Genomic DNA, 144,179 nt, shown 5'->3' with positions numbered 1-144,179 from the left:
CTATTTCTTATTTCATTCTCATCTCTCTTTCGAGTTCCAATTTATGATAACATCGCTACCTACAAATGACCTGTCAAACGCTTCTTCATATTTTGTGCATCTTTGGATGTGCAGTCAAATTTTCTCTACTTTTGGGATGCACAAAGGTCTATAAGACCCCATAAATGAAATTCTCTAGTCTCACTCACCCATTTGATTTTCTAAACAACCACTTACAATTCTATTGTGTTTGGCGGATACAAGTGTTATAGACATATTTGGGAACTGCAACCCCAATCACATATGTCCATAAACCAAGGGCTTTTGAACCCCTAAAGGTGTTGTTTCATACCCTAAAGGAACAAGGTCAGCTGATTACAACATCTCCCAGAAGTTCTCCATGAAAAACTACTCAAAAATGGTCAAAACAGGACCATACAGACTTCTACATGCATAGGGTGCGATGCATACTGGAAAACCCTTCTGTGGGGTGCGATGAGAGAGAGCAAACAAATGTTAAAATCATTTTGCTAGGTGGAAACCCAGAGAATCTTCTAGAAACTGCTCATATGACACTTGCCTCTCTGAATTCGCCCAGAGATGAGTAAGAGATCTAAAATCTCCAAGTGGAACCAAGAACTATCAGTGAAATGACACTAATCAAAATCCCAAAAGCTGACTCACTCTCCTGTAAACATCTATATATGGATCCCTCATCCTAGAGATCCAAAGGCTGGAATTTTGTAATTTGCAAGGAAGTGTTGTTGGTTTCTCTTTGAAGACATTGTTGGGTGATCTTGCTTTGTATGAGGTGAACAGGGCTTTCATGTTGGGAGGATGATGTTGGATCAGACAGCCTAGTTGTAATCCTCTCTTCTACTACTTCTATCAATAAAGCTATTTGAGTTTTCCTCCATATGCTTTTATATCTCTGAATCTTGTTTGTGTATGCATTTATATGGTTAATGTACATCTGATCCTACATTATTTATGGTTATAGATCTCTATGCCTTGATGGTATTTTGCTACCTTGACTCTATAGGTGTTCTTCGAAGCTAGACAAGTGAGAAAAGAGTGGCAAAATCTCTATCAAATGAGAGAGGAAACAAGCAAGGAGACTAGTGAAAGATTGAGGTTGGTGCTCTCTGCTTCTCTCTCATCTATCTCTCATAAAGGAAAACACAAGTAACTTTAATCTATTTGTTTCTAAGATAGCTACCCGTCTTAGTGGTACTAGCAACTCGAAATGGACTCTAGTTTTCCTGATAACAAAATGGCGACTCCACTAGGGAACGAATAGTTTGTTTGTTTTGTTACTGATGTTTTCTTTATAAACCACAGACAGAGCTTGAAGTCAAGCTAGCTAGCCTTCTAGCTGCTTTTTCTATGCAACTGCAAAGTATATTAATGTTGCTTTAGTCAATCTCCGGGTTGGTTTATGAACTAAACATATAGCTTGCAAACATCCTAAGTGCCCTGGTGGTAGCTCAAATAACCTCATTAGATCATCACCTATACTTTGTGTTTACTGACTATCATTAGCTAAGCTTAAACCCTGAACTTAGCTGAAAACTGTAAGTGAAAACCAAGTACAGTCTCATCCATGGTCCATCGCACTATCTCATCTTGGCAACCTGGATGCATCGCACCTCCCATGTGTTGCAAGTGAGATGCATCCATGTTTCCCTGTGTTACAGGTGCGATGATTGACTAAGACTATTTCTGCCTCCAGATTTTGGTTTTTTCTTCATTGTCTTCAGCTTTATTCAATAGTTTTGCTGTCTATGATCAGTATATCTCTGTTGAAACCATCTTCCTCTGCATTATTCAGCCTCCATCAGAAGGAATTGTGAATGTTTTTTTATGTATTTTTCATCATTTACAGTTCTCCTTTGCAAATAGTAGCTTAATCGAATTGTCGTCTTTTGATTTGAAAGTGTCGCAAGTGTCGTTTTTAGTCAAGAAAAAGAGTGTCACAAAGCATTCCTCTTTTAGATAGTCGATTACACTTTTGCCATTGTATTTGATTTGAATTAATAGTATTTCAAGTGTCGAAAGCAGTTTAAATTCAAAATCACAAAGTGTCATCTTGACCTTACTTTCATTTTTTGAAAAGAAAATTGTTAGTACTGTCGCTTTGGAAAAAGATAGTTCAAATATATACTTTGTTTTCTTTTTGTCATTCTCACATTAAGGAAACTAAAAAACAATACATGCATGAGCATTTGCATTAAGACTACATGCTGAAGTTGATTTAGGAAAAGTGCATCTAGTGTGTGCTCTCTGCTCTATGTTGAAAGAATTTCATTTCTCTTTCCTTAGTAGCTAGGATTTTCATTGCAAAAAGAAAATAAACGACTGTTTATCATCTTTGATTGCATATTTAGGAATTTTTTATCTACATCACATGGTGAACCTTAAAGGCAAACTTCTTAAGAAAGATCAACTGTAAAATAAACTTCAATGAACATAAAAACGCTTTGGAACCTAATGCACAACATTTAGAAATCTAGGCTGGACACGTATTTCGGCGTTGTAAAGCCTGGTAACTATCGCTTTCATCATAGGTTGGTTGATTCCTCCTCTTTGAGACAACAAGTGCCAGTACGGACTTGTGCCCCCACGTATCGTCGAGTATATATTGGGAGACCACAATAGGCTACATCCTTTATCCTTAGGAAGCTGTGTCCGCCGCCCTATCGATTGCAATGCACTGAACACAGCATTTGGGAAGATTGACTGCCGTACTGTAAAAAGTATTCTGTAGTTTTGTGATTGGTTTGGTAATCCCTCTGTCTGGATTTCCAGAGTAGTCACTTTTGTTCCTTTTCAAACTCCCTAAAAGAAAAGGTCCATCTGAGCACTTGTCACTTCAGGCTCAGTAAAAATCGAAGGTGACTAGAGTCATCTTTAGCTTTTTCTCGACTCTTAAAAATTGAAAAAGCAAGTTGTGTCAAAGCATCATAAAAATTATTTTAATCGGTCTTTAGGTTGAGAAATAGAGTTTGCCAATCAAGGATTTCCCCCAAGGGGAAATCCTAGTCCCTTCTCCTCTTGGGCGGATGTTGGTGCTCCACACATGGCCACATTATCCCTTACAGGACTCACAATTGGCCTACCTATATGGCTTTTCTCGACCTCTGTCGTTTGAAACACTGCAATTCCTCAGCAGTCCAATTAGCAATTAGATGAAGTTATTCCCCCACCTTCTAATTCATTTGTTTCTCCCTCTCCTTCTTCCTCTTTGCTTGGTGAAGCTAGTAATGCTAAAAAGCAAGTGACTAAAAAGAAGAAGAAAGGGAAGGAGAAGAAGAAGAAGAATCCAACCACGAAAGGGGGCAGTCGTGCATCATCTGGCAAAAATCCACACACTACACCTTCCAAACCTAAGTATCCATGTGTCATTTGCAAGGGATACCACTATCATCGAGATTGTCCCTACATCCCACGGATCCTGAGGGATTGGTCCCCCTGCTTGCATAATCTGGTGTCTTCAACCTCTAACGATCATGTTGAGAGCACACCATCAACTAGTGAAAACGAAGCCAATGGAAAGAAAGGAAAATCTAAATTTCCTTGTAGACTGTGTGAAGGTGATCACATCCTCCACCATTTTCCTTTCTTAGATGAAGCTAAAAGATTCTTGGATAACCGTCTTGTATCACCGCAGCGACTTCCTCCTAGATACAAGAAACTCTTGCCGAGTCCATCGCTAGTTGAAAATCTGACTAACACACCATTGTTGTCGGTCGAAGCACATATCATTGAAGATAAACCCCCTGAGTCCACACCGGACCAAAGTCAACAGGTCGAGACGGTAGTCGACCCAATCTTGTCTTCAAAGGGTCCACCTTCAAATGATACTATCACCAAAGAGAATGAGAATGACACCATTCAAGTTCTTTTCGTAAACACAGACTTCGATGAACATGGGGGCAATCTACCCATTCCTTTACTGTAGGAAGGAAGTTCGTCAGAGATTTATTTAGTTGTTTATTTGGTCCCCTCCGAGCAATCTAGTTGTTTCCTTTGATTGGAATCTACTAGGCAGACCCCGCCTACCATCTAATGTACCATCCAGAATCATAGTACAAGCTTACAGAATGATCATGGTTGGTACTATCATAGATGAAGAGGCTTCTGTGAGTATCTTTTTCTCAACAGCTTGGAAAGCACTTGGTTCGCCATCGCTTCTGCCTGAGATTCGAAATCTGACAGGCTTCAACAAAAGAACCAGTCGACCATTAGGGATCCTTCCGAATTTGCCTATAACTTTGAGAAGGAAAACCATTCATCTAAATGTGATGGTAGTCTAAGGACCTCTAGATTACAATCTACTCCTTGGGCGTGACTACATTTATAGCGTGGGAGCTATTGTTTCCTCGCTCTTTCGAGTAATGTGTTTTCCGCATGAAGGTAGAGTGGTCCACCTAGTTGACTAGCTTTCATTCCCTGGTTCAAACACAACTATTAGTCAAATGCCATCCCTAACTGGTCTTTTTGCACAAGGAATGTCTCATCAATCTCTAGTCCGTCCACCTGATGATCACAAGTGATTCGGCGATTGTGACTAAAACCTAGGAGGCATGTGCCCTGGTCTGCTTCGGTAGGAAAACCCCGGATATAAAGTAGGTTTCCACGTAGGAATATGACTAGCTTGATAATCTTGTCCGTTTAGGAAAATGGATCAGACTGGAAAAGGATTCCCCCGTCAAAGGTTATGTGATTGGCACTGACAACAGTCACCTTTGTTCATTTCGATGGACATTGCGAAGGAAGTTTTTGGTCTACGACGTAGATGGAACAATCTTACTAATGTAAGAACTTCCATATGGTGACCTGGAAATTCTATTTTATACCTGGGGGCATGCAAACATTTTTGCATGCAAGTGAAAATCGACCATTTATTTTCTTAGTTCATAGGCTCTTAACCCTTTAAACTCATAGGTTGGTCGTTCCTAACTTGCATAATGAAAGGCTCCAGAGAAAAGTTTTGAATGGTGCAAGCTCCCTAAAAAATTAACCTATCAATGAGACATCCTTATTATACTACTGGCACGAGTCGTTTTACGCGAAGTTCAAGCTTGTTAAAAAATAAACCTAGGCATGAGCAGTTTTACGCGAAGTTCAAGCTCGCTAAAAAATAAACCTAGCGATGAGCAAGTGTTCCCATAGAATTTAAGCTCATTAAAAAATGAACCCCAGCTTCAATAAATAATCTTTGCGATCACATAATTATCAGCTTTTGAACCTTGATTGTGTTCTTACCATCACCTCCACTCTTTTTTAGTCGATCATATGCCTACATTTGATTGTTTACCCTTTTTAGGAACAACTGTGACAAGTGATTCTATTAGCCACCTTCTTTACACTGCCATGATTGAAAAGTTCCAAACCATACCTGGAACTAGTTGCTATCCAAAAACATCACTCGTTCCTCAAGAAACGAGTCTCCTTTAAGCTCTTTTCATCTGACTCGTAAAATATGAAAATATTTCCAAGCACTTGGCCTCTCCAGCTCGTTAAAGCGATCGGAAGTGCCATCCCTCCTCTATATTTTAATATTTTTGGACTTGAGGGATTATTACACAAAACGATCGAGTGCTTGTCTTGTTTGGCTCGTTAAAACTATCGAAAAATGTCATCCCTTTCATATTATTTTATACTTTTTCGGACTTAAGGGATTACATTATGAAAAAGGACCACTAGAGTTTCCTTTCCATCCCTTTTTAGACTCTCTAAAATTGAAAAGGACCGAGTTATATTTGTCATTAAATTCGTTAAAACAATAGCGACAAACTTGTCCATGCAAACAACAGCGAGTTTCACTATCGCTAGGCTCGTTAAAAGATAGTGACGGGTTTTCCCGAAGGGAAAATTATAGAACAAGCATATGTTATCCTCCTCAAGCTTGACATAAATAAAGAGGTATTAGTCAGCAATGACTGGGCAAAAATGGAAGAAAACATGAATAGCTTCATTGGTAGCAGGTCGCTCTTGAACATGACACTTTCACTCCGTCACCATGATTGAGTAGGGTTGGGTTATTCCATTCACCGGCCATATCACCATTGGTCCACTGTACCATCCACCTTGGGGTTAACACTACCAATCCATTTCAGTGTTGCCGGTATGTTCAAGAGAAGTCGCTCAGAGAATTCACCAACCTAGCTAATGCCTCATCCACTGCAATACCTTCACTCCATTTTTCATGACTGCCACCCTAAACCTTATATCATCAAATCTTTTTCACCTCCACAAAATCATTTGCTCCATTCCATGTCGTAGATGTGGGATTCATTAAGGCCCTCCTACGACGGGTCACTTCTTGTTGACATCAGCTCATTATCCAAGAAGTCAACTTAGGAACAACCCTTTCAGTACTTTGAAGCTTGCATGCCTCAATGGCAAGTTTCTCACTTCCGGCGACAGGTTTACATCAATGGCCTTCGACCGAAAGATTTTACGTGGTGTTCGACATCAGCTCATGTACTCACACCACGTGAATTTTACTGTAGTACCTTGAGGATCATCATCATTATTGGTGATTCCTCTCGTCCCTGTTAACAACTTACATCATTGGCTAGTAATCAGGCGATGTATTTCCATGTTCAACATCAGAACATATTTTCACATGGATCAACTTGTACTTCGGGTGAGGATTGAACGAGTTTGAAGACCCTGGATCTAGTTTCATCCATCCGGGCTACAATATATTCAGGAAAATAAAGACATCAAATGGACATCACAACTACACAGATAATCATCCAAACTAAAGGATGATAGCTCTACTAGAATCATCAGTCTGCCAAACAGACGATTGTCTGTCTTATGTACATGAATATGAATTTATAAAGCTGAGCATGGGAATTCTTGCCTTAGCTAGATCATGAAAATATTATGAAGATAATGTATTTTATTGTATCTTATTACAGGTCACCTTCCAGTTCGAAAAACCTTAGATCCTCATTATAAAGCATTTCACCCGACATCAAAAGATTTACAACCTCATGCTTTAGGGGGCAATTGTTATAGACATATTTTGGCAGTGCAACCCTAATCACATATGTCCATAAACCAAGGGCTTCTAAATCCCTAAAAGTTTTTTTTCATACCCTAAAGGAACAAGGTCAACTGATTACATCATCTACCAGAAGTTCTCCATGAAAAACTACTCCGAAATGGTCAAAACAGGACCATACGGACTGCTCCATGCATAGGGTGCGATGCATCTCACCTATTACACACAGGGGGGTGTGATGCATACTGGAAAAACTTTTCTCTGGGGTGTGATGAGCGAGAGCAGACAAATGGAAAAAGCAGTTTGCTAGGTGGAAAACCAGAGAATCTTCTAGAAACTACTCATATGACACTTGCCTCTCTGAATTTGCCCAGGGATGAGTAAGAGATCTAAAATCTCCAAGTGGAACCAAGAACTATTAGTGAAATGACACTAATCAAAATCCCAGAAGCTGCCTCACTCTCCTGTAAACATCTATATATGGATCCCTCATCCTAGAGATCTAAAGGTTGGAATTTTGTAATTTGCAAGGAAGTGTTGCTGGTTTCTCTTTGAAGACATTATTGGGTGATCTTGCTTTGTATGAGTTGAAGAGGGCTTTCATGCTGGGAGGATGATGCTGGATCAGACAGCCTGGTTGTAATCCTCTCTTCTCCTACTTCTATCAATAAAGCTATTTGAGTTTTCCTCCATATGCTTGTATATCTCTGAATATTGTTTGTGTATGCATTTATATGGTTAATGTACATCTGATCGTACATTATTTATGCTTATAGATCTCTATGCTTTGATGGTATTTTGTTGCCTTGACTCTACAGGTGTTCTTTGAAGCGAGAAAAGCGAGAAAGGAGTGGCGAAAGCTCTATCAAAGGAGAGAGGAAACAAGCAAGGAGACTAGCAAAAGACTGAGGTTGGTGCTCTCTACTTCTCTCTCATCTATCTCTCATAAAGGAAAACACAAGTAACTTTAATCTATTTGTTTCCAAGATAGCTGCCCATCTTAGTGGGACTAACAACTCTGAATGGACACTAGTTTTCCCGATAACAACAGGGGTGCCCTGCTAATGCTAAATGTTGTATGAAAATTTTGCAAGCCTTTCTAGAAGAAGGTTTCACTTGATTATTGGCATTTGACTACTTTTGGCCAAATAAATTTCCTTAGTGTCAGAGACTTCCATGACATATGGTGACTTAGTAAATATGATCTCTCATCCAACTCTACATTTCATCATCTTTGTTTCAACTTCGTATTTCATCATCTCTGCTATTATTTATAAAAAAAAGGATTTTCCTTACTTGGAAACTGGGGCATAGGCTGGACATTCCCATTGTTTGCAGTACATAATATTTAAAACTATGTAATTCTTGAAATTATGAATTTATTTAGGATTCAAAGTCATTGAGAAGTAGCATTTTATCTCCTTGGTGTTATTACAAAATTTCTATAAAAGCATATTATAATCATTATCCAAATAAATCGACACAAACATGATTTATGGATTGGAGTCACCCACTTGCCTAAATGTCCACTTTAATAGTCCAAAATATCTTGGATTTGAGATGCTTACATTTCCTGAATCGTCATTCCCATTGCTGAGACCTCACGGGTCTTCTGGTACAATAGTGTCAATGATTAACTCTCATTGTTCTTTATTTTAGGATGGGGTCCTTTCCATAGGTTCAGAAGTGGGAGTGCTCTTTCATTAGCATGTAAGCTAGTTTTATTCCACCAGAACTATTCGTTCAACATCTAATTTGATCTCTTCTTATAGAAAATTTTGAGTATGGCCTAATGAAATTTCCTTAAAGTTGTTTCCGATTTATAAGAAACTTTCATGCAATAACTTAGAAATGAATTTTTAGTTTCTAGTAGTGATACATTTTTTATCTAGAGTTATTTACAATCTGAGTGAGGTGGGAATATCCTTCAATATATGGTTCTTGCGTATAAAGGATTGTTTATGTATAATAGTGATGAATTAAATCTAAATGGCCAATTGGATGCAATTTAAAACATGGACACTAGAGGTAAAATATTGAAATTAAAAATTATGAAACCTAAAGCTTGGTGACTACACTTTAGCTTGGCAACCTTGGGGTGCATATCAGAACTCGATTCATATTGTTCTATTATAGTATTAATTTAGCCACCTTTTCTCTATTTTTGCGAAACAAGAGTGCAAGCATAAAAGCCTGTCTTATTTAAGATGAGGATGGTGGATGGATTTATCTTAGGTTGTGTCTGTTGTGATGCTACAAAGTTTTCCAAAAGCCTCACTAGATATTTAGTGTATTAGTTACAGGTGCTTATTGTTACTTTGGCATTCATGTTTGTGAAATAATAGCTAATATGAAGATATTGTAATTCTCTATTCAAAATAAGGGAAGATGGCCTATGTTATGGGTAGTATGACAGCAGTTGCCACTTTTGTCTCCCTAGGTAACATTGGAAAGGAGAGGAAGTTGGGTGCAACATATGACAAAAATGCTAGGCAATTCTCTTCTCTTGTTGCTTTTTGACCCATCTCCTTTAATTTCTTAAGCAGAAGGCAGACCATAATATTACATAGCACAGATCAAGTAGTCAACCCAAGATCTATGGCAAAGGAGTTGTACTTCAACCATGATGGATCAACAACAAAAAAATTGTAGGTCAGAGAAAAAAACTCCATGTAAAGGAATGTTACTTTCACATGAAACTTTACTGTGGTAGATATTTCTTGTCCATATACATTTGATGTTAATGTGTGGTTTGTATGTAGCTTTAGTATGACATATATTCTAGCATTTTATTGTGCATCTATAGAAATTATTTTCAAATTGTCTTGCAGGCAGGTGTCAACAATCTTGCTATCTTGTCAGAGTCACCCTTGGACCGAAGGGCAGAAATTCTTTTTTGGAGAGAAATTATGGTTCTCCGAAGATCGTCAATGATGGCATGACAATAGCTAAGGACGTAAATTATAGATGTGGGTTGTAAATTTTTTATATTCTATATTATTTTTCCTTGCCTAAATGTCTTACTATCTTATACCTTGGAAGAAAAATTCTCAGAGGTCATAGACAACATATTGCTCCTTTGATGATCTACCTGGTCTATGAAGTAGCCATAGTAGAGTAATGAATCAAGCTTTAAACAATTGAAAATCAGGACTTGTGTGCTATATGTTGATGAGCCAAGGTAAATTGTTATTACCAGTCTAGTTAATGCATTTCAATGCTGCACTATGATTTTGACAGGTTGAATTAAAGGACCCAGTTGAAAATAGTTTGGCAAAGTTGGTAAGATAGTATGCAACAAACATAAATGATTTAGCTAGTGATTGAACTACCACATATGTTGTACTTGTGCAAGGTTTAATATATAAAGGTGTAAAAGTAATTTATTTATCCCTACTACTCGATTAAGTATTTATTCATTTTTATAGGTCCTTATGGTGGTTGTTGTTTATTTATTTTTGTTTCTCAATTTTCAATGCTTCAGTAGGATCAAGATAGTATCTGAGTTGGAAAATAGCCTTGTTGAAGATGATATTGTGATCGTGTTGTCAATTGGTATGAGCTAGTTCGTAAAAAACCCAACATATAAAGCTTGTTGGTATTTTTAAGATTTGTGAATAAGAATCTGAATGATAAACCTATTCAGGTTGTTGTAGCTAGAGAAAATCCTATTCAAATTACTAGAGACCTTGACAAGACAATAAACACTTTTTCTTTTGAACTCAAAAATTTGTCAAAGGAGGTAAATGCTCATAATTTGAGTAAGTTTTTTCTTTTTAGTCTTGTTTCTTCTTGACTTAGTCTATGGTTGAGGTGCACTTTCATTAGGGGAATAGTTGATTCAAAAATGTTAGCTAGATTTTCTTAAAGACTCCAGGGTAGAACATTGAGGAGTTATTTGTGAAACATCTAGGATAGATGTTATCTGTAAGGGAGTGTATATGCTAAAACTTAAGACCCTATAATCGACATTATTCCCAGGTTCAAGATAGTGAATTAGCATATGTTACTAGTAAGTGTTGGGAATAATTATGAAATAGGAAACATGATAGTAGAGGCTGTGAGTAAAGTTGGAAGGAAAGGTGTTGTGACACTTGTAGAGGGGAAAGTGTAGAAAAAAATTCATATGTCGTTGAGGGAATTCAATTTGATCGTGGACATATTTTTGTGTACTTTGTGACAGGCAGTGAGAAGATGTCCATGGAGTATGAAAATTGCAAGGTAATTGATTTGAATTGAAAGCTTCTTGTTTCTTTTTGTGTTGTTATTTGTTAGTGTTCCTTGTAATGAAAAGAGAGTGGATAGAAATCATGTGTAACATTTTTAGAATAAACTCTCATCTGAGTTGTGGAATTTTTTCCCAAGTGCCTCCATCCATCATATATTCATGGTACATCCTCTTGGTTCAATTTGAGTTGGTGTTGGTTAAATACGGAATTTTAAAATTTCTGGCTTATGAACCTTCTGTTATTTCTCGAATTTGCACAATATTGGATTTAGAATATTGATCAGAAAGAAATATGACCACTACTAAGCATGGGAAGAGGGTTGCTAAATTTCTATTTATTTACACTTTATTTTTAAAATTCACTGATCAGGAATTTGGAAATGTATTAGTTGATAAAAATATGACAACTACAAGAGACTTTATCACAATATTGGAAGAGGCCATCCATGGGGGGTATCCTACATTGATAATTGTTGAGTGAATTGAACAAGAAGCCTTGGCTACTCTTGTTGTGAACAACTTCCGTGGTGCATTGAAGGTTAGCACTTTGAAAGCTCCTAGATTTGGAGAGAGGAAAAGCCAATATTTGGATGACATTGCTATATTAACTCAAGGTATTTTTCAAGTTTAGCTACATTAAGGACTTACATGCACTAAGAGCTTAAGTACAAAAGTCGATGTGTATATAAGTAGTCTTATATCATTTTTCATGGAAACAATCTTTATTTGGTATGGGTTTTTCTCTACAAGTTCAACTTTTCATGTTAATAGGATAAATCACACTGAGTGAGAGATATTGAGAATAAAATCTCTCCATTGTTTCTATATTCATGAGTTTCTAATATATTATGTAGATACTATTTTGTTTATTCTTTCTATGTGCAGCTGCTATTATCAGGGATGAAGTTGCATTTACCCTTGGATAAAGTTGGAATTCAGGTTTTGGGTACTACTTCCAAGGTGGTACTTACCGAGGATTCAACAATTATAGTTGGTGATGGGAGCACTCAGGATGTTGTTAAGAAAAGAGTGTTTCAAATTAGAAGCTTGATTGAGGTGTGTTATTTCTCTATAACTTAGAAATAGGTTGGTTTATCCAAATGGAGGCTTGAAATTATTGTCTTGTTTTCTATGTATAGCCACCATATATTTTAAAGTGGCCATCACCTTATGGGGAGGGATCTTCTCATTAATATCATTCATGATGATGGTATTAATCTCAAATCTGACTTGTGAGTTGTCAAGGCAGGAGTGTGGAAAACAACAATTTTGATGCATTGTTTATAATTTGAATATATGTGCCTCTAAAAGAACATGAAACAATAATTACAGACATTAAATTTAAATAACTTAAGCTTTCTTTAATATCATAATATGTGACTTGATAGTTAACTTCCCTATCAACTTGTTTTATTAAGGATTTTCACCAATGATATCATTCTCACTTTCTTTGCAGGTTACAAAACAAGACTACAAGAAAGAAAAATTGAATGAAAGAATTACCAAGATTTCTAGTGGAGTTGTTGTTATCCAGGTAAGGTTTGGCATGGTTGAATTAATGGTAGCTATTTGTAACAATTCCTTGTTATTGGAATTATAGCAATCTGAATCTAGTTGATGGATGTTGGTGATTGCATTTCAATGTATATTTGTCTAAAGTAAGAATGGAGGGTATATGATAGTGTTCATAATTGTTGATATGTGGGAGCACAAACAAAGACACAGTTGAAGGAAAATAATTTAAGAGTGTAAGATGCATTGAATGCAACAAAGATATGCATGCAGAACATTATGCATAATCAATTACAGAATTCGATTCATATTTGCAAAAACATGTTGTGATCTAAAATAAATGTGAATAATAAATGTGAATTGAATCTTATCATGAATGGAGCTGCTATTATATCATAGGGGTGTAGGAAACAAGTTCTTGTAGCTTGGACTTATTTGGAGTGAGGAATTCAATTGTTGCTATGTGGGATTGGTGTTTGCAACAATTTCAAGCTAATAATCATGTCCAACAACATAAGGATCTATGTTTTTAGTAATTAATAGTGATCGGGAGGATGTATTATGTTTCATGTTAGCTTTCCAAGCTAAGCACAGTGTTGGTCTTTCGAATAGATCTCACATTCCCATTTATGGTCAAAGTATGGTGGAGAGAGGGTTGATTGCCCAAGAATGAGAGAGAGATTGGTTTGATTGATTTGGATACTTGGAACTTGGAAGTGTATCCTTGTGATGAAATTGTTTAAAGGGGAATTCCCTTGTAGGGGCTATTACAACATTGACTTTCTTTAGTGTACCATGTTGTCAAGGTGTTGGTAGTCTTTTTTCTTCCCACCCATTCCAGCTCTCTTGTTGTTTATCTTCAAAAGTGTTTGGATGATAGTCAACTTGTTTAGATAGAACATGGATGTGAATAGAGAAGGTTGTGATTTGGTGAGATTCCTTATTTGGAGTTGGAGGACAGGGTAGTTGTATCTCTTTTGGGCTCATCATATAAGTAGACAGGGCATTTAGTGGTTTGATTTTCTCTCGAGTATAAATTGAGAGAAGGATAATAAAAATAGATTAAAGATGTTAATTATAGATGAAACACTATGTAATGTACCCTAATATTGGTAGAAAGATCATTGTTTTGGTTTGTGTCCTCATGTGATAGAAACTTTCATTCTCTACCCACTATCTATATTTGACTCCCTATTATCTTTCCTCTATGCTCCTCCTTTATCTAATCTCTATATATCTATAGAATTTGGAGGCAATTTTATAATTATCATTGGGGGCTTTGTTGGGAAGTTAGGGCCAATGCGATATTTCATTTTCTTTTTCTTAATTTTATTATCAAATCCAATTACAGATCAATTAATGGGTGGCTTGAATTGCTTGATTGGCCATTTGAGTCTATGTATCGTTTGTTTTGAGGATGTGATTGGCCTCCAAACTGTCGAATGACATGAACAATATCTTTCGCTCTACTCACATTTATTTCAATTTGGATACTGGAAGCTTGAGAGATACTAGTGAGATGGTAGATTATAATTTGAGGAGTCCCAAACATTGCAATGTTTTTTGCAGTAATATTTCTCAATAATGGCACTCCTTTTAGAAGGGTTGATGATTTTTCCATATTATTTTTTGTTTCACTAATATTCCATGAATATTTCAACAATGTTTGTACCTTTGCAATATATATGACTCTTTGCGAGCTTGAGAGGCCCTAGTTACCTTTTGAGTCCAATGAATGATAATGCATGCATCCTTTGACTATAGATCCACTTGCTAATATCACTACTTTATGGGTTATTTTGGGAGGATTGGTTCTCTTGAGTTGTTCTTGATTTATGATGCCTTGATTTTGAGATATTGGTTTAATATTCCAAGTTGATATCCACTTTTTGTCGCTTTGAGTTAGATTTCTGCTACAAATTTATCTGTGCAATTTGTAATGATAGTTTATGTTGTCAAATTAATAGTATATTTTTATATGCTTTTCAATGAGACTTCAAATTTTACAAAGTATTTTAACAAATTTGAACCCTAGTGGCTCTTAGGAAGGTTTTCCATTGTCTCCTTAGCAACTCTTCCACTTACTTTAGGCCAATGCTTTTCTTACTTTGAATTATTATGTGAAATGGGCATTTTAAATCAATGTCTAGATGGACTATGTTAGATCTATTTTTCTACATATACTTCATTCTAAATGGGTTGAAAATTGAGTTGCAATTATTATGTAAGATTGGCAATTTAAATCAATATCTTGGGTGATTAGGAAAATTTCATTCACCTGCAGCATATAGTATGTTGGCAATATGGAAACAAGGTTGTTAGTAGGTTTTGTGGATGATTGATATTATTGGTCCTTTCGTGCTCAAATTCATTCTTGTGCTAATAATATGGCATTGTAGAAATACATTGAATGGACTCCACAAGTTGTGACATTCAGGTAACTCCCTTTAGTTATTTTAGTAAGTTAAAAATAGGGTCTGCATGATTATAGTTTTTATAAAGATTATAAATCATGTGTTAAGAATTTTTTTTTTTTTTAATCAATGCCTATAAAGGTAATTTTAAGGATTGCCATAACTCTTCACATAATTCTTTAAAGTGCGCTACCGAGCAGCTACCTTACAAGAAGGAGGTTGGTGGTTCGATTCCATTGTGCCCTAACATGAATTAATCAACGATTTTGCAGTTTGTTTTTAATTAAATAATTTTTATGTTGATTTATTTCAATGGTGAGATATTTTTGGATTCATTGTTTTATATTGTGTCTAGAGAGACAAAAGTGATCTTTAAATAAAATTTGTATTGTCTCTAGAGAGACAATAGCTAGTATTAAAAACATATTGTTTCTAATCTCGAGTGTTGTCATTAGAGAGACAAAAATGAAATTGTCTCCTAAGAGACAATAATACTTGTGTTATATATTGTCTTTATAGAAACACGTTTTTAAGACAATAATGTTTTAGAAACCCCCTTAAAGACAATATTTAAAACAATATACAAGTTTTTTTTGTCTCAAATTAACACAATTTACTCAAAATTATCTCAAATATTGTTTTAAAACCCCCTTATATAGTAGTGAATTATAAACATGTAGAAAGCGTTATGGATAGGAAGAGATTTCTCGTTCTTTATGGCTGTATTTAATTTCTTCATGCAAGATGTCAGGGGCAGCCAATACAACGTAAAATCAGGCCAAGAGGGCTCAAATACGATGTAAGAGGGTGGTCAAACTAGAGTGACCGCATCATTCTTGTTTATTTCAGACCTGCTTGTGCTCTCTTTTATGCATATGGTTTTTGTCCATCCTCTACACTTATGTTTTGTCGAGAGCCATGAGAATTACGAGAGTGCGGAGAGTTCGTAGGGACGTTGTCGTCATGGCTGTAAGGGATGTTGCCAACGGTTGCTAACAACCGTCGCCGGGAGGACGAGGATGTCGGCATATAAAGAAAGGAGGACACAACTGAGACCAAGTCAAAGGCGGCTGGAAAAGAAAATAGTTTGACCCTCGAGTAGAGCCACGAGCCGACGCCAACTCAGGTGGGGTCCAGTCGGCTTAGTCGGGCCTCAAAGTAGATGGGCCAACTGTAGAGAAAGATAAGGGGTGGATAGGAGCCATAGTGCCCATCCCTCCCAGCCCAAACATACTTGAACCAGACCAACCTGGAATGTAGTTGGGAAAAAATCACCGATGGGTCCCAAAATCATCAGTGTTGTGGGTCTGAGTTTTGACTACCACCGAGTTGAGTGGATGTTGGATTGGAGGACTGCCATGGACATGAAGCCAAGTAGGGATTGAAATACTATTGAGAAATTCGTTGCCATCAAAAATTGGGAGAGTTTCTTATGCATCGCGGTTATGCATAAGTGAATGAAGGGTTCACGCATGAATGTGATTCCTGCAATGTTCTGGTAGTGCCGACATGGTGAATATTTTGGGATTCATAGGTTTGTGAGTTTGTTGCTGCAAATAAAAGGCATCAAAAATTGGGAGAGTTTCTTATGCATCGCGGTTATGCATAAGTGAATGAAGGGTTCACGCATGAATGTGATTCCTGCAATGTTCTGGTAGTGCAGACATGGTGAATATTTTGGGATTCATAGGTTTGTGAGTTTGTTGCTGCAAATAAAAGGCCGAGAGAGCTAAGATCATGGGCCCTTAACCCACAGGCTTCCAAAGTTGAACAGCCTAGGGATCAAATTTGACAGACGCCAGAATCAATATCCAATCACTTTAAAAGGCATAAAAAGTACTTTCAAACATAGTTGAATTATTGGACGGTTACTAGTGTAGTAACATGACCTTTGCTACAAGTACCTTTAGAATTTCAGAAGCTAAGCAACATTTTGCTCATTTATTATTCCATTCCTTTCATAAAATGGGGAGCTTAGAGGGTCAGTTAAAGAAGTAACGCTTGACAAAATGTATGTTGCTACCCAAACGGCTAGATATTCTCATTTTAAATTTAAGTAATTACTAAACTATTGGGTTTGATTTTTCTGATTTGCCACTTAAAATGTTTTAAAAGAATTGAAGAATGATATATTTTTTTAAATACGAACGATTACATTATTAAACTTGAGGTTTTTTTATACGATTCGTAGCTTTAAGATATTATATTTCAAAAATAAAATAGTTCAAAAAAATTAGGAATGTTAGTTTTTAAAATAATTAAAAAAAAAATTGCGCTCTACAGGTCTCCGTCACGGCTAGGGATTTTTCTTACTCATCTTTGTGTTGTGCAGATCTTCTCATAGACCTTCACTCAATGATGAATTTCTGTGAACCTACGGTGAAATCAGTCTCTCCTAAAATAATGGCGATTGGATCTACAATTTCTTCCGTTCAGACAACTCAAGCCAAGGAGAAGTCAGTTACTCCTGAAGGAATGGCAGGTGGTTCTGATACCTCTTCTTTTCAGGGTTTTCAAGCTAGGGTTTCTTACAGTGACATATTGAAAGCTAGATTTGTTCTCCTAATAGTTCAAGAAGCTCATGTTGTTGATGTTCCCATGGGGATAAAGCTTTTAGTTGTGCAAAATAAAAATCAGAATAAGGTTTAGTTTGTAGGTTTAATGGGTTTTGGCCATAGTTGGTTGATCTCTATAAGTGGAATTTTGATTCATGGAAACCTCTATTGTTTGATGATCTAAATATTTACCCTTTGCCTCAAGATTTTATTGTTGTTTCCTTCAATAATATTGAGTATAAGAATACTATTTGGCCTTTTGGGCCCTAGTTTGGGGGTAGTGTTGGTCTCTCCTTGCAGCCCTAGTCCCCATCTTTTGAGTTGGTTATTGTTTTAGTCTCCTCGGCTCTAGCTTGGGTAAGCCTCTTGAAGCTTCCCTTGCATCTTTGGAATCTCCCTTTGTTAACTTTTATTGGAAATTCAATAGGGAAATTTTATTGCAGTAGTTTAGAAATTGAGCATTTCCTCAAGACCTGTGCTCGAATATGCATGGAGAAGGATTTTAATAAAGGTTTTCCTAGTGAGAGAAACTTAACCACTAGAGATTATGTATGGGTTCAAAATATTGACTATGAAAATTTTTCGTTTCAATGTTAAGTGTGCTATAAAATAGAGCATGTTATCAAGAATTGCCCGAAGCAATTGCATAATAATAGTCCGAACAAATAGTCAGAGGCCCAAATGGTGGGAGGGTGCTCAGACAGAGCACTACACTATATTCAAGGAAGAAGAGACCCATTACAAGGTGGAACTAAAAAGAAATCAAGAGGAATTACATGTCAAATAATAATCACCAAAGGAAGAACAAGGTAGGAAACACATGTCATAGAAGATGCACCAAATTCAGAAATAGAGGAGGACCAAGCCCAACAAAACCTTGTAAATTTTGGATCATGCATTGATCTCTCATGAAACAGGAATAGAAGTGCAATTTCTTGGGCTAATAGGACATATGGAAAAAGTGATAAAAATGATAAAGACCACTCTCATAAGAGAAAATCAGTTCCACCAGAAAGCACACGATGGATTCATGTTGGGAAAAGCGTAAAACCGTCTCACCAAGAAAGATAAGAAGTTAGCCAAAGTCAAATAAATAAGAAGTAAGAACTGAAAAGCAAATGTCTTTGGATCTTAGGAGTATTTTAGAAAAACTATAGTTGGAAAGGGAATAAATTTTTTGTATTATGGAGTTCTCGCTTGAGGGTTTGGATTGAGTCACCATGCTCAATACCAAACCCACAAAGGATATTGGCAACTCAGAAGAAATGTAATGGTTATGGGTTGGATCCCAACCTTCTTTTTGATAAAACTATTCTATTTGTTTCATTAAAAAATTTAAATAAATAAATAAAAATTATGAAAACTTGAAGTCTTTCTTTTCTCAGTTAAATTTCTATTGTTAATTCATAAAATTACAAGTGTCATGTGCTCTTATTGTCTCTAGGATGCCACATGGAAAATTGGACCATAGATAGAATAATTGTTTGACATTCAGACACCAAAAATGGGTTGCAAAAAGGAGCACCTTACAAACATAAAGATTAGTTGTCCCTTTGTGGGGAGCTAGCCAAAAGAAAACCAAAAACATGGTTGGGAGTTTGAAAATATATTCCAAGAACTAATAACAATGGCTTAAAAAATAATGATGTTGTTCCATGAGTGGGAATCCAGTGTATAGAACTCCCATAAAAATAACCAAGATTCTCGATATATTCAACAAAGAAATTATTGAGAAGAACATGAATCATGAAGATAAAAATGTGTTAAGATCTATGGGATGGTATGCATCCTTACAATGTGGTGTCACTGTCGGACTAGGAGGGGAGCCTAATTCAAGGCACTCCATAAGTCCTTCCATGCCCATCAACATCATCTTCAACGCTTCCAACTTGTGCATGGCGTTGTCCTAAGCATCCCTTTGATTGAACAAAACCTTCCCCAATAGAAATTTACATGCCAATGAAAATAAATAGTATAAATAATGTTTCTGACAGCATCTGATATTCCCAATATTCAAGATCCAAGTCACAATGTTGTCCACCATCTTGGATTCCTATATACCATGATATTTGTGGCATACTTCTTCTTTAGTTGCATTGATTTCTACTTGGATTTCTGAAGGAATGGGAATCTAATAACTATGAGCAAAGGACTCAACTCCAAATCCAGCCCAAGTGCCCCAATACTCCCACAACCTCCACCACCCCTTTGATTGCAAGCATGCTAGTGTGTCATGTTCGCTAGCAGAAGAAAAAACTTGCCAGGATTGAGTACAATTAGTGCTGAAGGGAAAATGAAGTGCATGCTAAAGAAGAGAACATAAGCTAAGTCTGTAATCACATGTGTATGTCCTCCATCATTAATTTATGTTGATGATGGTAGGAGAGAAGCTAGGGAGAAACAACATGATAGAGAACTAGGGAAGAGAGAATTACAATCAAAAGTCATGGCGAGAGGAGGAAATAGGTGGGAGGAGACAAACATGTCAAGAATGGGAAACATAGTTGGCAACTTTGAGATAGTGCTCTCAGTGAAGGCTCTAAAGAAATTAACACAAGTCGAGTTACTGAAGTTCATCATGCAAGAAGGGTGGCAGTTCAACCAATGTTATGTTAATTGCTTATGCCAAGATATTTTCATATTCAGAGGGAGAGAGGCCGGGAACTGTAGCCCAACATTTGAAATACACTCTACACCCAATAATCAACACCCCGTCAGGGAAAACAAAATCTTATCCTTAAAAAAAATAATTCTTTAGAAAATATATTTTGTTTGCACAAAATAAATAAACTACTACTAAGCACGATTAATTAAATAAAAATGATTACTAACTACTACAACCAAGTTTCATTCCAATATGATTGAAAAATATTCGATGTGAGTTTCATTCTTATGTGATTTAAAAATATTGCTTTAAATATATTTTTAAACAATACTTTTATTAATACTTTTTTGATTATAAACACTATAAAATATACATTCAATCAATAAAATCTTTTATACTTTTAAACACTATAATATACATTCAACCAGTTGAATCTTTTATACTTTTAATTATAAACACTATAAAATATGCATTCAACAAGTTAAATTATAGTGCAACAATTAAAAAAAATTTACACTTTTAATTGTAAGTGTTAAAAATCCATTCATTCAACGAGTAGAATTATATTTAAACAGAAAGTGAGACATAATTTTGTGATAATGAAACAACATGACTTCCAATAATGCACAAGAAGTTAAATTATAATGCAACAATAAAAATATTTTTACACTTCTAATTATGTGTTAAAAGGTCATGCATTCAACGAGTCGAATTATACTTAATCAGAACGTGAGACATATAATTTTGTGATAATGAAACAACACGACTTCCAATGATGCACATATATAAGTATTGCATATGGTTTTAGTTGAATTATATTTAATTAGAAAATAAGACATATAATTTTGTGATAATGAAACAATATAATTCCCATATACATATATATATATATATATATATATATATATATATAGATATATATATATATTTATATTTATTTTGTGGTTCTAATAAACTTATAGTATGGCATATGTTCTTAATAAAATTATAATATGAGATTTATAGCAACTTAATAATTCATTTGCTTCTTAATAAAATTATAATATGACATTCATAACAACTTGATAATTCATTTGCAGTCTTGTTTTGCAATGATATGTGGATTAATTGGTGGTCTCAACATTATTATAAAACCAACTCTCTGCTCCATCTCACGCGAGCTCTCGCTGGGGACGAAGAGTTGTGATTTTGTGGGAGGAAAGTGCATTTTATTTATTTCATCCATTGCGAGATTGATTATGCTTTCATCTCATTCAATTGGTTAGCACTTAGCAGTATGATCCTCATTTTGGTTGGGTTCAATCCTGGGAACATGAGTAGAAACAACGAGCAATCAGCGGTTGTTTCCCTTTCCCCGAGCTTCTAATTTTCACAGTTGTTTCACTTATTTCTTATCTAAGTTTGTCATGTTCTAGGAAAGTTTTCTTTCTAGTCGTGAGCAGTCTGAGAGGTTTCATTTTGACGAGACTATTGCCTAGAAAACACATGGTCGGGGTAACAAATGGGGCAAGCTTGTTATATGGTTCACAATGCTTTCTTTTATTTTGTTACTCGCTTCTAGTTTCGTGACAGGTAGACTTATTGGCAAGAGGCGACGAGCATGTTCCTTGGAGGCTAGTGCATACGTTGCATCATTTTAGGTGGATCATACTTGGGCTATATTGTTGGCTCCTTGGTCGCTGGTGGGGAAAGATTTTGTGCCTAAAGACCACTCTTGGAATGGGTCTCTCCTTCTTTCTCAATACTCTGTGAGTGGGTCCGCCCATCTGATACTGGGTTCATCTATACTCTGTCAGTGGGTCCGCCCATCTATTACTTGGTTCATCTCACTCACAACCTCTTCAAAATGCCATGTAAGATGGCTTAGAGTTTGTTTAAGGAGTGGTCTACTACCAAGGGTGTGGGTGCACTCTAGTGCAAGTGATGGACTAAAGCTCACAACAAATTTTAGAGATTTCACTCCTCAACCTATTCAAGAGGAACCAGCTCAGATTGATTGAGAATTGGCTAACCAACAACAACATCTCACAGACATAGAAATATAGCTGAGGTGGCTAACTGGTGAGGAACCTTCTCAAATTGAGTGAGAATGGGCTAACCAACAACACCATCTCACAGCCATAGAAATATAGTGGAAGTGGATAACTGGTTTCTTGATGCTGGGCACACTCACTAACGTTACAACCAATTATGTACATAGTGCACATACATTCGCACCTCAATTTCCTTCTTGGCCAGGGCTTGATAGACACAAATGAGAGAAAAGAGAATATTCTCGTCTCTTTGGATCACACGCAACATCAATTGATAGCTCTGAATCGTAGGCTAGGTGCATTCCTCTTGAATCAGGTCGCTCTCTAGGCAACAATAAAAAGCACATTCCAATTTAAGCTACAAATTCGAACAAATCTCCTTAATGAGTCTCTCTTTATCTCATTCCTACATATTCTCTGTTTGTGTCTCTAAACTTGTAAACTACCCATGTGACCTTGTTTTTAATTTTTTACTTTTTTTTCAGGAAGAAAAAATCGGCATGTTGTATATTGAGAAAAATATATTGATCGTGTTACATTTTGAAGACCGTAGTTTTTAATTTTTTACTTCTCATCTTTATATTAACAAAAATAAAACATTTACTATACTCCTTTAAAAATATTGAAATTCTAGATTTGATTTTCTCAATCACCAACGAGTTCGATTTATATTCACTTCAAGTTGTTCGGCAATACAAAATATTTAACCAACCCAAAAGAAAATTCTAAAAACCCTTTAACAAAATCAAATTTGTGCGACCTCAGCAAAATAGCTAAAATTTTAATGAAAATAAAATTGAAAACATAAACATTAAGGATATTTTAAAATTAATAACATGTATAATATAATAATTGAAAACTATAACTAAACAATTTTTTTTCCTGGGAGACATTCTCGACTGAACCATAAAAGGTAACTGAGAAGGATTTAATTAATATACACCATTCACTATATTTGTCGCGACCTAGACACATCACAGCAAAACGCCTCCTCATTTAGTGATGCAAATTATCTTTCATAGTTTACCAAAAAATTGAGAAAAAAAGTGTTTCTATATTAAAACGAAAAAAGTTCGGTAGAAACAGAATGGTATTTTATCAAAAAGTGTGCAGTAAATGAAGTGAAGTTATCTATGGTCAGTTTGATAACAGCAGATTAATAAAAGTTTGGTAGAAACAAAATGGTATTTTATCAAAAAGTGTGCAGTAAAGGAAGTGAAGTTATCTATGGTCAGTTTGATAACAGCAGAGAGTGTTAGTGTTAGTGAGATTTTTAAAGAGACAAAGCTTCACAAAACAGCGTTTTTCTTACTTAAAGTCCATAACAGCCGAATCAACTTAAAAAAATTAAATATAAATTAAACTATAGTGGGTGGTCCCTTAGACGCTAGGTCTAATTAATCTCAATAAAAACCATTTCATTTCACAGCTCTTGGATACATTTCACGTGCAGCTTAGACTATCCATGCCTCAGAAAATTCTCCGTCAAATAACGTGCCCGGGATTATACAATCTGTGTTTAAATAATCTTGCACCAGCCTCTCATTCCAGGCATCTTCGTACACTGGAAACTGCGGATAACTTTCAAAGTCATCCTCGAAGTCCCAATTTTCACTAACGTATTTGAGATTCGGGTTCTCCGACAAACCCTTAGATGCTACGTTCGGAGCTAGACAGACTTCGCCCTTCAAGTCTAAAGCGGTGGACTGGGGAATGCCGAGCTCGTAGTCTGAAGCCTCCACGAGATAAGAAAGATCGACCCCTTTGTTCGAATCTAGGGTTTGGACTTCATGGTCTCTACAAATAACAGAGGCCGCCGAAGAATCCGCAGAGTTGGAGGCGAGATAAGCGGTGGAACACGTGGCAGCAATCTCTTCCTCCAGGCTTCTCATGACTTCGCTTACGAGCTCTTCACTGGGAGCGGAGTCCTCTGCTTCCTCTGCTAATGTTTGGTCTAGTTGCAGTAGATCAAGAAACCGGCCTGTTTCTTCGCCTTCGAAGCGTTTCGGCTCCCGTACGCCGTCGGAGTCCACCAGAGCCTCGGGCTCATAGCTGCGTTTTCTGAGTGTCAGACATGATTGAGAGGTGGCCCGGGGATTCGAACACGGACCACAACTGTGATGCAGAGACAAGAGGAGGATGATGATTAGGCTGCAGCGAAGAATAGCTTTTCCTTCCTGCCTGCTACGATTGCCTGATATGGGTATGGGAGTGGAGACGATAGCAAAAATTTATTTAGAAATAAATAGGCATAGAGCGCTTCTCAACTTTTTCTGGTCAAAGCAGGGCTAGACAAGAATGCCTTGTATCTGTACGAAAAGTCTGCAGGATTTGGCTAACGTTAAAAAAAAGCCTGGCGAGTTCCAGAATACATTGCATGCGACGGGCATCGGTCGGGATTTAGCGAAAGTTAACAACAATAAAAAACAGTCTGGCGACTTCTAGAATACATTGCATCTGGCGGGCATCGGTCGGATCTGCCATCTGCCATTCTTTATTTGTCATCTCGACGGCAGAGGTGTCAATTTTTCAAACAATCGTTGAGGAAAGACTTTATCAGATTACAATTTCCACGTCAGGAGGCGGTGCGAAATTTATCTCGTGTTTTATTGCACCCCTTACAGTGAACAGAAATATCCTCAAGGATTTTACACCTCTGCTTTGTTTTAGTTATTTGATAAAGCCATATTAAAAATAAGTTCATTTATTTTTAAAATATCGGTTTATTTGTGCGCTTTGATTTTTCCAAGCCACCATTTTCACATGTAGTAAATATATAAAGAATTTTTCAAAAAAATCACATTAAACATTTTAATCGACGCGTCGCGTTTTACTTTCTAGGAAATGTGTGTAACGTTTTACTTTCTTTGCCTTCAAATGTTGAGGTCATGATGAAAGAGTAAAAAACACATGTGACGTTTTAAATCTATTTGCTGCATGTTAGCTTCGACAGTGACACTTTCTAAAATATTTTAGGCTCATTAATGTGGTATGGCGATATATACTTTGGATTATATATTTGTTTAAATTTAATGATGAACCTATACAACCCAACGGCACTAATAGCCTATAACCTTAAATATGTATCGCCCCGAGTCACGTACAACAAATCTTCCATTACAAAATCCATGTGACCCTAATCTCATGGAGATGATAATTACCGTATGCGATGACATAGGCAATACAATTTTCATTGGTCCATGGAAAAGGTATTGCTCAAAATGATGGGCATAGGAAATATTTATAATCTATTAATATATATTTACTTAATTCTGAGAATTTTTTTGGGGATAATTACCTTATCGATGGCATCTGCAATATCATTTTCATTGGTCAATATAAAATGTATTGCTCAAGCATGGCTGGGTTTAGAAAATATTTATAATTAATTGAGATACATTTATCTGAATTTAGGCTTAGAATATTTATTAGAATTTAGATTTAGAATTTTTTTTTTTCAAATTATTTTTAGTACGTCTTTTTTTGACAATCTTATTAAAGAAAATTGTGTCATTTAGTCTTTATTTTTTAAAATAAATAAATAAAAAATAAAATAAAATATTTATCTATTATATTTTTAATATTTTAGAATATTTCTTTTTTTCTTTATTAGTTAGTTTTTATTTATTATCTTTTTAATAATTATTTAATTAAATATATTATTCTGGAATAATTTTTTAATAAATATCTTTTATTTTATTTAAACTAGCTATTACATTCTAAATGTTAGGTTTAAATTTTTTTTACCTAGTTTTTTATTATTTAATTCAATGCTAACATTTGATTCTCTATCTTATTTTGAAAATGAATCACATTGAATGGTTCAAAACTAGTGAACAAAAACTCTTATAATGTGGTTTTCTTTTATCAACATCTTTCTGTAAAAATCACATAAGAGATATTCTCGTCCACCTTTTTCGAACGAGCCAGTGTGGGTCATCTTCAAGACAAGATGAGGAATCAGATTTAGGCGTTGTAATAAATAGATGTAGAGGGCTGCTAACTACCCGCTAGAAAGTAACAATGAGTTTAATCAAAAACTAAAATTAGAAATGAGTCTCTACATCTCTTGAGGGACACTAGATCTGATTTAATCTTAAATACCTGCAAATATGTCTTCTCGAAAAGATTAATCTTGATTACAATGACCATCCCGGTTGAAAATCTGAAATGTGATTTTCATTAAAAGTTTTCTCATTATTCATTTGAGATATATTTATTTAATTTTGAATTTTTTTTAACCATGATAAAATAAAATTAATATTTTTTTATTTAATTTTTAGATTTAGTTTAATTAGAAATAATTATGTTATTAATTTATATTTATAAGGAAGAGATATTTAGAATTTATGATAGTCATGGGAAACTAATTTAATTATTAATTTCTTCCAATAAAAAATAAATGTACTCATTTATTTTAATATATACAAAAAAATGTTAATGCTTTTTTATTTAGGTTTTGAGTTTAGTTATTGGAAATGGTTGTGTTGTTAATTTATATTTATAACGAAGAGGGATTCAGAATTTATGATAGCCGTTGGATATATATATATATATATATATATATATATATATATATATATATATATATATATATATATATATATATAATTATATGTATGTATGTATGTATGGTATACATTTTATGTTATAAGTTAAAATTGTTTTAAAAAATAAAATATTGCAATTTAAAATTTTATTAAAATATAAAGTTAATTTTCATTATATTTTATATATATATAAGTTGTTTATAATTTTTTAAGTTTGATCAGGTGGGGCATTTAAAGTCCTTATATTTAAGTCGTCAAATTCACTTGAAGATCATATCCAGCCTTGGCCACACCAGCCCCTCGAAGATCATACCCAACCTTGGCCACACCAGCCCCTCGAAGATCATACCTAGCCTTGGCCACACCAGCCCTTAGGTGACTGGATTTTTTAGCATGTCTCCTCCCCCTAGCACAAGGCACAACTGCCCAAGATCATACCCAGCCTTGGCCACACCAGCCCCTCAAAGATCATACCCAACCTTGGCCACCCCTGCCCTGCCCTTAGCTGACTGGATATTTTAGCAAGTCTCCTCTCCCTACCACAAGGCACAACCACCCCCGTAAGGTTTGATCTTGGGCCACCTTGATGATGAGGCCCATCTTCAACCAGTTGTGCTAGTGAGACCTGAAACACACACACACATGACAATTTTAAACAAAGTTTGAATTTGTAAAATAGATTATATAATTATTGTTTCAATAAATACATATAATAAGACTTGGAGATAATGTTTACATGATAAGTTTAGAGTTGGTTTGGGATTTTTGTGAGAGAATATCTCAGTTTGATTATACATGTTTGGAATCTATTTGATCTCAATCCAAGTATATATTTGTAACATATTTGTGAATGAATTGGATGAAAAAAATATTTTGGTATGCATTCTGATTTCTTTACTTGTAACAAAGCCCATATAAGAAGAAAAGATATTAGGATTTAGATCCTCTTAGTCTATGCAAGGCAGTCCAGCAGGTCAAGGTCGAGTGATTCCAATGATCTAGTGTGGACACATTTAGGTTCTAGTTCCCGTTCAAAAAAAAATATGCAAAGAAGCCACAAATATTCATTGAATGTTTAAGTATGTTGTCCACATTATGGGTGTTGGAGAAGAAGTGGAAACCTAACCCATCCAAATTGGTATTCTGCATTGCAGTTGGCTCCTCTTTGATTGATGATGAAATTATGGCACGTGCAGTTCATCGCAAGAAGTGGACGAATCGATTTTACCAATGTTATTCCAAGATGTAATACATTCTCTAGAATATTATTGGCCTTTGTTGTCCCTTCCTGGGCCCGCGAAGCAACTAGAGATTTTCCAAGCAATAATAATCAACAAGGACGATACACACCAGTGAGTTGACAAGTTGGAGATCAAGTATTAGTAATGCCACAATTTGAAGATCAAAGACATTTGTGCATGAAAGTGTTGCCTTCATCGAACATAAAACTGTGCTACTACAAAACTAGAAGTCACCCCTACTCGTTAATATCCTAAGTATTCAAAATTCAACTTCATTAATGTGTATGCAGACATACTAGCTTCTGGAAGTTTGATTGGAGGGAAAGGGGATGTTTTGGTTGTGGGAGATTCGATAAATCACCTCATGGAATAGTCCCTTGTTCACATGCTTTGGGTGGAAGGAGTTGCGGTAATCTCTAGCATTAAATTATAATCAGCCTCAATGACTCAACAAGCCCTTTCACATTTAAAAGTCAAATTTGTGCTAGATCCGGCCTACAATTATTGTGATATGCATCAATTTCAGCCAAGCTCTGCTAAATCTTTCCATGTTGCACTTTCAGTTCTTTGCATCTATGAGCGATCTAGGTTTGTGCAATAGAGGAGATCATTAACATATATTTGCCGAAATTTATTTAGTGATGTATTCTAATCTGTGTTATGTTTGAGTTTGTAAAATTTTACATTCCGAAGAACCAACAATAAAACAAAGTAATATAATTAAAATAATTGGCTCTCATTGTATATCGTGTCATAAGAACATATAGCTTATCTCGTTATGTTTAACTTATGTTATAAAGTTGATGGATCATGTAAAGCTAGGAACGGAAACTAAAATTTATCCTTATATGTTGTTATGTGTGTATGTGTAAAAAACAGTTCAAGTTGTATGATCAAATTATGAACAAATTCAGTACCCAAACAACTATCCTGGATAACTATTAGATACATCAAACTATGTTATCTGATAGATGGGAGTTTGTCTATTGGATGGTTCGGTTACTTGGCTACTTTTTTTGAAAACTGCAGTGAGCTATGTAACTTGGGAAAATAAAGTATGTCAATATTGTTGATCATGTAAGTTCGTCAACGATGTTTGGAGACAATTGTACCTTAAATGAGCTAAGTGGGAAGCTCAAATATTGTGGTGGAGAAAGAGCATGGTCCATGAGATTTCAGAGTGGGTACAAGTGCCATTGAAGACCATACTAGACAGATGTGACATATATTTGAACTGTAGTTTGTCATTTTTTGTATTGATTTTCATGATGTTAATTTTGATATGTAAGTATTAAGAGAGGGACTTAGAGATAATGCTTACATGATAAAATTTGAGTGGATTGGGATTTGGTTGAGAGAATATCTTAACCTCCTTATCCATTTTTGGAATATGTTGGATCTCAATTCAAATATATATTTGTATCATATTTTTGAATGAATTGGGTGAAAAAAATATATATATTTTTATGAATTATAATTTAACCTATAAAGTGCTTCAAAGTTAAGAGAAAAGGACAGTCAATCAACAAACCAAAAAAAACATCAGTTAAAAACAACAAAGTTAATTTTAAATTTACATTATATATAAATATTTAGATAATGTTGTTTTTTTAAAAGGATGGTCAAAGAGTTAAAAGTTATACCTATGCAATAGACCTTGTTTATATAATTGAACTTATTTGATAGCTCTGCATGATAGGAGAAATAACTACGTATGTAAATTGACAACACAAAATATTTTTTATAGCCCATATGCATTACCCTTTTCTAAAGGGTGGTGAGAATGCTTCGGACAATAAACATCTATCTCATTTTTATTTGGGATTACCTCTTCATAGGACATCAAATATTGTTGAATTGATTAATTCCTTGAGAATACAAGGCATTTGAAATAAAGAAAATGGATAAGGAGAAGGAATTGGGTACCCAATCCATTTTAAAGAGAATCTACAAGAGAGGTACCATATCCCCAAGGAACCGAGCATATTAATTTTCTCCATGGAGGAGCTCATAAATATTTTAGCAAGTAATGAACGTAATTTCTTAGAATTTTTGTGGATTGGGAAGCAAAAGGAAAATGTCAATTGTTCATGATTTGATGAAGGAAGAAAAACCTTAGATCATCCTTTTCTAGGACATAATGTTAGAGGGACATGAAATCCTCCAAAGGATTAAAATAATTTTAAAAGAAGTGAAGAAAAGGTAGTTAGTTTCAAAGGAGTTGGCATTTGCATCCTTTGGCTCCCATAAATGTTTCAATTAATTGAAGAGCATAGCACATAGAATTGGATTGCTGTCAGTTTTTGCCATATGTCCGTTGATAAGTCCTACACTATAATAAATGTCTATATGCCTATAGCTTAACAAGAGAAGAATGACTATTGGTCTTTGTTTAATAATATTAAGGATTCAAATAAGGGGCCCAATTTCATTTTTCTTATTGGGGGGTGATGAATTTAATACTACTCTACATCCTTGGGAATGGAAGGGTGATCCCTTGTTATAAATATTTTTAGGGAAAAAATGGAAGATTCCATCTCCTCCTTAGACTTTATTGATTTCAGGCCATCAAAATTAAAATTCACTTCTAAATATTGTAGGCTTGGGCCAATGAATATAGTGAATAGCTTGAATGTATTTTGGTCCATAATTTATTCTTAAATGAAAGATTATCCTTATCCTCTCACATCTTTCCATGGTGTGGTTCTTACTATTGTGTTACAGCTCTCACCTTGCATAATAAGAAGAAGATGACCCCCTTCCCTTCACATTCAACCTTTTATAGAGCCAAAATCTTGATTTTATTGGAATTATCTCTCAAACATTATGTAAATGAGTTGTTGTTTCTCCTATGTATATTTGGGTGGAGAAAATCAAGACAACTAAGGTAGCACTTCAGGAATGGTCAATGTTTTTCTTTCATCCAAATTACTAAAAAATCCCCCTTAAAATATATTACTAGAGATTTAAGAATGGATTAAGAAAGGCCCAACTTCATTCAACCTATTATTAAAAATAAAGGAAGGACTTTCATCAGTAGAAAAGTGCATTGAGAGAAGGGAAAGTATACCAATGTTTGAAGTCTTTAAGCCTATGATTGCGAGATGGAGATATAAGCACAACTTTCGTTAGCAGGCGAAGATGAGGCAATGGTGAACAATGTGTAGTCAATATTGGTTAATGGAGAATTTATTCATTCCTATAACCAAATCCAGGGGGCTACCTGATGAGTCTAGGTATTACAAAAAGAATGTTACAACTCCTAGGGCTACCAATTTTAATTTATAAATCCAGTGTTCATACAAATTTAAGAGGTGGTAGTGTTATATGCACAATAACCAATATTCTACCAAAGCTTCTTCGAAGGAATGAATTGAACTGAGATGTGCAGAGATCATTTGAAGAATTCCAAAGAAGGAAAACCATTGAACTTAACTTTGCAAGGAATGGGAAAATTTAAACATTAGTTGTCATATTCCATAAAGGAAACACTAATCTATTTGCATGGAAAGAAATGTTGGAAAGGAAATCCTAATATGTTTTGCAGAAGATAAATAACAATAAAGTAAACCCAAGTTAGTTGCATGAAAGAAATGACTCTAATCTATCTTCCAGGAAATCAAATATATACTATTGTAGTCAGTTTAAATTATATTCTATTTACAGAAACCATCAAATGCTCAAAAGGGAACAATTTAAACTATATTTATGCTACTTAACTCATAAACAAAACATTAAACCCTAGTTGCAGAATTAAAGCTACAATGATGGAAGGAAGGTATACAAAGGGTCTATGGTCTTTTCAAGTTTGTTTTCAAGGCTTAGAGGATGTTGTGGAGTGATGAGAAGAAATAAAATCTTAAGAGGCAATTCTAGCTGTGTTTTGATGAATTCCATGGAGTGCTACAACATTTCTACAAGATGCCATGTATTTCTATAGGATTGCATCTGAGAGAAATATCAAGGTTCTATGAGTGTTCTGAAGGTGGGAGGAGGTTGTCAAAAATTGGAAAGGACCTTTCCAAGCTCATATCTACTCATTATCCCAACTTGCACAAGGAGAAAAGAAAACTAACATTGTCTTGTAGCTTTGTAGTGTAATTTTTGGTTCGTAGATAGTTTGGAGAAATGGATGAATATGGAAGGAGAGTTTAAAGAGATGGTGTTGGTTCTTGGAAAATGATGCCACACTTCCCTATGATCCAATAAATATGACCTGCACATAAAATGACTATTCAACTAAAAAAGACAAAGTGATAAAAGGACTACTAAATACTAATTGCAGAAAACAAAAATGCATGTGAAAGGATGAGTTGAATTCAAACTAGAATCTAACTATTGCATAAAACAAAGACTATGTTTTTTGTGCTTTTCCAAACACGATACAAACCAAGATTCTCAAGAGAGCTTTCTTATCAACTTGTAGAAAAAAGAGAGCTTGCTTATCAACTTGCAGAATTCTTTTTTTTTTTTGATAAAAAATATATTTGCAGAAAGAAACACAAGGAGGCTAAGTGTCGGAAAATAAATAGGTAAAAAAAATATACAAAAGAGGGGCTTGAGTGTTTGGGTTGGAACCTAACCTAAGGAAACTAAGCTCCCTTAAAGAAAACTTAGACTGGAGGAAAACTGATGCTTTTCACTAATCTGAGAAATTGTTCAAATGTATAACATGACAATGGGAATAATAAGTAGCAATCTCTTACTCTGAGAATCACTATCTTCTTCTGAAAGATGAATTCTACTGAGCTTCTAGGCTCCTTTAGTTATACAAAAATGAATGAGGGGAAGCCTCCTTGAAGGGAGGGTGGTTTCCCTCCAAAATTCCTACAAAAGTGGATCTGATCTCCTATGGTTCTCACAGTCACTGAGGTGTAGTAACTGCACATAAGCCATCTGAGTTTTTGATGAGTTGATGCGAGGAAAAATCCTCCTCAATATTCTCTTGTTGGCCTTCAAATGTTATGTATAATAAAATCTCTTTGTATTGCACATTCAATTCATTATGCTACATGATATAACAAAGATTACCTAACCTTCGTTGTGAACACATTATAGCTCAAAAAGGTATTATCAAATGCAAAAAGAGAGGTTAAATGTGATGAAGTATGGTTATATGTGCCTTGAATTGTACCTATTTGGGAGGCCCATCATACCCCGTACTGAAATTGTTTCTTCCCATCTGTGAAACTTAGTCACTTAATTGTACCTCACTCATTTCCCTGGCGGTCTCCCTGACATCCCAAGCTACCTTTGAAGGAATGGCTTCTTCAACATGGAAACATTCATTCCTTTCAATCCTTGCCCATTCTCTTTGTTCTTCTATCTATTCTCTATTTTATTGCAATCTGAATAATAGAGGAGGACTAAACTTGAGTCCAATCCAATTGATCCCCAATCTTTGGACTATTGATCCAGGTGGATGTTGGTGGCCACCCACCTATCCCATTTGGACCCCCACAACTGTCTCTTTCAGCTTTTTCAGTTTCCTAAATTGTAGCACAGTTTACTATTTTTAGCCGTTTTTCGGGTCCTGAACATCCGGAGCCGTTTTGAGGCCCTAAACATCGTCTTTTTGAGAATCTGGGGCAACATGGGTCCATGGACGGATGTTGCCTCCCAAAGTGGTAGTACTCGGATAGATCTTTCTAACGAGCTATCGTACGCGTCAAACGGAGATCATATGCCAAAGTTACGACCCCGGGAAATTGATGTACCAATTTACCCAAACAGGGCCCACAATTTGGCGTTTCATCTTCTAGGGTTAGGTTTCGGGATGTGAAGGGTTTTCCATTGTTTCTCAACAATAAATAGGCTTTCAAGCCTCATTGTAATACAGTTCAGAACAGTTCAGAGGCATGTAGCCGCCACATCTCTTCTCAGAGATAAGCTACCATCGCCCTAGCTGGTTTCTTTCCATTTCTGTTTGTAAGCATATTTCAGTATTTTACAGTAATGAAATGAAGTATTATTTCCGCTGCATCTCAGTATTTATGGTTATCTCATCTTTGTATTTATGGTTATCTCTGTAATTTGTTGCGTTCCTATCTAAATCCAGATTAGTGCTATCAGAGCGGTCTGCTTTTTCTCTATTTTTCTTTGCATGTCCCCAACGAGGTCGGGATATAAGGAGTTAGGGCTTGAACTGGTCGAACCTTTGCAAGACCAACCTCGAAAATCCCGACGGCCTCCCATGGCGGATGAGAAGAAAGACGAGGGGACAGGAGATCCTATCAAAATCTTGCTCGAAGAAGCGCTCGAGTGGCAAAGGAACGCAATGATGGATAGCTTTGCGCAGATCCTTCAGCGGCTACCCAGAGGCGATGCATCGACTTCCAACAGCGACTCTGGAAATGCCACACTGTTTAAGGTACAATTTAATTTTGAAATCCCCATCTTCGAGGGTCAAATAGACGCAAATGATGTAGGTAAATGGTTAAATCTGCTAGATGGGTATTTTTCTGTTCATGAATTTTCAAATTGGGAAAAGATTGTTTTCGCTCTTCTCAAAGCTGCCCCCCACGTCAAGGACTGGTGGGAAACCTACTGCGAGCAGAAGGATGAAAGTACAGGCTCACTATTTTCAGCCACACCCACTTGGAATGACTTCTGGGATGCCATCAAGGAGCAGTACTACCCTGTCGGAAGCTATGAGGACAAATACATCAAATGGACCACACTGCAGCAGGGACGAGACCAAGATGTGCCGGAGTTCACAAACATTTTTCATACCCTTCGCACACAGTTGGGTATCAAAGATTCTGAGATGCATCTGGTACTCAAATACCGCGGCTGCCTACACAGATACATCCAGGAAGAGATGGGGTTCTTGAACATCTCCTCACTCGCCACAACATACCGATACACTGTCAAAATTGAGCAAAAGTTCAAACAAAAGAAGCGAGACTTTGGATTTGCAAATCCGAAGCCCAAAGGACAAAGCCAAGGCGGGGTGACCCAAGACAACCCGTCGAAGCCGCAAGAAAAGAACAACACCACGAAACCGAAGAAGGACACAGGAAAGTGGTGTGAGTTCCACAAGACTCCCACTCATAACACAAGTGAGTGTCGGACCAAGCAGTCGCTGGTGGCCGAGTTGAAGGCTTCCGAATCAGATGCATGTTCTGACCCTGAGCTAGAACCCGACAAGGGGAATGGAAAAGGGAAGAAAATCATTGATGCGGATCCCAGCGCCACTGTTGCCACTGCTAAGATCCAGAAAGATGAGCCCAAAAATCTAGAGGAAGGGGAGCGTCTTTTCCACTCACAGATGTGGGTGAAGGGTTTGCCTCTACAATTCATTGTCGATAGTGGTAGCCAAAAGAACCTCGTTTCAGCAGAGGTCGTGAAGCGGTTGGGCCTACCGACTACACCACACCCACAACCGTACAGTATCGGGTGGCTTCACGAAGGATGAGATCTCAAAGTTCGCCAGCAATGCCGCCTTCCCTACAGCATCAAGCCCTTCACGGACGAGGTATTGTGTGATGTTACACCTCTGGATGTTTGCAATGTATTATTAGGCCAACCATACTTGTGGAGGCGACATGCTGTGTATGAGTCAAGGCCTCGTGCTGCCATTATTTCTTTGAGTAATTCATTATACAGGATACCAGAGGTAGCCCCACCTACTGCCACATCTTTGATCACTGCTAAGAAAGGCAGCAAGCTCATCTCACAGACCAGGAAATTTATATGTCTGGTTCACTCCCAAAGTAAGGGGAAGATCGTTGCTACCTCCATGACCCCTGCAAAGGGTTCCTCCATGCAGCAGCAGCAGCAAAGGGATACGGTCATGACAGAACACAGGAACAACTTCTCCTCACCCACAGAGATACCACACAAGTTTCAGGTGGGCAACAAAGTTTGGTTGCATCTGCAGAGAGAACGCCTTACCAGAACCCATCAGAAGCTTAGACCACTCCGACATGGTCCTTACAGCAGTACCAAGGCTGTGGGGAACAATGCTTTGGAGCACATCATTCCTCCATTCCTTTGCCTGCACCAAGTGTTCAATATGGACCATCGTCGACCATGCTTCCCACCATTACTGGACACATCAAAGATTGCAGGACAAGTTCAACAGATGGAGGAACTCAACGCAATGGGGACCATTGCTTCCTAGGGGGAGGAATGATCCAGGTGGATGTTGGTGGCCACCCACCTATCCCATTTGGACCCCCACAACTGTCTCTTTCAGCTTTTTCAGTTTCCTAAATTGTAGCACAGATTACTATTTTTAGCAGTTTTTCGGGTCCTGAACTTTCGGAGCCATTTTGAGGCCCTAAACGATGGTTTTTTGGGAATCTGGGGCAACATGGGTCCATGGACCGATGTTTCCTCCCAAAGTGGTAGTACTTGGATAGATCTTTCTAACGAGCTATCGTACACGTCAAACGGAGATCATATGCCAAAGTTACGACCGCGGGAAATTGATGTACCAATTTACCCAAACGGGGCCCACAATTTGGCGTTTCATCTTCTAGGGTTAGGTTTCGGGATGTGAAGGGTTTTCCATTGTTTCTCAACAATAAATAGGCCTTCGAGCCTCATTGTAATACAATTCAGAACAGTTCAGAGGCATGTAGCCGCCACATCTCTTCTCAGAGATAAGCTACCATCGCCCTAGCTGGTTTCTTTCCATTTCTGTTTGTAAGCATATTTCAGTATTTTACAGTAATGAAATGAAGTATTATTTCCACTGCATCTCAGTATTTATGGTTATCTCATCTCTGTATTTATGGTTATCTCTGTAATTTGTTGCGTTCCTGTCTAAATCCGAATCAACTATCACTTTGTACAGAGGGGCTATATCCAAAGGGTTCATTATCATTTTTGGGGAGTGATATTCTTTCATTTTTAAGCTTTGTGGTAGAGTATGCCACCTCCACTGATAGGATTGAAGGATTTCATTCCCTAATAACCTGAAGGTGTCTTGAATGTGAAAGATTTCATGTTCTTGTTTTTCGTATAGGTTGGTGCCAACCTAAGGTATCTAGAAATGAGTTTATCATTATCGGTGACAAGGAGAGGGCCTCTTAACTATGCTTTGATCCATAAGGGTTCATTCGCCTCCCTGTCCATGACTCTTTTGATTTCTTCAGCTCTGATATCTTCATGGGTAAGCTGGGAGTCCAAGGGCATTAATTGCACATCTCTCATTCTTGAGTTGGTGTCCCAAATTTTCATGTCAGTCAGTTTCAAATTATGCAAGTAAAACTCATACATTTTAGATCTATCCTCAACATTATGTTTATGATAGAACTCAACGAATTTTCTATAATCTCGGAGAGAGCCTTGTTACACCAAGTTTTTGATCTAGAATTAGTACCATTGTTCCTTTAGGAAAATTCAATAAGTTTTTGATGGATTCCTGCACTGAATGTTTTCTGATGGGCCTCCAAATTAGACCTAAATTAAGGCCCATATAACCATCATTCAACATACTAAACCTTTGTTTTTGAATTAGATGGTGTATTTTTAACTTTAATATGTTCACTAGGAAGGTTAAGAGATAATTGCATATTTTTGCCTAATATTATTTATTTTTGTAGAATATTGTGAGAATATTTCGCAGATTATGAAGATTTGGAGGAACGGATAATCTATGGAATTGCTCCCTCCTACAAGAGGATCAAGATCTAATAATAAATGAACAAAATATCATGAAATCATTGAAAAATTCTGGAGCTCTAGTGATTGAGAAAATTTAGGAATGTGTTCCCTGTCATTTAATGCAGATTGCTAGTCTTGGAAACCATATCCACTATCTGAGGGATTTTGAAGGGGAAATCTACCTCCTTTCAAAGATAATGCTTCCTCATCAGTTTTTATTAGTACCAATTCGAATTTGCCTCTAGAGGATGTATTTCTTAGTCTTCTTATGGAGAAAAAATGCATTTTTGCATCTCCACTTTCATTTATGGTAGGGATGTACTTGGATTGATATATATAATGAAATTTGGTGGCATTTTTAGCTTCTAAATCTTGGTATCTGATCCAGGTGGCTCGAGGGACACACAAGAAAAAGAGGGCTGATGGAAGCTTGAAAATCAAAGTGATCAGAATGATTTTGAACCAAGACCAAAGCATAGATCTCATTGCCCTGATCGCAATGGTGTGAACAGTTCGTCAATCCGAGATCGTATAAGGGAGAACGATCTAGTCAAAGTTTTGGTTGAATTTTGCTAACTGGGCAGGCTTAAGGAGCCAACATTTTGGACAAAATCCAGCCATTGGATTCCAACCAACTTGGGCCAGATTCCGGGTGTATTTCTAGCCTATTTAATTTGACTCCTTTGATCAGATTTTGAAATTTTTGAAAGGGCATTATTATGATTAAAAATAAAAAATAAAAGAAAAATAAAGGAGGTGGTGGGCCACCACCCCCACCACCCCACACATCACCATACTCCATACATAAAATTGATGTGAGGCCAGAGGGGATCGAACCTGCTTGACCCAGGTGGGCTGTCCCCCACTGGGTGGCCCCATGTGGTGGCAACCAAACCACTAAATGTGGCCATTAAACCATTAATGCACCAACGATACACCAACCAAAACTGTTATGTGCCCAAACATTAAACGTACCCGAAATGAATTGCGGAGGTAAGGGGCGGGCCACCTAATGTAGACTCGACCCCCGAAACATGCGATTTTTAAAACTATAATGTGTTAAAATGGGAGGGGCGTGGATTGACCACCCGACCCCTTCTTAACTAACTCCTATTTTTACCACTACACCAAACCAACCCACATGGTAAAGTCCACCCGAAAATTTATATAGACCTTCATTAGTGCACCCAAGCAGCATGGAGGAACTAGGAATGGGCACGGAAATTGAGATGTAATATTTTTTAAATTAATTTATTGCAGGTGGAACCATGATTGAACGAAATTTCCATGAGGGTGAAATTTTTGCAGTGTCCAAATGGGACAAATTTTATGTCGATCTTACACCTCTCAGTGACATGAACCCAATGGTGCAATTAGTTTCCTGATTTGAGCAACTGATTTGCAGAGGACCCAAAGGAGGGAATCTTTTAGGAATCTAGGGGGAATCTAAAAGATTCGTTAAGCCCCAGATTTCCACTTTCTTAGAATTCAGAAATTTGACAGTCGATTTTGCACTATTCGACACCAAAAATCTGATGGTGTATTCAGATTTTCCATTTTCTCATTTCATTTTTCGACCACTTTTCTAAGTGGAGTGCAGGTGTCAGCATTCATGTGCGAGCAGTCATTTCCATGAGATTCGACGCCATGAGATTGATGGTACGAACAACTTTAGTAGCTTGACATCCTTTTCTTCAGATGGCCCCTAGATGTGAGGTATATGCAGTATATTCATGTACTTCTTCTGCTATGCATTGTGTTGCACAGATCCCTGTTTGATGTTTGATGTGGGATCTTGTTTCCTACTTGTTTTCATGATTCTTGCTTGATGTGATGCGGAATCATTTGTGAGATGTACTTGTTGTCATGATTCATCATGTTTTATTTAATATCCCTTTGTCATTGTTGATGGGATACTTATGTGTCACCATGTATGATTTCATTGAGATCCCTTACATTCCATGTTGGCGGGATGCTCATTATCATCATGCATGAGTTTGTGTCATAATAATAGGAGTCCTTTTTGACTGACAGTTCCTGTAGCGGAACATCTCTTGGAACCACTCCTGCGTGAGGGAATTTTCCTTGTATGATAGTGACATCACCTCTTATGTACATCATCACTATTGATAGCACTTAATGCAGCGGCCTAAACCATCTTGACACCAGGGCCTGAAGATGTAGTCCCTCATGGACGAACTCCATTATCAACGGCTTATGTTTTCATGTGTTGATGATTGACATGTTCCTCTTATTTACAACATGTAGATGTATACATTTATGTTCTTTTAAAAATGCAATTTAACACATCACAAAAGTAAAAGGTCTTGGAAGGGTCCTTTGTCACACCTAGACCTAGATGAAGTGGTATCAGAGCGGTCTTTGCTTGGATGTGAATTGCAAGCATGAACAATGGAACGTGTAGCAATAGAGGATGAAAAAGAGATGTATGAAACCATGCTCAAAATTTCCCAAAGGGTGGAAACAATGTATGAAACTCAACAAAAAGAGACAGAGAAAAAGGAGTGATTGTAGCTTTAGTTGCAAGCCATGGAAGAGGCCCTGTAAGAGCTGAAGCACAACAACCAAAATCTTCAAACAAATAACGTTGAACTGAAGACATGTCTACATGAAGAGAACGAGGAAAAACGTAGTTTTCTACGATAGCTACAAGCTAAGGAAGAGGCCTTGAAAGAGCTACAAGGTAAAAATTAATTCTCTCAATTCATGTATGTGTCTTGATGATGATTTCACTGTCTTTGAAACTAATACCATAGGAATTGGCTACAAACTATTGAAGAGAATGGGGTATGAAGGAAAAGGCTTGGGCGTTAATGGCCAAGGAATTGTCAACCCCATCAAAGTAGAAGAATTACCCCGTCAGGAAAGTCTTGGGTATATCAGGAAAGAAGTTGGGAAATGCGTTGAGCCAACAAGCGAACCACCAACAATAGATGAGGAGAAGCCCTCATCAGATATTTCAAAATCGATAGAGGAGGTAAAAGATGTTGATTTCCTTTCAGTTTCGTCTTCACATAGTATGATTTCTGTTGGTGTTTCTCGGAAAACTAGTGTCTTTTCGATTGACTAGCCCTCTAGGATTGGCAGCTACCCTAGAAACAAACAGTTTAAAGCAATTTGCGATTTCCTCTATGTATAACAGATAAGAGAGAAGAAAAGGAACCAACTTGCATCTTCCGCTTAACTCCTTGCTTGATCTCTCTCCCCCTTGACAGAGCTTGCACCTCCTCTCCTACTTATCCCGCTTAGAGAATACATGTAGAAATAAAGTAACAAAATACCATCAAAGCATCTTGATCTATTATATCATAAGCATTGCAGAATCAGAAATACATTGAACATACAATGGCATTCACAAATAACAACATTCACAAATACACAATTATATGGAAGAAAACTCAAAGAACTTTATTAAAATAGAAGGGAGAATTAAAACCCAGTTGTCTGATCCAGCATCATCCTCCCAGCATCAAAGCCCTCTTCACCTCATGAAAAGCAAGATCACCCAACAATACAATGCTCTTTCTCTGACACAAACTATCAGCACTTCCTTACAAATTACAAACTTCTAGCCTCCAGATCTCTCAGATGAGGGATCCAATTTATAGATGTATGCAAGGGTGTGAGTCATCTCTGGGTTTTTGATTAGTTTCATTCCACTTTTTGTTTTTTGGTTCCACTTGGAGATTTATTGGATCTCTTACTCATTCCTGGGCAAATTCAGAGAGGCAAGTGTCATAGGAGAAGTTTCTAGAATATTCCATGAGCATCCACTTAGAAAACTGCCTCGGACATTTGTCCATTCTCACTCATCGCACCTCATAGAAGGCCTCTTTAGTATGCATCAGATCTGGCTAGTGTAGAAGTCATTATGCATCACACCCTGACAGTGGAGCCTTCAGTATGGCCTAGTTTAGGCCAGTTCTGGATGGTTTTTCAGGTTGAACTTTTGGGGAATGATGTAATCAGTTAACCATGATATTTTAGGGTATGAAACAACACTTTTAGAGGTTAAAGAGCCCTAGTTTATCGACATATAAGATTGGGGTTGAAGTGCCAAAATATGTCTATAAGAGTTGGATATTTGGATATCCCAATTACAGGGACTAACATGAGGCTCCTTACTAGGATGACACACAAGGAGGAAAAAGAACTTAGTGTTAATAACCAAGACATAACTCAACCATTGGAGTTTACGCAGAAACCTCAATTTGCAGGCTTGAGAAACATCAAGGGAGAATGCTCGAAGGTGTCAGATTCTTCTGAGACATCATCGAAATTGTTGAGGAAAGAGAATGATGGGAACTGTTATCACAAAATCAAGCACTGAAGGCTGCCAATCAGCAAGATTCTGTGTAACTATTTCAAACCAGGCTTTGGACTAAGGCTTAGCCTCCTTAGTCTGAGAGGGCTCTCTCACAGATTATGAATATTGACTAATGACAAGAAAAGATGGCTAACTCTTATAAGACACATGAAAAATAAGCTGGCTGGACAACATTGAATTGATTCCCATTGGGCTTATGGAGTCTCTCATATCTCAGCAAACAAAAACACTATCTTTTCATAGAAATCAGGGCACTTTACATCTATATGTTCAAACATAACTTTGAAACCACAGTTTGCCAAGGCATACAGGAAGTCAGAGCATGATTCATGAGTTCTGAGTGATTATGCATTAACAAAACTGTAAAAGAACCTTAAAGAAAGAATACCATCACACATTTGAACAAGAAGATCCATTGTGAATCCTGAGAAGAAAACACAATCATTTGCATTACTAAAATTTGTTTATACATAAACCAAAAACAGTCTTCTCCAAAACATCCAACCCCCACTACATCAAAGTCTGATCTATATATAGAGATACAATCTTAACCACTATGAGCTTCCTCCTCCAGCATGAGGGGAGCTCGAAGACTATTACTAATTACCCTTATCTACCAATTAACTAATTCATTAAATACATTAAGCACTGACTGTAATTACAAAGAGTGCTAATTAAACTACATATCTAATTCTATCTTCCTCGTATCATTATCTTTCTTTGCTCTTGGACACCTGTCTCCTTTCAGTTTGGCCGAGATAACTGAGAAGTGGATGCAATGAACAAGGTTAGCATTGGATACTGAATGCGCTGATGGTTCATTGATCATAAGAACAAACCCCTGTTTTTCCGGTCCTTGTCTCCCACCATCCTTCGAAAGTTAAGCAACATGTTCCCAGCTCTTTAATACCCCAAAATTTATGAGCATCACCATATTTCAGATGTGTTGGAGGCTTCGTTGATGGACATGTGTATAAACCAAAACAATACTCCTCGTATTCCATTTCTGCCAAACCCTAACTGGTCATAAAGTACCTTTATAAAAGTTTTAACTTGAGACAAAATATTTCACCTTTACAAAAAGGCACATTTGTCATTATCTGAATGGCTAGGATAGCCTCATGTGGTCTCCCTTATGTTCCTTAGGCGTTTCCTTCAAAAATTTGCTGATCTTACCATTAAACTGTTTGTCTTCATCCAAAAACAGCAACTACAGCAGTTTCGTAGTGCGCTACGAAACTGTTGTTTTTGCTAAAACAGAGTGTATTTGCAGTAAGGAATTTTTTGCTTGAACTTCTAATTTTTAAAATCTTCTTTACAGGTGGCAGAGACCTATATGTCTTCAAAACAATGGAGCTTTAACAAAATTTGCCAAAATTTAGAAAATGACCTCTCTCACCATCAATGAGCAGCTAGTTAACCTAGCTGTGCTTTTAAATTTGCAATCTCCCTCCTCAGGGCTTTGTTTTCAGCTCTTAGAGTCATGTTCATTTTACTGATGAATTTAGCTTGTTTAATAGCTGGAACTGTCCATGTATACACATCAGCCACTGAATCCACTTGACTCACTAGGTTTTTACTACCCTTTAACACAACTCTTCGATAGTTGGCATACCTGACTGCACGCTCTCTAATGACATTCTTTGCTTTGGCAATTTCATCTTTTGCTGTCCCCGCTTGATTCTTTATTGCTATAACATTTCCTTCTTGGGTAATAATAACTTTTCTTTTCTTGTCTTTATGCTTGACTGCCTCCACTGTTTTGGACAATACTTCAATTACCTCTGTTCTGGGCATCTTTACAACTTTCTCTCCTTTATGCACTTTCTCAGCTTCTCTAACTTGTTTCCTTGTAACCGGCCTTCGTGGTTTGAAAATAAACTCCTCACTAGGTTCATCAAACCTTAGTCTCTTCGAAGCTTTGGATTTCTTAGTGCTCTCCGGTGATGATTGAGTCAAATCAATATGCATGGGTTCAACATGCACCGGTTCTACCTGCTCAAACTCAATGGCCTCAAGCAAATCACTTAAGCTGGCCTTTGATATTGGACTTTCCTCAACAGCTACTGATTTGCCCTTCTCTTTGCTTAATTGACTCTTTGTTTTAACTCTTGATACTCTTTCAGACCCACTTGATCCAGGTACATCTTTCTTGTGCTTAACCTTTTCCTTTGATGATGGCTTTACTGGTTTGTTCAACTGAGACTTGGTTTTCTTTTTATCCCTAGCCTCCTTTCTAAGCTCAGCTATTGTAGGTTCCTCCACTGATTCTTCTCTTTCTCTAACCGACTGTGGGGTGAGGCCTGTCTTACTCTGGAAACCAACCATATAGATGAAAGAATTCCAATCCCTACCAATTTTCTGAAGACCATCCAGCACTAACAGTTTCACTAAACCATGGTGAAATAATGATGTCTCACAGTCATCCTTCCTTAATTGAACTTTATCACACATCTTGCTGAGACTACGAAACAAGTAAAATGGAATATCTATAGAGGCTTTACCAGTAAAATGCAACAACAACTTAAAGTGATAGGAGTAAACCTTGTTATATCTACCCTCACAGGTTAAATACTTTTGAATACATGTAAGAAGCAGAGCATAGTGCTCCTTAACATAGCTCCTAGGCACAGCCTTGGTTAAATCCTCATTCACATATGCCTCTTTAAGAAATTATTTGGAGGGGTTCAAATCAAATTTAAAGTTCTTAAACCACTCCTGCCCTCCTCTTGGAATTTCAGTTACATTAGCAATTTCCACTAGAGATACTTGAAATTCTAACATAGATACTTTAGAACTTAAACCTGTAAAGTTCAAGGCAAACTCTTTTGTTACCTCAGCATGGCCACCCTGCAGCTTCTCACAGAAATTCCAACAGCCAGCATCCTTGAAAGCTTTCCTGACCCCTTCGTCTCTCAATGCAAGATCCAATCCTTCAGGCTCTGTTCTCTGACATCTTCCAGACCGATGCTCCTTCCTCTCCATTCCGCTTTCGAAATTTTTGCACAGAGAATCACCACCAGCTTCAACTCAAATGGCAAATTCAATTTTTTTTTAAAACGCAGGCTCGCTTGAAAAAGAAACTCGGGCTCATTTGAACTCGGGCTCATTTGCAATTCAAATATCTTATCACACAAGCTGGCCACTTTATGCATCATTTACAAACATCATAAAACATTCATGCATGACAAAACCGTTAGAATGATTTTTATGTGCATGCCTATGGATCTATTGGTGGAGTGATGGCTCATAAGTGTTTGGGAGATACGCCAACTGACAATAACCAGACGGAGACAATGACTCATCCCCAGATGTGATCCTTTAGGAATCTGCACTGAAAAATGCCCGAAACTGCGATTTCGTAGCGCAGATAGTTATAAATTGGCAAAATGCGCTGCAAAATGCCTAGATGCTGACGCACTGCGAAAAGGCCAAAACATCATTGCGCTGCAAAATCAACCAATAAGACTGCGCTGCGAAAATACGGAAAGGACCAGTGACATGTACAAGATAAGACATGGCTTATGCAATCATGATGGAGGATGACCAATAGTATTAGATAATGATTCACATCAAGACCCTTTAGAAACATGACCCCTAAGTAAGAAACATAGGACAAAACCCATTTGACACCAATTTTTGACAGTGAACTTTGGACAAAAATTATATACATGTGACTGTAGTTCTAGGTGATAACAGGAACACATCCCCATCATCCCATGGCAGTGCCCATGTCACGGAAAGAGCTGAGGCAAGCTCTCATCGCCATACTTACACCAGAGACAACAAGGAAAGGTATAACCACTCTCAATATTCAAATGTTCATTTCGGTTATAATCATGTTGTTAGAGATGAACGTAAAACATGGAATCGAAAAACATGCACCTTTTGTGGATTACATAACCATACATTTTCTAAGAGTTGGAAAATAATGGAAACACAAAAAAGGATGAGGCATGAAATACCCTCTCAACAGCAAGTAAAGAAATAGGTTAAATAGATCTAGAAGAAGAAAACCTATTGTATTCATTGCGACAGAAGTGGCCATCAGAGAGCCACATGGTGGAGGCTCCATCTAGAGCAATGCCTTAAAGACAATGTGTTGATACATGAACCGGGTGAAACAATCGTTCGACAAGAAAAAGCACCACAGGGAGGCGACCCATTCACCTTGATAAGTGAAAAATGGTTTCTAGATATGTTAGCTTGTCATGGTCATGCTTTTGTAAATCATTTGTTGCATCTTAAAATGTAAAAGTGATGATGTGTTTTCCATCACTTGTTCAGCAACAATGATGTCTGATATTATTTTGAGATGCATGATAAACAGTGAAAGTGATGTCGTGTTTCCACCACTTGTCAAAGCAAAAAATAGTGTTTGGTCTTATTGTTGTAAATCATGTGTTGAAGTGATGATGTGTCCATCACTTATTGAAGCAACAATGATATGTTGGCCTTGTTTTCATAGATGGGGTATTGTGTCCATCTTGATGTAAACATGACCATTGAGTATGTTTTATAAACTCGTGGCAAGTGTGGGACGCTTGGGTCATTAGTTGGTCATGAAATTCAAGCATGTAATTTGCAAAACAATGTACTACATGTTGCAGGTGTTGGCGCATTGCTTAAGGCTATAAAGAACAAAAGTGAGACATATGGAAGCAAGACCTTTTAGGATGCTTGTGGTGCAGACAAGGTACAAAGAAGTTGTAGATTATTTTTCATGGTTTTGGAGGAACAAAAGCTCCTCAGTGGGGAGGATTGATCTAGGTGGCTCTAGGGATACACACAAGACAAAGAGGGCTAATGGAAGCTCGAAAATCAAAGTTATTAGAATTCTTTCGAACCAAGACCAAAGCATAGATCTCGTCGTCTTTATTACGGTGGTGTGAACGATTCATCGATCCAAGCTTGTATGAGGGAGAATGAAGGCAATCAAATTTTTGGTTGACTTTTGCTGACTGGGCAGACTTAAGGAGGTAGCGTCTTGGAAAAAATCCGGCCATCGGATTCCAGCCAACCTGGGCCAAATTTCGGGCAAATTTGTGGCCTGTTTAATTTGACTCCTTCGATAAAATTTTGAAATTTTCGAAAAGGCATTATTATGACTAAAAAAATAAATAAATAAAGGAGGTGGTGGACAACCACCCCCACCACTCCACAGCTCACCATATGCCATACATAAAATTGATGTGAGGCCGGTGGGGATCGAACCCACCTGGCCTAGGTGGGTTGGCCCCCACCGAGCGGCCCTATGTGGTGGCAACCAAACCACTAAATGTAGCTCATCAAAACATTAATGCACCAACGACACACCAACCAAAACTGTTATGTGCCCAAACATTAAACGTGCCTGAAATGAATTGTGGAGGTAAGGGGTGAGCTACCTAATGCGAACCCAACCCCCGAAACATGTAGTGTTCAAAACTATAATGTGCTAAAATGGGAGGGGCGGGGATTGACCAATCGAACCCTCCTTAACTAACTCTTATTTTTTACCACTACACAGTCGATAGGGTAGGTTTACTGACTGGAACTGCACAATGCGCACTTCATTATGGGAATAGGCCAGGAGATACTGCGCATTGTGCAGTCTCAGTGGCCAGGACTGGGAGGCTGGCTCCTAGAACTAGGTAGTGCATAGTTAGGACCAAGCCAAGGCAACCTATGCTTAATTTCAGAAGCCAATGCTAAGGCTTTGATCTCCCAGAATGCATAGTGCATGCAAGGGAAAGCAATATTTGGGCAAGGAAAACCTATATCTACCTAAGAGGGGTGTGAAAATGAGAAGATATAAAGGATGGTGAGATGCTAGGTGGAGATATGACTGAGTGATGATGCATGCAAGTGAAACAAGTGCAAGAATAAATCAAACTGAAGGAAAATGAAATATGTGGAGAGAGTGGTCGCAACGGTGACCATTAGTGCAAAAATTGGGTAATGCATGCGAAACTCGGGAAAGGCAATGAAAAACTTAAAGCAACACTTCTACAAGATAAAACAAGCTAAAACACTAGTATTTGTTCAACAAAACAAATGAACCAACACTCTCACAAGGTAAAAAAAACCAAAGTGGCAGAAAAGAGACAAAAGAGTAGACAGGAAAAGCAACAGAAAAGAGACAAAAGACTAGACAGGAAAAGCGACAATGATCTCACTGAAGGTTCCTTGATGTCCTCAAGAATGCTACATCTCCAAGATCGAATGTGAAAATGAGATCTAGCTACACCGATTAAATAGATTTGGCCAATTTAGGGTTTATGAAACAAAGGCCAAAAATCAAGGAAAAAGAGACAGTTGGTGGAAGTTTCCAAATTACTCAAGTGTCTCCTTTGGGCTGCTAAAAATAGATCCCTTTTTCCTAGGGATGTTTTTTCACCATTTTTTTCTTTGTCAGGAAAATATGCCATGCATTTTCTAGAGATATTGTGTAGTTCTAGGAAGGACATGGAAACTCACTAGCTCATGCACTAAGCAAGAGGCTTCTACATAATTTCTGGGTTCAGTGGCTCTGGGTTGCCTCTTAGGCTCTGCGCAATTTCCCAGCTTAAGGCTAGATGTCAACTGGATCTGCACAATTTTGGAGTTGAAGGCTCACTGTCAGCTTGAACTGTGCAATTCATAAGAGCAAGGCTAGTTTCCCTCAAGGATTGTGTAGTTCTCTAAGGTAAACCCAGAAATAGGTGAAAATCATGTCAAGAGATCGACTTGTGGGTTAGATAGAAAATGTAGTAAGAAAACACAAGACTTGATGAAAAATATGAGGATCAATCAAATCACATGTACCTGGGTCAATGCAGGATTAGCTATTATAATTTAGAAGGGAGGCTCCAAAACAAAGCATGGGAAAACTTTTGGAGGGTGGTTGTAGCTGCTACAACAAGTTATTTACTTGGTTGAATTTTGGATTTCTGGATGGTTTTGGAATTGGGTGAGGTGGTCTTAGGAAAATTCCCAAGGGCCTAGGAATCCCTAGACTGATAATGTGAGATTGCAGTAAAGTCTCAAGGTGGAGACGGAAAAATTATTCAAGGTATTGGTGAAGAAATCCAGAGGCATCCAAGCTTGTTTAGGGCCTAGTAATCTCTTGATTGGTAATGGTGGGATTATGCTATCCTAGTAGACTATGTTTATTGTTTGGATATAAGAATCCTTTGATTGGTAATGGTGGGATTGCGATAAATCCTAGTTATATAGGTGAGGGTTTCGAGCCTAGGAGTTTCTTGACCGGTTTTGGTGGGATTACGATAAATCCTAAGGAATCCCTGGTTGATTTGTTGTGAATCCTACATTCATGCTTGTAATATGATCGGGGGTGTGGGATTGGCTGAAGGAAAGATTTGGTTTAGCTCAATCTATGGTCGGGTGGTACATGGAAGTCCTGCCTTTGTTGGATTTTGCATATATTAATAATAGCTTCCTTCCTCCTATATTTTATGAGTAAATGTACTTCTTATGATGTGGATTTTATGTTTGTTCAGTCAAAGTTATTATTCTCATTATATGCTGGATGTAAGCATGGTTTATGAAAAAGTCTAGTCATGTCTCTTAACATGTTTTGATTACTAACTGAATGGTTAACGAATGCATGACCTAATAGATGTTATTGAAGCTATTGTCAGAGGCCATCAGACCTTCTTGATGGTTTTCAAATACATATGATACCCCTATGTTCAGATATGTAATTATGACATGTAAACTACATGTTCAGTATGTGTTTAATGGAATGTTTGTCATGGTTAGGCATAGTTATTTCAAGTTCTTCTCTAATATTTGCATTAATGGATTTTTCCTTGTGTCATTCATCATTCTAGAAAGTTTTATCAAGTTCTAGGCAAAGGTATATATCCTAGCTGTGAAAAAGTGGCTCACATCTCGGGGTCACATGCGTAGAACTGGATAATTTAGAATACAATCCCTAGGAGCAGGGTTATCCATGAGAATGGAGGCTTACATTCATTGTATTTCCTTTTCATGAAAGCAACTGAGAGTCCAAGTCAATGAAAAAGAAATGTAACTCAAGGTTTGGGCACCTGGGGTGATTGTCTAGCTCTTGTGGGTCCTGTAGCTCCTCACGGAGGTCAATAAAGTTTTGGTTGGATGTTTCCACTTCCTTAATTGTACCTAGGAGGCTGAGTCATATCAGAGTAACTATTCATCAAATATTTATCCCAGTGGTCTGATGAAATTGGGTAAGTGTGGGAGGGCGATGTTATAGAGTGGTATCAAAGCATGGTTCAACTCTTGGATTGGATGGGCATAATGTGTTTGTCATACATGCATGTGAGTTGTATATGTATTTGTTATGCATGTCATTTGTCTATATGGTTGTTATGCATGCATTTTCATGGTGATGGTTGTCATGCATGAGGTAATGGTATGTAGTTGATATTGTCATGCATGATGTCGTCATGTCGATATGATTATTCATATATACATGTATCATGCTAATCTTGATTGATCTTGCGTACGAGATAGCCTCCCCTAAACTTAAATAAGGTATGTTGATTATGTTTATATTTTGGTTTAGTTGAAATGGTATAGTTACAAGAAGAATAATATCAAAGATGACTAAAAAAATGGTGGATTATAGTTCACGAGACTTTCCCTAAAGATCAAATGAGCAACATGGTGATGGGTACTCTCCTAACATAACAGAAACCTTGAGAAGTTTGAAGGAAGAAATAAGAATTTTCAAAGTAGATAATGATAGAATCATTCGATCACAAGAGATACTTGCTAGGGCATAGGAGAAACAAATAGAGGTCAATGCAGTTATCCTTCAGATTTTTTCAGACTTACAAAGACAGGAATTGCCTAGGATCAGTCATGGATAGGAGGACTGTATTAATGGAGCATATGGTAGCAAATATCATGGTGGGAATAGGTTGGATAGAGATGAAAAAGTTATATATAGTAGGTTCTTGGATGCACTTGATAGAAGAGGCAGTGGACATGGGTTGTACTCTAGTTCTAGTTCAGACAAGCATCATGGTCATCATTGTGATCATCCCTATAGGAGGAGTGATAGGGGATATTTGCTGGTTGAGTTCAAAAAAGCCAAGCCACCTACATTTGATTGATAATTAAAGAAGTCGGAAGTTGCATAGGAATCACTTCTTGGGATGAAGAAGTTATTTGAGTTGCATGATTACACTGAGAACATGAAGGCCGTAATGGCTATTTTCAGGCTCAAAGGGAAAGCAAACATCTGGCGGGAATATGTGAAGGGGGTCAGAGACATCAAGATAGAGGAGTTGAATTGGCATGAGTTCAAAATGATTTTTTGAAAGAATTAATTATTAGAGAGTTACTATGACAGTAAATCTAAGGAGTTCAATGATTTGAAGATGGGATCAATGATAAATGAGGAGTACATGACTAAGTTCCTAGAGTTGTTGAGGTATGTACCACATCTTAAGGATGAGTAAGCCAAAGTTCATATATTTTTCAATGGATTACCATTAGAATTCAAGGATAAAATTGTTTATGATGAGAATTTTACGTTGGAAGAAGTCATTGGGAAGTTGAAACACTGTTATGAGCAATCGAGGTATCAGTAGGGTTGGAAAGGGAAACACATGACTAAAGGAAAATGGCCACTAAATCGAACGAGACCTCAGGTTTGCAGGTTTGGTAGTTTAGAGATTTGCAAGTTTTTAGGTTTGGTTGTTTACAGGTTTGTAGGTTTGTAGGTTTTGATTTTTACAGATTACAGGTGTAGTTATAGGTTACTAGTTTTAGGTTAATGCAATTCGCTACAAGTACAAAGAAGATAATTCATCATTGGGTAAGAGCTTGTGCCTTTGACTTAAATGGTATGCCTACATCAATGCATCTAAATGTACATCCATTGGGATCATACAATATGCTATTGGGTATGGATTGGTTTTATCTTCACAAGGCTAAGGTGGATTTTTATGAAAAGGATATTGCGTACTTGGATGACAATGGAGAACAAAAAATATTACTGTGTACGAAGAAGGAAAAATTAGTTAGAATGGTTACAACTATGTAGACAAAAGATAATTTCAAGAAAGGGTGTGTATTATTTGTAGAACATATTTCCAGTGATAAAGGTAATGATGTTGAGGATACAAAATTTTGCAATAAGTATTCGGTCTTTTTGTAGTTTTAGGATGTATTCCTTTAGATATTTCAGAGTTTCCGCCTCACAAGGAAGTGGAATTTTCTATTGAGTTGGTGCCAGGGGTAACACAAGCATCCAAGGCACCTTACATGATGAGCACAGTAGATTAGTTGAATTGAAGTTGTAGTTGAAGGAAACACTTGACAGGGGTGTTACAGGGAAAAGTGTCTATTTAGAACTACTCTATCCCACTAAGGTGTGACAACTACCTTAGAAACAAATAGAGAAAAACTACTTTTTTATTTCCTTTATGAATTATAGATAGAGAGGAATAGAAAGAACCAACCTGTGTCTTGCGCTAATCCTTTGATCCAATCCCTCTCTTCTTTGATGGTCCCCAGCTACCTGCTCCCTTGCATGCCCAGCTTCACAAAGTACCTGTAAGATCACAGAAGCAGAGAACTATACAAAGACATGGATCTATATTCATAAACAACTTAGGATCAGATTTAAGTTAACCATACAAATGTAACTAGCATCAATGATACAAAAGCATGGAGGAAAACTCAAATAGTTTTTATTGATAGACAAGAAAAGGTCCGGGAGGAGTTACAACCAGTGGTTCCGACCCAGCATCAACCTCCCAGCAAAGAAGCCCCTCTTCACCTCAAACAAAGCATAAATCACCCAACAATCTGATGTTTGTCTCTAGAAACCAACAACAATTCCTTACAATATGCAAAATTCCAGCCTCCGGATCTCTGGGATGAGGGATCCATATATAGATATCTGTAAGGAGGATGAGTCAGCTTGTGATTTGATTAGTGTCTTCTCTCTGTCGGTTCTTGCTTCCACTTGGAGACTAAGGGCCTCTTACTCATCCTTGGTCAAATTCAGTGAGGCAAGTGTCACAGGAGAAGATTCTGGAAGCTTCCTTTGCCTCTCCACCTCGTGGAATGACACTGCCATTTGTCATTTCTCACCCATCTCACCCTAAAGAAGGGAGTTTTGAAATGCAACACACCCTCATAGTGTATTTAGGTGCAATGCAACGCACTTAGCCAGTGGAGCAGCTGAAACGATCCTGTTTTGACCAATTTTGAGCAGTTTCTGGTGGAGAACTTCTGGGAGAAGCTGTAATCTGTTGACCTTGTTCCTTTAGGGGTTAGAACAACAATTTTAGGGACTTAGGAGCCCTTGGTTTATGGACATTTCATGCATGGAGTTGTAAGGCACAAAAATGTCTATAACAGTTGCCCCCTAAAGTATGAGGCCGTTAACCTTTTGGTGTCGGGTGAAATGCTTTATTATGAGGATCTGAAGTTCTTTCAATGCTGGGAGGAGACCTGTAATAAGATACAATACAATACATTATTTTCATACTGTTTTCATGATCTAGCTGAGGCGGGCATTCCCATGCTCAGCTTTATAAATTCATTTTCATGTACATAGGACAGATAATCGTCTGAGTGTAGGCTGATGATTCTGATAGAGCCATCATCCTTTTGGTAGGATGATTATCTGTGCTGCAATGCTATACATTTAATGTCTTTATTTCCTTGAATATATATCGTAGTGCGGATGGATGAAACTAGATCCAGGGTCTTCAATCTCGTCCGATCTTCACTCGAAGTACAAGTCGATCCATGTGAGAAATGTTTTGAAGTTGAACATGGAAAGACATCGCTTGATTACCAGTCAATGATGTAAACTATTAACAAGCGCGAGAGGAATCACCGATAATGATAATGATCCTCAAGGTACTGCAGTACAATTCACGTGGTGTGAATAAAGGACTTGGCGTCGAACACCACACAAAATCTTTCGGTCGAAGGCCATTGATGTAAACCTGTCGTCGGAAGTGAGAAAGTTGCCATTGAGGCATGCAAGCTTCAAAGTACTGAATGGGGTGTTCCTAGATCAACTTCTTGGATAATGAGCTGATGTCGACAAGAAGTGATCCGTCACAGGAGGGCCTTAATGAATCCCACATCAATGACACGGAACGGAGCAAATGATTTTGACGAAGGTGAAAACGATCTGGTGATATAAGGTTCAGGGTGACGGTCATGAAAGAATGGAGTATAATGTATGGTAGTGGGTGAGACACAGGTGACTTCTCTGGATGACTTCTCTTGAACATATCGGCGACACTGATGTGATGGATTGGTAGCATTAACCCCAAATGTGGATGGTATGGCGTGACCATGGTGATGTGACCGGTGAATGAAACAACCCAACCCGACTCGGACACAGAGTGGAAGTGTCATGTTCAAGAGCGACTTGCTACCAACAAAGTTTCTTTGAGTTTTCTTCCCAATTTTTCCCCAGTCATTGCTGACTAGTACCTCTTTATTTTTGTCAAGCTTGAGGAGGATAACATATGCTTGTTCTATAATTTTCCCTTCAGGCAAACCCACCGCTATGTTTTAACGAGCCTAGCGATAGTGAAATTCGTTCTCGTCTAAAGACAAGTTTGTTGCTATTAATCTTTTTAACGAGTTTAACGACAAAGATAACTCAGTCCTTTTCAATTTTAGAGAGTCTGAAAAGGAACATAAAGGTAACTCCAAAATTCCTTTTTCGTCACCTAATCCCTTAAGTCCGAAAAACTATAAAACAATACAGAAGGGATGAATTTTTGATAGTTTTAACGAGCCGAACAAAACAAGCGCTTGATCTTTTTATGTAATAATCCCTCAGGTCCAAAAAGATTAAAATCTAGAGGAGGGATAGCACTTCCTGTCCCTTTAACGAGCTGGAGAGGCCAATGGCTCGGCAATCTTTTCATATTTTACGAGTCAGTTGAAAAGAGCTTAAAGGAGACTCGTCTTTTGAGGAACGAGTGATAAAATGGGGAGCAGCTGATTCCAGGTAAGGTTTGGAATTTTCCAATCACGGCAGTATCACAAGGATGGCTAGTGAAATCACTCTTCGCAGCTGTTCCTCAAAATGGGTAAACAATCAAATGGAGGTGAATGATCGGCCAATGAAAAGTGGAGGTGACGGTGCAAACACGACCAAGGCTTTAATGGCTGAAGTACTACATTCACGATGGTTATTTACCGGGGAATAGTTCATTTTTTAATGAGCTTAAACGTGGGTAGAAACATTTGCTCATGTCTTATGTTTATTTTTTAACGAGCTTGAACTATGTGCTAAAACTTCTCGATTAATCTAGTCTTGTGATAAGAATGTCTCATATAAAAACGGCAACTTTTAGAGTTTTTCCCCACATCCTTTCTTTATGCAAGTTAGGAAACAACCAATCCTACGAGTTTAAAGGGTTAGAGGCCCTATAAATTTAAAAAATAAATAGTCGCTCTTCGCTTGCATTCCAAAAGGTTTGCATGCCCCCAGGTATAAAACAGAGTTTCAAGGTTACCCCTTCTTTAGTCCGTTAAAACATTTGTTTTACTGAGAGAGGCCTACCTCTTACAAGTTACCCAAAGATCGTTTTATTCACAGCGCAAACAAAACACTTCTCTGGCGATGTCTATCGAAATAAACAAAGGTTGAGTGGTGGTGCTCGCCAACTCACATAACTTTGACAAGAGAATCTTGTTCTATAATAACCCCCTCTTCCAATCACGGACGGGGGTACAGACTAGCCATATTCTCTCGCGGAAACCTACCCTATACTCGAAGTTTTCCTGCCGAAGTAGACCAGGGTGTATGCCCCCTGGGTTTCAGTCATATCCCTCCGAATCACTCGCACTCATCGGGAGGATGGACTGGAGATTGAGACATTTTTGCGTGAAAAGACCATTCAGGGATGGTATATGACTATTTGCTATGCGTGATCCGCGAAATGAAAGCTGGTCCACAAGCTTGACCACTCTTCCTTCGTGCGGAAAACACATCACTCTAAAGAGTGATGAGACAATGGCTCTCATGCAATAAATATAGTCTCGTCTAAGGAGTAGATTGTAATCTAGAGGTCATTGAACTACCATTACATTCATGTGAACGGTTTTCCCTCTCAATGTTATGGGAACATCGGGAAGGATCCCTAACGGTCGACTGGTTCCTTTATCAAAGCCTGTTAGATTTCTCATCTCAGGCAAAAGCGATGGCGAACCAAGTGCTTTCCAAGCAGTTGAGGAAAGGATACTCACAGAAGCCCCCTCATCCATGATGGTACCAGCCATAACCATTCTATATATTTGAACAATAATCCGGAATGGTATACTGGACGGTAAACGGGGTCTGCCTAGTTGATTCTAGTCGAAGGAGACAACTAGGTTGCTTGGAGGTGGGACCGAATAGACGACCGGGTACGACTCTAATGAACTTCCTTCCTGCGGTAAAGGAACGGGTAAATTGTCCCCATGTTCGTTGGAGTCTGTGCTTATGAAAAGAATTTGGACGGTGTCATCCTTGTTCTCTTCAGTGATTGTTTCATCTGAAGATGGAACCTCTGAAGGCAAGACCGGGTCAACTGCCACCTCGACCTTTTGACTTTCGTCTGGTATGGATTCAGATAGTTCATCTTCAATGACAGATGCATCGGCCGACCACCTGAGCGGGTCAGCCGGATTTTCAACTAGTGACGGACTCGGCAAGAGTTTTTTATATCCAGGAAGAAGTCGTAATGGTGAAACTAGGCAATCATCCAAAACTCTTTTAGCTTCATCTAAGAAGGGACAACGGTGGACGGCATGATCGCCTTCGCACAGTTTACAAGGAAATCTATATTTTCCTTTTTTTCCTGGGGCTTCACTTTCACTAGTTGACGGTGTGTTTTCAACATGATCATCAGAGGTTGACGACATCGGGTTGTGCAAACGAGGAGACCAGTCCCTTAAGATCCGAGGGATGCAAGTACAATCTCTGTGAAAGTGGTCTCCTTTGCAAATGACACATGGCGATTTAGGCCTGGTCGGTGCAGTGTGTGGATTTTCGTTAGACGACACTCGTTTGCCCCCATTCGCTTTCAGCTCCTTCTTCTTCTTCTCTTTCTTCTTCTTCTCTTTCTTCTTCTTTTCCTTCTTCTCCTTAGGAACTTGACTTTTGGCTTTACCAGCCCCATCAAGCGAAGAGGAAGGAGGAGAGGAAGAATTAGAGGAAGTAGAAGCTTGGTGGGTAACTCTGGACTCGTCTAATTGCTGATTCGATTGTTCAAGAATAGTGGTGTTCTGAACAACAGAGGTTGAGAAGAGCCATACAGGCAAACCAATTGTCAGTCCTGGAAGCGACAATGTGGCCATATGGGGTGCACCAACATCTCCCCAAGAGGAGAAGGGACTAGGATTTCCTCCAAGGGGAATTCCTTGGTTGGTGGACTCCATTTTCTCAACCCAAGATCAACGTAGGAAAGGGGTAATGAATATTCCGTTTAAAATAAATTTTTAGACGCTTTGACACAACTTGTTTTTTCAGTTTTTAAGAGTCGAGAAAAAACAAAAGATGACTCTAGTCGCCTTCGATTTTTAATGAGCCTGAAGTGACAAGTGCTCAGATGGAAAACTGTAAACGACTCAACAAACACACAAAAACATCTACAGTTCTTTTGTACAAAGGAGGCAGAATAACAACAAGGAAAAGAGGTTTCAAACAGACATATACTGATCACAGGCAGCAAAATTTAGGGATAGAACTGGAAAGAATGAAGCACAAGAACCACAGCTGCACAGAGCTAGTCTGATCAGCGTACCTGTAACACAGAGAATCTCAAACGCAGCGCAAGTTTCCCCTTCGGGAAGTGTGCTGAAATTCAGAATATCTGAACAATACCTGCGCTGGGCCAAAAACGAGACTCTGTCTGGGTTCCGGGTCACAGTTTGCAGTTCAGTCCTTGGTTTTTGGCCGAGTAAAAAGCGATTAGTAATGCAACAATCGGGGGTAGATCTAAGGAGGATCTAAGAGCTATCACAAGGGCAATCAGATAGTTTGTGAATCAGCTGTTTAAATCATAAACAGATCCAGTGAATGGATTGAAGCAACAGTTATCTACTTTGCATTTGTTATGGCAAATGCAGTTCGAAAGCTACTTATAAGTTTATGAAACAAACAACAAAGAATGATACACAAACAAACTAATTAGACATTCCCCAGCGGAGTCACCATTTAGAACTGCTCTATCCCACTAAGGTGTGACAGCTGCCTTAGAAACAAACAGAGAAAAACTACTTTTGTATTTCCTTTATAAATTATAGATAGAGAGGAATAGAAAGAACCAACCTGTGTTTTGCGCTAATCCTTTGATCCAATCCCTCTCTTCTTTGATAGTCTCCAGCTACCTGCTCCCTTGCATGCCCAGCTTCACAAAGTAACTCAAAGATCACAGAAGAAGAGCACTATACAAAGACTTGGATCTATATTCATAAACAACTTAGGATCAGATTTAAGTTAACCATACAAATGTAACAAGCATCAATGATACAAAAGCATGGAGGAGAACTCAAATAGTTTTTATTGATAAACAAGAAAAGATCCAGGAGGAGTTACAACCAGTGGTTCCGACCCAGCATCAACCTCCCAGCAAAGAAGCCCCTCTTCACCTCAAACGAAGCATAAATCACCCAACAATCTGATGTTTGTCTCTAGAAACCAACAACAATTCCTTACAATATGCAAAATTCCAGCCTCCGGATCTCTGGGATGAGGGATCCATATATAGATATCTGTAAGGAGGATGAGTCAGCTTGTGATTTGATTAGTGTCTTCTCTCTGTCGGTTCTTGCTTCCACTTGGATACTGAGGGCCTCTTACTCATCCTTGGTCGAATTTAGTGAGGCAAGTGTCACAGGAGAAGATTCTGGAAGCTTCCTTTGCCTCTCCACCTCGCGGAATGACACTGCCATTTGTCATTTCTCGCCCATCGCACCCTACAGAAGGGAGTTTTGAAATGCAACGCACCCTCACAGTGTATTTAGGTGCAATGCAACGCACTTAGCCAATGGAGCAGCTGAAATGATCCTGTTTTGACCAATTCTGAGCAGTTTCTGGTGGAGAACTTCTGGGAGAAGCTGTAATCTGTTGACCTTGTTCCTTTAGGGGTTAGAACAACACTTTTAGGGACTTAGGAGCCCTTGGTTTATGGACATTTCATGTGTGGAGTTGTAAGGCACAAAAATTTCTATAACAAGGGGATACATTAGGACAAGATTGTCGTCTTAGGGTGCACCAATGTTGTTTTGAAGAAGGAGGACGATACTCTCAGGTAATGTATTGATTAAACGTGGTTGAAAAAGGTAACCATCAAGAAAATGTATCCTTTTTTGAGGATCTATGACTTGTTGATCAATTGAAGGGAGCAATAGTGTTGTTGAAGATTGATTTGCCATTAGGATATCATCAAGTATGCATCAAAGAAGAGTACATCTACAATATTGCTTTCTAGACCAGGTATGGGCATTATGAGTTTGTTGTGGTTCGTTTTGGTTTGAATAATGCTCCAACTACTTTTACGTGCTTGATGAATGGTGTATTGCATCCATATCTAGACAAGTTTGTTATTGTATTCATTGATGATATATTGATATATTCTAAGAATGAGGAAGAGCATCCTCAACACTTAGAAACAATATTGAGGTTACTAAGAGAGCATCAATTGTGATCCAATCTTAGTAAATTCAGTTTCTTTTAGATAGAGGTACATTACTTGGGACATGTTTTTTCCAAGGAAGACATAGCAGTGGACCCGAAAAATACCTGAGCTATCATGGAATGGGTAGCTCCTAGGAATGTGGATGAGGTTATATCATTCATTAGTAGGTTATTACAATCATTTCATCAGGTAATTTTCAAAAATTTCCTATGCTATTACATCATTCTAGAGGAGAGGAAATAAATTTGAATGAATAGAGGAATGTGTAGAGAATTTTGAGTAGTAGTTTCTTAAAAATTCTCTAGTTCTAAAGATTGCACATCTAGATAAAGAGTTTGTGGTGTGTATCGATGCTTGCAAGAGAGGACATGGTGGAGTCTTGATGCAAGAGGGATAGGTGGTATCCTATGAATCAATGAAACTAAATGAACATGAGAAGAACTATATGCCACATGATCTTGAGTGGGCAGCAATCATTCATGCATTAAAGATGTGGAGGAACTATCTTCTTGGCAGGAGGTTTGTGTTGATGAGTGATCACATTGGGCTGACGTACTTGTTTGACCAACGGAATCTAAAGTATAGGCAAGCTATATGGTTGTCTACAATTATTCATTTTGACTTTGAGATCAAGTAAATCAAGTTTAAGGAGAACAATGTTGTATATACTCTTAGCGAAAGAGTATAGGTAAATCATGTAGCAACTATGAGTTCTTATCGGAGAGATTTACAGGATCAAATCTTATAGGTATGCCAAGAGGATGAGAGGTATAGGAAGCTTAAGAATGTGTTAAAGCAATAGGGCACAGGTCCACATGATGTGGATTATCATCTCATGGAAAATGGTTTAGTGAGATTTATGGTCTGGATCTATGTGCCAGACAATAGTGAGCTCAAGAAGCTTATCTTTTGGGAATTTCATGTCAGGTCGTATTCAGGTCACCTGGGACATCAAAAGATATTGAAAATAGTTAAGAAGTTCTACCATTGGCCGAATATGAAAAAATAAGTGGCAGAGTTTGTTGCGAGATGCTTGGATTTTCTAAAAGTAAATGTAGAGTGTAAGAATCCAGGTGGTTTACTATAGATGATTTCGATTCCAGAGTGGAAATGGGAGGTCATTTCCATGGATTTCATTATAGGTTTGCCGAGTTCATCTAGACAGCATGATTATATCATGTTTGTGGTTGAAAGGTTGGAAAAGGTAACTCTCTTCATAGTGATTACGTCTAATAATTCTGCTAGTGACGTAGCATGGGTATTCATCTGTGAGATAGTCATGTTACATAGTATTCGTAGGAAGATTGTGTGAGACAAAGATTCTAAGTTGACTTCCAAGTTTTGGAAAGATTTGTTTGCAAGTTTGGGGACACATTGGCCTTCAGTACACCTTATCATCTACAAACAGATGGATAGATAGAGAGGGTCAACAAGATTTTGGAGGACATGTTGAGAATGTATGTTATGCATTAGTAGTGAATGTGGGAAGAGTATATTTCACTAGTGGAGTTTGCGTATAACAATTGGTATCAGGAATATCTGAAGGTGAGTCCATTTGAGGCACCTTACAAGTGGAGTTGTAATACTCCTATTAGTTGGAGCGATCTATTGAACACGGTACTGATTGGACCAAACATGTTGGTAGAGATGGAACCAGAAATGCAAGTAATAAAGAAGAATCTAAAGGTAGCATAGGATAGGAAGAAGAGCTTGTCAGACCAGAACAAGTTGTTTAAGGAGTTTCAGGTTGGCGAATAGGTGTAAATTTGCATCAAGCCCAAGAAGAGATCCTTGAGGATTGGGTCTTAAGTGAAGTTGGCACCTCAGTATTGCGAGCCTTTCGAGATCCTTGACAGGATTGGACCAGTGGCTTACAGACTGCACTGCCACCAATAGTGAGATTCCATGATGTTTTCCATGTTTCATTATTTTAAAATATATGTGAAATATGCTGATCATATGATTGATTGGTCTATATTGTAGGTGGAGCCAGAAGGATAATTTTAGTCGGAACCTCAGTGCATTTTGCAATGGAAACGTCTCATGCTCCGTAATCGAGCAATTGTGCAAGTTAAAGTGTAATGGAAGCACTTTTGGCTTGATAAAGCTACATGGGAGGTGCATGATTAGATGTAGGCTATATATCCTTCTCTATTTGGTGGACCGGTGGTTGAGCGGAGATGCTTTGATATATGTTTTCTAGTTGTGTTTTTGTTATGTCTATATATGTATAAGTTGTAAATACTGCATCGAGTTGTGTTATAAAGCACTAATAAGCAGTATGGTGTTCACGATATATTGGTTATCCTTTCATCATATGGATATTATATAAATGTTGTATCAATCTATGTTATAAATCTCCATAGGGAACATCTGTATCCTATTTTATAAGTTTCATTGAACATTGAGGATGGTGTTCCCCTAAGGGGGAGGGTTCCGTAACAACCCCAGTTAAATATACATGTAATAAAGTTAATAAAGGAAAATTAATACCAAGGTCATGGGACACATATTCGAAGGTAAATGTTGGTAGAAAAATCCTAGTGGGTTTTCATTTGGTTTATTATGGCTAAGGGGAAATTGGCAAAGGCTTTGAAAAGGCATGAGGCATTGATTAACTTTTTATTTATGAAAATAATGGAAAATAGTAGAAAAGGAAGGTGAAATGTCACAGGTTGCATGTGAGGACAAAATGAAAGGAAAATAGATGCCTCAATGATAAAAGGGATTCTAAGGATCAGTTCAAAACCTTTTTTCAATGCAGTTTTGGAGTTCTATCTCTCTATTCTCTCTATCCTCTCATACTCTTGCACACTTAGAGCATTCTTGGAGAAATCTAGCATTGGAGAAAGGAATGCAAAGAAAGGACAAGAAATTGAAGGGAATCAAGGATCAAGCAAGGAAGAGTCGAATCAAGTGGCTACAATGGGATTATGTTGCAGGTATCGAGTTGCATGTGTGGTTTCTTTGCTAGTTTTGGCATGCATGGTAAATGCATGGGTATATTTCATTCTTTTATTATCATTGGCATGAAATTTTCTTGGTGTGATAGTGCTTTCAACTTTCCCTTTCCATTTATGGATAGCCATGGTGTCTTGGGGATCTTTACTTGGTTGAACTAAAATTTCCGGATGGTTTTGGAATTAGGTGAGGTGCTCTGAGGAAAATTCCCATGGGCCTAGGAATCCCTTGACTGGTAATGGTAATATTGCGGTAAATCCTAAGGGTGGAGATGGGAAAATTCCTCAATGAATTAGTGAAGAAATCCAGAGGCATGCAAGCTTGTTTAGGGCCTGGTGATCCCTTGATTGGTAATGGTGGGATTGTTGTAATGCTTAATAGTGTATGCTTATTGTTTGGGTCTAGGAATCCCTTGACAGGTAATGGTGGGATTATGGTAAAGCTTTATTGTATAAGTGAGGATTTCGAGCCTAGGAGTCCCTTGAATGATTTTGGCAGGATTAAGCTAAAGCCTAAGGAATACCTAGTTGATTTGTTGTGAGTCCCACATTCATGTTTGGAATATGGGATGGGGGTGGGGTGCGGGGGATTGGATGAAAGAATGATTTGGTTCAACCCACTATATCGTTGGGTCGTACGTGGAAGTCCCTGAATTGATTGGCTTTTGCGTATGTTAATAAGATTTCCTCCTCTCTTGTATTTTATGTGTAAATGTACTTGTTATGATGTGGATTTGATGGTTGTTCTATCATTGTTATTATTCTAGTTATATGATGGATATAAGCATGGTTTATGACAAACTCTATTTATGGATCTCAACATATTTTGATTGGTAAATGAATGGTTAATGAATGCATGACCTAATAGTTGTTATTGTAGCTATTGTGAGAGGGCATTAGACCTTCTTGATGATTTTCAGATAAGTATGAGACCCCTGTGTTTAGATATGTAATTATGACTTGTAGACTACATACTCATTATGTTTTTGATGGAATGAATATCATGGTTAGGCATTGTTAGGCCAAGATTTTGTCTAAGCTTTACATTAATGGATTTTTTGTTGTTTCATTCATCATTCTGGAGAGCTCTATCAAGTTTTGGGCATAGTTTTGGATCATATCCCTTATAAATTAGCTCATATCTTAGGGTCACATGTATAGAACTGGGTAATTTAGACTGAAATCACTGGGAGGTAGGGTTATCCATGCAACTAGAGGCTTATAGTTGCTAAATTGCCTTGTTATGCAAGCGACTAAGAGTTTAATTCAGTGAAAAATAAAGCTAACTTAGGGTTTGGGCGCCTGTTGTGGTTGTCTAGATCCCAAGGGTCCTATAGCACCTAAGGGAGGTCAGTGAAGTTCTGGTTTAATGATTCCACTTCCTTAACTATACCTAGGAGGTTGAGTCATATCATATTAACTCTTCGTGACATATTTACCCCGTTGGATCAGTAAACTTGGGTAAGTGTGGGAGGAGGGTGTTACAAAAATGGGTAGGGATTATCTTCCCTTCTTCAAACCATTTATAGTAGGATCCAAGGTCTTGTTTGGGATCTGAGTCTTGTAGGGTTATATTTTTCTCTTGTACCTCGAAAACCCCCTCATGTAGCTTCCCTTCTTGTTCCTATGGCTATGTAGTGCCTTCCTGTAGCCTTTTTATTTTTTTCTGTAACACTATTTTTCCTCCTTGTAGCACTTTTGTGCCTTCCTACAACTCTGTAGATTTCTCTTATAGCTTGATGTTCTGATTAGGGGTTTTAATCCCCTTGGTACTTGGCGTCTTTTATAGGGTGTGTGGTTTTTTCCCCTAGTTTTAATGGAGTTTATCTGTTATCATGGATTCTTACGTCTTTCTAATTTCTCCCCTTGCTAGATGGATGATTCCTCAATGAGGATAGGGGTTCGAGAATGTGGTTGAGGATTCACTTTCCTTATTTTGTTGATTTTTATACTCTCGAAGTACATAGGGGTTTGTCTTGGCATCCTTCCCTTTAGTTTAATAGGGGTGTTTGTGGATTCCAAGGTGGAAACAACTTCCTCTTTTGTATTCCCCTCTGAAGTACTATCCTTCTCCTCCCTTCTCCTTCTCTTTTATGGCCTATATCATGTCCCAATGGGCTCTAAATTCTTATGTTCTCCTATTTGTGTCACATCAGACTTGATTGGTTCTTCCTTGTGCACTTTTGTTTTGTTTTTTAGTTTAGCTTGTGCTTGTGCTTCTTCTTCTTCCTCCTCTACTTCATTTTCTAGTTTTTCTTTCAACTATTCTTCTTCTTCATCTTCTTCTTCTTCTTCTTCTTCTTTATCCTCTTATTCTATAGATCACTTCTTTTTGTTTCTCCTCTAAGTCCAAATTAGGCTTGTGCATGGGTTTCTAGGAAGGACTCCCTATCCATGTCCATAAATTCAACCCAAGTTATAAGGTTTTGAAGACCCTCTAGAACAGACATGATTATTATTATAATGAGCCCATGGTGTGCTATGTTTTAATGTTTCCATCCTTTTACTTTTTGGCTCATTTCCTTGATGGAGTTGAAGAGAAAGTGAGGAATTGTAAAACCCTCCTCCCACATTTACCCAAGTTCACCGATACACTAGGGTAAAATGTGACAAGAGGATGCAATGATCTAATTAAAATCCCCATGTATAGTCAAGGAAGTGGAACTAACAAAACACAAGCAATTTGAACTTCTACACATGTTATAGAACCTTTAGGAGCCAACCAACCTGTTATAGACATTTTTGTGCCTTACAACATTGAGCATAAAATTTCCATAATCTAAGGGATCCAAAGTCCCTAAACATGTTGTTCCTACCCCTAGAGGAACAAGGCTAACAAACCACAACAATTCACAGAAGTTCTCCACCAGAAACTGCTAAAAAACAAGTCAATTCAGGATCAATTCAGTGGCTCCACTAGCTGTCTGCGCTGAATGTCAAAGCCAACACTGGCTACCTGCGCTGAGCGAGAGTTGACATGTGGCAAGATCATTCCACGAGGTGTCAAAACCCAGGAAGCTTCCAAAATCTTCCTCAATGACACTTGCCTCAGTGAATTCGACTGGTGATGAGTAAGAGGTTCCTAATATCCAAGTGGAAGCAAGAACCTCCAAGTGGAATCAAGAACTGACAGAGGGAGAGGAGACTAGTCAGATCTCAAGCTGACTCATCCTCTCTCCAAACATCTATATATGGATCTCTCCTCCATGAGATCTGGAGGCTGGAATTTTGTTATTGCAAAGAATTGCTGTTGGTTTGAGATTGGAATCATTGGGTGCTTAATAATTTGAAGGGGATGAAGATAGGAATTCCATTTGCTGGGAAGGAGATGCTGGATTGGAGCCCTCTGGGTTGTATCTCTCCCTGAACCTTGTTATTCATCAATAAAGCTATCTTGGTTTCTCCTATATACTGATGTATCTTTGATGTATGATTGCATTAGTATGTTTAGTTTATTTCTAATCCTGAACTAGTTATGAATATGAATCCATGTCTTGTGTAGTGTTCTCTTCTTGTGATCTTGCAGAAACCTCTTGAAGCTGGGCGAGCGAGAAGACAAGTAGCTGGGAACTCACAAAGAGAAGAGAAAATGGATCGAGGGACAAACGGAAGACACCGGTTAGTCCATCCATCTCTCTTCATTCTTAATTCATAAAAGAAGAATACTAGAATAGTTGTCTCTGTTTGTTGCTAAGGCACTGTCACACCTTAGGTGGATAGGATCATCCTGCATAGGCATTTTTCCCCACAACAAATTGGAGACTCCACTGGGGAGATCTGTTTAGTCATTTTATTTGTGTTTCTATCATTGTTTGTTTCATAGACTCAACAGCAACAATCGAACTGCATCTGCTATTCTTAGATGCAAAGTAGACAGTTGCTGCTTTGATCCAATCACTGGACTTGTCTATGATCTGAAAAATGGACTCACAAATGATTTGATGATCCTTTGTGATAGATATTAGTACTCCCTCAAAGCATCCCTTTGATTGTACCTTGCTTGTTGCTTTTATTTGGCCTGAAATAGTAGATTAAATAGCAATCTGTGACCCAGAACCCAGTGAGAAACTCTCGTTTCTCCTTCAGCGTGACAGCTGTGAAGAGGTTCTGCATTTCAACGCAGGTCCTGTGAAGGCTACCTGCGCTGAATGTCAAAACCCCTGTGTTGAGGTTGCGCTGAACCAGTTAGGCCTTGTGCAGCTGGGGTTCTCTGCTCTGATAACTCCTTTTCTCTGCTTAAATTCCACCTCCTTTTGTACAAAAATACTGTGAGTGTTTTTATGTGTTTTTGGCGTCATTTACAGTTTTCCTTTGCATGAGTGAAATAGTCATCCTGTAGCCCTCGATTCAGATCTGTTGATTATGATATTAGGAGAGAGTTCATTGGCTATTTGCAGTTGATTATACATTTACTTTTGCTTTTGGTTTGAGTTTGTCTCTTTTAAGTGTCGAAACAAGTGTTCATTTCGAAAATTGTTAAGTGTTGTAATCTCTTCTACCCTTTCTGGTTTCGAAAAAGTAAACTTGTTTGTATTTGTCATTTAAAAGCAAATTCAAAGTTGTACAAAAAGCTTTCTTTGTAGGCATCAATACTAAGAAAGCGGAAAACAAACACCTGCATTGTGCATTTGCATCTTGATAGTTTGCATGTTTGATTTAGGAAAAGTGCATTAGAGTCTGCTGATTGCTCTTTGAGAAAAGATGGTGTCTTTCTTTTCCCTTAGTAGCTAGGATTTTCAAAGTTGAAAAGATATAAAGCTTGCTTATCATCTTTAGGCTGCATTTAGGAATTGTATCATACATCTCGTGGTGAACCTCAAAAGGAAAACTTCTAAAAAGATCAACCTAAAATAAATTGAATGAACTTAACAATGCTTTGCAACATAACGCACAACATAGAGGTCTAGGCTAGAGACGTGTTCCGGCGTTGTAAAGCCTGGTGACTGTCGATCTCGTGGATGGTGGGTGATTCCTCCTGAGGGACGATAGCGCCAGTACAGATTGTGCTCCCACGTACCGTCGCGTATATATTGGGAGACCCCTATAGGCATAAAACCTTTATCCTTAGGAAGCCGTGTCGGCCGCCCTACTGATCGCAATGCACTGAACACAGCATTAAGGAAGATCGACCACCTGTACCCTAAAAAGTATTCTGTGGTTTTGCGAAAAGTTTGGCACACCCTCTTCATAGAACTCCAGAGCAGTTCCTTTTGGCCTTTTTCAGACTCTATAATGGAAAAAGTCCATCCGAGCATTTGTCACTTCGGGCTCGTTAAAACATCGAAGGAGACTAGAGTCATCTTTAGCTTTTTCTCGACTCTTTAAAAGTGAAAAAGCAAGTTGTGTCTAAGCGTTGTTAAAAATTTATTTTAAACGGAACAATCACCCTTTATTCCTGTGTTGATCTTTAGGTTGAAAAGATGGAGCCCACCAACCAAGGAATTCCCCTTGGTGGAAATACTAGTCCCTTCTCCTCTTGGGGAGATGTTGGTGCGCCCCATATGGCCACATTGTCGCTTCCAGGACTGACAATTGGCCTGCCGGTCTGGCTCTTTTCAACCAATGTCGTTCAGAACACCACTATTCCTGAACAGTCGAGTCAACAGTTAGACCATACCAGAGTTACCCACCAGCCTTCTACTTCATATAATTCTTCCTCTCCTCCTTCCTCTTCGCTTGACGGAACTGGTAAAACAAAAAACCAAGTTCCTAAGGAGAAGAAGGAAAAGAAGAAGAAAGAGAAGAAGAAGAAGAAGGAGCCAAAAGCGATTGGGGGCAAACAAGTGGCGTCTGACAAAAATCCACACACAGCACTGACTAGGCCTAAATCGCCATGTGTCATATGCAAGGGAGACCACTTCCACAGAGATTGTCCCTGCATCCCCCGGATACTAAGGGACTGGTCTACCCGTTTGCACAATTCGGTGGCATCAACCTCTGATAGCCATGTTGACAGCTCACCGTTAACTAGTGAAAGTGAAGTCCCAGGACAGAGAGGGAAAGCTAGATTTCCCTGCAAACTGTGTGAAGGTGACCATGCCATCCACCGTTGTCCCTTCTTAGACGAGGCTAAAAGAGTTTTGGAAGATCACCCAATTTTACGAGCGCAACTTCCTCCTGGATATCAAAAACTCCTGCCAGGTCCTTCACTAGTTGAGAACCCGGCTGGCCCGCCCAGGTGGTCAGCCGAAGCACCTATCATTGAAGATAAACCATCTGGATCCATACCTGACGAAAGTCAAAAGCTTGAGGCGGCAGTTGGCCCGGTTTTGCCTTCAGAGGCTCTATCTTCGAATGATATCATCATAGAAGAGAATAAAGACGACACCGTCCAAATTCTCTTCATCAACACAGACTCCGACGAACAAGGGGGCAATTTGCCCATTCCTTTATCGCAGGAAGGAACTTCGTCAGAGTCATATCCAGCCGTCTATTCGGTCCCACCACCAAGCAACCTAGTTGTCTCGTTCGACTGGAACCAACTAGGCAGAGCCCGTTTGCCAGCAAGCATACCATTCAGAATTATCGTTCAAATATATAGAATGGTAATGGCTGGCACTATCATTGATGAGGGGGCATCTGTGAGTATCCTTTCCTCTATTGCTTGGAAAGCTCTTGGTTCGCCAGCGCTTTTGCCTGAAATGAGAAATCTATCAGGCTTTGATAAAGGAACCAGTTGACCTTTAGGGATCCTCCCCAATGTGCCCATAACATTGAAAGGGAAGACCGTTCAAATGAACGTGATGGTCGTTCAAGGACCCTTGGATTATAACCTACTCCTTGGACGAGACTATATATATTGCATGGGAGCCATCGTCTCCTCACTCTTTAGAGTAATGTGTTTTCCGCATGAAGGAAGAGTGGTCAAGCTCGTGGACCAACTTTCATTTCCCGGATCACGCATCGCAAATAGTCATATACCATCCCTAAATGGTCTCTCCACGCAAGAAGTGTCTCAACCCATGGTCCGTCCTCCTGATGAGCGCGAGTAATCCGGGAGGATATGACTGGAACCCAGGGGGCATGCGTCCTGGTCTACTTCGGCAGGAGAACTTTGGGTATAGGGTAGGTTTCTGAGGGAGAATATGACTAGGTCGTACCTCGTCTGTCTAGGAAGAGGGGTTGTTCTAGAATAAGATTCTTTTGTCAAAGTTATGTGAGTTGGCGGGCATCGTCGCTCACCTTTGTCTATTTCGGTAGACATTGCCAAGGAAGTGTTTTGTTTGAAAGATTAACGAGACAATCTTTGGGTAACCTGAAAGAGGTAATCCTCTCTCGTTAAAACAAATTTTTTGACGGAAAATAAGTAGAGGTAACCTTGAAACTCTTTTTTATGCCTGGGGGCATGCAAACCTTTTGGAGTGCAAGCAAATAGCGGTTATTTATCTATTTTTTGGTTTAGCCGTTTCCTAACTTGCATAAAGAAAGGATGCGGGGCATAGCTTTGTAAGATGAAGCTCCATAAAAAATAGAATCTTAATGAGACATTCTTATCATATGACTGGGTAATCGAGCAGTTTTAGCACACAGTTCATGCTCGTTAAAAAATAAACGCAAGATCCGAGCAGTTTTAGCACATAGTTCATGCTCGTTAAAAAATAAACATAAGACCGAGCAAATGTTTCCACCCGCGTTTAATCTCGTTAAAAAATGAACTATTTCGGTAAATAACCGCAGTGAATGTAATAACATTAGCCATTAAAGCCTTGGTCGTGTTTGCCCGTCACCTCCACTTTTCCATTGGCCGATCGTTCACCTCCATATGTTTGTTCACCCATTTTGAGGAACAGCTGCGAAGAGTGATTTCACTAGCCATCCTTGTGACAATGCCGTGATTGGAAAATTCCAACATGTACCTGGAATCAGCTGCTAACCTGTTTCATCACTCGTTCCTCAAAAGACGAGTCTTCTTTAAGCTCTTTTCATCTGACTCGTAAAATATGAAAAGATTGCCGAGTCCTTGGCCTTCCAGCTCGTTAAAGGGACAGGAAGTGCTATCCCTCCTCTAAATTTTAATCTTTTTGGACCTGAGGGATTATTGCACAAAAAGATCGAGCGCTTGTTTTATTCGGCTCGTTAAAACTATCGAAAAATCATCCCTTCTATATTGTTTTATACTTTTTCGGACTTAAGGGATTAGATGACGAAAAAGGACTTTTGGAGTTAACTTTATGTACCTTTTCAGACTCTCTAAAAATGAAAAGGACCGAGTTATCTTTGTCGTTAGACTCGTTAAATGCATTAAATAGCGACAAACTTGTCTTTAGACGAGAACGAGTTTCACTATCACTAGGCTCGTTAAAACATAGCGATGGGCTTGCCCGAAGGGCAGGTTATAGAACAAGCATATGTTATCCTCCTCAAGCTTGACAAAAATAAAGAGGTACTGGTCAGCAATGACTGGGGAAAAATTGGGAGAAACTCAAGAAAACTTTGATGGTAGCAAGTCACTCTTGAACATGACACTTTTCCTCCGTACCACAATCGGGTTGGGTTGTTTCATTCACCGGTCACATCCATGGTCTCGCCATACCATCCATATTTGGGGTAATGCTACCAATCCATCGCATCAGTGTCGCCATATGTTCAAGAGAAGTCGTTCAGAAAAGTCAACCGTGTCCCATCCATTGCCATACATTATCCTTCATCCTTTCATGACCGCCACCCTGAATCATATGTCACAGATCATTTTCACCTCCATCAAAATCATTAGCTCCGTTCCGTGTCATTGATGTGGGATTCATTAAGGCCCTCCTTTGATGGATCCCTTCTTGTCGACATCAGCTCAGTATCCAAGAAGTTGATCTAGGAACAACCCCTTCAGTACTTTGAAGCTTGCATGCCTCAATGGCAAGTTTCTCACTTCCGTCGACAAGTATACATCAATGACCTTCGACCGAAAGATTTTGCGTGGTGTTCAACGTCAAGTCCTTTATTCACACCACGTGAATTGTACTGCAGTACCTTGAAGCTCATTATCATTATCGGTGATTCCTCTCGCGCTTGTTAATGGTTTACCTCATTGACCGGTAATCAAGCGATGTCTTTCCATGTTTGACTTCAGAACAATTCTCACATGGATCGAGTTGTACTTAGAGTGAAGATCGAATGAGTTTGAAGATCCCGGATCTAGTTCCATCCATCCGGGCTGCGATATATATTCAGGAAAGATAAAGACATTGACATGTACATCATTGCAGCAGATAATCATCCTACTCAAAGGATGATAATTTCATCAAAATTATCAGTCTACCACCAGACGATTGTCTGTTCTATGTACAGAAAAATGAATTTATAAAGCTGAGCATGGGAATGCCCACCTCAGCTAGATCATGGAACCAGTATGAAAAATAATGTATTGTATTGTATCTTATTACAGGTCTCCTCCCAGCATTGGATGAACTTCGGATCCCCCTGATAAAGCATTTCACCTGATAAACAGCCTCATACTTTAGGGGGCAACTGTTATAGACATTTTTGTGCCTTATAGCATTGAGCATAAAATTTCCATAATCTAAGGGATCCAAAGTCCCTAAACATGTTGTTCCTACCCCTAGAGGAACAAGGCTAACAAACCACAACAATTCACAGAAGTTCTCCACCAGAAACTGCTCAAAAACAAGTCAATTCAGGATCAATTCAGTGGCTCCACTAGCTGTCTGCGCTGAATGTCAAAGCCAACACTGGCTACCTGCGCTGAGTGAGAGTTGACATGTGGCAAGATCATTCCACGAGGTGTCAAAACCCAGGAAGCTTCCAAAATCTTCCTCAATGACACTTGCCTCAGTGAATTCGACTGGTGATGAGTAAGAGGTTCCTAATCTCCAAGTGGAAGCAAGAACCTCCAAGTGGAATCAAGAACTGACAGAGGGAGAGGACACTAGTCAAATCTCAAGCTGACTCATCCTCTCTCCAAACATCTATATATGGATCTCTCCTCCATGAGATCTGGAGGCTGGAATTTTGTTATTGCAAAGAATTGTTGTTGGTTTGAGATTGGAATCATTGGGTGCTTAATACTTTGAAGGGGGTGAAGATAGGAATTCCGTTTGCTGGGAAGGAGATGCTGGATTGGAGCCCTTTGGGTTGTATCTCTTCCTGAACCTTGTTATTCATCAATAAAGCTATCTTGGTTTCTCCTATATACTGATGTATCTTTGATGTATGATTGCATTAGTATGTTTAGTTTATTTCTAATCCTGAACTAGTTATGAATATGAATCCATGTCTTGTGTAGTGTTCTCTTCTTGTGATCTTGCAGAAACCTCTTGAAGCTGGGCGAGCGAGAAGACAAGTAGCTTGGAACTCACAAAGAGAAGAGAAAATGGATCGAGGGACAAACGGAAGACACCGGTTAGTCCATCCATCTCTCTTCATTCTTAATTCATAAAGGAAGAATACTAGAATAGCTGTCTCTGTTTGTTGCTAAGGTAGTGTCACACCTTATGTGGATAGGATCGTCCTGCATAGGCATTTTTCCCCACAACACAACCCTTCCAATTTATGAATCCTTGAGATAACTTAACATTTTACTGACTTAGAGCCTCAGTTGCTCCTATGAAATGGGCACGCATGTGTTTGGGACCCTCCATTCACTCCCACAACAAGGGAATGCTAGTGACTGAGGAAATTTTCAGCTAGTTCTAAGCCAGAGAATCCAGATTCTATGCCACGTTTTTAGGGTTAGGTCTCAGGCCACTACCCATAACTTCATGAAACCTCTAGAAATGAAAAATAATATCAAAAATATGGTACTAATGCAAAAAATTGAACAAATACCTGATCTGACCCCTACTAGCCATGACATGAATTGCGTCAAGCATGTCACAAATATGCAATCTATAGGTCATATCAACATATCTGAGTATAGGGGTCTCATACTTATTTGAATCTCGCTAAGAATCATTGGTGCCTTAACACAATGGCTGCATTATCATATATTAGGTCATATATTCATTGTAAATTCATTTACTAATCAAAATATGATGACAAACATACATTGTCACTGTCATAAAACCATGGAAAATTGTAAAGGCTAATATTCGCAAGTGGGCTAATTTTCCATGGTTTTTCAAAAAAAAGGATTTGCCAATTTCCATTTTTTTCTAAAGAAGATTTGCCAAAAATTTATAGTATAAAATAATTTTACCTTAAAATTTGCCAAAATTGTATAAAGACTATATATAAAACTATTACAAATTTGCATGCTTTTACAAAGATATCAACAAATATTTTATAGTTTGCAATTTGGGGACTAGTAAGATTCACCAAGGTTTCTAAACTTTAAGACAAATTTTCACCCTTAAAATTTTCTTTGCATAAAACATACTCATGAACAACATAAAAACAATAGAAATAAAAAGGATATAACAGCCATAAAAACCACATATGAACAAGTATATTTACCCATCGAATAAAAGAGGAAAGAAAATCTTATTAACATATGAAAAATGCAACCAGGTTTGGGACTTCCACATACCACCTGACCATAGATTGGATGAACCAAATCTTTCTTTCAGCCAATCACCACCATGCCATATTCTAAGAATGGATCAAATAGAACAAAAAAAAACCAAGGCTTCCAGAGGTCAAACCACCTCAACCCTCAACTAGTGATTCCATCTCAAGGTCGGACATAACTAACCATCACCATATTGGTCTCTACCAAAGCTTTCCAATGCTTCAAAGCATTTATTCCAACCAGGGCTTCAAGTACTAGTAACTCAACCCACAGTTGTTGTCAGGCTTCAAGAATGTTTATCAAGTCAAGGCTTCTAGTACTAGTAACTCAACCCACCAAAGGCTTCTAGAGAATTTTTCTAACCAAGGCTTCAAGGACTAGTAACTCAACCTAAGCTGCTACAAGGCTTCTAGAGAATTTCTCCAACCAAGGCTTCCATCAACTAGTAACTCAACCCACAACATAAGGAACACGAGAACCAAACAAAAAACAAAAGGAAATAAACCCACAACACCATGGATATCTAGGAAATGGAAAGGATAGGAAAAACCACTGTAAATACAGGAAATCCTCCATGCCAATGACAGATCATAACCAAGAAACCACATGCATGTGCCATGCATGCCAAAACTAGAAAGGAAATCATACATGCAACTTGGTACTTGCAAGAAAAACCCATTGTAGTTATTGATCCTCATGTCCTCTTGCACTTTCTTGCTCTGTCTTTCCCTTCTTGCTCCAATTCCCAGGTATGCCACACTCCTCCAATATGTCTCCAATAAAACTCTAAGTGTCCGAGAGTATGAGCGAGAGAGTAGAAAATGAGAGCTCGAAAACTAAAACTAACAAAAGTCTATCAACTGATCCTCATAAGGATTATTTTTAATGAGACCTCTATTTTATTCAATTTTCCATTATTTTCGTTCATTTTCCTCCTCACATGCAACTTGTGACCTTTCATCTTCCTTTTCTCCTATTTTCGATTATTTTTATAAATAAAATGCCAATAAATTCCTCATGCCTTTCCAAATCCTTTGCCATTACCTTTGAAAATTTCCATAGCCATTAAGTAATCATAAGTGATCCCCATCACTATGTTTTTTCCCAACATTCAACTTGGAATATGTGTCCCATGACCATGGTTATCATTTTTACTTTATTAAGTTTATTACATGGATTTTTGACCAGGGCCTTTACAGAACCCTCCTCCTTTGGGGAACACTGTCCTCAGTGTTCAGTGAAACCTACAACCAAAAAGACTGTTGAAAAGAAAAACATACTGCCCATGGAGCTTTATAACTTAGCTCATTGAAATATTTAAAATGGACAACCTGCTAAGAAGAAAACTAATATGAGAAACATAACAACATGACAACCATACTGCTTATTGGAGATTTATAACACAACTCATGGTGGTATTCACACACACACACAAATATATATACCAAAACATCACACCAAAACATATGCAAAAAAAAAAATCGCTAACCTATTGAATAAAGAAGGATACATATCCCACATTTGATCCACCATCTCCCATGTAGCTTCATCGGGCCCAAAATTGTCCCACTGCACTTTAACCTGCTTGTTTGCTTAGTTCAAGAGCATAATAATATTTCTTTGCAAAATGAATTGAGGTTTCGGCTATAATTCTCCATCCGGTTCCACCTGCAATATAGACTATTGAATCACATGATCAACATATTTAACATACTTCTTAAGCAATGAAACATGGAAAACATCATAGACTTTCATTTTCAGAGGTAGTGCAAGTCGATAGGCTACTGGTGACATCCTCTCAAGTATATTGAATGGTACAAAAAACCAAGGTGTCAACTTGGCACATGATCCAATCCTCAAGGAGATCTTCTTGGGCTTGATGTATAAGTACACCTATTCCCCAACCTGAAACTCCTTAAACATCATGTTTCAGATTCTTCTTGACTACTTGCATTTCATGTTCCATCTCTACCAACATGTCTGGTCCAATAAAAACCATGTTCAATGGATCACTCTAACTGATGGGAGTATTAAAACTCCACCCATACAATTCCTCAAACAAACTCATGCTCAAAGGTTCCTGGTACCCATTGTTGTAAGAAAACTCAACTAGGGGAATATACTCTTCCCACCTCCATTGTTGATGCATAACCTGAGAGTACCATCATTCTTCTTCACAGACAACACTGGTGCACCCCAAGGTGACACGCTTGGCCTGATGTATCCCTTGTCAAGCATTTCCTTTAACTGCAACTTCAACTCCACTAAATCTGATGTGCTCATCCAGTAAGGAGCCTTTGATGATGATATTTCCCCTCGTACCAACTCAATAGAAGATTCTACTTCCTTGTGAGGTGACAACTCTGAAATATCTACCGGAAACTTGTTCTGAAACTGTTGTAGAATTCGGTACCAACTCAAGACATTTGAATCCTCAACTTCCTTACCTTTTTCACTGGAAATATGCGTTGTGAATAGCACATACCATTTCCTATGACTACACTTTACTTGCATAGTTTTCACCATTCTAACTGATGTTTCCTTCTTCTTACCTTGCAAGACTCTTTGTTCCCCATTGTCATCCAGGCACTCAATAGCCTTGTGATAACAATCCAAATTGGTCCCATGAATATACAAGTAGTCCATACCCAAAAACATATTGTATGATCCCAATGAAAATACATTCAAATGTGCTGATGTAGGCATACCATTCAACTCAAATGCATAAGTTCTTTCCTAGTGATGAACTCTCTTCTTTGTACCTGTAGCCAACTCCACTAACCAAGACTTTTCATGCACTTCTTTATTCAAACCACACTTATCCACCAAGTTAGGGTTAACATAAATATAATTAGGTCTAGGTCCAATCAAAATAGAAATGACCTGATCACAAAGCTTACTATCCATCTCGATAATAGACACCTGGTGATTTGATTTCCTGTTGTCCAGTGCTGCATAAATATATGGAATATTGTATCCAACATCTCTGATTGTATGTGCCTCCTATGCAATTTATATCTGTAGTCTACCACCCTGATTTTTTTGAAAATCTCTCCTACGATGATTTCCTCCATAATTCCAACACTGCAAGGGGTTCCAACGATCACCCTTGTTCTACTCTTCAGAGTGAAATCCATGTCTTCTATCAAATGAATTGAACTCTGTATGTGGGACTTCATTATCTTTGTTACTTGTATCTTGAAGTCTTGTTCACTTCTTGTCCCATTTTCCTTTATTCTTTGCATTACCTTTCCAGTCTGACTTAGTTTCATTTATGTGCTTTGATTGCTGAAAACAACTCTTTAGCTTCTAGATGGCCTACTCCAATGATCTTGGCTCATCAAACTCAATCTTGTCCTTGAATGCTAACGACAACCCATTGATGAATCTCATAATATTTTCCTTCTCCTCCTTGAGGTAAGGCACATACCTCAATAACTCCAAGAATTTGCTAGTATACTCCTCATCGTTCATAGATCACATCTTCAACTCGTAGAACTATTTTTCCATGTCGTCATAGTATCTCTTCGATAGATTCTTCTTCCTGAATAGTACATCAAGCTCATTCCAATTCAAATCATCTTCATAAATGCCTATGATATTCTTTATATCTTCCCACCAGATATATGATTTACCATTTAGACTGAATGTATCTATTCTGGCCTTCATGTTTTTTGAGTAATCATGCAATGTGAAGAACTTATTCATACTAAGAAACCATGCTTCTGCATCCTATGACTTCTTCATTTCCCCATAAAATGTAGGTGGCTTTTTTTTCTTAACCAGAACTAGAGTAAAGCCCATGTCCATTTCCTTGTCTATCGAGTGTATCCAATAATTTTCCATATTTGACTGTGTCATCTCTATCCAACATGTGTCGACCATGTGACCTGATACCATATGCTCCATTAGTCCTATTCTCATGTCCATGACTTATTCTAAGCGGTCCCTGTCTCGACAAGTCTAATGATCGCTAAGGAATACCGCATTGACATCTGCTTGTTTCTCTTGTGCCCTAAAAAGTCTCTCTTCTGATTGAATGATTTGGTCATTCTTTTCTTTCCAACTCCTTATTTCTTCCTTCAAACTTCTCAAAGTGTCTCCTATGTCAGGAGAGTATCCCTCACCATACTGCTCATATGATATATAAGGCTAATCTCAGGAGTTGTAGTCTACCATCTTGCTAGTCATCTTTGTGTGTCTCTTCCTACAAGGCATATCATGTCAGCTAAACCAAATCATACATAAACCAACGTACCTCAGTTTAGTTTAGGGGAGGATATCTCATCTACAAGACCAACTAGATTAGAACCATACATATACAAACATAATCATATCAACATTTAATTACTCTTTCAACCATTATCCAGTCATGAAGGCATGACCATACCAACCACATATAAGACCTCATGCATGACAACTACAACCATGTCAATGTATGCACAAAAATATATAAACACTGACTTGCATAACCAATGCATAACCGAGAAATACTCATGACAACCACATTCAACAAAAACACCATCAACTTTTCGCATGGCGACACCATTTTAACTATGACCAACGCCATGCATATTCAGTAAGAACATAGACCACAAGCATAAGGAACACATATGCAATCAACATGTATGCATGACCAAAAGACACCACCCATCTAGTCGAAGGGGTCAACCCGCACTGATACCACTCCTTAACACCCTCCTCCACACATTTACCCAAGTTAATCGGTCCGCTGGGGAAAACATGTGACGAGAGGCTATTATGATCTAATTCAATTCCCCGTGTATAGTTAAGGAAGTGGAACTGACAAAACACAACCAATCTGACCTTCTACACATGTTACAAAAACTTTAGGAGCCAATCAAACCTTCTAGGTGACCAACCCCTAAGGTAACTTGACATTTTATAGACTTATAGCCTCATTTTCTCCCATGACATGGACATGCATACGACTAGGATCATCTAATCACTCCCACAAAAAGGGCATGCTAGAAAATGGGGACTTTTTTAGTTGGTTCTTAGAGAACAATCCCAGATTTTGTGCCACTTTTTCAGGGCTAGGTCTTAAGCCACTACCCAAATATTCATGAAACTTCCAAAAATCAAAACTAACACCGAAACAATGATACTAATGAAAATACTTGAACAAATAATTCTACTAGCAATGATATGCATTTCACCAAACATGTCACAAATATGCAATCTATTGGCCATATCAACAGATCTTAGCATAGGGGTCTCATATTTATCTGGGAGTCACTAGGAATAATTGATTCCTTATCAAAATAACTCCAATATCATCTATTAGATCATATATTAATTGTGCATTCATTTACTAATCAAAATATGATGAGATCCATACAACATAATTTTCAGGAAACATACTCATAACCAACATAAAAACAATAGAAATAACAAGGATATAACAACCATAAAAACCACATATGAATAATTATATTTACGAATGAAATACAAGAGGAGAGAAGCTTTTATTAACATATGAAAAATGCAACCAAGTTTGGGACTTCCACGTACCACTCGACCATAGATTAGCTGAACCAAATATTTCTTTCAGCAAATCACCCCCGTGCCATATTCCAAGCATGAATCTGGGATCTCATGGAACAAATCCAACAAAACCAAACCATCGCTTCCAGAGGTCAAACCACCTCAAACCCCAACCAATGATTCCACATCACAATTAGATATCACTAAACATCACCAGGTTGGTCTCTACCCAAGCTATCCAGTGCTCTAGAGTGTTTTTTCCAACTGAGGCTTCCAGGACCAGTAACTCAACCCACCAAGGGCTTCCAAAGCATTTTTCCAACCAAGGCTTCTAGGACTAGTAACTTAACCCAAGATGTTACAAGGATTCCAAAGTGTTTGTCCAACTAAGGCTTCTAGGAACTAGTACCTCAACCTAAAACCACAAGGAACATGAGAACCAACTAGAAAACAGAAGGAAAGAAACCCATAACACCATGGCTATCTAGGAAATGGAAAGGCTAGGAAAACCACTGTTAACCTAGGAAATCCTCCATGCCAATGACAGATCATAACCAAGAAACCACATGCATTGAAAAACTAGAAAGGAAATCATACATGCAACTCGTTAGTTGGAAAAAAAACCCATTTTAGCTACCGATCCCAATGTCCTCTTGCACATTCCTTGTCTTCCTTTGCCTTCTTTCTCCAAATCCCAAGTATTCCACACTCCTCCAAGAGTTCTCCAAGAAAAATCTAAGTATCCAAGAGTATGAGACAAGGAGTAGAAAAAGACAGTTCCAAAACTAAAACTAACAAAAGTATATCAAATGATCCTCATAAGCCTTTTTATTAATGAGGGCTCTATTTTCTTCAATTTTCCATTATTTTCCTTCATTTTCCTCCTCCCATGTAACTTGTGACCTTTAACCTTACTTTTCTCCTATTTTCCATTATTTTTATAAATAAAATACCAATAAATATGTAACACCTTCATCCCACATCTACCCAAGTACCCACCCAACTAAGGTAGATATGCGATGAGAGTCCACTATAATGGGAGTAAACCTCCTAAATCACCTTAAGGAAGTGGACCTTCCACATTAGCAACAGAACCTCTAGGAGCCATCCCAACCCCTCATATAACCAACCCCTGGGTCCCACTATTTTTTTAGACTATTAAACCCCCAGATGATCCCTTGATATGGAAAAGCATGTGTCCAGGAGGCTCCAAATGCTCCCACAACATGGGTATCCATGCATCCGAGGACTTTTCACCTCAGACCTGTGCCTACATCTTTGGGATTTTTGCCACTTTTCCAGGCCCAGAGCCGAGGACACTTCCCAAAACTCAATGACACTTTTACAAATGAAAGATAACAACAAAATAATGATACAAATGCAATTACTTGACCAAGGACAAGACTAGACCCCTACAAGCCATGATAGGCATTTCATCAAACATGCCACAAATATATAATCTACAAGTTTAAACAATAGATCTAAGCATAGGGGTCTCATACTTATCTGAGAATCGCTAATAAGAATTTTTCCCTTATATCATTAGTTGCATTTTCATCTATTAGGTCATAGATACATTTACAAATCAAAACATGAGGAGTGTTAGGCAGCGGATCACCCGCGTAAGGGTTTTGGGGTTTAAAGCCCACAATTTTGGGTAATGGTATTGTAAAGGCTCTGCGAAGTGCACGAAGTGCAAATTGTAATGAGTCAAGTCAAAGGGTTGTCCTCCCTCAAATATTGTAATTTAATATAGAGTGGGTCAGCCTACCCATGGTCCACGGACCATGGGAATGTATAAATAGAGCGAGGCTCTAAGTGTAGAAGTCAGTTTTTGTGAAGTCTTGATCTGAAGTAATATGGGTTGTTGAATATGATATTCTCTCTAAGTCTGTAAGTCCGAGTTGTGGTCGTAGTAGTAGAAGAGTCTCTGCAGTTGTGTGCACAGAGGCCTGGAAGAGTCCACAACTGTGTGCGTGGACCCCTATGGCTGAGTGCGCAAGGTGGAATTGGATTTTACTGGAATATAAGGTTAATAAAATATAAGTTGATTTTGGAATATTGTGCATCTGATCTATGTGTCTATGTTTCAGTTATATCCTTGCATCTCTTTACAGTTTATGATTGCACACACTGGTTATAAATGTTAAATGAATAAATAAGAATAATGGGCCCACAAAGTTAAGTTATATCTATAATAATAACACTGTAAGGGTAAAGGATCTAGGCAGTGCCTCTTCGTGCTCTGTATAGAGCTACATGAAGGACAGGCAACTATGTGAGGCAGCGCAAGCACGCGGGATTGGTTCACGACCTATCCAAACCTCATCAAGACATCCCTAGAGTGTGAAAACCTGGTTCCATCACCCTCACATACTACCTCGGGTGAGACCTCAGTCTGCGCTCCATGGACTGTTGCTGAAAGGGCCAGTAGTTTCAAGATTTGTTTAGCTAAAACACTTCTGAACCTGGGTCAGGTCCCAACAAGCCAACAAATGGTTTCGTTTCCGGGACCGGGATCTGACTAAGGGATGTCTGATGTCAGAACACTGGAACCCTACGAAGAAGAAAATTGAAGATTGGTTCGATCAGAAGCTTCACGAGTTTGTAACACAGGAAAACAAAACTCCATAGATATCCGTGAAGAGGTGGTTGGATCGCTACGTATATACGGAAATCCACGAGATCTTATTCACGTCGTTCCCTTCAGAACTGTATGATTGGGTCACAAGGTTAGCTGACAACCAAGGAAGGTAAAAGATCGATAAACCAATAGTGTGGACTCCAGAGTTGGTGTGCAGGCTAGAGGCATTAGAAGATAAGATCGCATGGGTCGTAAACCATTGGCTTGATGGGATAATAGGAGGATTTATCACTAAATTTGTAATAAACACGATTGTAAGCTAGAGCGAAGAAGAAAGATGTTTTCTCAAGGGACCATGATGTAAGTACATCAAATTTTTGAATACATGGATTAAGATGCTATTATGTGAAAAACGAGTGATGCGAATACATTAATTATTGGAACAACGTGGAGTTGAAAGGTCTACAAAGGTATCGAAAGGTTAGGGAACAGTCCCTTAATTTCACCTCTACGAGCTAGTGAGGAAGAGCACGCTCGAATTTCTCTGAGTAGTGTGGTCAGTTTGATAAAACAGTGCATTCTTTAGTTACCATCTCCACTTACACCACCACTTGCATCACCTCCTTCACCTCCATCTTCGTCCACACCACCTCCACCAAACCAGCAATTTAGTATGGCGAACACGATTAAGCTACCCGTATTTAGAGGAGTAGGAAATGAGGACCCAAATCAGTTTTGGTTCGTGGTAAGAGCAGTGTGGGAAGCACAAGGGGTTATGGATGATAACATTAAGAAGGCTACATTGGTAAGCATGCTACAGGATCGCGCATTAACGTGGTATATCAAACACTCAAATGATCACCCGAATGTAGGAATAATGGAGATCTAGAATGCACTGAACAGAGAATTTAGCCAGCCAAATTCAGAGACACAGTCAATCATCGGATTTAAGGAGATTGCAATGCTCCCAGGTGAGACTCCATGGGATCTAGATCAACGGTTGAAGTGTACAATCTGTGAGGCTAATATGACGCTAACGGATGCGCAACACCGCGCGTGGTTTGTGGCATCTTTGACACCCCACCTAAGGATGGTTCTGTCATGGCAGAAGCTTTCAACCTAGGCCAAAGCATTGGAAATGGCGATGAGGTTGCATGACACACCGATACAGGATCTAGGGTTAGGAGTTCAATAGATTCATGCGCAACTACATAATCTCTACCTGTAAATGCAGAGCTTGAAGCAGGGTAGGGCATCATGGCTAGAGGCACGCGAGGAAGTGTGGTGTATAAAATTCAAATGCCAGGGCCACGATAAGGATCACTGTCTAGTATTCGCGGACTACTTGGTAGGAGGGGGGCCAATGCCACTAAGACCGGAGGTGCAAGCAGGGTTGAGTGTGACACCCCCACTATGGCGCATGATCTATTAGGTAGGAGGAAAACACATAATGGACAATTGTCATTTGTTGCAGAAATATACACAAACCCCCCAATAGTTGTTTTGCAATTTCTGTAGATCGGCGGGCCACGACGAGCGTACTTGTCGGAGCTACGAGTTAATGATGGATAGAACCCCAGCCTATCAGATTCAGATAGAAACATGAGCCCTCGATGCAGTAGCAGGATGGCGCGCAGGGGATTTCAAGGCGAGGTCGAGGACAAGGAGGAATGGGGCCAAGAAGGGGCTGAGGACAATTAATCTCTTACAATTGCAGAGGACCAGGGCACTATGCTCACGATTGTACCAATCCGACTAGACTATCTTGTTCATACTATTCTCAGTTTGATCACGAAGCAATAGATTGCCCTACATTGATCGTGCAGATGCACGATAAATGGGTACTTTAGCCTACTTCGATGTAGAATATTCAAATGATGAGGTCTGAACTGTGCGAAGAAGACACAAATGCGAATATGGTGCTTAGAAGTGGTGCAACCACAGGGGAAGATAAGGGGAAGTAGCCTGAGGAAGATACATGGGTACACAAGGCTCCTACAAAGGAAGCTAAGTTTGACTTGGAACGCGGCAAAGAGATGTTTATGGAAGCCAGTAAGAGCTTCACGGAGGCCTCTACTTCAGGTAGTAAGGATCAACCAGAGCCAAGAATGGATCCTTCTATTCTTACTACCTTTTTAGAGACATGCATGAAATGGCTACACGATAATAAGGTTGTCAAAGTACTACAAGAATAGATAACTAGGTGCGTAGGGTCAAGGGAACCACGCGTAGTCCGAAAACTAGGAAAGCATACATTGCACACCTGGAAGGAGATGATATTAACGACACAGATTAGCAAATATGAAATGCATCAGGTAATTCTAGACCTAGGTTCAGACGTGAATGCGTTACCAAAGCAGACATGGGAATGCATGGGTAGGCCCGCATTACAGTGGTCCCCTATTCAATTATGAATGGCGAACCAACAAAAGATCGTTCCCATGGGGAGATTGTAAGGAGTAACGGTGGACATCGAAGGTGCAAGAACACAGAAAAACTTTGAAGTAATAGAAATTGTTGATGACAACAACCCTTACCCTGTGTTGCTAGGGATAGATTGGGCCACTGATATTAATGGAGTCATCAACCTGAAGAAGTGGAAGATGATATTCGAGAAGAAGTTCCTTCGCGTAATAATTCCACTAGATCCAGCTGAGGGAGCACGCTACATTGAGCCTGTGCGTGAAAATGACAACGAGAATGAGTTAGATTGCATTTACCAGATAATGGTACAAGACCAGGATTAGGTGAACTCGACTGAATATGGGAGAATCTCATTGGAGCACGATATTTCCTGTTCTTCGAATTTAGATGAAGAGATAGAACACTGGCAGAATCGATTGCATGAAGTAACAACTCTGAAGTGCAACATGATGATTAGATCACTGTGATGCGTGATAACTGAAGCAAGGGAACTGCCAACATATGATGGGGTAATAGCAGTGGATTAATTCTTAGAAAAATTTGAAAGCATGGTAGCAGAATAGCAGTAGTGTGGTGTGATGGAATGGGCATTGCATGTGGCACCACGGAATGGTGGAAGACATATCAAGGAAGTTTGGGATGTTGGAGCGAATGTTGTAGGATGATGTGCAAACCCCAACTAAGGCGGATTGGTGGAAAAGGGAAGAACAACTTGAAAGAACACCTTTGCCGATGGGTACAGACATAAGCTGAATGGACTATTGTAGTGCACAATAGTATTACAATAGCAAGCCAAAACAGGGCACATTGGTGGAAGAAAAGGATCACACTATCAAGTGTCAGGAGGGAAGAATTCACCAAGGTATGCGAAGTCATGAATAGGGGACAACAGATACAATGTACAAAAGGGGACTTGCACTTCCCAGTGGTCAGATGGGTGTATACGGCACTATGCAATAACCTGTCTGCAAAGTCGAGTCCAAGGTTGCCGAATGGTATAAGAACTGGGGTCCCTGAAGAACCTCTGCGGAAGGCCATGGATGTAGCAATGTTAGTGAAAATAATAACGCGCGAAGTCCGGACTGAAGAATTCAAAAGACTGCACAAAGGGTAGTATGAAGGGATTCAGGAAACCATTCAGCAAGGAAGATTAAAACTTCAAAAACTCGATGAAGATTGGGCACAGCTAACGAAGAAAAGCGTGACAATGGATGAAGAAATTAGCATACTAGACACTGAAGTCGTGAAAGTGGGCCACGAGAAACTAAGCATTATAGGGCCCAGTCTAGCAGGCCCTACCACTACATTAGAAGGAGCTGCGACCCTAGTAACATGGCGGCGACCGCACCTTACTAAATAGGGGAGCATACTATACAAAGAAGAACATGACGCACTAACGGACATAAAGGTATTTGAAGGGTGCCTGCAAATGAGGCTAGCAGGAAATTGAAGCCTCACACCGGGGGTGTAATCACCTGACTATCTGTAGGAAGCATAGTCTCACCACTCCAGACATTTGAAAGAGAGTGCGGGACTATAAAATAGTTTGTTAGGGAGCTGCGCGACAACAGGGGTGCACGCAGGGTCGGTATGTCACAAGGGTTGCGATTGTGCAAAAGGGGCTACGCTACTGCACGATCAACAAGGAGTGACCGTTGGTATCACTGTTCATGACAAGACATCCAAATTAAGGCAAAAAGGAGCAGGCAACGGACATTTAAGACATAGAGTTAGAACTAGATTTGAAACGATCAATCGCCAATATAGAATTAATGAGCTAAAAAAGGGGGGAACGATTGAATTTGAATTTCAATAGGCCTATAAATCACAGCTGGTCATCCACCGAACAAACCGTGGCATCTTGAGAATTAAGTTATTACACTATCCAATAGATATGGACCCATCGACCTTCGAAGCTTTAAGAATAAGCCCAGTGTTTGCAACATTGCAAAAAGAGACACAGGACCTTCTAGACAACATAATGTTGATAGCCAAGGATGACATGCTAAGCCCAATGGCAATGGTGGGAGATGTACAGAAAATTCCCAGATAGATAGCAGGACTGGTCCAGAGGTCGCTGTGGAACCCGTGGTCTGGTAAGCGATCTATGAAAGATAAGGGCAAGACGGTGAATCTTGAGCCAAAATATGGAATTCCATTTAAAAAATTGTCTCTGGGCCACATGCGCACAACAAAATTTGAAGATTGGGACCTCACAGACAGCAACAACTCTCTTGCAAAAATGCAACACAAGCTTCAAGAGACATTGAGTATACTAAACTGAAGATCACAAGGTTGCTGATCTTGCACAAAAAGTTCACGCATTTGACATCTTAGCTAGAGCTAAAATCCTATGAGTGGTCAGTTGTTGTTAACCTAGTAGAGCAGAATGAGCATCATTCTTTAAGAGAATTAGTAGGGGCAATGGAGCAGGAGCTTGAAGAAGCGGTGCAGGAGGCAATGACGGAGCAGCAGATTGTAGTGCATCACTCACATGGATGGTAGACCATGAAGCCTTGGCAGCGCGACTCACCACACCAACGAGGTGACTCGAGGGCGAGTCATGATGTTTGTGTTAGGGGCCTATTAGGTAGTAGATCCCTCGCGTAAGGGTTTTTGGGTTTAAAGCCCACAATTCTGGGCAATGGTATTGTAAAGGCTCTGCGAAGTGCATGGAGCACGAATTGTAATGAGTCAAGTCAAAGGGTTGTCTACCCTAAAATATTGTAATGTAATATAGAGTGGGTCAGCCTAGCCATCGTTTGTGGACCATGGGAATGTATAAATAGTGTGAGGCTCTAAGTGTAGAAGTCAGTTTTTGTGAAGTCTTGATCTGAAGCAATATGGGTTGTTGACTACGATATTTGCTCTGAGTCTATAAGTTCGAGTCGTGGTCATAGTAGTAGAAGAAGCTTTGCAACTGTGTGCGTAGAGGCCTGGTAGAGTCCACAGCTGTGTGCGCACACTGCTATGGCTGAGTGCGCAGGGTGGAATTGGATTGTACTGGAACAGAAGGTTAATAAAAGATAAATTGATTTTGGAATATTGTGCATCTGATCTGTGTGTCTATGTTTCAGTTATATCTTTGCATCTCTTTACAATTTATGTTTGCGCACACTGGTTATAAATGTTAAATGAGTAAATAAGAATACTTGGCCCACAAAATTAAGTCAGATCTATAATAACAACACCGTAAGGGTAAAGGATCTAGGCAACGATTCTTCGTGCTCTGTACAGAGCTATGCGAAGGTCAGGAAGTTGTGCGAGGCAGCACAAGTGCACGAGATTGGTTCGTGACCTATCCAGACCTCATCAAGACATCCCTAGGGTGTGGAAACCTGGTTCCAACACCCTGCCATACTACCTCAGGTGAGACCTCAGTCTGCGCTCCACAGACTGTTGCTGAAAGGGCTGGTAATTTCCGGATTTGTTTGGCTAAAACACTTTTGAACTTGGGTCAGGCCCCAACAAGCCAACAAGGAGAGCCATACACCATTACTGCCATGATACATGCTTATAACCAACATAATAACAACATAAATATCAAGGATACATCAACCATGTAATCCACATATAAACTAGTACAATTACACAATAGACGAAGGAAATAACTTCTTATTAATTAATTCAAAAGCCAACTTGGGATGGGACTACCACGTTCCACCCAACCATAGAATGGTTTAACCAATTCTCTCTTCATCCATTCACCCCCATTACATATTCCAAGCATGAATGTGGGACTCAAACCAAAAGAACCAATGAGAGGACCCTAACGCTACACCACCTCACTGTCATCAATAGAAGACAATATTTATTGCAATCCATCCCATATCATTAGGCCAAGAAATAAACATGTAATAACAACCTTTACCATGATTCCCACCAAATCACCAAGCCAAAAAAAGCATGGAAGCCATTAGATTTCTCCACCTACACCATGAGGGATTTTCCTATCTCTTAGTCTCTCAATATTTTCTACAACCCACAGTCCGATTCAAGGATCACCAGGCCCTAAACTGAGACTCCATAGGCTTTACCGTATATCCCACCGTTCACTGACAAGGATTCCTAGGCCTAATAAAGGGCAACTACCTCTAGGATTTACTGTATATCTTTACATTAATCAATCGAGGATTCCTGGGCCCACCAAGGCACACGATACTTAGATTTACTGTAGCCCACAATCCGGTTCAAGGATCACTAGGCCAGTGGATTTACCGCAATCCACATTCATGTTCAGGGATCACTAGGCCATGTGTTATTTCTTTCAGTGATCCACCTCACTGAACTTCGAATCCATCCAAAAATCCAGCCCAACCAAAACATGAGAACCCCATCAGACCATGTCTATCTGGAAATGGCAAGGTTAGGTTCAAAACATTGTCACACCTGGGAAAACCCATGCCATAACAAAAACGAACCACATGCAATACCATGCATGGCAAATATAGATAGGAAAACAATGAATCCTATTGTTGCTACTTGATCCTACTCTTCCTTGCTTGCTCTTTCCTTCCTTTCGCCTTCTTTTCCTTTCTTGATCCAATGTCAAAGTGCTCCAAGAAAAATATAACTGTCCAATAGTGAGAGAGAGAATAATGAGAGAGGTCCAAAACTGAAATAACAAAAGGTACCAATTGATCCTCATAAGCCTTTTTATCAATTAGGCCACTATTTTCTTCATTTTCCATTATTTTCCTTCATTTTCCTCCTCTAATGCAACCTCTGACTTTTCACCTTCCTTTTCTCCTAATTTCCATTATTTTCATAAATAAATATGACAAAATTCCATTTTTCCTTTCCAAAGCTTTTCCATTTCCTTAGCCATAATAAACCAATGAGCAACCACACTAGGATGTCTTGCCCAACATTCATCTCAGAATAAGTGTCCCATCAATTGTGGTTATTATTTTTCCTTTATTAACTTTTATTACATGGAATTTTCACTAGGGTTGTTACAAAACCCTCCCCCTGGGGGACACCATCCTCGTTGTTCAACCACACCTATACCTCAGTAAAATCGCTGAAAAGAAAACATATTGCCCATGGAGATTTATAAAATAACTTGATGAAATATTTACAATGATGACCCTATTGAGAAGAAAACCAACATGACAACTATAATGACATGACACCTATACTGCTTATTGGAGCTTTATAACTTAGCTCATGGTGGTATTTACATCCATATATGTATGCACATATACCAAACATCACCAAAACATGCACCAAAACATATACCAAAGAAATATACTGAAACATATGATCAACCAACGAATTAGGAAGGATACATAGCCCGCATATGATCTACCATCTCTCATGTAGCTTCATTGGGTCCAAAGTGCATCCATTGCACTTTCACCTACTTAATTGTTTGGTTTCGATGAATGAGCATCTTTCCTTGCAAAATGAACTGTGGTTCTGATTGGAATTCTCCATATAGCTCCACTTGCAATATAAACCAGTCAATCACATGATCAACATCTTTAACATACTTCTTAAGAAATGACACGTGGAAAATATCATGGAATTTTACTATCGGAGGTAGTGAAAGTCGATAGGCTACTCACTCAATCCTCTCAATAATCCTGAAAAGTCCACAAAATCAGGGTGCTAGCTTGGAATATGATCCAATACACAAGGAGCTCTTCTTCGGTTTGATGCACAAGTACACCTATTCCCCAACCTGGAAATCCTTGAAAAAACTATTCTGATCTTCATAGCTCTTTTTCCAATCCTGTGATGCTTTCAAATTCTTCTTGATTACCTGCATTTCCTGTTCCATTTCTCCTAACATTTCTGGTCCAATAAACACCCTATTAACCAGACCACTCTAACTGATGGAAGTATAGAGATTTCCCATACAATGTCTCAAACAGAGTCACATTCAAAGATTCCTTATACCCATGGTTGTAAGTGAACTCTACCAATGGAAGATACTCTTCCTACTTTCGCTACTGATGCATCACGTACATCCTCAACATGTCCTCCAATATCCTGTTAACCCTCTCAGTTTGTCCATCTGTCTGCAGATGATAAGTTGTTGTTGGCTTGAAGGGGCCTGACCCAGGTTCAACATTAGTTAGCTAAAAAAATCCCTACACTACTGGCCCTTTCGACATTAGCCCGTGGATCGCAGACTGAAGTCTCACCCAAAGCAGTATGGGGGTATGCTAGAACCAAGTTTCCACACCCTTGAGATGGTTGTGATGTATGTTTATTCCAACTATACCTGCCTCCATGCAGTTTGTTTCACACTTTGCTCTACCCTTCAATACCTTCGCGAAACATTACACTCGGCTTCCGCGCAACCCTACCCAGGGGCTGAAGTGCGTTCGCGCTACTGGGGTAGTGAACTGCGCTATTTTCCAAACCTAGGGTAAGTATCTTACTTATATTCTTAACAAATCTTAACTATCTTCGCGTAAATAGATATTCTAACTTGCATCCACTTAACCAATACAATTATACACATTCGTGCATCATATAAGCATTAGAAGTGAAATTCATGCCCAATATAATAGATGCATAAACAGGAAATAAAGACGTAGAAATGATAGAAACTTCTCTTTATTAATACTTCCAGATGATTACGGACTCAACTCACCCTGTGCACTCAGCTGCGGACTACCAGGCCTCTGCACACTCAGCTACAGAGCTTCTACCTATGCTATGACCCAAAACTTAGACTTACACTTCAGAGCTATCTCGCACACATCTTCATTACCTTGACATTGTGTTGCTTATTTATTTTTATCTACTTAGAGCTTAGCTCTATTTATACAGTCCCATGGTCTGTGGACCATGGGTATATCTTCTACAGCTGACATTACATTATCAAAACAAGGGCGGACAACCCTATGACTCCTTAATAACTATGTGCTCCACGCCCACAAAATGAAAATTCTTTACATTGGAATTACAAAATTGGACCAAAATATGGGCTCTAAGCCCCAAAACTGCCCTTAGGGGATCTCGCCCCTAATATCCCCCCAAAAAAAACATCGTGACTCGTCGTCGAGTCACTCTACAGGTGCAGAGATCTTAGCGCGAAGACCTTCGAGCTCTGTTTGGATCGCTGCAAGTTCGGCAGCACACTGAGTGGCTACCTACTAGACTGCCTTCATGTGTTGTTCGGTGACCACTGCTGTTGAATTGCTACCCTGAATCCTCTCCTGAGTTGCTTGCAGTTGTGTGAGATTTGCTTCAATGGAGGCTGTAATTGTATAAGACTCGTCAATGCATGGTTGTAGGTGCACTTTCAAGACCGCTTCTTTGTGATGAGTGACATCTACCTTTTCCTTGAGCGCCTTTGCTTGCTGCATCCTTGCAAGCCTCTATGTAAGGGAAACTGTCTATGTGGTCCTTTTTAACTCATCGTATTTATGTTGTAGCTCGTCCACCTCTATCTCTAGGCGCTCTAGGTTCAGGTCCTCCTGCAGGGTGGTTAGGACCTTGAATGACTGTTCGTGAATAGTGACTTTAACGGTCACTTTCCAGCTGACCTGCGTGCCATCACAACTATCCTGGTGCTATCACGGACCCTATGACACGTCACTACTACACACAGTTCTGACATCGCGCAGTTCCTGGGTAGAGTAGTTTATAGTCCTGCGCCTCCTTTCAGCTGCCTGGAGCGCTAAGACTGCGCCACTTTCATATAGTCACATTGCTGGATTGCCGATGTATGGATTCAAATGATTGCCATTCACTTTTCTTGGGAAGGGTTCTCCATTTAACTTGACTAGCTGTACCGTGCCTCCATTGGTAATCTCCTTAATGATATACGGTCCTAACTAGTGTGTCCTGAATTTTCTAGGGAATTTATCAAACTTACTATCATACAACAAAACCAGATCATTTACCTTGAATGTGTGCAACTTGATGTGGTGATCGTGCCATGCCTTCTTGAGCTGCTTTTGGACCTGCTGGTGAAATCTAGCCAAAAATCATTCTTCTTCGAGCTCATCTAGCTCTGCGAGCCTCTCCTCTAGGGCTCCGAGATCCGTCATATCTGTGAGTGCTGTGATGCGCATACTGGGCATGATGTATTCCGTAGCCATTATGAGTTCATCGCTGTAGACTAGCCTAAAGGGTGTCTGTCCCATCAGCTTATTGCATGTTGTCTGATAGGCCCATCAGACTACAGGTACGCGTAGATCCCAATCACTTCACTGTGCATTGCATACCTTGTTCAACGTAGTTTCCATTACTTTGTTGAATGCCTCCACTATCCCATTACTCAATAGTGATAAGGTGTGCTCTTTTGATGGTACACCTAAAATTCCTCTATTAGTGCGTTGATTATCTCATTTAGGAAGTGGGTACTGCGATCACTGTTAACACCCAGGTTGTTCCCTTTGACTCCCAAGGGAATACGACCGAGGTAACCACTAACCAAGCTTTGGATTACAGTTTCTAGCCCAACTGTAATCAGAGAGGGCTCTCTCTTTAAGGTTTGTCTCTGTTTTGTGAAGATTTTAGGCTAGTTATGAGTTCAGGGTTTGGTTTTATATTTTGGTTGAGTGATGTCTTTTAGTGCTTAAGGTGGAAATCTTTAGACAGTATTAGTCCATTGGGCAATGGAGTCTATTGCTACAGGTTGTTTGAGAGGTAGGTTGGGATTGCTGAAACTGCAGGGCCATTTGAATATCTCATGAAATAAACTTGAAATTATGAGGATGAAGTGTGTTTAACCAGTGAAAAGCAATTAAGAATTTTCCACTAAGCTGGGGTGTGAGAAAGAGATATATTGTAAAGGAGCAGATTTGAATTCCTAAACAATAGTCACTGTGAAAGATATAGTGTAGAGGTGCAACAATTAAGAATTACACCTTTGTAACCATAACTGAAGAAAACATTTATAATAGCACAGATTGAATTCAGGGTATTCTATGAATAAATCCTGGAATTAGTCTTTTTCTTTGCCATTAACTTTGAAATATAGGGCATGGATGAGTTATGACGAAATAATAAAAGAACATAAAGAAATTTTGAAGAAAACTTATTGAGCCATGAAACACGTAGGAATCCTGTAGCATTCAGCAGTCGCGTTACAATGCCTCAGACAACACAAACTTTGGAAATTCCATCAGCCTTTGTATTAAACTCTGTAAATTTACAGCATAAGAACTCGAGAAGAGAAATCAACAACCCCCTGCAAGCTTATGCGAGGGGGAATATATACAATCGGTCATGCAAAAATATCTGAACCGTTGAGTCATCTGAGAAATAAATATGTTCACCAACTTTACAAAATAGCAGATAAAGAAGTTATTACTGCTATGAATACAAAATGAATGCTCTTTAATACTGTCAGAAGACTTTTTGACCTTTGGAGGCCACTGAGTCGGTTGAATGTTCTGTTATAAATGCTGAATGATGTGTCTTTATGTCTTTGTCCTGCTGTAGCCTTTTCGGCCCTGTCATCTGTAACTGTCAGTGTTGTCTTGGTGGCCTAGTGGGTTTGCTGAGTTGGCTCAGCCCATTCTTCTATAATCATACTGTGTGCATCACTTTTTCTGAAGGTGATGACTTATGTCTTTTGATGAAAAAAATTGATGAAAGGCTTTTGATTACAATATCATCTGTATCATTTTGGTCCACCATTCTTGTGTGGGCAATTGATGTCTCAAAATTGCATCCAAGGTCTCATCTGCCTTTGTATATTTGTAGAAGTTTGGAGGCACTTCAAACAAATGCTTGATCTCATTCATGATAAAAAATAAATTCTCTACTCTATCATAGAGATTTTGCCCAGATGCTGGCCCTGTTTCTTCTGAAGTACTAGGTCTTTCAGTGATCTGATTTGTAGCAAATGTGTTGACCCTCTTTGCATAGTTCTCATGTGAAAGTAGCCTACCTGCGCTGTTCAGTAAGCCAGGAAGACCTTTGCTTTGAAGTGCTGCAAACTTGTCCATGAACCTGTTTACTTCTGTCTGCATGTCCTGGCTTCTTCTTTCCAGTTTTTGTACCAGGCTTCTTAATGTAAGGACCCTCTTTATTAGCAAAATGGTTTGAGTTCTGCTGGTAATTCCCATTGGTACCAGCTAAGGACCTGTACGGTTATTGAGCACATTAATCATTCTATTGGCTACCTCAGGCATGTTGCCTAGAGATGCCCTTGCTCTCTGGATTTCTCTATGTTCTATTCCTATGAGTTCTATTTGCTCATGAATGGTCTCAATGTATTTCCACTGATCTGTGATTGATTGGCCAATATTGGCCCATAAAACTGTCTTGAGCTGAGCCACCACTTTGTCCTGGGTGAGCTCTTTTTCCAGCTCCTTTATCTTCTCTTTGAGAGCCTTTATCTCTCTTCCTTTCTCAGCTATGCTTTGTTTTGACTTGTCGTATTTCTCATTTAGCTTAGCTAGACCCTCCCTGGCCTCATTTAGTTCTGCCATTTGGGCTTCCAGGGCTTGGATTTCACTCTTCAGCTTCTGCATGTCCAGGCTTGGAGCCTGCTCTGTTGTTGGTGTTGGTGTTGATGTAGATGGCACTGTTTGAGCTGCCTGTTCTGTAGGAGGAACAGTAGTTTGAGGAGGTTCCTCAAGATTGATTATCTCTGGAGGGGGCTGAGAAGTTTGGCCTCCTTACTTTTGTTGTAATGCTGCCTGCAGTGCAGCCTCTGACTGTCCCAATTTCTCTTCTGTTTGTATCAGCTGCTTGTATAATGAGACCAGCATTGCTGCTGCATCTTGGTCATGCCTTAGTTGGGCAACTTCTTCTGTTTGGGAATGAAGAGTTGCAGGGATCTTGATCATCTTTCTCAATGCTGCCATATCTGCATCCCTTAGTTTCAGCAGTGCTTGTACAACCTTAATGTCCTTGGGATCATGCCCAAGCTCTATGATGATGTCCTCCAACGCTTTGATTCGGTTGTCCTTTGCCTGGGAGGAAGCCTTTTCCAACTCAAGTTGGGCAGCTGTATTATTTAGGCTATTTTCCAGCCTGTAGTTCACCAATGTTTTATCTGCCAGGGTGGCATACACCATCTCACCCGTTTGCTTATGCAATTCAATTTGATCCATTGGGTGGATGTCCTTGGAAAGGACCTCAAGGTTGGTCCTTATGTAGTCGGCATCTGACTGATGCTGCAGCATGGTTGGCATGAAATGACTCATTATCATTTTGCCCTCATGCACATCGTAGGCAGACATCAACCTCTGTTGATTTGTAGGGGCCATCTTCAACAAGTGATTGTAGAGTTGTATCTTAAGTGGCTCATTCCTCTTTTTGATATCAATAAATTGTTGTTTGATGCCTGCCTCAGCTCCCATTTGCTGGCTTGAAGAGATGAATTCTCCTCCAACTGTTCTTTCTTATTCCTGCTGAAAGGAACTTGTAGATGCTTCCATGCTTGGAGGGCCCATGCCTAAAGATTGCCCTATAGGCATTTCTTCCTCAGAGAGGGGATCCATTCTATGCCTTTTCTCCCCGTGAGTTGTGGAGGTGGTGAGGGGAGTCTCTCTGTCCCTCTTCCGATTTCTGTCCTCATTTTGTGGAGTTTGGAAGACCGAGGCCTCCACTGTAGTCTCCTGCCTAGGAGGCAGAGTGTCCTGTGCTTGCTACCCTATGGATATTGGGGCCTCTAATGTTTGTTCTTGCTGCCCTGATTGCTCTTTTTCTTGCTTTTTTTTCTGCTGTACCTCTTGCTGTTGTACTTCCTCTTGTTGTTCTGTAGAAGCTAGCTGTTATGGCTCCATCTGTTTCTCTTTGCCCTTGCTGGAAGTTTGATGAGTAGTTCTGGCTGCTTGCTGATGTGCTGTGGAAGATGATGCAGCTGCTCCAAGCTGCCTTTGATATGAAGAGGAAACCTGTCCACAAGTTTCCAAGTCAACCTCTTTCTCAATATTTTTTACTTCTCTTTGTAGTATTTGCTCTCTAGTCATTGGCTCTTCTAGGGTGCCCTCTTTCCAACTTAGTTGATTGGCATATTTCTCAATATGAGGCAATCTGACATGAGGATAGACACCCAGTTTATGTTTTACCCTTCTCATAGAAATGAAATGATTAGGGTCATAAGGTATCCATTTGAAACTAGTTTCAAATCGAAGGGCCTCTAGCATGCCATCTGCTTCCTTCCATCCCTCCTCCCTTATGTTGTAAAGAAAAGGGCCTAGTTAGTTCCTGACCTTCAATTGCACTTTCTTGTTTTTACTATGGAAATGGATCATGTCTGCATTTCCAAACTGCCTAAAATACTCCAAGGCAAATAGTCTCATGGGGACATATCTTGACAACCTATAAGGGTCCAACTCACAGCCATATATTTTGATTACTGTATGGTGTTGGTAAAAGTACCAATCACCAATGCTGTAGGACTTAGAAAGATGGAGAATTATTTGCATTTCATCTGTTAATCTTGGAGGAGGAACACCATATAACAAGGTCAAAGCTGGATGAATGAAAAGGTCTATGAATTCAGAGTATGTGTATGGTGAGCAAGAGGTGTGATGAAAAACTGAGGTCCAAAACACAACTGACCTTGGATTTCCCTGGGCATCAAGTTTCTTGAGAGGAATAGGGAAACTGTCAGGTTGATAAAATAAGAACAGATGATATATGTATCTGGTGTATCTAAACACCTTTTCCCTTTCTAGATTCAACAGTTGCTCATGAATCTTGTTTGCAATGTATGTAGCATAATCATAGTGCATAGCAGGAGGCTTTCCAGGAGAAAATATGGACAGCATAGCCATAATGGTGTCATCAACATCCTCAGTTCCCTTGTAGCCCAAGACATAGCTGATCAAATCTACAAGCATTTTGCCCAAGTCATTGAGGTATGGATTTCCAATAGGAGGCGTTCTCATAGTTTCAGAGCCTGGCTGTATGAATAACTGATTGATTTTGATGATCTGGGCACTCGACAAGTTGCCCCCCTTCTTTAATAAATCTAGCATGGAGAGAGGAGTCAATGTCCTTGCAGAATGAAAGTTGAGCATTTGATTTATTGCCTCAGGGGTGATATGGAACAAGACTGCACCTGAGGGATTGAGAACAGCTCTCTGACATGGATCATAGCATTCACAGCATCTATGGATCAAGTCTGGAAGGGCATTGACTTGAGGGAGGTTGTAAATGGGCAAGTTGGAGTCCCAAATCCCTAAAATATCAGCTCCACTGAGGTGCTGTGCCTTTAACTCATTCAGCAAATGGATGTTAAATTTGGAATTCATTGAAAATGAGTCTATCATCTGATAATCCTTATCCCCCAGGGCCTTCCATTCTAATTCTCTTTGTGGGGCGTTTAGAGGTTGAATATTCAATGCTATTGGTGTTTCCATGGCTAATAAGGCCTCTGATTTGTATGTGAAGTGGTTTTACTGAAGAGAGCAGCACAGAGGGGTATCTTTAAAGCAGAGAGGTATATTGCAAAGGAACAGAGGGTAAATTGTAATAGCAGCAATTGAAATACTGCACAGAGGACTGCCAGAGAAAATGTCAGGCTTGAAAAACTCTCTTTACGGTGAATTAGAGAAGTTCAGGTTCAAAGTCCACGAATGCGCGGACAGACTGTGTTTTTGGGTAAATTTAGCTAAATGCAAGTTTTGCAGGGGAGTTTTCGACTTACCAATTGAAAATGGAGGCTAGCCACCGGGATTTGCTCGTAGGTACTGTGTTTTTCACTCTTTTAAGCTAGTTTCAGACAATTTATGGATACAAAACCAGGCGCAGAGGAATGCTTTGGATAAATACTTGGTAAACTGTCGGCAATGGCTACAAGTGCAGGTGGAATGGAAGCGTCGGTGGTCTCTGTGTCGATTTCTGCAGGTTGGCAACGAATGAACGTAATTTGCATGTAGAGCAAAATAGTTCTTGTTTTTGCAAAAAGTGAGAAAAACCGCGTTTTTCGACAAAAATATGGACTTTTGGGATTTTGGCACTTTTTATGGATGACGTCAGCATGACGTCATCGGGTGGGGTCAAGGTCGGATGACGTCAGCATGACGTCATCGAGTGACGTGGCGGCCTGTGAGTGGTCCACGGGGATGATGAGGTGGTGGGCAGGTCGGAGCAGTGGCGGATAGGGCCGCTGACGCGGCGACGATGTGGCATGACGCGAGCACGACGTGGCAGTGATGAGGAGGTGACGTGAGCGGCAGAAAACCATAAGTGGTAAGTGGATTTTCTCGGACCGCCTTAGATACGGCCGCGGTTTTGTCAGAAGGCGACCCGAGAAATTGTGGGGGCGATGCGTGGCAGAGGTCTGACGTCACCCTCTGACAGTTTCTCGGGTGCTATCCTCCGGACGTCGAGCCTGACCCGATATGCATGTGGGCCGTTTGATGAAAAGAGCCAGATCCGACGGTCGACGGATCGCTAAGGCGCCAGGATGATACAGCGGCGAGCGGGGATTATTTTAATATTTCTTTTGAAATGTGTGCCCAGCGGGGACTTAGGAGTTCGGCGGATAATATGGGTTTTCAATGTAATTTTTATAAAAATGTGTATTGGCGCCAAACTTTAGATAAAGCCGAAAAGTGGGTTTTGATGTATTTTTGCAAATAAAGCGGGTTAGGGGTGGAAATGGGGTTTTTTACAAGGTTCTTTTGCAAATGAAGGGGCAAATGGTTTAAATGATTTCTGAAGGGGAAAGAGGGGTAATTCTTAGGCTGTTAAACTGACCAGAGGTCAATTTAATCCCTGACTTTGGACATATAGCTATAATGCCAAGGGGAAGGGAATAGTTATACATTGCTTGGGATTTATACACCATAGTGTTTATAACAGTAGGGAGGAAAGGGGAACATAGGGGATTTAGATAATAAGAATTTTAGAAGTTAGTATGAGTGGAGGAAGGGGGTGAGAGGGTGAAACACTAAGTTTTATATGAAATCAACTTAGTTTAGGAAGTAGATCAAAATGAAAAGAATTTTAGACATGAAATGTGGCTTTCAAAGAAACAAGAACCATCATAAGACCTTGAATTCTTTCATGAACACAACTGGTGAAGGGATGTTAGTAATGAATGTGGGGGGGGAACAGGAAGTTAGACATGCTCCTTTGTTTTGCTACAAAATGATGGAGAAGAGAACCTTCTCTATCCACTGATGTTCCTTTATAAAAGGTTACCAAACACTCAATTGAAAGGAATGATACTTCTGCAACCCCATTTGCCTACCCATCTACTTGCCTAGCATTTTTTTGTTTCTTCATGGAGGGTGCACTTAGACTTGCAGACCCTTATGTGCCTTTTTCTTTTCTTTTGGCTTTTTCTTTTGATTTTCTATCTAGAACTACCCTTATTGCTTCCAAGGTCCCAGATTAAGCAGTTGGGAACCTTAAGTCTCTACTGAATTACTGGTCTGCCAAGATTAAACAGTTTGGACAGACTTCCTTCTCTATTTTACAACAGAAAATTGAAACATGGCATGATCCAGATTAGGCTGTTGGACCATCCATCCAAAATTGAATCAACATCAAGCTATGTACACATATTACCTTCTCTTGAAAATATGGGATCTTTGCATCACCAAAGCAAAGCATATTTGGAACTTTCTTTGCCAATCATGAAATATGAAACCTATTGGTATAGGTAGCTAACAGTGGCTCCACATGGGAATGGTTTTTCATTTGAAAGACCAAGAACAACAGGTCAGATTGCCTTGGCCCTTGGTTTCTTTTATCAAAACTTGGATTATTGCTCTTTGAAATCTCAAAATCCTGCTCTTGCCATCTTGGTAAATCTCTGAACTTATTTGACTTTTGCTGATAACTTACAAAACTTGGGAAACTGCATTTTTACATGTTAACAGAAAGTAATATATACACCTGAGTATGTACAAGGGAGAATTAGGCTACACTCATGGATAGTAGTCAAAATAGTGCTTCAACATCCTGCCATTCATAGGACCTTCATCCAAATCAGTTTCATCAAGATTCTTAAGGAAGTAGGTGTTGTTTCCTTGTACCGCTTGAACAGCAAATGGTCCTCTCCAAAGGGAATCAAATTTCCCATGTTTTCCTTTATCTTCCCTTCTTGAATCCCACTTGAGGACTTTATCACCAATGTTGAAATCTTCAGCCTTAGTCCTTCTATCAAAAGCTTTCTTTAACTTTTCTTGTAAAACTTGAACTCTGTGATAGACTTGGTCTCTAGTTTGCTGCAAAGATATAATTTGATTTACCCTTCTTTGCACATCATTTGGTTTAGCCTGGCTTTCTTGAAGAAGTTTCATGACATGGATCCCTAGTGATGAAGGAAATTTGGCTTCTAATCCATAAACTAACTCATATGGGCTGACCCCAATTGATCTCTTGGTTGTTAGTCTATCTGCCCATAAGGCATTGACCAGCTTCTTATGCCAATTCTTCTTATTTTCTTCCAACACCTTCTTTATGATGTTTACAAGGCTTTTATTTGATGATTCAGCAAGGCCATTACCTTGGGGATAGTATGCAGTAGAATGGCCCAAGGTAATGTGAAATTTGTGGCAGAAATTCACCATCTTCTTAGATCTGAAAGCAGCAGCATTGTCTGTTATTATCTTATCAGGACAACCAAATCTAGAAAGGATATTGGTCTCAAGGAACTGAATGATAGTGGAATCATTTGCTTGTCTACATGGGATGGCCTCAATCCATTTGGTGAAGTAGTCTGTGGCTGTGAGGATCCATCTATGTTGGCCTGAAGATGAGGGATGAATTTCCCCAATGAAATCCAAGCCCCATTGTTGAAAAGGTCTCTCTGTAGCAATAGGCCTCAAAGGAAGTGGCAATAACTTTCTCTTTCCCTCAAACACTTGGCATTTATGACATGAGGTAGTAAATTTTTTTAACATCAGAGAAGACAGTGGGCCAATAGTAACCAGCCCTCAATATCTTATCCACAGTGGACTTCCAATACAAGTGTCCACCACAATCACCTACATGAAATTCTTTCATGACATTGTTAGTCTCATTCTCAATCAAGCAGTTTAACAGTATACCCTCATGGTTTTTCCAAAACAAATTGCCATCCATGACACAAAATCTTGAAGCTTTCATTTTTAAGAACCTACATTTAGTTCTGAACAATCCTGGGGGAGCACACAAGTTTTGTAACACATAACATATATCAGAATACCAAGAGGATTGTTCAAAGGCTGCATTGATCTTTGGAGTCGCCAGCTTCGGTTCATTGTCCAGTTGGTTAATGTCTAAGGCTTGAAATTTTGCTTCTGTCATTAGTTTGGCCGAACCTTGCCCTTTTATCAGTTTTGTAGGTTTTATCTCAATATCAAATTCCAATATGTTGGCAATCCATTTTCCTCTTCTGCCCTCTAAGTTTTCTTGAGTGAGTATGTCTTTCACAATGGGACTTGGCACATAAGCTACAACATGGGAGTAAAGGATATAAATCCTAAAGTCTTTAATGGCCTTGACCAAAGCATAAGCTTGTTTCTCCATGATCTGATATTTCAGAGGTGCATCTCTAAGAGCTCTACTAAAGAAAGCAATGGGTTTTTCATTTCCTTGGTCATCTTTCTGTAATAAAACAACAACAATAGTATGCTGGGAGGCAAAAGAGAAAATGATGAATTCTCTATCAAATTGAGGATTTGTTAAGACTGGGGTTTGGGTAAGGGCCAATTTTATACCTTCAAAAGCTTGATTGGCTTCTACCGTCCATTTCACTTTTGAATCCTTCTTTAGCATGTTATTTAGTAATCTGATCAATTCTGCTAAGTTTGGGATAAACCTCCTTAAGAAGTTGATCTTACCTAAGAAGGCTTGCAATTCTTTGATGTTTCTTGGGTGGGGCATTTGTAAGATAGCTTGTATCCTGTCTGGGTCAATTCTAATGCCATCCTTTGAAATGATGTGACCTAACAGCTTACCTTCTTCCAAACCAAACAGAGACTTCTTGGGGTTTAAGGAAATGCCATATTTCCTACATGTTAAGAATATTTGTCTCAAATGCTTCAAGTGTTCTTGGTCAGATTTTGAGAAGGGTGTGAGGTCATCTAAATAAATAACAAGGAAGTCATGAATCTCCTTGGCAAAAGCAATATCCATTGCTCTCTGAAATGTAGCCCCTGCATTTTTCAATCCAAAAGGCATTTTTACATATTTGAATGTTCCCCATGGGGTAGTGAATGTGGTTTTGTCTTGATCATCAGGATGTACTAGGATCTGATTAAAGCCTGAGAATCCATCAAGTAATGAGATCCTTGAAGCCCCTACCACTCTTTGGAGAATGTGATCCATCTTAGGTAAGGGATAATTATCCTTGAGGGACACTTGGTTCAGGTTTCTAAGATCAACACAAAGTCTTATCTCACCAGTTTTCTTTCTTGTGGGCACCAAGTTTGAGATCCAGTCTGAAAACCTGATTGGTGCTATGATGCCAGCTTTAAACATTTTTTGCAGCTCTTTTTCAATTGAAGGGAGAAGCATGGGATTGATCCTTCTCAATTTCTGCTTAAATGGCTTTTGATTAGGCTTGAGAGGGATATCATTTGAATAAAAAATGTCCTCCAACGGAGTTAGGCCTGTTGGAAGAAAATTGTCTTTCAGCTCTATGATTTCAGCCTCTGCACCAGCTATTTCTTCACAACTGATTTGTTGAATTTCTTGTATGTTGTCTTTGTTAAAAATTGTTGGATGTAGCATTTGGTTAGCTGTTTTGGGTGATATTGCCCTGTGGTTCTGTTCACTAAGTATTTGTGATTGACTTGCTCCCTCAGTGTCAATGTTTAGTCCTGCAAATTCTTGTTGCAAGGTCAAGAAATTATTTAATTGTGTATCATCTTCAAACACTTGCCAGTCTTTAACATTGTTTGGGACAAAAGGTCTGTATTTTATCTCAGCTGTGAAGCAATGGCTAGGTTCAAAGGGTAGTTTACAGGTGCTTGCAAATGTGGCCAAACTATGAGCTTGAAGGTTATGGGTTCTAGAGATTTTGGTGATTTGAAATTCAGTGAAGGAGTTTAGTATTTCAGCAGCAGCAAACCTATAAGATCTCAATCTTTTGTCATTAGTGACAAAATTACCCTTTACTTGTTGGATAACTAGGTTTGAGTCTCCTAGGATTGAAACTTTTATGGCTTGTAAGGATTTTACTAGCTTGAGGCCTAGCAAGAGAGCTTCGTATTCTGCCATATTGTTGGTGCACCTGAAGTTTAACCTATAGGCTCGGCCTTCTGCATGACTGTTTTGTTTATTATGTATCCAAACCCCTGCTCATGCCCCTAATTTGTTGACTGACCCATCGAATTCAAGAAACCAGAGGACTTCTTGGTTAAGGGAAGAATTGTCAACTGTTGTGGGAGTTAGCATCAACAACCTAGGATCTTGGCTTACATTTGGTTTTCCTTCTTGAACAGTTTTGTTTATTGATTTCTCAATCATTATTTCTTGAACAACAGTTTCTTCATTTATATGCTGATCTTGTTTGAGTGTCTAGTTTTCTTCATCATTTGTGGGACCTGCATTGTCATTGAAGAGAATATAGGAGTCTATGTCAGAATGGACAACATATATGGGAAGGTTTTGAGGTTTTTCTTCACTGCTGACCATGTATTTCATAAGTGACTCTCTATATAACCTCTTGGGTTGACCAAAGAATGAGATGGTGGCATATGACATGTCTAATTGTAGGGAACCTTGGAGTTTAGCCCCCCATGATCTTGATAACAGCATCCCATATTTGGGTGGGATATCAGCAACTACAACATCCATTAGAATTGTTTTGTTTGGGTACTGAACAAGGGACACACATAAGTCTTTTATTAAGCCTAAACACTTAACTTGGCTGGAGTCAAATGAGAATAGGTCCTTATATGGTCTTGTAATATCTAGATTCAATCTTTCCATGACTGATTTAGGCATCAAGTTGTGAGAGGCACCTGAGTCAAACATTGCATTGTGTAGTAGCTTATCATGAACATGCAGGCTGACATAGAAAGGTAAGATCTCTGTAACTGCTGTCTTTCCATCAACCTCTGGACCGAAAAGCAATTCTTGGGTGTCATCTAACACATTGACATTATCTTTATTACGAGTAAGTTGAAGGGACTTCTTGATTTGTTGTCTATAAATGTCATCCTTGGCTAGTTCTGAGAGAGGAATAGCTACCTTCAATTTGCCAATTTCAGCTTCTAAGTCAAAGGGTCTTTCAGATGGGATCTTGGTGTTGTGGGTGACAGCCTTTTCCTTGTTCACTAAGTCTTCTTCTTGATTCTTTTCTTGATCTTGAGGCTTGTCCTTCTTACTCATCTCTTGAGGAGTGTTACTTGGATTAGGCTGCAAAGGTGATGTAGCCATAGGCTGTTGTTTTGAGGGCAATGGTTCAGTGACTTCTTGAACGGTTACTTCATTTGTAACTGAATCAGTTGTGTCATTTGGCTCTGTGACTATGGCTTTTTTGGGCTGCTGGCTATCCCTTGTTTTTTCAGGCTGTGTTACATTTATAGTTCTGCTTCTTAGCTTGTATTGCTTATGAACTTCATAAACAACTATGTCATAGCCTTGTTTAAAGTCAAATGACTCACCTGACCTGGTTTGGAATTGCTGAATGTCATCATCCTTATGATCTTCTTGACTCAAAAAAACTTGCTGCTCATCATTCAGGCCCATCAGGTTAATGTGGGTGTCATCTTTTTGCTCATTCGAAGTGGATGCCTCAGTATAGTTTTCCTGGAATGGAGGTCTTATGTCTGGATCAGAACCGGCCTTGCCAACGTTTGGGTTTTGATTTCTCCTAAAATTGGGATTCCTGATAGGGTTATTTTGTGGTGCTTCCCATGATGACTTTCTCTCAACTGATTCTACTCTATCACCCAATCTCTTCATACCAGTGAGTGTTGCATCCAGTTTTAGATCAAAGGTTGAGGGTTCTTCTTTGAAGGTGGTTCTCTTTTCCAATCTTGCCCTGTTTCTTTTGGCAATCAGGTTAGCCTCTACTGTGACAACAACCTTTTGGGCATCTTCAAGGGTTTCAGGGGCTCTTTCCTTCAACTGATATGCCATATTAGGGTCAAAACCATCAGGAAATTTGTACAAGGCTAAATCAGGAGGAGGTCTTAAATTCTGTGGTATTGCGTTATATACATTGTTGAATCTTGCACAATACTCCAAAACGGTCTCTTGAGGACCTCGTTTGATTGTATCATATTCACCAAGTATGTGCAGGGGATCCTTCTTTTTCTCCCATCTGTTAGTAAAGGCTTGATAAAGCTCATCAGGAGTTGTGATGGTATTTACAGCTAGTGATCTAAACCAAGTTCTTACATCCCCTGTCAGGCTCTGAACAAAGATTCTCATTCTCACACTGTCATCATCTATTTCATAGTTCTGAAAATGGTCTTACATCCTTTTGGCATGCTGAATTGCTGTGAAAGGGCCAGTGGAGTCAAAATATGAGATCTTGGATTGGTAGTCCTGAGGTAGAGCTGCAGCATTAGTAGGCAACTGCAGGGGAGCATATCTATTAGCCATATTTGCAGGATTTATAGGATTGACAGGGATAACATGGACGACTGGTACAACAGGGATAATGGGAACGGTAGAAACTAGAGTGTTGGTCAAGGGAATATGTGCAGTGGATGGAGGTGTGAAAGGAGGGCTTTGAGATGTGGATGGTGAACTGGGGGAATCAGGGGTAGACCGAAATAGAACCCTGATTGGAGTTGGAACAGGGTTTGGGTAAGCTGTCTCAGGACTCAAATCAGCAAGAGTTTCCTGTCCTTGCCGCTTCCTAATGATTTTAGGGATTGTATTAGGATTTTCAAAAACAGTTGGTGGGTTGGGGTCAGGATTTGACCTTGTATATCGTGGATTCTTCTTGGGAGCCAACTTCTGAACTTGTTTTTTTGAGTATGTTTTTGGAATATTTTTGTGTCTACAAGGGCCAGACAAGACTTTGGAATGGCTGTGTATATCTTAAAGCTAGCATGAAGATTGACTGAAGCAGCTTTAAGAAATATACAGAAATTAGAAAATCCTGAGGAGCTCCCCAGTGGAGTCGCCAATTATGTTAACACCCAGGTTGTTCCCTTTGACTCCCAAGGGAATACGGCCGGGGTAACCACTAACCAAGCTTTGGATTACAGTTTCTAGCCCAACTGTAATCAGAGAGGGCTCTCTCTTTAAGGTTTGTCTCTGTTTTGTGAAGATTTTAGGCTAGTTATGAGTTCAGGGTTTGGTTTTATATTTTGGTTGAGTGATGTCTTTCAGTGCTTAAGGTGGAAATCTTTAGACAGTATTAGTCCATTGGGCAATGGAGTCTGTGGCTACAGGTTGTTTGAGAGGTAGGTTTGGATTGCTGAAACTGCAGGGCCATTTGAATATCTCATGAAACAAACTTGAAATTATGAGGATGAAGTGTGTTTAACCAGTGAAAAGCAATTAAGAATTTTCCACTAAGCTGGGGTGTGAGAAAGAGATATATTGTAAAGGAGCAGATTTGAATTCCTAAACAATAGTCACTGTGAAAGATATAGTGTAGAGGTGCAGCAATTAAGAATTACACCTTTGTAACCATAACTGAAGAAAACATTTATAATAGCAAAGATTGAATTCAGGGTATTCTATGAATAAATCCTGGAATTAGTCTTTTTCTCTGCCATTAACTGTGAAATATAGGGCATGGATGAGTTATGACGAAATAATAAAAGAACATAAAGAAATTTTAAAGGAAACTTATTGAGCCATGAAACACGCAGGAATCCTGTAGCATTCAGCAGTCGCGTTACAACGCCTCAGACAACACAAACTTTGTAAATTCCATCAGCCTTTGTATTAAACTCTGTAAATTTACAGCATAAGAACTCTAGAAGAGAAATCAACAACCCCTGCAAGCTTATGCGAGGGGGAATATATACAATCGGTCATGCAAAAATATCTGAACCGTTGAGTCATCTGAGAAATAAATACGTTCACCAACTTTACAAAATAACAGATAAAGAAGTTATTACTGCTATGAATACAAAATGAATGCTCTTTAATACTGTCAGAAGACTTTTTGACCTTTGGAGGCCACTGAGTCGGTTGAATGTTCTCTTATAAATGCTGAATGATGTGTCTTTATGTCTTTGTCCTGCTGTAGCCTTTTCGGCCCTGTCATCTGTAACTGTCAGTGCTGTCTTGGTGGCCTAGTGGGTTTGCTGAGTTGGCTCAGCCCATTCTTCTATAATCATACTGTGTGCATCACTTTTTCTGAAGGTGATGACTTATGTCTTTTGATGAAAAAAATTGATGAAAGGCTTTTGATTACAATATCATCTGTATCATTTTGGTCCACCATTCTTGTGTGGGCAATTGATGTCTCAAAATTGCATCCAAGGTCTCATCTGCCTTTGTATATTTGTAGAAGTTTGGAGGCACTTCAAACAAATGCTTGATCTCATTCATGATAAAAAATAAATTCTCTACTCTATCATAGAGATTTTGCCCAGATGTTGGCACTGTTTCTTCTGAAGTACTAGGTCTTTCAGTGATCTGATTTGTAGAAAATGTGTTGACCCTCTTTTCATAGTTCTCATGTGAAAGTAGCCTACCTGCGCTGTTCAGTAAGCCAGGAAGACCTTTTCTTTGAAGTGCTGCAAACTTGTCCATGAACCTGTTTACTTCTGTCTGCATGTCCTGTCTTCTTCTTTCCAGTGTTTGTACCAGGCTTCTTAATGTAAGGACCCTCTTTATTAGGAAAATGGTTTCAGTTCTGCTGGTAATTCCCATTGGTGCCAGCTGAGGACCTGTACGGTTATTGAGCACATTAATCATTCTATTGGCTACCTCAGGCATGTTGCCTAGAGATGCCCTTGCTCTCTGGATTTCTCTATGTGATTTTCCTATGAGTTCTATTTGCTTATGAATGGTCTCAATGTATTGCCACTGATCTGTGATTGATTGGCCAATATTGGCCCATAAAACTGTCTTGAGCTGAGCCACCACTTTGTCTAGGGTGAGCTCTTTTTCCATCTCCATTATCTTCTCTTTGAGAGCCTTTATCTCTCTTCCTTTCTCAGCTATGCTTTGTTTTGACTTGTCGTATTTCTCATTTAGCTTAGCTAGACTCTCCCTGGCCTCATTTAGTTCTGCCATTTGGGCTTCCAGGGCTTGGATTTCACTCTTCAGCTTCTGCATGTCCAGGCTTGGAGCCTGCTCTGTTGTTGGTGTTGGTGTTGATGTAGATGGCACTGTTTGAGCTGCCTGTTCTGTAGGAGGAACAGTAGTTTGAGGAGGTTCCTCAAGATTGATTATCTCTGGAGGGGGCTGAGAAGTTTGGCCTCCTTCCTTTTGTTGTAATGTTGCCTGCAGTGCAGCCTCTGACTGTCCCAATTTCTCTTCTGTTTGTATCAGCTGCTTGTATAATGAGACCAGCATTGCTGCTGCATCTTGGTCATGCCTTAGTTGGGAAACTTCTTCTGTTTGGGGATGAAGAGTTGCAGGGATCTTGATCATCTTTCTCAATGCTGCCATATCTGCATCCCTTAGTTTCAGCAGTGCTTGTACAGCCTTAATGTCCTTGGGATCATGCCCAAGCTCTATGATGATGTCCTCCAACGCTTTGATTCGGTTGTCCTTTGCCTGGGAGGAAGCCTTTTCCAACTCAAGTTGGGCAGCTGTATTATTTAGGCTATTTTCCAGCCTGTAGTTCACCAATGTTTTATCTGCCAGGGTGGCATACACCATCTCACCCGTTTGCTTATGCAATTCAATTTGATCCATTGGGTGGATGTCCTTGGGAAGGACCTCAAGGTTGGTCCTTATGTAGTCGGCAGCTGACTGAGGCTGCAGCATGGTTGGCATGAAATGATTCATTATCATTTTTCCCTCATGCACATCGTAGGTAGACATCAACCTCTATTGATTTGTAGGGGCCATCTTCAACAAGTGATTGTAGAGCTGTATCTTAAGTGGCTCATTCCTCTTTTTGATATCAATAAACTGCTGTTTGATGCCTGCCTCAGCTCCCCTTTGCTGGCTTGAAGAGCTGACTTCTCCTCCAACTGTTCTTTCTTGTTCCTGCTGAAAGGAACTTGCAGATGCTTCCATGCTTGGAAGGCACATGCCTAAATATTGCCCTATATGCATTTCTTCCTCAGAGAGGGGATTCATTCTATGCTTTTTCTCCCCGTGAGTTGTGGAGGTGGTGAGGGGAGTCTCTCTGTCCCTCTTCCGATTTCTGTCCTCATTTTGTGGAGTTTGGAGGACCGAAGCCTCCACTGTAGTCTCTTGCCTAGGAGGCAGAGTGTCCTGTGCTTGCTGCCCTATGGATATTGGGGCCTCTAATGTTTGTTCTTGCTGCCCTGATTGCTCTTTTTCTTGCTATTTTTTCTATTGTACCTCTTGCTGATGTACTTCCTACAGCTGTTCTATAGAAGCTAGCTGTTCTGGCTCCATCTGTTTCTCTTTGCCTTTGCTGGAAGTTTGATGAGTAGTTCTGGCTGCTTGCTGATGTGTTGTGGAAGATGATGCAGCTGCTCCAAGCTGCCTTTGATATGAAGAGGAAACCTGTCCACAAGTTTCCAAGTCAGCCTCTTTCTCAATATTTTTTGCTTCTCTTTGTAGTATTTGCTCTCTAGTCATTGGCTCTTCTAGGGTGCCCTCTTTCCAACTTAGTTGATTGGCATATTTCTCAATATGAGGCAATCTGACATGAGGATAGCCACCCAGTTTATGTTTTACCCTTCTGAGAGAAATGAAATGATTAGGGTCATAAGGTATCCATTTGAAACTAGTTTCAAATCGGAGGGCCTCTAGCATGCCATCTGCTTCCTTCCATCCCTCCTCCCTTATGTTGTAAAGAAAAGGGCCTAGTTGGTTCCTGACCTTCAATTGCACTTTCTTGTTTTTACTATGGAAATGGATCATGTCTGCATTTCCAAACTGCCTAAAATACTCCAAGGCAAATAGTCTCATGGGGACATATCTTGGCAGCCTATAAGGGTCCAACTCACAGCCATATATTCTGATTACTGTGTGGTGTTGGTAAAAGTACCAATCACCAATGTTGTAGGACTTAGAAAGATGGAGAATTCTTTGCATTTCATCTGTTAATCTTGGAGGAGGAACACCATATAACAAGGTCAAAGCTGGATGAATGAAAAGGTCTATGAATTCAGAGTATGTGTATGGTGAGCAAGAGGTGTGATGAAAAACTGAGGTCCAAAACACAACTGACCTTGGATTTCCCTGGGCATCAAGTTTCTTGAGAGGAATAGGGAAACTGTCAGGTTGATAAAATAAGAACAGATGATATATGTATCTGGTGTATCTAAACACCTTTTCCCTTTCTAGATTCAACAGTTGCTCATGAATCTTGTTTGCAATGTATGTAGCATAATCATAGTGCACAGCAGGAGGCTTTCCAGGAGAAAATATGGACAGCATAGCCATAATGTTGTCATCAACATCCTCAGTTCCCTTGTAGCCCAACACATAGCTGATCAAATCTACAAGCATTTTGCCCAAGTCATTGAGGTATGGATTTCCAATAGGAGGCGTTCTCATAGTTTCAGAGCCTGGCTGTATGAATAACTGATTGATTTTGATGATCTGGGCACTGGACAAGTTGCCCCCCTTCTTTAATAAATCTAGCATGGAGAGAGGAGTCAATGGTCTTGCAGAATGAAAGTTGAGCATTTGATTTATGGCCTCAGGGGTGATATGGAACAAGACTGCACCTAAGGGATTGAGAACAGCTCTCTGACATGGATCATAGCATTCACAGCATCTATGGATCAAGTCTGGAAGGGCATTGACTTGAGGGAGGTTGTAAATGGGCAAGTTGGAGTCCCAAATCCCTAAAATATCAGCTCCACTGAGGTGTTGGGCCTTTAACTCATTCAACAGATGGATGTTAAATTTGGAATTCATTGAAAATGAGTCTATCATCTGATAATCCTTATCCCCCAGGGCCTTCCATTCTAATTCTCTTTGTGGGGCATTCAGAGGTTGAATATTCAGTGCTATTGGTGTTTCCATGGCTAATAAGGCCTCTGATTTGTATGTGAAGTGGTTTTACTGAAGAGAGCAGCACAGAGGGGTATCTTTAAAGCAGAGAGGTATATTGCAAAGGAACAGAGGGTAAATTGTAATAGCAACAATTGAAATACTGCACAGAGGACTGCCAGAGCAAATGTCAGGCTTGAAAAACTCTCTTTACGGTGAATTAGAGCAGTTCGGGTTCAAAGTCCACGAATGCGCGGACAGACTGTGTTTTTAGGTAAATTTAGCTAAATGCAGGTTCTGCAGGGGAGTTTTCGACTTAACAATTGAAAATGGAGGCTAGCCACCGGGATTTGTTGGTAGGTACTGTGTTTTTCACTCTTTTAAGCTAGCTTCGGACAATTTATGGATACAAAACCAGGCGCAGAGGAATGCTTTGGATAAATACCTGTTAAACTGTCGGCAAGGCTACAAGTGCAGGTGGAATGGAAGCGCCGGTGGTCTCTGGGTCGATTTCTACAGGTTGGCAACGAATGAACGTAATTTGCATGCAGAGAAAAATAGTTCTTGTTTTTGCAAAAAGTGAGAAAAACCGTGTTTTTTGACAAAAATATGGACTTTTGGGATTTTGGCGCTTTTTATGGATGACGTCAGCATGATGTCATCAGGTGGGGTCAAGGTCGGATGACATCAGCATGAAGTCATCGAGTGACGTGGCGGCCTGTGAGTGGTCCACAGGGATGATGAGGTGGCGGGCAGGTCGGAGAAGTGGCGGACAGGGGCGCTGACGCGGCGGCGATGTGGCATGACGCGAGCACGACGTGGCAATGATGAGGAGGTGACGTGAGCGGCAGAAAACCATAAGCGGTAAGTGGATTTTCTCGGACCGCCTTAGTTACGGCCGCGGTTTTGTCAGAAGGCGACCCGAGAAATTGTGGGGGCGATGCGTGGCAGAGGCCTGACATCACCCTCTAACAGTTTCTCGGGTGCTATCTTCGGGACGTCGGGCCCGACCCGATATGCATGTGGGTCATCTGATGAAAAGAGCCAGATCCAACGGTCGACGGATCGCTAAGGTGCCAGGACGATACGACAGCGGGCGGGGATTATTTTAATATTTCTTTTGAAATGTGTGCCCGGCGGGGACTTAGGAGTTCGGCGGATAATATGGGTTTTCAATGTAATTTTTATAAAAATGTGTATTGGCGCCAAACTTTGGATAAAGCCGAAAAGTGGGTTTTTGATGTATTTTTGCAAATAAAGCGGGTTAGGGGTGGAAATGGGGTTTTTTACAAGGTTCTTTTGCAAATGAAGGGGCAAATGGTTTAAATGATTTCTGAAGGGGAAAGAGGGGTAATGCTTAGGCTGTTAAACTGACCAGAGGTCAATTTAATCCCTGACTTTGGACATATGGCTATAATGCCAAGGGGAAGGGAATATTTATACATTGCTTGGGATTTATACACCATAGTGTTTATAATAGTAGGGAAGAAAGGGGAACATAGGGGATTTAGATAATAAGAATTTTAGAAGTTAGTTGAGTGGAGGAAGGGGGTGAGAGGGTGAAACACTAAGTTTTATATGAAATCAACTTAGTTTAGGAAGTAGATCAAAATGAAAAGAATTTTAGACATGAAATGTGGCTTTCAAAGAAACAAGAACCATCATAAGACCTTGAATTCTTTCATGAACACAACTAGTGAAGGGATGTTAGTAATGAATGTGAGGGGGGGGGGGAACAGGAAGTTAGACATGCTCCTTTGTTTTGCTGCAAAATGATGGAGAAGAGGACCTTCTCTATCCACTGATGTTCCTCCATAAAAGGTTACCAAACACTCAATTGAAAGGAATGATACTTCTGCAACCGCATCTGCCTACCCATCTACTTGCCTAGCACTTTTTTGTTTCTTCATGGAGGGTGCACTTAGACTTGCAGACCCTTATGTGCCTTTTTCTTTTCTTTTGGCTTTTTCTTTTGATTTTCTATCTAGAACTACCCTTATTGCTTCCAAGGTCCCAGATTAAGTAGTTGGGAACCTTAATTCTCTACCTAACTACTGGTCTGCCAAGATTAAATAGTTTGGACAGACTTCCTTCTCTATTTTACAACAGAAAATTGAAACATGGCATGATCCAGATTAGGTTGTTGGACCATCCATCCAAAATTGAATCAACATCAAGCTATGTACACATATTACCTTCTCTTGAAAATATGGGATCTTTGCATCACCAAAGCAGAGCATATTTGGAACTTTCTTTGCCAATCATGAAATATGAAACCTATTGGTATAGGTAGCTAACAATCACTTATCAAGATCTTCAAACATCCAAATCGTGTCAGTACATGTTCAAAGAGAAACTTTGCGGCATTTGTGCCCATGCAATCCTTCACCAGCTGCGCTTCTACCCAATGAGTCAAGTACTCTGTCGTAGTGATAATGTACATCACATCTGTCTTTCCTTGGGGTGAATCGGTCCTACAAAATCTATTTCCCACTTTTTGAAAGGTTGCAACGTCATTTGTGGATTCAAAGGCATCTCGTCCCTCTGCGATGGCCTGCCTGTTCTTTGACATACATCATAGGCCTTGCAATATGCTTTTGAATCTTGATGAAGGGTTGGCCACCACAACCCTACGTGGAGAATCTTCTGCGCAGTTTCTCTCCCTGCATAATTTCCTCCTGCGGCACCCCCATGAGCATCCATGAGGATGCTACTTTGTTCAAATTCAGGTACATACCTTCGCAATATCTCATCATTCCCCGTATTGTATAGATTCCCAACAATGACAGAGAAATCTCCCACGCATACCACTAATTCCTTCTTTTGCTGGATAGAGTATCCTTCCAGTGCAGTTCCAGTTGTTAGAAAGTGTATTATATCTTCAAAATGTCCATCCACTATGCGCATAGCAAAGAGCTGCGCATTGGGTAATCCTTCCTCCAAACTAGTAGGTTCCTCCCCTGTCTCGATGCGCGACAGGTGATTTGGTCCTACATTCAATCGTCCAAGCTTCACAACAACTTCAAAATCATATTCTTGGAATAATAAAATCCATCTACAGATGCACCCCCCCAACATAGGCTTATTGACCAGGTACTTTGGTGTGGAGTACAGGTGCACATGCTTAGGTTGGGGCTCTTCTCCATAGGCCTGCATCCATGTGTGCGGATCATTTTTCCCATCATACTTGTCTTTCAATCACATCTTAGGCTTCCCAGATTGTGTTCACATCATTTTCCTACATTCATGCCAGTCCTCAAAGCTCCCGTTGTGTGTACCCCACCATCTTGCAGACATAGCGTGCACTATCCAATCCAAGACTTGGAAATATTGTTTTCCTAGCACCTCTCTTTCAAACACATCCAAAAAGATATCAACCTCATTCAATCCATCATAAGTAGGCAGATTTCTTACCTTTGATGACACGTAGCGCAGTGACCTGGTCATCATATTGCAATTCAACGTAGTTACTTCATGTAACTGATTCTGCCATTGTTTTGTTTCTTCGTTGGAACTCGAAGTGTAGGAGCTCTTGCGCTCCCATGTAATCTGCCCATCCACGGTGGCATTCACCCAGTCTTGGTCTTACGCTATTATCTTATAGATGTAGTCCATATCATCATCAATCTCATAGTCACAGACCGACTCTGTATAGCGCAATCCTTCAGCAGGATCCATGGGTATAATTATGTGTAGTGATTTCTTCTCAAAGATCATTTTTCACCTCTTCAGATTGATTACCCCTTTCATATCAGTAGCCTAGTAAATTCCCAAGAGCATGGGGTAGGGATTGCTGTGATCAACAATCTCTATCACTTCAAAATCTGCCAACGTGCTCGCTCCTTCAATATCCATGGTTACTCCCTGCAATCGCCCCATAGGTATTATTGTCTGTTGATTCACCATCCTTAGCTGAACCGGAGACCATTGGAACACAGGTCTCCCTATTCACTCCCATGTCTATTTTGGTAGAACATTTACATCTGATCCCAAATCCAAGATGACTTGATCCATTTCGTATTCTCTGATCTGCGTGGTGAGTCTCATTTCTCATCCCATTCTTGTCTTATGTTTTTTGATCTTGCGAACTACGCGCGGTTCACCTGGTGTGGTCCCAACACATCTATTGATAATTTCTTCTAATCCTTTTATAGCCTTACTGTCGCATAGTAACTTCGTACATGTTTCGAGGAAATTTGTTAGGATAGAGGGGTCCATTTTTGGCTCCGGTTTATCCTTGCTTCCTAAAGTGGAGGCCTCAATGAAGCTCTTCTTATCTTCCATGAAGGTTTCTGAGTGCACTCCATATCGAACTCAGCTTCTTTCGTCGGGGATTTGTGAACCCATGTATTGTCTTCCGATTGTTTTCCTTTGTCATCTCCCATCGCGATTCCACTTCGGAGCACTATGTTTATGTTTGAATCTTCCTCACGCAGCTCAAACCTCATCATCTGTAGGTTCTGAGTCGGGGGAGGCAGTAGTGCTCCTTTGTCACGTATCCTAGCTATCAGTGTAGGGAAATATTTTGTCTCATGATCAAACAACATGCAATACCTGCATGACAGGCACGGATTAGTGCAATCACAGGCATAGTGTCCTGGCCCTCCACAATTGTAGAAAATCAATTGTCTGTGACCTCTACCAGGTCCTCCTCCACCTCGGCCTCGTCCGAGCCTTGAAATCTTGTTTGCACCATCCCTGCATTCTGGTCAAGGGGCCACATTTCAGCCTAAACCCTGTAGGTAGGCGTTCTATCCATCATTCATTCATAACTTCTGCAAGTACGCTCGTCATGTCCCACCGACCTACAAAAGTTATAGAACAACTATTTTGGAGTTTGCGTATACTTCTGTAACAAGTGGCAGTTATTTGTGGCATGTTTTCCTGTTATTTGACAGATATCATACCACAGAGCAGGCGATGCGCTAGGTCCTACTTGAGCTTTTGGCCTTAAAAGTATCCGTCCTCCTCCTGCAAGGTAATTTGTAAATACTGACAGTGGTCTTTTTCATGACCCTAACTCTTGCATTTTACAAACCACACTTCTTCACGTACCTCTAGCCGAATAGTCCTATCCTGTTTCAGACTTTGCATCTCAAGGCACAGATTCTTCAGTTGTGCGTGGATCTCCTGAACTCCTAGGTTAGGATCTTACATTAGGGTCTCATGTAGACTCATAACAATATCTAAGACGTTTGCCTGAGTTGTTATCTTCTATTGCGATAGTGCACTCCTTAAATGTGGTAGTAGTAAAGCTGCAAACCACTCACAATGTTGTCCATCTGTCAAATTTATATTGGCTTCACGGATCATACATTTCAGCCTTGATGTAGTTCCTAAGGAGTATCACCTGGTAGCATCGTGATCGCTTTGAATCCCACAATCGACTGTGCTTCAGATTTAGGCCTGCTAAATTCTTTATTTAGTTTTGTTTGGATATCCGTGACTCTCGCATTCGAGTTACCATTGGAGTACTTAATATGATAGGTCAGCGATTGATATTGTAGGGCACTAACTAGTGTCTCTTTCTTTATATGGTCATCTGTAACACCGTGCACTTCCCATACAACCCTTACAATGAACTAGAATTAGTCTGGATCCTCATTTCCCAAACCTTTGAACACAGTCAACTTCAGTGCGCTTTCCATACCGAATCGCAGTGGTGGTGGAGTTGGTACGGGTGAAGTTGGAGGTGATGGTGGTGAAGATGGATGTGGTGTGGGTGGAGGTGGTACTCACGGAAATCCTTGTCTTATCAACTGAATAGCACTTCACGGAGAGACATTCGCGATCCCTTCTTCATCTTCTTGTAGAGGTGAAATGAAGGGGCTATGCTCTGGGCCCTTATTTCCTTTGTTTCTGTGAATTCTTCCACTTCGCGTAGACAAAACATCAAGGTAGCTGCATAACCCGTTTTTCACACAACAACATTTTAATCCAAGTATTCAAAGATTTTACATACTTACCTTGCAGTCCTTTGAGAAATTCTTTCTTTACCTCATTATAGCTGACTGAAGTGTCGACCGCAAACTTAGTAACAAATCCTCCTATAATGTGATCGATTCAATGATTGATGGCATGCATGATCTTATCCTCCGGTGCTTCCAACCTTCACACTAGCTCTAGGGTTCACACAATAGGACCATCAAGCTTCCACCTTCCTTGGCTATTTGCTAGCTTCGCGATCCACTTGTATAGTTCAGTAGGGAAGGACGCGAAAAATATTTCACAGATCTCCATATACAGGTAGTTTTCTAGACACTAATCTTTTGACAGTCGTGGGTTTCTGTTCTCCTGTGCCACGAACTCGTGAATTCTTCTGTCCAACCAGCCTTTGATTTTTTTCTTATTTGGATTGTAGTGATATGACATCACACATCTCTCATGCAGATTCTGATCCCAGCAACAGAACCATTTGTTGGCTTGAGGGGGCCTGACCCAGGTTTAGTGTTAGTTAGCCAAACAAATCCCTCCACTACTGGCCATTTCGGCATTAGCTCGTGGAGCGAGGACTGAATTATCACTTGAAGCAGTATGGGGGGATGTTGGAACCAGGTTTCTGCACCATTGAGATGGTTGTGATGTCAGTTTATTCCAACTATACCTACCTTCATGCAGGTTGCTTCGCGCTCTATTCTACCTTTCAATACCTTCGCAAAACGTTACACTCAACTTCTGCATAGCCCTACCCAGGGGATGAAGTCCTTTCACGTTGCTAGGGTAGTGAACTGCGCTATTTTCCCAACCTAGGGTAAGTATCTTACTTGTCTTCTTAATAGATATTGATTATCTTCACATAAACAGATATTCTAACTTGTGTTCACTTAACCAATACAATTATACACATTCGCGCATCATATAAGCATTAGAAGTGAAATTCATACCCAATATAATAGATGCATAAACAGGAAATAAAGACACAAAAATGATAGAAACTTCTCTTTATTAATACTTCCAGATGATTACAGACTCGACTCGCCCTACGCACTCCATTGCAGGGGTATGTGCACTCAGTTGTGTAGTACTAGGCCTTTGCACACTCAGCTGGAGGGCCTCTACCTATGCTATGACCCAAAACTTAGATTTAAACTTCAAATCTATCTCACATACATCTTCATTACTTCAACATTATGTTGCTTATTTATTTTTATTGACTTAGAGCTTAGCTCTATTTATACAATCTCGTGGTCCGTGAACCATGGGTAGATTTTTGCCTCAGACATTACATTATCAAAATAAGGGTAGACAACCCTATGACTCTTTTACAACTACGTGCTCTGTGCCCACAAAATGCGAAATTTTTACATTGGAATTACAAAATTGGACCAAAATATGCGCTCTAAGCCCCAAAACTGCCCTTGGGGGATCCCACGCCTAATAGCTGTAATGAAGGCCAACTCTGCGCCCAAATCGAAAAACAAATCCTTCCAAAACTTCGAAGTGAACTTTGCACCCCTATCTAACATAATCATCTTTGGAACACCATGAAATCTAACCACATATCTAATGAATACTTGTGCTACATCTCTAGCTGAGAATGTAGACTTCACTAAAATGAAGTGCACAACCTTTGTCAACATGTCCACAAAAATCATGATGGAATTCTGTTGTTTAGATGTATTGCGAAAACCTATGATGAATTCCATGGAAATGATCACTTATTTCCACTCTGGAATCATAATAGGTTGTAGCATTCCACCTAGATGCTTACATACTTCCTTCACCTACTGACAATCTCAACACCTAGTCACAAACTCTACTACATCCTTCTTTATATTAGGCCAATAATAAAAATTCTTCAGTAGAGTCAATGTATTCTGATAGCCTGGGTGACCAAAATATGGTTTTTCATGAACTCCCTCAAGATCACCTTCTTGAGATCACTATTTTTGGGCACATATATTATGTCTCTAAACCTGACCAATCCATATGTTGTAAGACAATAGTCCACATCTTGTGCTCCTATACTTGAACCTATACCTATGCTTGTACCTATACCTATACCACTAACTGTACTTGTACATGTACCTGTACTATGCTGTAACCTGTGCCTAAGATCCATGTACCTGACATCTTGTTCACCTTCTTGCAAGATCCTATCCTATAGATCTATCCCGTAGGGACTCATAGATGCTATATGATTTGCATGTATCCGCTTGTTAAGAGCATTTGTGACCCTGTTCTCATTTCGTTTGATGTATCTGATCTCAAAATCAAAATCACTGATCATGGCCAACCATCTAGCTTGCATGACATTCAGATTCAACTGTTCAAATAGACACCTTAATACACTATGATCTCTCATCAATAGAAACCTCCTGCCAAGAAGATAGTGCCTCCAGATATTCATGCATGTATGATCGCTACTAGCTCAAGATCATGTGTCAAATAGTTTTTCTCTAGCTCATTTAGTTTCTGTGACTCATAGCATACCACTTGTCCATCTTGCATAAGGAATGCACCAAGTCCTCTATTTCAAGAATTACATACTACAAATTCTTTATCTAGATCTACGATCTTTAACATTGGAGCATCTATCAACAACCGCTTAAGTTGCTCAAAACAGGCCACACACTCCTCTATCAATTCAAACCTCTTACCTTTCCTCTACAATGATGTAATAGGATAAGAAATCTATAGAATCTCTTGATGAACCTCCTATAATAACCTACCAATCCCATGAAATATCTCACCTCATGATAGCTCTTACCTTTTCTGGATCCACTATTATGATATCCTTGGAAACAACATGTCCCAAGTAATGTACCTCGGTTTGAAAGAAACTACACTTGTTGAGCTTAGCATACAACTGATTCTCTCTCAAAAACCTCAACACTACTAACAAATGCTTGACATGATCTTCCTCATTTTTAGAATATACCAATATGTCATCAATGGACACAATAACAAACTTGTCCAAATAGGGATGCAACACACTATTCATCAAATACATAAATGTATATGGAGCATTAGTAAAATTGAATGGAACTAAAAGAAACTCATAATGCCCATACCCAGTCTGGAACGTTTTCTTGTAGATGTCCTCCTCTTTAATGCGTACTTGATGATATTAAGATCTTAGGTCAATCTTCTAAAACACTGCTACTCCCTTTTGCAAATCAAATAATTCATCAATCTCGACATCGGATAATTGTTCTTGATGGTGACTTTGTTCAACTACCTATAGTAAATGCATAGTTTGAGAGTACCATCCTTCTTCTACCTAAATAATATCAGTGCACCCCATGGCAATACACTTGGCATAATGTATCCTTTTTAAGGCATCTCTTTCAACTGCAAATTTAACTCTACCAAATTAGGTGTTCTCATCCAATCAGGTGCTTTTGATGTTGGAGCTGGCCCTGGCACCAACTCAATAGAAATGTCTAGTTCCCTGTGAGGTGGTAAATTTGAAATATCTATAGGAAATACATATTGAAACTATGGTAGAACTAGGTACCTACTCAAAATATCTGCATCGTCAACTTCCCTACCTTTGTCACTAGAGATATGTAATACAACTAACACACACCCTTTCCTGCGACTACACTTGGCCTCCATAGTTGTCACCATCCTAACTGATGTGGGTTTCTTCTTTCCCAATAAGACTCTTCGTTCCCGATTGTCATCCAAGCACTCAATGACTTTGTCATAACAATCCACCTTGGTGTTGAGCCTCCATTTTGTCCATATTTTCATGATTTTACTCAATAATTTTATGCCTGTAATAAGTGTCTATAATCATTATTATTCCTTTTACGCATTATTAATTTATTATTTAGAGACATTTAGAGCTAACAATATTTGATCTATGAACTCTTATTCTTTTGTTAATTTGAAGAGTATTTAATGTGTAAATGTCATTGATGATAGGCTCTTTGTGACAGGTGAGTAGTTCCTGCACCAACAGTTCTTGTACCAGCTGTTCCTGTACCAGAAGTACAAAAGATACTACTACTGCTAGCTTTTATAGCTTGGCATGGACCTTGGCATTGCTCAGGAGAACTCGTGCTTACCATTTAATTGCTCGTAGATGTGACAAGAAATTTCCAAATCCATTGTAGTAGAAGATTATTCTCAAACTACTGTTTAACACTAAGTTGGTCATGTTTTTATGCGTATGCCAACAAGCCTTGCTCCTGCATTCACCTTCCCATATCATACAACGTTCATACACCACACATCGAATTCCTACACCAATTCAAATTTTACAGCATTCTGACACTAATTCACATTTTACAGCATTCCTGCACCAATTCAGTTCTACAACAACATTCCCGCACCAATTTGGGGCTTTTATACATTGACACATTTCTAGGAAAATATGAAAGAGTTTTTTTTCAAAATGTTGTTTGAACACTTCCACATAAGCTAAGATACACCCAGGTCATACAGATTTATATTTAGGGAATAATTAATGCTTCAGCCCTGAATTCACAGCAGTTTCTAAACTACCAACTTCCTCCTCATTGTCCATGCAGGTGAAGGTGAATAAAGAAATTATGGAAAATGGGTTTTGGTCCCAGTATAGAAAATTGACTAAGCATAAAAAATGGTTAAGGAGATACAAAGAGTTCTTTGGAGGAAGTTTATTAAAAATACCATTTTTTCTAGAATTCTAGAAAACACCCAGATTTGGAAAATTCTTATCAAATATTTATTCTTTCAATAGGAAAATAGTCATACTTATATCATATTGATGAGAATCAGTTGGGACTCAATCCCCATGTTGTTTGCTAAAGAAACTATCATATAAAAATAATATAAAAGAGAGGAGTTACGTAGGTGTGGAGGATGGTAGATTGTAGACTCTAAATCATATTGCTTGTAGTGTAGGGGATCTAGTTTGATTGTGTAGGGACAGAGGACTTGTGTGCTAGTGGGATTATCCATGGAGGGGGCCACTGGAGCCAGCATTGCATCGTTCCATAACTATGTAAAAAGACTTCCAAATTTATATATTGTGGCATTCGATTTATATTTTCAGTTTTCTTTCTGAATCTACTAGCGTTGTGACTTAATTGCTGCAAGGGAAATGAGCTGGGTGGTTGGGCCCACCTACCAGTCCATTGCCCCATTCCTCTTATGATTTCTTTGCATTTTTTTTGATAGTTTTATGGTGTTTAAGTGTTATTTGATACAGTTTATGCTTTGATTGCTTGATTTATAATTTCATTCCATTGCTTTGGAAATTTGAAGTTAATGATATCATTAAGCACTTTTATGGTTGAAGGATATTATGGTTTACTAAGAATTTTCATTAAACTCATGATGGCCTTAAAACTATTTGGGATATGAGATTGATTCCTGCACTTTGAAGAAATAACATTAATTCTTGAAAATTTCATAATTAAATTCCACGATCAACATAAGAAAAAGTTATCATATTGTTTTATTGGCAAGTGAATTTCTCACAAGAATTCTTGGAATATTTTAAGGTTAAAAAGTTATAGCCCTTCATCATAATTAACTTATGCTTCAGGCTGATATACTCAGTGCAGGAACATGACATACTTCTAGTGTAGGAACATCGTTTTAGTACAAGAACAACATCCCAGTGCAGGAACGTTGTTGCAGTGGATGAATGATGATTCAGGACAAGGAGGAAAACTTGTAACAAATACAAATGCACACATTCCTTAAACTTGAGAATTGAATAATTTCCAGAGAAGCAGTATAATTTAGATCTCTTCTAAAATCTTTCAATGGTTTCATTAGATTTATTGGAAATAAGTTGCCTTATGTTTTATTTCATTCTTTTGATCTTTGCAACATAGCAGTAATTTTTAAGAGTTTTTTGTATTCTTTATTTATTGAATCACTTCCTTTTGAATAGGACCGAGATTCCTTTGTCACCTAGACAACTGAGGAATACTTTCTGCAGGAGTCAACTCAACCCAGAAGAGGAGCTAGAAGTAGATTCCTGGAGTGTATTTATTTACTTTCGAAAAGTCTTGTTTCTTTTCTTGAATGATGTTTCTTTTGAATTTATTGCAAAATATTGTTTTTTATTTGACATGTCCCTAAGGTCCTATTATGGCATATATTTTTCTACACCAATAAGTTTACTTACCCGGATTCACAAGTTAAATGTTGGACTGCCTGACATGATTGCGTTGTTGCGGGGGAGGTGTTGTAGGATAAGGCCTCCATGATTTGTCATGATTTTCCCTTTCCTTCACAATTGAATTTCTAGATTAACAAGATTCCCCTTGCTTGCTGAAGCATACTAGACAACATTACTAGAGAGCTCACAAGCCAGGTTTTCCTTTCTACAAATGAGTGATTTCCATTACTGCAAAGTTTGATGCCCGATTTGTTTCTTTTACTGTAATTTAGTTTTTATGAGTAATTTTTCTTTCTGCAAAGTGTGATGCTTGATTTACTGCAGTTGAATTTTTTATGAGAAATTTATTTTACTGCACAGTGTGTTATTTTTTTTTTTGCAATAGAGGTTATTTAATTTCTGCAAGCATGATTTCCTTAGTTTACAATCTTCAGTTTTTCTTTTTACTGCAATTGATCTTTTGAGCTTTTCAGGTGCTAAAATAATCCCTCACTCTCAATCCTGGTGCGAACAAGACTTTCCAGCTAGCAGGAAAATGCTAGGAAGTGTGATCCTATTCAAATAACTATCTGAAATTCTCACAGAAGTTGGGGCCTCTACTTCATAGAAAGAACACATCTTGGCATCAATTAGAAATCGGTCTACTCCTCTGGAAGAAGAGAATAGTGAAGAACTAGAAGATCTTCTTATGGAGATCGAGAAGCTATGGATCATGCTTGATGAGGAGAAGCCATCAGAAGTAGAGGTTGGAGAACACTAACCTGATCTAGCCTGCACTTTAGAGGTGAACAAAGAAAATTGGACGATGTGCATTATGCACCAGATGTTGTCCATGAATCAAATGACCAAGGGTATATGGATCCCATAGAATCTTGGTTTAAGATGACTATCAGTATTCATCCCTCCCTTATCATTCAACAAGTTGTAGCATCACATCAGTTAATGCAGCTGATACCTCATGTTTTGGTATTTTCTGGCATATACTTTCTAAATTTGAACATGAATATGATTATCCTCTTGTTGCGCACTTGGTTGCACTAGAAGTTATCCTATACTTAAAAGGGAGTATTCCACTTCTTGGGGTAGAGTAGGGTAGAATAATAAGGAAATGCCATGAATAAAGTTGTTACAATAATGCAATTGGGGCTTTGACTTTCAAAGCATAACCACTGAAACTACATTTGATCCGCATAGGTTGTTAACACACACATCTGTGACAAATATTGTTGAGTATGATTCACTCTAATACCTCATGATTTTGCAAAAGTAACCATGATTAACCACTCTAATGAAGTTGTCCTATGAGATATATATTTTTAGTTTCCCTTAGAAGGTACTATTGGAGAGCCCCCTATGCTGGACCACTCTTATAAAGATCATAATAAGCTATTCATGAGAACACTATCATTATTAACTTAAAGAGTCTTTCAGTCATTATCTAGGATATTTTTAATAAGTCTTTAGGGTAGGAGAAATAGCCAGTAATGATTAGTCTTTAAAAACTTCTCATGCCATCCCGTACTCTTAAGGAGTAGATCTATCTTCCCACTTATTAAGTAACCTTTGAAGTTAACTACAATCAGAATTTATAAAAGATTTAGGGGAGGATAGGAGGTCTCATGATGAGACAACCTACCGCAATCATGAGATCTAACATGCATGACATTACTGTTTCTGGTCACCAAGCCAGAGTAATTGCTTTCAACTAAAATGCTGGAAGACAGGAGGTCTCATCACGAGCTGACCTGTTCATACATTTTACTTCTTGTGAGTGGCATTGTCATCAGTTGGTTACCAAGCTAGGACAATGGCCTTCATCAAATTTTTAAAAGTAAATGATTTAACTCTGAATCTATATCTAGTAAGTGGGAAACAGGCATTTCGTTGGGTTAAAAGATATCCCTACCGAGGCTATAGATGCCTATGGGCAGCAGGGCCATGTTTATGGTATTAAAGTTAATTGCATAGTAATATTTAATTAGTTATCTTTCTATTTCCTTAAAACTATTCAATCTATTTCTTAGACAATGGTTTTAAGATGATTTCAACATGATGCTTTGAGTTCTATCTTTCAAAAATTAGGAATCTTTAATGATGTGGTACCCTTAGTGGAGGTAATTGTTTGCACTGGATTAGGAGGAAATTCAGTTTTGCATCTCGATGACAAGAAAATTTAAAGTGCTCAATGAACAGATTGATGATTGGTGCAAGAAGGTGTCATTTTTTTCTATTTTTATTTCCCTCTTCTGGTATCATAAATCACCTCAATTATTTATGGTATTTAGAGTGATGAATTTCTTAGCGAGGATTACTCACTAGATGTTGATGGACAACAATGTGTTTTGATTATGGCTGCCTCTAAATAAGCACTACATGACCTGTTAATAAGACTCAGGGCAGAAATAAGAGCTCTGAAATCTATGACAAGCGGGGAGTTTATTTGAAACAGGACAACATGTATGTATGTCTATCATAAAGGTGCAATACTATTTTTCCATAATGTATGGTACAAAGCATTGCTTTCATGTACTTGATATTGTTGAAATTTTATCGTTCCTACACTCGATACTTTCATAAGGGTTGTAACATGGTTTTTTTTGGCATCGTAATAGTGATGTTGCAGACTTAATGAATGCTTTAAAAATGATGACATATGAGATGTGTTAATATTTCCTTGCTAATATTTTTGCTGACATTTTTATCGGGAAGCATAGTATGATATTTAAACATTCCCCTTGCCTTCTTCCATGGTTTTATAATTTTATGGTTTGTCTTGCATGAGGACATGCAAGAAGGTCAACATGGGGGAGTGTTGAGCCTCCATTTTGTCCAGATTTTCATGATTTTACTGAATAATTGTATGCCTGTACTAAGTGTCTATAATCATTATTATTCTTTTTATGCATTATTAAGTTATTATTTAGAGGCATTTAGAGATGACAGTTATTGATCTTTAAAATCTTCTTTTTTTGTTAATTTGAAGAGTATTTAATGTGAAAATGTCATTAATGATAGGCTCTTTGTGACACTGGGCAGATCCTACACCAACAGTTCTTGTACCCGTTGTTCCTATATGAGCAGTACAAGAGATACTAATGTTGTTGGCTTTAATAGCTTGGCATGGACCTTAGCGTTCCTAGGGAGAACTCATGCTTACCATTTACTTGATCCTAGATGTAACAAGATATTGCCACATCCATTGCAATACAAGATTCTTCTCAAACTAATGTTTAAAACTAAGTTGATCATTTTTTTATGCATATGCCAACAAGCTTTGGTCGTGCATTCACCTTCCTGTATCATACAACGTTCCTACACCAATTCATCTTTTGCAACATTCCTGCACTATTTTACAACATTCTTGTACCAATTCAGTTCTACAACAACATTCCCGCACCAATTTGGGGCTTTTATACATTGATATATTTATAGGAAAATATGAAAGAGGTTTTTGTTCAAAATGTTTTTTGAACACTTCCATATAAGCTAAGATACACCCAGGTCATACGGATTTATATTTAGGGAATAATTAATGCTTCAACCCGAATTCGTAGTAGTTTTCAGACTACCAACTTCCTCCTCATTGTCCGTGTATATGAAGGCGAATAGAGAATTTTTGGAACATGGGTTTTGGTCTCAGTATAGAAAATTGAATAGGTCTCAAATAAAGTTCTAAAATTTGTAATGGTTAAGGAGATACAAAGAGTTCTTTGGAGGCAGTTTGTTTAAAATACCAATTTTTCCAGAATTCTAGAAAACACCCAGATTTGGAAAATTCGTATCAAATCTTCATTCTTTCAATAGGGAAACGGTTGTACTAATATCCTATTGATGAGAATAAGTTGGGATTCAATCCCCATGTTTTTTTCTAAAGAAACTATCATGTAAAAATAATATAAAGAGAGGAGTTACGTAGGTGTGGAGTATGGCAGATTGTAAATTGTAAATCACATTGTTTGCAACGTAGGGGATAGAAATTGATTGTGCAGGGAAGGAGGAGCTGTGTGCCAGTGGGATGATCGATGGAGGGTACCAGTGGAGCCAGCACTGCACAATTCGATAACTATGTAACAAGACTTCAAAATTGATATATTATGGCATTTGATTTATATTTTTAGTTTTCTTTCTTAATCTATTGGCGCTGTGATTTAATTGCTGCAAGGGAAACGAGATGGGTGGTTGGGCTCACCAGCCAATCCGTTGCCCCATTCCTCTTACGATTTGTTTGCATTTTGTTCTGATTTTTGCATGGTGTTTAAGTGTGATTTGATACAGTTTTGCAATCTCGTTCCATAATTATGTTTTATGATTTGATTGCTTGATTTGTAATTTCATTCCATTGCTGTGGACATTTGAATTTAATGATATCGTTAAGAATTTTTATGACTGAAGGATCTTATGGTTTACTAAGAATTCTGGTTAAACTCATGACTACCTTAAAACTATTTGGGATATGAGACCGATTCCCACACTTTGAAGAAATAACATTCATTCTTGAAATTTTAATAATTAAATTCTAGGATCAACATAGGGAAAAATTATCATATTGTTTTATTGGCAAGTGAATTGCTAAAAATAATTCTTGGAATGTTTTAAGGTTAAAAATTTATAGCCCTTCATCATAATTAACTATTGATTCAGGCTGATATAGTCAGTGCATGAACGGGATATCCTTCCAGTGCAAGAACATTGTTTCAGTACAAGAACATTGTTTCAGTACATGAACAACATTCCAGTGCAGGAACATTGTTGCGATGCAGGAACGATGATTCAAGAAAGGAAGGAAAACTTGTAATAATGGAAAATGCACACTTTCCTTAAACTTGAATATTGAATCATTTCCAGAGAAATAGTATAATTTAGATCTCTTTAAAAATCTTTCAATGGTTTCATTAGATTAATTTGAAAGAAGTTGCCTTATGTTTTATTTCATTCATTTCATCTTTGCAACATAGCAATAATTTTTAAGAGGCTTTTTCATTCTTTATTTCTTGAATCACTTTCTTTTGAATGAGACCTACATTCCTTTGTCCCCTGGACAACTTAGGAATACTTTCTACAGGAGTCAACTCAACCCAGAAGAGGAGCTAGAAGTATATTCTTGGAGTGTGTTTACTTTACTTTTGAAAAGTCTTGTTTATTTTCCTGAATGATGTTTCTTTTGAATTTCTTGCGAAATCTTGGTTTTTATTTAATAGGTCCCTGAGGTCGTATTCTAGCATATATTATACTATGCCTCTAAGTTTACTTACCCATATTGACAAATTAAATGTTCATGTAAATCTTGCATTTTTATTGCCTGACACTTGGTCCTATGAAAGTATAGCTAGTCCATACCCAATAGCATACTATATGATCCCAATGACAATGTTTTCAAGTGAGTTGTTGTAGACATAACATTAAACTCAAATGCAGAAGCTCTTACCCAATAGTGAACTCTTTTCTTTGTACCTATAGCCAACTGCACTAACCAAGATTCTTATTCAAACCACACTTATCCACCAAGTCAGGACTAACACAACTATAATTATATCCAGGGTCAATCAAAATAGAAACAAATTGATCTTAAAGCTTACCATCCATCTCAATGATAGATGCTTGATGGTCTGCTCGATTGTTATCCAATGTAGCATAGATACTAGGAATACTTTGTCCAACATCCCCACATCTTGTGCACTATATATATGAGGCCTACCACCTTGATTCTTTGGACAATATCTCTGAAGGTGTTCCTTACCACATGCCCAAAACTCCAGCTGTTAAGTACTGTCACCTCTATATTGTTGATGTGATCCATGTCCCTGTCTAGCTACATTGAAATTATTTTGTGGTGCCACATTTTCCTTATCTTCTTCATTCTGAGGCCTTGTTCTTTTTGGATGCCATCTACCTTTACCTTTATATTTCCCTTTCCATCCTTGATGAGATTCATTATAACGATTCTACTACTCATAGCAATGCTTCAATTTCCCAATAACTTCCTCAAGTGACTGAGGCTCATCATAGTCAATCTAATCTCTAAATGGTAATGTCAAACCATTGAAAAATCACTGAACTTTAGCCTTCTCATCTTTAAGATATGGTACATACCTCAATAGCTCCAGGAACCTAGTCGTGTACTCTTCATCTGTAATTGATCCCATCATTAGCTCACAGAATTATTTGGTCTTACCGTCATAATAGTTTCTAACAAGTACTTCTTCCTGAAACGACTCTTGAACTCATGCCAACTCAAGTCCTCGATCTTGATATCTCTAACTTGCCTCACATATTCCCACCAGATACCTACTTTACCTTTAAGGCTAAAGATAAAATTTTTGGTCTTCATGTTTTTTGTGTACTCATGCAACTCAAAGAACTTTTTCATCCAAACTATCCAGGCCTCTACATATTATGGTTTCTTCAAGTCTGCATCACAAGTAGGTGGCTTTGCTTTCATAAAATCATCTCGAAAGTATCCCTTATCACTCCTCTTGTAAGGGTGATAACGATGATGATCATGATGCCTGCCAGAACCAAAACTAGAATAATACCTGTGCCCATCACCTCTCCTATCCGAAGTATCCAACAACCTGCCATCTCTCACTGTGTCATCTCTATCCGACCTGTGACCACCATGAGACCTACTAGCATATTCCCCATTAGTTTTTTCCTCCTTCCCATGGATGATCCAAGGTGGCCCTGTCATGTGGAAAGAGTCAATTTTGCGGATAAAACCGACCTCCCTAGAAACTAAGGCTTTTCTAGTGACAAACAAAACAATCAAGCACTATCTTTCCCTAAATATGCATTTAAAATAAAAGCAACCAGGTGTTTAAGGCTTACCTTTAGTCCAACGCTGTTTGTAGTGGCCAAGCCTCTTTGATCCAGATGAACTCCTTTCCTTGAAGCCTGCATACACAAATAAGCAAATGATTACATAGCACCTGAATAACTCATATAATAAAACATATTCATCATAAAGACCAAGGAGTTTATGAAACAAATTATATATAACAACTTGTTGAGAAAAATGAACTTAATTGTATTAATTGGAAACAAAAGAAACCTTACAACCAACGCCTTGGTGTTGTGCAGGTCCCTCCCAGGGTCCAGCAAGAGTTCTTCTCTACTTTGATCAGCTCACCCACTTCCAAATGAAGCTAAGAAAGGAATGTGATCTCTCCTCTCAAGCTCTATAAGGGAGTCCTAATTTCAGCAGCATCTACCCTTAGGAATGTTCAGCTTTCAACCTCCCTTGCCTCTAGCCCAATGCCTGTATTTATAATGCTTTGGAGGAAGTTAAACAGGTCCACCATCAATGGGATAAGCCCCTCTTTCAAAGGGATAGCTCCCCTCTTCATGGGATAAGTTCCTCTTTCATTGGGATGCATGAACCATCTGGAGGCGCTCAATCCACATCAAACCATCTTCTAGAATGCTCTAGAATTGACCGCAAGTAAGTTTCTTGAAGTAAAACTTGCGCCTTTTGACTTTTATAGGGGTATGCACCCACCCCTTTACAGACAGAGCGCACAAGTACGCAGGTATTATGTACTTGAGGTGCGTGCCCGCAGGTAAAAGTAAGAGAAAGTGCGGAACCAGAGTTATATTGATCTTTTAAAGGCTTTCTCTCTTTTTTGGAGTTTGAAATAAGGAGCAGAGGTATAAGACATGCCAAGGAGGATAGTATGGTTATTGGTGGAGCCATACTGACTGCAAATAGTCATGGTGACAAATTTTAGTGTAACAGATTGCGCCCTAAAGTGCGAGGTCTGTAGTAGATCAGGGTTTTATATCATCTAGGAAGGGTGAAGCACTTTATCATTTTGAGGATTATCTTGTGGAGAGCCCAGTCGGAACCTGCAAATATTCAACACAAAATACATATATGAGATCATATCATCGTTGAGGTAGGCATTCCCATACTCAGATCAAAAACTTAACTAACAAACTAACTACTGCTCTGATATAGGAATGATTTCACAATACATCATAATCATAGACACATGTAGACACAGTATGGACGCAGCCATCTGTTTATAATTAGTCTACTGTATAATGAATACAAAACTCCTCGCAGCCTGGATGGCGGAAACTAGATCCAGGGTCTTCATTTCTACTTCCCGAAATAGTACGATTCTATCCATGCGAATAAATGAGTTGATGTCGAACATGGTAGAAACCACTTGATTACCAGTCAATGATGTAAACTGTTAACGAGTGTGAGAGAGACCACCAGTGATGTTAATGGTTCTCAAAGTACCCAGTACAATCCATGAGATGTGAGTAGATGTGTTGATGTCGAACATGTCACGGAATCCTTCGATCGAAAGTCAATGATGTAAACTGTCGTCAAAGGAGAGAAACCTGCCATTGAGGCATGCATATTTTAAGGTACTGATGATTCCTAGATCATGTTTCTAGATAATGTGCTGATGTCGATAGAAAGCGATCCGTCATAGGCAAGCCCACAACACGAAATCATAGATCAAGTTGAAGAAATTTAGTTGCAAGGACTGACTCAGGGATGGTCAAGATGGATGACAGATATTTTGCAGATGAATGGCTTATTGGCAGTGACCTCTTGAACACATAACGACACAACAGATGGCTTGGTGACAATTGACCCAAAGTTAATACCCACAAACCGGTTGAAGACTTTCAATGTGGTTTGATCAACTGTTAGGCAAAGGATTTCCCAACCCAGGTGAATAAAAGTGTCGTGTTCAAGAGTGGCTACAAAGTATGACAAACAGACTCATTTTCCTCTCTTTTCCCCCACCATTTCTGGCAAGTACCTCTTTATTTTTTACAAGCTTGAGGAGGATAACATTTGCTTGATTGTAAGCTCATCCTTCGAATGAGTCCAACTTAGTTTAGATTTGAACCCTAAGAAGGAGTGGTTCGTTCCTGTTTGTAATTGAACAGGTCCTTTACTGTGAAATTTTAACGAGTCCAGTATAGGAGAAACTCGGTGTTTTTCAATTTTAGAGAGTCTGAAAAACTTAAGAAGACTCCAGGGTTGACCTTTTTCGTAAATTTGTGTCTCCCAAGCCTGAAAAAGTATAAAATAATACTTGAGAGAACCGCTTGATCTTTACGACCAAGGAGTACTTTCATGATTAGTGTCTTTGATCTGAAAAGTAGAAAGCGATCAAGGACACGTTGTTTTATTTCCAATATCGAATTTGAAACGACAAAAATTTGGCAAGCTTTTCATGTTTTTACGGTCAGAAAAGGGCTGTAAGAGGACCGTCTTCTTAATTCTGTTTTAACGAGCTAAAAAGAAAACTCGGCAATACTTTCACATTTTAGGAGTCAGAAAAGAGCTTAAAGATGACTCTGATGTTTTTGTTTGTAAAAAATGACAATTCTCCCTGAAAATCCTTTATCCTGCACAAAAACCAACACATTACTCATACCTGTTGAAGATAGATAAAAATACTTTGAAAAATACCTTTTCATGGTGAAAAATAAACAAATTTACCATTTATTTACCCAAAAAACCAATAAGAAGGGCTTTTACCAATTCATTTTTACCATTTTACTATTTGAGGAGAGAAAAAGGGCTTTTGGCAAGAAACTTCCCGTGGACATTGCGGAGAATCCGACCGTTGAAATCGAACGCCGTCTCTTCCAGGTAATCTACAACATCCTCCTCTTCAATTTCATCCGTTTAGAATTCTTTTTTAGGCCCCAGATTTCATTTTTGGGAGGTTTTATGGTTTCAAAAACCGCCTCTCGGGGTACGCAGGCGCCACACTAGGGACCCGCGGACCCCGACATTTTCTCAGTTGGAAAAATGTCAAGGGTCTGTACCTTGCCTTCAGGGACCCTGCGTACCTATGCTCTGTTCCTAAAGGCGGGGTGCATACCCCACACAACGAGTTTTTAAAACCTAAATTCTCCAAAATGGACCAAATTTTTTTGATTTTATGGAATCTAATGGATGTTTTATGGCGTGTAGATTGTTCACCATGCTCGATTGGCGCGAGAGAGTGCACGAAGATGTTGATTTGGCCGCTATTAATCATAAACCATCAATTGATGCTTTGAAGGCATGCGACCTTTATAAATATTGGGCCATACCTGGCATGAGGGCCCAAGTGAGCTTTCTAGAGTGGCTGGTAGAAAGATGGAACGTTCAGGACCAGTGTTTTTATATTGGAGGGCACCAGATTGAGATGGAGCCGACAGATATCTACTTTATCACTGGTTTGCCCAAGAGAGGCGAACACTTGACTCTGTTCGGGACTAGGCCAGGTGGCCAGTCTGTCGCTAGTCTCCGACTAGAGTGGTGTAACACTCAGTCTCAGGAGAAGGGGATAGAAATCAAAACTATATCCCATCCTGAACTTATGGTGATTGCCTTTATAGTTACTAGACTTTGCGGGGCTGCCGCTTTACACATTGCCACTGGATCCCAGATGCGGATGGCAGTTGATTGCTATCGAGGTACCATTTTCAACTGGTGTGATGCTGTGTTGGCCAATGTAAAACGCCAACTGACTAGAACCAAAAACGGACAGCTAAAGACCTTTGGTTATGGGGCTTTAGTTGTGAGTTTTGGCTTAGAGAGGGTTCCGATGTTGATCCCACAGCAGCTCACTGTTGAGGTTGGGCTTCCTCGAGAGCCCAAATTGATGCGATGGGTTGCGGTTATGGCCCGTCATCCTGATGAGGGGATGGAGGTCATCCGATTTACTCCGGAGTACTTTCACTGGTTAGAAAACTAGGTTTTTGCTATACAGGATTTTCCTTATGCCGGAGTTGATTTTTGTGGAGATCCAGACATGGTTCTTCCACCGGGAGAACAATGGGATGATACATGTAACTTCATTTTTCACAAGTTTTTTTTTTTTTTTTAACTATCTATTATATTTGTTTGTTTTATATCGTCTCAAAACTGATAGTAATAATTTTCAAAATGCAGATGTAGGCCCACGACATCCAGCCAATCTTCAGCCTTACGAGAGGAGACTACCAGCTGCAGCGGCACCGGCCCCACAGGACGAGGCTGTTATAGACAATTTTGTGCCTTGCAGCATCAGGCATGAATTGTCAATAATCCAAGGGATCCAAAGTCCCTAAACATGATGTTCCTACCCCTAGAGGAACAAGATCAGCAAACCAACAGCTCTCAGATCAATTCTCCACCTGAAAACACTCAAAAACAAGCAATCCTGAAATCAAAGCAGGTGCTCCACTAGGCTTCTGCGCTGAAACTCAACTCCTCCATGGTGTACCTGCGTTGCAAAGCAAGTGGAACAAAGGCCACCTGCGCTGAGCGAGATGGGACAAGTGGCACACTGAGTCATTTCTCTGGAATCTTCCAAAAATGACACTTGGATCAGGGATTTCGCCTTGTGATGAGTCAGAGGCTCTGTTTCTCCAAGTGGAAGCAAGGTTCTCCAAGTGGACTCAAGAACTGAAGATCAACTGAAGAGAGAGAGGACACAAGGCAGCTACACATCAGTTGCAAGCTAACTCATCCTTTCTCAATTCATCTATATATTGAGCTCTCTCCTATGAGCTCAGGAGGCTGGAATTTTGTGCAAAGTAATGATATGATGTTGGTTTCACTATAGAACTATTGGGTGATTGCTTGAAGGAGGTGAAGAGGAGAAATTCTTTCTGCTGGGAGGTGTTGCTAGATTGGGGCCTTCAATGGTTGTAACACTCTCAGAACTTTACTTCTTCCATTAATAAAAGCTATTGAGGTTCTTCTATATGCACTTGTTTCAATGATATATTGTGATAATTGTATATTTGATTTATGCTAATCCTTGAATCAGTTATGATTGCATGCTTCTTGTAGTTTCCTTCTTTGTTATTTTGCAGGATCTCATTGTAGCTGGGCCAGCAAAAGAGCAAGGAGCTGGGAGCAAGCAGCCAAAGAGAAGAGTTTGGATTTGACATTAAGCGCAAGGCAACGGTTAGTGCATTTCCTCATTCTCTCTTGCTTTCGTAAAGAAGTAAACCTTAAGTAGTTTTCTTTACAGTTGTTGCTGAGGTACTATCACCCTTAGAGTGGGATAGGGTCATCCGAATCGGATACTTTTCCCTACAACAAACTGGCGACTCCACTGGGGATCGTATCTGTTTGATTGTTTGTAGTATTTTGCTATTCATTTCCTGAACAAAAGAGTACCAAATCGAAAAGCTTTTGGCTATATCAAAAGCGAAGTAGAGGGCAGCTACTCTAGCTCATTTCTGAGCATGTTCATGATTTGAAGAGCTGATCTACAAGGATCCTTGTAAGCTCTTAGTGACAGCTTTTCACCTTCCTTGTCATCCCTTACTGTGTGCTTGACTGATTGCTTCTGATTTGAGCAAAAACTGTGCATTTTTGAGAAAATTGTGACTCGGAAACAGAGAAAACGCAACTTTCATTTTCCAAAGAAGGTAGTACACAGGCTACCTGCTTTGCAACGCAGGTCCCGAAGGGGCTACCTGCGCTGAGAGCCAGACTGGCTGTGCAGCACCTGCGTTGGCCCAATTTTGCCTTATGCAGTTGGGGTCTCCTCCCTTTTTCTTGCCTGTTTTCACTATAGATTTTGCTGCTAGTTGTCAGTCTTGTACCTATTCTGAAACCAACCTTACTTGCCATCATTCCGCCTCTGTTATATAACGAAATTGTACTTGTTATTTTGTATTTCTTACATCATTTACAATTTCCCATAACGAAAGTTAACCAGTCTTGCTTTGGCCTCTTAGATCTGAACCTGTGTTAGGCATTTTTGCTGGTCTAAAGAGTTAGCTTGTTTGCTGTCCATAGCTGATTAGTCTTTTTACTTTCGTTATTATGGTTTGATTTCATGTATTTCCAGTGATTAAAAAAGTAAATCTTAAGGTGTCTTTTGATTGTGGACAAACTTGTTTGTTTTCGCTTTAAATCGAAATCAAAGTTAAATAACAACTTTCTTTTGTAATACATCAACATTAAGAAAGGGAAAAGAAAATACATGCATTGTGCATTTTGCATTTGAAAAGTTTGCATGATGGTTTAGGAGAAAGTGCATTAGTTTGTGCTGTATGAACTGTGTGAAAAGATTTTCCTTTCTTCTCCCTCAGTAGTTAAGATTTTCATTAGTCAAAAAGATTTGAAAAAGCTTGCTTCTCATCTTAGGCTGCATTTAGGAATTGTTTATATACATCTCGTGGTGAACCTTGAAAGGCAAACTTTAAAAAGATCAACTTAAAATATACTGAATGAACCTAACAACGCATTGAAACATAACGCAAACACATAGAGGTCTAAGCTAGAGACGTGTTCCGGCGTCGTTAAACGTAGTGACTGTCGATCTCTACGAAGGTGGGTGATTCCTCCTGAGGGACGATAGCACTAATACGGACTTGTGCTCCCACGTACCGTCGCGTATATATTGGGAGACCCCTATAGGCATTTATCCTTTATCCTTAGGAAGCCGTGTCGGCCGCCCTACTGATCGCGATGCAGTGAACACAACATTCACGAAGATCGACCACCCGTACCGTAAAACGTATTCTGTGGTTTCGCGAAAGGTTTGGCACACCCTCTGCCTAGATCTCCAGAGCAGTTTCTTTTGGCCCTTTTCAAACTCTATAACTGAAAAGGTCCAACCGAGCATTTGTCACTTCGGGCTCGTTAATACATCGAAGGAGACTAGAGTCATCTTTAGCTTTTTCTCGACTCTTAAAACATGAAAAAGCAAAGTTATGTTTAAAAGCGTCTAATAAAATTCATTCAAATCGGAAACACAAATATTCCCCTTTATATTTTAGTTGATCGAGTAATCCGCAATCGTGGAAGAAAGTCAATTGAATATCCGTCGTTCTCGGAGGCTTGCGAGTCAACCGTCTTTGTCTCCGGAATCGAAAACAGTCCGGACAAAGCGAGCTCGTCGAACCAGTTCAAAATCTCCTTTAAAAGTTAGAACAAGTGTTCCAATAACATCTGAGATTCTGGTTACTCCAAACATTTCTGGAAACCCTGCCTCTATAGAAGAAGTTCAACCGCCGCAGAAGGATAGTAATACTGATCCTAGTCTGGGGGCAAATACCTGTATAACTGAACCAGTTCCATCTGTAACTGGTCCAGAGAGTTTTGTTCCTCAAACATCTGTCGCTGTCGATACAACCCCTTCTTCGGCACCGGAAATCTATTACGGACTTGACGGTCTTCCTCTTCCACCTGGTCTGATTGCGATAGAGGAAATTATAGAGGAACCGCAAGTATCCACTCCAACTCATTTTGGAGTAGGGGTCACTCTATTTCCTGCTACAACAGAAGTTTGTCCATCACCAGTGTAAGTTCCTGTAGAATCACTAGGCAATCAATTGGATAGACTCAAAATGTCTGAACAACCGTCGACATCTAGGACTGTGTCAAATGACACGGCGACGGCAGAATTACCTGCTGCAAATCCAACAATGTTCGCCGGCATACCATCTGTCCCAACTAGCTCTCAATCGCTAGAAGGAGTCCACCAAGGGACTATCTCGGCAGTATGGTCTGTTCCTGTTTGTTCCGGAGTAATGTCTGGTAACTCTTATGGTGAAACTCATCAAATTGACCCTTTTGGGAATCAATTTAGGCCATCCAGTCCTCCAGGACAATCAATTACCTTGAGTTCTGGATTACCACCGTATGGGGGGCAGTATGCCCTTTCATTACCCCCTCCGGGAGGGTACCCATACGGGAGTTCTCAACCTTATTCAAGTTATTGTGGAATTGCAACGAGTAGTTGGGTACCTATGCTGTCCCAGCCACCAAGAGTTGTATATTCTATGCAACAGTGTGTACCTGTGACGAACATCCGAACTACACCGGCTATTGTAACCGTGTCGCAAGTTCAAACGATGCCTGTTGTATGTCAACCTCAGATTTCTCAGGTTCTCATGCAACAGCCCCTTGACCCTGCGACCCAACCACAATCGCCTACTGGTGGGGCGACACAAGTACAATCGGGTACAATTACCCCACATCTTGGTCCAATGGTTAGTGTAGCGCAACAACCCATGGTATCGCAACCATGGATAGTGCAATACCAACAGCCACAATTCCAACAAGTGTACCAAGGTTCTGAACAGCAAATCTTTGCGAATACTGGACAACCATATATCCAAAATGGCCAAAATCAACCACTTTATAGTGGTCAAGTCCATCAACCGTATCAATCATACCAACATCAACTCCATTATGCTGGTATGCAAAGACCAACTGTTCAGGCAATTCCATCGTACCCTGGTTACGCTTCCCCTAACTTGAATCAACAGTTACCATTCGTGGCAACTTTAGAGTTTCCTGATTTACATCAGTTAACCAATGATCCAATTGCTTACGCCCCATGGTGGCCAGTGATCCCGCACAAACTTCCATCCGACATTCCTAAATTCAATGGAAATCCAGGTGAAGACCCGTCGAATCATGTGATGACATTTCATCTATGGTGTTCGTCGAACACTTTAAATGATGATTCGATAAGGCTTCGCCTATTTCAGAGGACATTGACAGGTCCAGCGGCGAAATGGTATATAGAATTGCCAAGAGCTTCGTTCGACAATTTTAGCTCCCTTGCCATGACATTCTTAACCCACTTTCAATTACCAATAAGGTATGAAACAGGAACAGAGATATTGACTAACTTCAAACAGACAACCGCAACTCATATATCAGATCATATACATGAGTGGCGACGTCGACGAAGAATGGTTAAAACATACGTTCCTGATCAGCTTTTAGCTGAGTGGTTTATAAAGTCGTTACTTACGGCCATAACGGAAGATGTGGCAAAGGGGGGGGGTCGTAACAGAAGAGCAGGTTATCGCTCGTGCACAATATTTGGACTTAGTATATACTCAGTCCGGCACGCTCTATGACAAAATACCAGACGCCCCTAGACCAGAGTTTTCAATCCCTCCTCCTCCTAAATCAAATAGTGACTCTCATGCCGGCGACGGCGTGATTGGCACGGCAAACACGAATCCGAAAAGGACCAATCAAAAGAAGGCCCGTAAAGATTCGAATCAAAATGCGCATGAAGAAGTTCTTGCTTCGGAAGTAAATGCCGTATCGACAGATAAGGGCAAAGAAACCAATCAACCAGGAAGCAAGAAGAAGCAAAACAAAGGGAAGAAAGATCAAAGAAAGTCATCTCCTCGAAAAACTCCTCATAGAGAGGAGAAACCACCTGGGGGGTGTCACATATGTGACGATGATCATTGGACGGCAGATTGCCCGTACAAAGCTGAGTTTAAAAGATTCGTAAAGAATCCGCATACTCCAGCTGTGTTGACTGATCCTTTTCCCGATCCAAGTCAGAATCTGGTTGATAGTGGAAATGCTTCCCCATCGCAAGTCATGATGTTGTCAAGTTTTGAGCGCCAAGATGATGCTTTAATTTCAACATTAAACAAAAGTCATGGGAATTCACAGTTGTTGAATGGCGAGAGAAAAGGTCGATCAGGCAGTTCGACCACGACTTCGACAGAAGTTGTGCCGCCATCCAATACAAGAAGCATTCCAACAATCCATGGAGGCAATCATCCTCTCCCATATATCGGAGTAATTTTCCTAAAAGGCCCTTCTTTAATGGGCACTTTTGCCCCACCACCACCAAGTAATCTTACGGAGATGGGTGCAACGGAATATGAAGCCTTCTATTTTTAATGGATCTAAAAGTTACGAGGATAGTTCTTATATCATGTCAACCTCGTTAAAAAATGAAATAAGGAGTTAAGAGGATAGTTCTTTACGATGTCAACCTCGTTAAAAAATGAAATGTTCCCTTAAGGTTTAGAGGACATATGCCTCGTCTGCATTTTTATGCTAGGGGCATCAAGGTCGAGCAGTTTTAGCACATAGTTCATGATCGTTAAAAAATAAACGCAAGATCCGAGCAGTTTTAGCACATAGTTCATGCTCGTTAAAAAATAAACATAAGTTGTGAGCAATCTTCCCCTAGAGTTCAAGCTCACTCAAAAAAAATGAACCGGTAAATAACCTTGGTAAATGTAACCTTTGACAGCCATATTAAAGCCCTTGGTCGTGTTCTTGCAGTCTCACCTCCATCCGTTCATTTGGCCAATCGTTCATCTCCATATGTTTGTTTACCCATTTTGAGGAACAGCTGCGAAGAGTGATTTCACTTAGCCATCCTTGTGACACTGCCGTGATTGGAATATTCCAACCTGTACCTGGAATTTGCTGCTATCCCTGTTTATCACTCGTTCCTCAAAAGACGAGTCTTCTTTGAGCTCTTTTCACTGACTCGTAAAATATGAAAAGTTTGCCGAGTTTTGGCCTTCCAACTCGTTAAACGACCGGAAGAGCTATCCCTCCTCTAGATTTTAATCTTTTTGGACCTGAGGGATTATTGCACAAAAAGATCGAGCGCTTGTTTTGTTCGGCTCGTTAAAGCAATCGAAAATTCATCCCTTCTATATTGTTTTATACTTTTTCGGACTTAAGGGATTAGATGACGAAAAAGGAATTTTAGAGTTGACTTTATGTACCTTTTCAGACTCTCTAAAAATGAAAAGGACCGAGTTATCCTTGTCGTTAGACTCGTTAAATTCATTAAATAGCGACAAACTTGTCTTTAGACGAGAACGAGTTTCCCTATCGCTAGGCTCGTTAAAACATAGCGATGGGCTTGCCCGAAGGGCAGGTTATAGAACAAGCATATGTTATCCTCCTCAAGCTTGATAAAAATAAAGAGGTACTAGTCAGCAATGACTAGGGAAAAATTGGGAGAACCTCACAACTTTACTGGTAGCAAGTCACTCTTGAACATGACACTTTGTCCTCCGTATCACATCGGGTTGGGTTGTTTCATTCACCGGTCTCATCACCATGGTCCTCGCCACACCATCCACATTTGGGGTAATGCTACCAATCCATCACATCAGTGTCGTTATATGTTCAAGAGATGTTGTTCTGCAAAGAGTCAACCGAGTCCCATCCACTGCCATACATTGTCCTTCATCCATTTCATGACCGCCACCCTGAATCATACATCACAGTTTGTTTTCACCTCATCAAAATCACTAGCTCCGTTCCGTGTCACTGATGTGGGATTCATTAAGGCCCTCCTTTGACGGATCGCTCCTTGTCGACATCAGCTCATTATCCAAGGAGTTGATCTAGGAACACCCCCCTTCAGTACTTTGAAGCTTGCATGCCTCAATGGCAAGTTTCTCACTTCCGGCGACAGGTATACATCAATGACCTTCGACCAGAAGATTTTGCATGGTGGTCGACGCCAAGTCCTTTATTCCCACCATGTGAATTGTACTGCCGTACCTTGAGGGTCATCATCCTTATCGGTGATTCCTCTCGCGCTTGTTAACGGTTTACATCATTGACCGGTAATCAAGCGATGTCTTTCCATGTTCGACTTCAAGAAATTCTCACATGGATTGAATTGTACATCGAGTGAAGATCGGAAGAGATTGAAGACCCCGGATCTAGTTTCATCCATCCGGGCTGCGATATATATTCAGGATATAAAGACATTTGATATGTACATCATTGCAGCAGATGATCATCCTTCTCAAAGGATGATAATTTCAGCAGAGAATTATCAGTCTATCATCAGACGATCGTCTGTTCTATGTACCAAAATGTATTTATAAAGCTGAGCATGGGAATGCCCGCCTCAGCTAGATCATGAAAAAGAATGAAAAATAATGTATTGTATTGTATCTTATTACAGGACACTTCTCAGTAGATTGAATGAACTTCGGATCCTCCTAATAAAGCATTTCACCCGATAAACAACCTCATACTTTAGGGGGCATCTGTTATAGACAATTTTGTGCCTTGCTGCATCAGGCATGAATTGTCAATAATCCAAGGGATCCAAAGTCCCTAAACATGATGTTCCTACCCCTAGAGGAACAAGATCAGCAAACCAATAGCTCTCAGATCAGTTCTCCACCTGAAAACACTCAAAAACAAGCAATCCTGAAATCAAAGCAGGTGCTCCACTAGGCTCCTGCGCTGAAACTCAACTCCTCCATGGTGTACCTGCGTTGCAAAGCAAGTGGAACAAAGGCCACCTGCGCTGAGCGAGATGGGACAAGTGGCACACTGAGTCATTGCTCTGGAATCTTCCAAAAATGACACTTGGATCAGGGATTTTGCCTTGTGATGAGTCAGAGGCTCTGTTTCTCCAAGTGGAAGCAAGGTTCTCCAAGTGGACTCAAGAACTGAAGATCAACTGAAGAGAGAGAGGACACAAGGCAGCTACACATCAGTTGCAAGCTAACTCATCCTTTCTCAATTCATCTATATATTGAGCTCTCTCCTATGAGCTCAGGAGGCTGGAATTTTGTGCAAAGTAATGATATGCTGTTGGTTTCACTATAGAACTATTGGGTGATTGCTTGAAGGAGGTGAAGAGGAGAAATTCTTTCTGCTGGGAGGTGTTGCTGGATTGGGGCCTTCAATGGTTGTAACACTCTCAGAACTTTACTTCTTCCATTAATAAAAGCTATTGAGGTTCTTCTATATGCACTTGCTTCAATGATATATTGTGATAATTGTATATTTGATTTATGCTAATCCTTGAATCAGTTATAATTGCATGCTTCTTGTAGTTTCCTTCTTTGTTATTTTGCAGGATCTCATTGTAGCTGGGCCAGCAAAAGAGCAAGGAGCTGGGAGCAAGTAGCCAAAGAGAAGAGTTTGGATTCGACATTAAGCGCAAGGCAACGGTTAGTGCATTTCCTCATTCTCTCTTGCTTTCGTAAAGAAGTAAACCTTAAGTAGTTTTCTTTACAGTTGTTGCTGAGGTACTATCACCCTTAGAGTGGGATAGGGTCATCCAAATCGGATACTTTTCCCTACAACAGAGGCCACAGAGACTTTGGCTGAGTTGGAAAGTCACCTGGAGCGTCTTACAGCAGATATACCGGAGACTACCATAGATGACATTCCAATCAGGCTTCAGCGCTATGTAGTCGGGGTCCCAGGACCTTTTAGGAGGTTCTTGTGTAGGGTGGCCCGTACAGTGGTGTCATATAGAGATCATCACCAGTGATTGGATGGTCGTTTTGTAGACGCATGTGACATTTTGGTTTTTTTGTACTTATCATTTTTGCCGATCATAAGGTATTTTTCAACCTATGATCGAAGACGATGTATTTTTTTGACACACTCTTATATATATATATCACTCTTACCAGCTTATCTTGTAAATCATGTTATGGAATGGTTTTAAATTTACATGTATGATTATTGCAAATGTCTATTTAACATTCGAGAAGCAATTGCATCTGCTAATGTATTTAAAGACCTTGGAATATGTTGATATTCAATGTAATCAAACTCACGTTCCAAGAGACGCACTCTCAAAAATAATCTTAATAACACTGGATTTCTAATGGCATACACTCTATTAAGTTGTAATACAACGAGTTCAGAAGCTAACCTTACTATCAAACTCTGAATCCCAAATGAAATAGATTCAGATAATAACTCAATCACTGCACTATACTCGGCAATGTTGTTTGTTGTTTGACCGAGGCTTACCCCATGCATAGAAACTAACTCGTCAGAGGGCGAATAGATAACCCAA

General features: G+C 39.2%; 1 protein-coding gene and 1 pseudogene across 1 annotated transcript; one reads left to right on the top strand and one right to left on the bottom strand.

Annotated features, from left to right (window-relative positions):
* The window catches only part of LOC149170851 (chaperonin 60 subunit beta 1, chloroplastic-like), a 14,246-nt pseudogene extending 1,176 nt beyond the window's left edge, over positions 1-13,070 (top strand).
* Positions 13,071-23,661: 10,591 nt separating this feature from the next.
* Positions 23,662-109,091, bottom strand: LOC149170850 (uncharacterized). Its single transcript, XM_089425744.1, has 3 exons — positions 108,924-109,091; positions 27,377-27,522; positions 23,662-24,462 (listed from the first exon to the last, which is right to left on the bottom strand). The coding sequence occupies exons 1-3, from the start codon at positions 109,089-109,091 to the stop codon at positions 23,802-23,804; spliced, it is 975 nt and encodes a 324-aa protein (XP_089281870.1). The 3' UTR covers positions 23,662-23,801.
* Positions 109,092-144,179: the final 35,088 nt, after the last annotated feature.

This window comes from Pinus tabuliformis, chromosome 4_2, assembly GCF_031772625.1.
Source record: "Pinus tabuliformis cultivar Carrire ecotype Pingquan chromosome 4_2, CPIR1, whole genome shotgun sequence".
In the NCBI taxonomy this organism is placed as follows: domain Eukaryota; kingdom Viridiplantae; phylum Streptophyta; class Pinopsida; order Pinales; family Pinaceae; genus Pinus; species Pinus tabuliformis.
The sequence above is the reverse complement of the archived record's forward strand: the minus strand, read 5'-3'. Positions and strand labels throughout refer to the sequence as shown.

What these genes read in the sequence shown, in the direction of transcription:
- LOC149170850 (XM_089425744.1), bottom strand. Translation starts at nt 109,091, where the DNA reads ATGGCAGCATTGAGAAAGATGATCAAGATCCCTGCAACTCTTCATCCC. An exon ending in AGTCAGAGGCTGCACTGCAG is followed by an intron (nt 27,523 to 108,923) that starts GCAACATTACAA and finishes TGTGTGTTTCAG; the next exon opens with GTCTCACTAGCACAACTGGT. An exon ending in GCAGGGCAGGGGTGGCCAAG is followed by an intron (nt 24,463 to 27,376) that starts GTTGGGTATGAT and finishes TCTGCATCACAG; the next exon opens with TTGTGGTCCGTGTTCGAATC.